Here is a 121896-nt window from a genome sequence, read left to right on the forward strand (position 1 = left end):
CCTGTTTACAGATGGGTCTACAGGATATTCTAGGACAAACCAGGAATGCTGGCCACTGCTTACAGACCTGACCTGGGGTGAGCCTAAAGGGTAGCTCTGATGAGAAATCCTCTGTGGTTAGAATGTTTGGAAATTCAGGGCTTGGAAAGAGCAGAACCAGAAGATTGGTGACAAAGAGGTCTGGAATTTTCTACTGTGATAGTGCCTCGGTTAGCACTGTCTTTAGGGGCTGTATGGAAATCTTTAACTATTGCCATGGTATTCCACATAACAGTGGCTCTAGGTTGTCATAACAACAACAAAAGCATATCCTTGTGTCTGAAGACTGCAGGATTCTCTGGTGTTTCTATATATCTTCTCATCCAGAGGAGCTGGATGGATATATTAGTTTTCTGTTGCTGTCTAACAAATGCACTCAGTGGGCATGGCTTTAGCTAGGTGCCTCTAACTTAGAATCTTTGGCAAATGCCTTGGGCAAAGCATTGGCAAGAACCATAGGCATCTCAAGACTTGACTTAGGGGAGGAACTACTCCCACTTACATGGCTGTTGGCAGGCCCCAGGTCTCTGCTGGCTATTGGCTGGAGATGTCAGTTTCTCGTCATGTGGATCTCCCCAGAGAACAACTCGCAACAGAGCAGCTGGATTCCATCAAAGCAAGGAAAGCAGACAGTGAGAGAGAGCAGACAAGATAGATGCTAGAGACCTTTTGTAATCTAAAGTGGCATCCTATCATTTTGCTCTATTCTTTTCGTTATAAACAAGCCACCTGGTTCAGCTCACATTCAAAAGGAAGGGAAAACACGTGACCGAGAATATCCAGAAGCAGGCATCTCTGGGAGCCATTTTAGAGGCTATCTATCATCCTGGAAATAACGATAAGAAAGCCTGCTGAAGTCTCAGTTACGCCTCTACCTGGAATCTATGGTTAATAGCCAAAGAATGGTACCATCTCCACCATCTGGAGAGTGCACAGACCAGAAAAACAGGTGGTGATAGAAATGTTCCTTTAGCTAGGTGGCTGTAACTTAGAGTCAACGATTGCAAGAAATAATGTACTCTGAAAATTGTCACCTCTCTTCCTTATGTCTTTGAACTCAATGGGTTTGGAGGTCCTAATGCCTCATAGAATGCTTCCTCTGGGGACCACAGCAATGGTCCTAATAAATCATAAGGTGACCCAGCTGCTGGCCATTGTAGGCACCTCATATACCCTGAGCCAAGTAACAGAGACAAGAATTACTATATTACTAAGGGAGGATGGGGTTGCTGTCACTCAAGGGCAGCAAGAAAGACTATGCTTGAAACTTGGGGGATTTCAAACATGCAAGACCAGGGGCATCTCCCTGTATTCTTTGCCTTGTAGTCCTGATCACTGGGAAACCATGGCATTCAAATGAAGAGGACTCAGATGCTGTTGCTCTGAAGATTTGTGTCACAACAGGAAAAGAACCCCATCCGACCATGGTGCTGGCAGAGGGTACAGGAAGCACAGAATTGGGTGGTTAAAGAAGGAAACTGTAGTTATCACCTTCAGCCTAATGATTAGGTAGGGAAGTGGGGTCTGTAGAAACTGTAATTTATGTTAATTGTTTCTTTGCCTCCTTGTCTCCCACTACCTTCTCAGAAGAGTACAGGTGGTGACCGAATTTGTATCTCAAGTGGCAGTATAAGTGAATTTATCGCCCTGACATGACCCAGTGGTTGAGGGACTTCACAGAGGCTGAGAGATGAAGGGAGGCAGCTAGAATGAGTGGTTGCAATTTGCTTCTCCCCGTCTACTCTGCCCTCTCCGTCTTCATGCCCTGGGAAACTGATCTTTCCAGAAGGGGTGGGCAGGACATCAAATGGGGAAGGAGATAGGTAGGGTTATTTATTCTTCCTGCTCCTTCCACACCAAGCTGCAGATCGGCAGCAATTGTTTCTCTGCCTAAGTTTGGCTTCCTAAGTTTTGCTTTCCTTGAAAGTGCTATCTAAAAAAAGAACTTGAGTCTTAGTAAGGTGACTTGGGAATTGACTCCTGGAAGCAGAAGGAAGGGAGGAAAATCGATAGAAATTATGAACGATCTGGACATTGTCATGGGCAATGGGAGGGTCATCACTTTGGGGACTCTCTGAGTAACTGTTACTGTGTGCTCGGAATAATTTCCCTGTAGGCCGAAGAGTCTGGGGCATCTGTCCCTTAAACACTGAAGTTGTCCCTGTAGACCTCAATTCTATTAATTTCTGCATTTTACCTGTTCTGGCTAAGTAGTCTTTTTCCATTTTGGAGAAAACCCAAGCAGAAAAGATGAGCAGTGCCTCAAATGTGCTTGACGTCGCTGCAAATTCCTCAAAGCAGCAGCAATGCCCCATGCCCGGCGGTGGGGGCAGAAGCCATGGAAATGCTCAGGGGCGGAGTGGAGGGATCTGGTCAGGACCAGTCTGGGCATGATTTTGGAAGTCATCCTTGGCTCTGCAGATTCTAATCCTGGTTCATCAGCCCTAGCAGAGTTTCATAAGCTAATCAATCAACGTCTTTTAACAAATCCCCCTTTCCTACCTTTTCTAATATCACTGCCAGAATCAGTATCTGTATTTTACAAATTAGTAGTATGTACTAAGCAGGATCTATGCGTTGATAGTACTTTACAGTTACATGGAATTCTATAAAAATACTTAGTGGGATTAGAAGTGTGATTAATAAGAGTAACAATAAAGTAACAGTATCAATGCTGAGTACAAAGTTGTCAGTTCTACTAAATCTTAAAGACTTTACTGCCAAATCAATCATTTGTATCACAGGTTTGTATGTATATATGTGTGTATGCGTGTGGAGGTGTGGGGGTACATTTATCATAAATATAAAATCACGGTCTACCATGGCCTGTGTGAAAGAAGATTATAGGCCATGGGAAGTATTTCACTGAGAGCTCTGATTGAGGCTGCTGTAAGAGATCAGAGTCAAAGGTGATGATGATTGGATGAGTAGACTTCCTTATATGCATCCACTGTGCCCCCTTGAGATCCGAAATGCAGCTCTACCACGGCTGTAAATCCTGTGTGTGTGTGTGTGTGTGTGTGTGAAAGAGAGAGAGAGAGAGAGAGAGAGAGAGAGAGAGAGAGAGAGAGGTCATTTCTCCTGCTATGCTCCTCCCTCCATTCCATTGAGTTCCACTGCTCACAGTCACAGGTGTATAGAATTCTCACCCTCTTCTGGAATTCTCCCATAATTAAAGGTAAAAATAGGGAAAGATCACATGGTGCTCTGTCTACACAAGGTGCTTAATAAATATTTACTCCCACATGCCAGCTCAAACCCAAGTGTTAAATCCATCCCTGTCTATTGTCCCCTCTTCCTGTTTCTCTAGAGTGTCTTAACTAGATTGCACAACTAAGCAAACTCAACTCGAATCTATTGACAAACAAAGGAGGGGGGTGGAAAATAAAGGAGGGGTCAATTATAAAGGCCTGTGTATTTTTATTTTTAGCTCAACTATATACTCAATTATTGAGTGAATAGTGGGGTTTTTTTCGTTGGTTTTTTTTTCAAGTATTACACCAGCTACTGTTGTCACTGAGAAAAATTTCAATATTTGAATCCCTGCTTGATAAATTATGGCCCCTGAACCAACAACATGAGCCTCATCTGCAAACTTATTAGAAATTCAAATTACCAAGCTGCACTCAAGGTACACAGAATCAGAAACTCTAGCAATAAGGTCCAAAAATCTGTGTTTTGGCAAGCCCTACAAGTATTCTGATGTACAATATGTACAGTCAAGTTTGAGAATCCTTGCTCTGAAACTGTTTTTTGTTTTTTTTTAAACTTTGGTTGCCATTAAAACTCAATTGGGGAATTTGAAAATATAACAAAGATTAGATTCCACCATTAATCAATTGAATCTCTGGGGGTTTGGCCCAAGCATTGGAATTTTTTTTTTTAAGCTCCTATTGTATAAGGTAGACTACTACCACCAGTCTAAACTCTCACATTGAATACAGTCATGAATGAGTAGCTCTAATACACAGCAAGTTGTGAAAGCATTTTAGAGCACAGACACTGAAACAGGGCTATGAGTAAGTAAAAAATAATCTGCTAATAATTCTAATTGCTATAGCAAGCTTCCAAACACTGGAAAATTAAAACTATAAAATTCATTCTTGCTCTTGTAACTGGTGCAGTCCACAGATCTCTGCTTCTTGCAGTCACTCAAGAGACCCAAACCCCTTCCATGTTGTGGCTACATCCTTCTCTATATTCTTGATGTCTCCCTTATTCAGCGGATAGATGAAAAGAGATTATCTCATCTAACACCAGAAGAGGTTGAACCCTGAAAGAAGAAACTGAGAGGCATCAGCAGGCACCCCTCCTGTGTCATCTGATTTTCTTCAAATGACTATCAACAAGCATCTTGAATAAAGGAACTCAAAGTTCATTGAAAATATATGGCCTTCGCATTCTCATTGATAACTTTTGACTCCTCCCACCCCTGTGTTTTTCCAAAGGATCAAATAGGAAGGAGTTACATCCAAGCTGGGTGCATAAAAAATGTGAATGACTTAGGGAAATATTAAAAACAGCAATTTTTGAGGAGGTCCCTGGGAAGGAAGAGGGGATTGTTAGACCCTTTCAGAAGTCATGGAAGAAGTGATTTTACAAGTCTTAAAATCACTGAGATGTTTAGGATGGGGAAATGACCTGACAAAATGTCCGTGAATGTTTCCACTTAGACATTTACGTATTAGCAATCGGGCTCTCCACCTGTGTGGGAGGTGCTGTTCCTCAGCACACTTGGCACCAGAATCTGCCAGGGGTTTATGTGCATTTCCCTCCAGGTCATGTAGTGGCAAGTTTGGGGCAGCCATGATGGGCTGTGGGAGGTTCTGTGAGAGGCCGGGAGAATTATTTACAAAGTTCATGTACCATGGCTTTGGGCATTTTAGGTGAATCTTCTAAAATTTGACTTTTTCATGTATCAATAGAGATTTCAAAATTGGCCAGGTGATGGTTCTTGGGTCTAAGGGCATTAGCTAAACCTCCTAAGATCAGGACTCAAAGTCTTCTTTCATTCAGTGGTTCAAGAAAAGCACATCAAGCAGTTAATATTTGCCAGAGACTATGGTGCTCAACACCATAGTTGCAACGCCAATCAACACAGAATGTACAGTTGCCCATGAACTGCACTTGCAATCTGGTGGAGGGGACACATGAGTAGCTAACTGCCTTTTACAATGCAGAGTGATAAGTCCTTTGGTGGGGTCATAGAGGAGCCAAGGTGGAACTGACCTAGTCTTTGGAGGAAAGAGTACATTAGTTATAATTGTGCCTGTCTGCAAATAACAGATTCCATCACCCATCCTAACCCACCCCCCAATATAAACAATGGCTTTACAATTGGGAATTTTATATTTCAGGAGGTAGGTGGTCCATGGTTATGAGGCAGCTTAAATAGGCTGTCAGAGCCTGTGCTCGTTTATAGCATATCATTCCTGTCCTAATGGTTACAAAATGGTTCCTAAAGTTCCAGGACCTGGATCCTATCTTCTAGGCAGGAACAAGATGAAGAACAAATGGAAAAATGCTAGACAAACCTGTCAGGCATTTTCCAGACTCTCAGCCCAAAGTCATCTTATTTGTTTTGGCCACAACTCTGTCCCATGGCTATTCTGGATGCAAGGGTGGTGAGAAATGTAGCTTTGGTCCCTAAACATTGCCAAATAGACTGAACCAGATTTCTAATATTCAGGAAGAAGAAAAATGACTCCTGGGAGACAATTGTAACTGTCCCTAGGAATAAGAATAGACAGAGGAAGTGAGCACCCGATTCCTCAGTACCCTTCTGTGGCCCAGGTGTTCCTTGTACAGCTCTGAACCAAACCTCCCTCTGGCATTGTGGACGCTGGACTAGGGAAGAGGGACACACCGAAGGCTGAGAATCATTTCCTTCTACTCCCACTATGGCAGGTAGAACTACCTCCAACCATGCTGGAGGTGTGTGTTGGAGGTCCATGTGGAACAACAAACCAGAACAAAGATTCCCCACTTCCAGAGAAATCACACTTAATGAGGAAGTCAGATGACACCACCATGCCCAGTGAGAACATCGCAGTGTTTGTGCATCCTATTTAATTCTCCAAAGCAACTGTTTAGGAAAGCAAGTGTGTGGTACCATCATACAGATGAGGAAACGAAAGTCCAGCGAGAGCTCAATCTTGTGCAATTCACACTGCTGGCCAAAGAAAAAGACTGGAGGAGGACCCCACGGGCTTCTGCTTCTGAATCTAACGCATCCTCCTCTTCAGAGCCACATGTGGATACTGAGACTTGTTACATGTAGCCTTGGCCCAGGGAGAGGCAGCAGTGGAGAAAGAGGAAGCGCTTTGGTCTCAGACATTACAGCAGCCCGCTGTGGTCTCAGCCAGGAGGTCTGAGACCATTCTGGTCTTGTCCGTTTCTTACAGGAGGAAAAGGTGGTGGCTTTCTAGCACAGTCAGGGGCTTGAGGAAAAAGTTCCATTCTTGGCCGGCTGGGACAGTGCTCATGGAATAGCGCTCTTTTTTTTTCTCCCAGTCTTGGCTTGTTCCCTTCCCTCCATGTGAGGACTGGGAAGGTGGCTTAATTCCTGCAGGGCTTTCAGGGTTGCCAGGGGGCACTGTGGCTTGGTCCAGGTTGGAGTCTTCACACAGTCTCTGGACTCCTTGGGGAGGAAGAGGCCCTGGCCTTTCTCTCCTGCACTTTGACTTTTCCTTCCCAGCTGTGACCGTAGCAGAATCCCCTTCCTTCTGCCCTGTCGTGGGCAGCCACGGCCTTAACATTACAGGCTAAAAGGAACTCACGCTTCCCACATGTTGCTGCTCTGTGACTCCACACCACTGTGCCTGCTGCCTGGGAAGGTGTTCCTGCTCTGGCCGGCCTGAGGGGCCTGTGGATGACTCTGAACTCACCACAGGGTTATTTCCACTGGCTGGTCTTTCTGCCCCCTGGTCCCTCTGCCACAGCCTCCCAGAGCTGGAGGATCCTCCCAGGCCCCCAGGCCTCAGGCACTCTGCTCCTGGCTCGTCTTAGGCATCTGTTAATATGCCTTTCTCCTCCCTCCCCTTCACAGGGAGACCTCGCCTTCCCATGGTGCCCGGCACTAAGTAGGCCCTCAGTACCTAGTGGGTAAATCAAGGACACATTCTGATATAGAACTCGATGGAAACGTGTGGGAAAGCTTGTGTCACATCCTTGAGGGGCCTTAAGCTGGGAGGCTTACTCAAAGGGAAATAAATGATCGCTTGTTTTTTGAACACTTAATATATGCACGGATTGTCTCCTTGAATCCTCACAATAATCCATGAGGTAGAAGCTCTCTCCATTTTGCTCTTGATAAAACAGGTACGGGAAGGTCAGCTAGCTTGCTCCAGGCCCCACAGCTAGGACATGAGAGAGGAATTTCACACCCAGAGCTCAAGCCATTCATCAAATGTCGTGCATGGTGTGCTTTACTGCCACCTCCCCGCCCTCCCAGCCACACAGGAGCCTGCAGCATGGGCAAGACGTCCTGGTGTGGATCAATTAGACAAAAAGGCAAGACGGAGCCTGCCCCAACCCTCAACAGTCAATTAGCATCTGAATGTGAACGTGGGTGTGAGAGGCAGGGAAGGAGTGGAGGACTGAAGTGGAGAGTGGGTTAGGAAGGACTTCCACAGAAAACATGTATCTACCCCAGCCTGAGAGGACACAGGAGCAGCACCCTCAGCTGATGGGAGGGTGGGAACAGAGGGGAGCAGTTACAATTTTTTTGTATCTAGAATTTTACCCCAAAGGCTCATGTATTGGGTGGTTGGAAACTTGAGAAGGTAAGTCCTAGTTGGAGGAGGTAGATAACTGGAGGTGTCCTTTGGAGGCTATGTATGTTCCTAGACTTCCCCACCCCTCTGTTTTCTGGCTGCAATGAGATGAGCAGCTTTCCCTCACCATTCCCTTCTGCCATGATATTCTGCCTCATCGGAAGCAACGGAACCAATTGAACATGAACTGAAACCTCTAAAATCATTAGCCAAAATAAATCTTTCCTCCTTAAGTTGATTTGTTCAGGTATTTTGTCACAGTCTCAGAAAATTGACTAACACAGGAGGGAGGGACAATGTGGACAATCCATTTCAGGGTTCTTCTAAGAAGATATTTGGATGGACTGAGATGGACTTAGCCATCATTTCAGGACTTCTCGGAAATGAAACCACCAAAAGCACTGGCTCCAATTGAACTCGGGGGTCACATGAGTGCTCAGAGGAACATGGGCTCTTCACCCGACATCTTATCAAGATGGGGCAGGGTACAGTGGCTGGGAGGAGGGCAGACACCAAGATAGCACCAGCTTCCTGACCACATGGGAGAAAGGAGATTCCTGTTCAACAATGAAGGGTTGACTGAGAACAGATCTGAAGGAGGTGCTGTTTTGGAAATAGAACAGGACTATTTCTCTTCTCCTATGACAGCAAGGAAGTAGAAACCATCTAAGAAGGATAGGCTGTCACTTCACAAATGTGTCCTCTCCATTCTGAAATGCTGTCATTAGCAAGAGATTCGAAAACGTACCACTTCTCTTTCTTTCAACTTGTGTTTGCACAGCTATACAAGTTGACAGGCCGGTAATAAGTGTTCATGTCTCTGGAAAATAGCATAGAAGTTCCCCCCAAAATTAAAAATGAACTATCAGGATCCAGCAATATATCCACTATATATCCAAAGGATAGGAAGTTGGCATGTTGAAAACACATCTTCACTCCCATGTTCACTGAGGCAATATTCACAACAGCCAAGGTATGGATTCAAGTGTCGTGTCCATCATTGGATGGGTGGATAAAGAAAACGCCATGTACACACACTATGGAATATTGCTCTACCTTGGAAAAAGGGAAATCTTATCATTTGCAACAACATGGATGATTGTAAAGGACAATATATTCATTGAAATAAACCACCAAAGCACAGAAAGACAAATACCCCATGATCTCACAAGTGGAATTTTAAAAAATCTGATCTCACCTGATGAAGAGAAGGCATGCTTTTGGTTGCCAAAGCATCATGATCAGGAGTCAGCTGAACATATGCCTTCTCTCCATCAGATGAGATCAAATTTTTTTAGATTCATCTGAACTGAGTCCAGCTAGTTAATTTTAAGATTACGTTTCCCCTCTATCACAACAACAAAAGAAGTTGAACTCATGGAAACAGAAAGTAAAATGGTGGCTACCAAAGAGAGAACTGGAGAAATGTTGATCAGAGGCCACAGGTTTCACGTTAGGAGGAATAAGTTCAAGAGATCTATTTTGAAACATGGTTACCATAGTTAATAACAATATACTGTGCTCTTGAATATTGCTGAGAGAGGAATTGTAAGTGTTCTCACCACAAAAACAGTAGGGGAGGCAATGCATATATTTAATAGTTTAATTAAACCATTCTAAATGTATACATGTATCAAAATATTGTGTTGTACACCATAACTGTATGCTATTTTTATTTGTCAATTAAAAAATGAAGTATTTGGAATCCTTATTGGAATCTCTTTGAGGTATGCAGGGCCCTATAATGCGGTTGTTTAAATATCCAAGTGATGGAGTCAGGCTGGGTTTGAATCCCACCTCTGACTAGCTATGAAACTGGGCAACCCACCCACCTTCCCTGTGCTCCAGCTTTCTCTGCCTATCAACAGGGTGACAATGGTACTCAAAGAACTGCTAGATTGGATAAGTTACTGATGTAAGTAACAATATCCAACAAATTAGGATGTAAACATCTGCTATTGCCATGATCACCTTTTATAGGTGAGGGAGACTGAGGCTTGGTAAGGTGAAATGATTTTCCCAGGTCATGCAACCAGTTGGTGGCAGAAAGAAGATCTAATGTCTGTAACTAAACCCTCCAACTTCCTACCTGATGACCAGGGTGAGAAGGAACCCCTTCTCCTTCAGCTTTCCAAACAGTGACACTCTGTCAAGACCTTAAAAAAAAAATAAGACGAGACAAAAAGGTACCTGGTGGAGGGTACTTAAGAAGGGGATGAGGACCCCAGGAGAAGGGAAAGCAATGTTTGCTAACATCCTACCATGCGACCATCCATTCAGAACACGGGTTAGCAAGGCCTTTCCCTATAAGGACAAGACAGTGATTATCTCAGCCTTTGTGGGACCATCTGGTCTCCATGGCAACCACTCAGCTCTGCTGTTCCAGCACTGAGACAGCCACAGGTGAAGTGTAAACAAACAAGCAGGGTCGTATTCCCATGAAACTTGACTGTGGAAGCCGAAATTCAAATCAGGTAAAATCATATTACATTTTATAAACTGTGAAATACTCCTCACTTCCTGATTCCTACCAACCATTTAAAACATGTAAAACCCAGTAAAAACGAGAGGGTGTGATTCGATGATAAAGCACTTGCCCAGCCAGCACAAGTCCCTGGGTTCCATCCCTAGCACCACACACACACACACACACACACACACACACACACACATAAAAATTTCAGACCCTGAAGGGCTACAGTGTGCTGATCCCTGCCGTACAGGTTTAAATTCATTTGATCCTGCCAGTACTGCCAGACTCATTTTACACAGAGGAAAACTGAGGGTTAGGGGGTTTCCTGGTCAGCCCAAGAGCACAGAGTAGAGAGAAGCAGAGTTGGGATTCACTTCCTCTTCCGATGGGCTCCAGTGCCCTTGGATCTGGTTGCTCAAGTTCCACCCAAGTCCGTCACCACCATGTGCAGAGTGTGTAGGACCCGCCCTTAGGAGAAGCTGCCCTAATGGAGGTTACCCCCTCTGATGTGTGATGACAGCATTTCCTACAAACAGGCCTTTGGAGAAGGAGCATGAATTGGCCAACATTGAGGATACAATGCTGGAGGAAACGATAGATCTCATCTGGGGACCAGAGTCATGGCTTGCTATGTGGGATGGGGCAATGATTCCGTCAAAACAAACTTTCCCTGAGCTCTGTGGCAACGGTGACAAGTCCCGTCATCTACCATTAGGTTAGTTAACTTTCCGTTACTGTATCAAATGCTTGGAATAATCAGTTTAGGAGAAAGGTTTACTTTTGCTCAGAGTTTTGGAGGTGTCCGAACATGATCAGGTGGGCCTATTGCTTTTAGGCTTCTGGGGTGTAGGGGCGTGTAGCATATCATGGCGGGAATGTTAGTGGAGCAAACCCTTCCCACCAGGACATGGACACGAAAGAGGAAGGAGAGGAGGAGACTGAAATCCCACTATCTCCTTTAAGGACATCCCCAATAACCCAAAGACTTCCCACTAGCACCCACTTCTTAGAGTTTCACTTCCTCCCAATAGCACCAAAGTGGGAGCCCACCCTTAGACACATAGGCCTTGGGGGGCATTTTAGACCCAAACTACAGTGCCCGATCTGCAGTCAGCAGGAAGGCTGGGAGACTCCCACCTGGCAGGTAACCCTCTTGGGAGAGCCTAGAGAGGTGGGCCCGTCTTGAGGATCTTGGCATCATATTGGGCAAGTGGCAGCCAGAGGTGGGTGAGATGTACCTGTTTGAAACATCAAACTGGGCTCTGAAGTTTCCTGGAGGGTGTGGCCTGGGGCTGGGAGAGTTCTCAGGGAGGGCCCTCTGAGCTGATCTCCTTCCTCCCCACATCCCACATCTCAGAAATCAGGCTTGGCCTCTGCCTGCAACGGCCAGGCCCGCTCTCAGCTGAGCCGGTGGTGAGGCGGGGGTCTGGCACCCAGCCCTTCCCCTGGAGACCCAGGAGTGCCCTGAGCGGGAGCTGCTGCTCCCAGATGGCAGCAAGACTGCTGTCGTAGCCGCCTGCCCGCAGGTCTGAGCTTGTCTAGCTCCACAGGAAGGGAAACCACCCCCGCCTCCCTCCCGCAGTGGGTGCAGTCTACCCAGGAGCTGCAGCAAACCGGGCCTGTCTGGGCCAGGGTGACAGCAGACCCTGGCACTTCACCGATTTATTTTGTATTCTTTGAAAATCAATGTTTCAGGATTAAATGTCTCCAGATAGAGAATTTAGAAGGTAGGTTGAAGGCAAAAGAAGAAGGAAATGAGAGCCCTCCAGGATCCTGACTCTTCCCGGAAGTCCCTGCGTTTCTTCTCAGCCTTCATCTATGCCTGTGTAGGCTCCTTATCCAAATGGAGGCCACAGGATCCATTCTGCTTTGAAATCTCTTTCTTTTTCATTTAGCGCTGTAGGGTAAATATCTTTCCATGTGAGAGTTCTGATAGGCCCTCCCTCAAAGGTGGGTAGGACTTGAAGGGGGCTGGCTATGTACTGGGGCCATAGATCCCAAGTGGTTTATGGGGTTTAGCCTTTCTCAGTAACAGTCCTGGGGCAGGCTCTGTGGTTCTGCACAATGGAGAAGCCCCGGGCTCACTGTTGGCAGCCAGGTGTTCCTGCCCCAGCCCTACCTGACTCACGGTACCATCTTAGACTAGTCACTCCTTCCCTCTGGGCCTCAGTTTCCTTATCTATAAAACGGGATGCTCAGGAGGGTTTTGCCAGCCCTCATGTTCCATGACTAAGCACTTACGGGCTCACAGAAGATTCTGGCAGCATTAGCTACCCAGGGGACGTTGCTTCTCCCCGGTGGGTAGGCCGGCTTCCAGCTCAAGGCAGACGGAGGGGCTGGGGGGTGTTGGTGGGGAAACTAAAACCCCTTTGGGGTTATCAGTGCCCTGTGTCAGCGATGGCCCCCAGGGCTCTGCGGGGTCACTGGCTCTCTCCAGCTTCCGGTTCCCCACCCCTGCGGAGAGGGAAGTTGTAGTCCCAGTGCCAGACTGAGCTCACAGCTCCTCTGCCTCTGGGTCATGGTATTAGCAGCCCGAGCCAGAGGCCAACAGCTGCTGGTTACAATCTGAGATGCAAACCATGTGACTGGGCAGAGAGAGAGAGCACAGCCTCGGGCAGGGCCAAGGCAAAGGCCTGGGGAGCTAGAGGGCTGAGGGTCCTGGGGATCTGAGAAGGGCCTGGGCCTTGCTTCCTTGGGTGGGCAGGCCTTCTTTAATCATCTCCCCTTCAGAAGCAAAAGCTGGGATTTTGTCAGTATACTTTGAAGAGTCTTGCCATGAAACTTGGAGGCCAAGGCAGCTGTTGATGGAGGCTTCAAGGGGTAGGACTGTCATGAAATATGAGCAGCACGATCCTTCTCCTAGAGCTTGGGCAGCTTACCCTCCAAATTTCGAGTAGAAACAACAGCAATAAGACCAATACAGCTTCCGTATTACAGCTACTGGGCATATGCTGGGCAATGGGCTGGGTGTTTTACTAGCTTTCTCTATTCATTAGACAGCTTTCTTATTCATAAGCAACTTTGTCTAATTCACTGTGCATAGTGAAGTCCAACAGTATTATCTCCATTTCACAGGCAAGGACATGAAAACTCCCAAGGATTCCCAGTAATGAGTTCTAGTGCCACAACACAGACTCAGGACCTGTCTGTCCCTGAGCTCGGTCTCTTACGGACCCTATCCTTCCACCTACTTGAAGCTGCATGCTTCATGATTCCATTGGGAATCTACCACTGTGACTTTGGCTTTTCCTTAAATGCAGAAATTCCTGGAGGCTTCAGAACTTATCATTTCCAAGCATCTATGTGCTGGATCTCATACTCTGCAATGGTGTATGTAAAAATGTGTAAGCCTTGGTCTGCAAACGCTAGGAGTTTAGTATTTCATTGATGAGACAAAAGATACAGATCCCATGGTTCTAGAATGCATTTGTCTTTTCAGGGCATTCTGGAAATAATAATTTTAAAAATGTTTCCATCGGTGCATTGTGCTCCCACATAACAGTGTGGGGTTCCTTTTGACATGTTCATAAATGCATATAACATAATTTGTTCCATTTCAATCCCCAGTTCTTCCCTTTTCCTTCCCCTCCCTATCCCAAGCTCCTTCCTCTACCCTGCAGACTTTCCTTCTAATTACTATTGTTTAAATAGATACACTGTAGCTAGGCATAAAAGTGGAATGAAATTGATCGAATGGTGCTATGTGCATGTATGTCTATATCGCAATAAATCCACTTTTAAGACTGAGTGTTTTGGGGCCATGCTTTCTGTGACCTGCCAGCTGTGTGCCTCTGGATTAAATGTCTTATCCTCTCTGTTTCTCAGATTCCTTATCTCTCAAACAAAGAGAATACTATCCATTTTACAGAATTGATTCTTCAGGATTAAAGAAGAGGTATATAGAGTACCATCACATAATAAATGTTAGCTATTATTTTAAAGTCTAAAACCATGGGGCCCTAAGTCAGACAGCTTGGATTTTATTCCACCTTATCTGCTTAATCAGTTGTGTGACTTTGATTGCTTACTCTGTGCTCCAATTAAGAACAGGATTGTTGAAGGAGTAAATGAACACACATGTATATATGCATACACTGATACATATGTATTATGTGTCTAGCACAGTATGTATGTGTGTGTGTTTACTATGTGCCTGACACAGATTCACATATGAACTGTTTCATACATGCCAATGGGTGTGAGGTTGTATCTCACTGTGATTTTGATTTGCATTTTCTTAAATGACTTCTTATGTTGAGCATCTGTTCATAAGTTTGTTGGCCTGCTGTGCTTCAATTTTTTTTTTTTTTTTTTTGCATTTTTCCATCATATGTAGAGGTCAAGGAGAAACTCTTATCCCAGTGAGAGGTGCTTCCAGTTCCCACTGATCAACTCTGCAAACAACTGCTCAGGTCCGGAACAAGCTACACCATGGCAGGGTAGGGAGTGCTCACAGGCAGGGCATTGTACTCTTCAGATGCAAGGTTTACACAGCAGTTTGTAGTTTATAGATATTATCTCACTTGCTCATCAGTGCAGCCTTGCAAGGTGCAGAAGGCAGATGAGGAAATTGAGGTTCAGAGATGAGAAGACAGAAATGGAAGGAGATTGGCCCTTCAAAATCATAGGCACGGACACAAGTGACAGGTGATACATGACAGACAGGGCTGCCTCCCAGCCCCACATCCGTTCTCCATTTGGCCTCTCATCAGAGCCTTGGGTTTGTTCTTTACCCTCCCTGCTCATAGCTCCAAGAATATGCCTAAGACAATAATGGCAGCTGCATCACTTGCCTGGAGATTGGTGTTGCAGTGGCTAATATAATGTGGTTCCTACGTGGGATGCCCAGAATCGCAGCATCTATCTTAGGGGATCAGTCTAAGGAGGAAGCCCAGGAACAGAAAGAAGAACCTGGCTCCAATACCATTGTGTTCTCTATAATAACACCCTGGGTTTCTCCTTACTTCTCCTGGTATGAACTAATAAATTTCCTGCTTGCTGAACTCAATTTGGATTGTGATGGTTTTAGAGATGATTGTTATTTGCAATAAAATTGATCCCGTTAAATGGTGGATGAATCCTAAACTGATGGGAAAGCAGTGTGAAAACTTGATTCAAAAGCACAAATGTTGAGGCTGGGGATGTGGCTCAAGCGGTAACGTGCTCGCCTGGGTTCGATCCTCAGCACCACATACAAATAAAGATGTTATGTCCGCCGAAAACTAAAAAATAAATATTAAAAAAGAAATTCTCTCTCTCTCTCTCTCCCCCACCTAAAAAAAAAAACACAAATGTCACAGCCTTGCTTCCCCATCTTGGGGGTGCTGGTTAATAGGTCAACCTGGAGCCCGCTCAGGGACTGGACCAGGGAAGAGCCAGGCGAGAAGAAAGGACAGGGTGGGTTCGAACATGGCTGTGAGCAGCACCAAAGGTCCAAATAGTGAGAATGAACTTGTCACCATGCCCAAAGCATTAATCCAGGAGGAGATATTGGGTCTGAGAAGAAACTGATCCTATTTGGGCCTGATATTTTCATGTTGAGGAACTGGCCTCTCTGGCCATTCTTTACCCACTCCTTCCCTTGAGAGGCAGAGAGAACACTCTTGACTGACAGTGAGTTTGGAAAATAGCTGCCACTTTTCACTGGGCACCTCCTACCCCTTCTCTTCCAAATAAGGCCCCTGCAGTGAGGGTCCATTCTAGGCTGCAGCCCACTCTGGCAAGTGGAGAATCCAGAAGTGGGTTAGGGTTTTTTTGTTTGGTTGGTTGGGTTTTGGCCAGGGAAGAGGCTACCAAGTGAAGCTACATTCCTTTCTTCAGTTTTTCCTAACAATAAAGTGGATACTGATCTGCATCTCGGAACCTCCTGAGTGTATTTGGTTCTAAACTCAGGAGAGTAGGTAGAAGGCATGATTCACTGGATCCCTAAATCCTAACCCAAACCTACAAAATCAAAATTGGTATCAAGAAAATGAAAATAAAAATACGAATAATCTCATGATGTTGGAACATTATATCACCGCTACTAGCCTACTGCTCTTACATAATTTTATTATATAAAATAATTGTAATTTTATTTCCTATAGGGTATATGTGGGGCAGGGGGAGATCTGGAGGTGATTTCCAAAATTCAGAGACCTGGCCTTTAAAGAGCCTTAAAAGAGATGGGCTAGGATGTGAGTTTTAAATGAAGTCTTTGACCTATGGTGGATGAGAGATGTGAGTGGGAGGAAGAAGATTAAAATAATTTGACCTGCTGGATGACTGCAAACCAGGCTGCAGAGCGGCCTCTAGAAACATTTTGAATTTCAGGCGCGTGGTGTTGCGTCAGCCTCCTCTAAAGGAAAGAAAATGAGCGTCAGAGGAATTATAGCAGCAGTCATGTCACTATTAACTAAAATAGTATGATATACACTATTATATTCAGCCTCACTATGACTCCATATATATAGTCCTATTTGACATTTAATGCAATGCAAGTTTAGAGAGATTATGAGGTTTGTCCAAGAAGGGCCTGTAGTGACACATACCTATGATCCCAGTCACTTGGGAGGCTGAGGCAGGAGGATTACAAGTTCAAGGCCAGCCTGGGCAACTTATTAAGAACCTGTCTCAAAATAAAAAATAAAAAATTCAAAAGGCTAGGGGTGTAGCTTGGTATAGTAGAGTACCCCTGGGTTCTATTCCCAGTAACAAATACTCACATCATACACACACACACACACACACACACATGTTGTTCAAGGTACAAGCTAGAAAGTGCTCAAATATGGGTTTTTAAACAAGTCATTGGAGGCTGGGGTTGTGGCTCAGTGGTAGAGCGCTTGCCTAGCACGTGTGAGGCCCTGGGTTCAATCCTCAGCACCACATAAAAATAAATAAATAAAGTGAAGATATTGTGTCCAACTACAACTAAAAAAAAATTTAAAAAATAAAAAATAAATTTAAAAAAGTCACTGGAACACTCTTAATACTAACTTCTTATTGCAATCAAACTGCTCATAACTGTTTCTGTTCCTGATTGAGCCTCTGAGAAAGTAATTCAATGAGACAAAGACTACATGCACAAAAATTTCCATCGGAGTGTTTTATATCACCAAAGGAAGCAACTTAGATGGACATCAGGGAAATTTTGAATAAATTATGCCATATCCCATGAATGGAATGCTAGATGAGAAACTTCAACTAAAACATGCCTGGATTTTCTGGCCATTCTTTACCCTCTTTGTCCCAAGTGGAGAACTCTCTTGACTGACTGTGGGTTTGGAGAAAAGCTGAACATTATTCACCAGGCACCTCCGTCCCCTTCTCTTCCAGATACGCCCCCCCACAGTGAGGGTCCACTCTGGGCTACAACCCACTCTGTGGCAAGTGAAGAAACAGGAAGCAGATTTGCAAGGGGTGGGGTTGGGAGAAGTGAGTCTAATATAAACATTATTTTAAAAAATAATAACTCTCAAACTTACATTGAAAAACGAGCAATAAAGAATCAAAGTAGAAAATGAGGTGTGCACCATGAAGGCAGAATGTTAAAAAAAAAAAAATCTGTGCACACATGATCATGAGTGAACACTGAACAGAAATATGCCAAACAAAACTACAACTTAATAATAAGTGGGATTATAGGTGAACTTCCCCCACCCTGCATTCTATCAAAGATGCTTTCAACATTGTAGAGGCATTAAATTGTGAAGAAGAGCAGAACAGATCTGCTAGGGGCGATATGGCAGCAGAATCACCTGTGTGTACCAGCTAGTTCACTGGTGGGAGAAAGGCCACTGGGTACATATATGTCTGGGAGCATGGTCCTGGCTCAGACGTGGCTCAACTTCACCTGACCTGCAAATATCAGCCTGACCTTCCAGAAGGCTGAAGCCAGTTGGGATTCCCCCCTGCTGATCCCGGCTTTCTTTTCAATCTGAAGTAGAAAGTGGAGTCCTGAGCATAGGTCCCTACAAGCACCCTACAGAGAAGGAAACTTTGGCTCTAACTCCAGACAGTCTGAATCCTGAAGCTCCATGGGGTGGGGAGGATTTTCTGGAGCTTGATCAAGATGCTGGTGACATCATCAAGGTGTGGGCAGAGATGCAAAGACACACACACACCATAAAATTTTCTAGAGGAAGTGAGATGCAAATGAGTAGGAAGAGAGAAACACATGCTAAGGTGTTGGATGGTAAGAGAGAGACTTTCTCAGATGGTTAGCCCAAAGAAGGGCAGTATAGCAGGCTGGCACCCTCCTCTTCTCCATTCCCAGAAGCCTTTGTTACTGTGGAATGAACAGGGCTTTGGCATGAAACCAGCTGCCATCTCTGCCTTTATTGGTTCCTAGCTGTGTCTGTGCAGACAAGCACTTAACCTCTCTGATTCTCAAGTTCTTTAAGTGAAAGTAGCCAGTCCCCAGCACAGAATTAAGTGAGATGTCCTGAGACAGCCCTTCTCCCAGTGTCTGTCCAAATTTTTCTTATCATTGAAATGGGGATCTCTAAAATCATCTCCAGTGTAGGCTTAGCTCCAGACTTAACCCCAGGCAGCCAAGCATTACCTGGACCCCTAGGCCCACACTATGAGATAACTGTCAATCATTCTCCCTTCTTCTCCAGCAAGGGCCAGAGAAGCCAGCCATGGCTTTCCTTAAAGAGATGGGAAGGGGAGATGCCCTGAGGGCTGCACTCCAGAGCTACCCCTAGCTCTGGGGGTGAGTTTCCAGATGGTGAGTGTTGAACCTGGAAACATAACCTTGAAAGGCCTGAAGGAGGCCACCCAGAGCCCGCATTCTGTGGGTGGGGGAAGAGAAAGGGACAAACCCAGACTGAGGAGGTGGCAAGCAGCAGGAAGACCCAGGGTAGAGAAGAGAGAGTGAATTTAAACAAGTGAAATACACTTACGACGTTCCTAAGTGTACCCAGTGTGTGACCGGGGGAGGCTGATGGGCTGAGAATTCAATTGGCAAATGTTTACTGAGTATAGCCTGTTGGATGGCAGGAAGGGGTTTCTGCATGATGAATTGGGCCCTCGAAGAGAAATGAAGAAGTGAGGAAAAGAGGGGGAAACGAGAAAGGGAGACAAGGCAGGAGAAAGACAGAAGTTTAAAAAAGGAAGAAGGGGTGGTGAGAAGGACCAGCACCACCTGAGAGTCCCCACCATTCCTCAGCACCATGGAGCCCAATGAAACACCCCCCACCCCCACCCCCGTGCATTATGAACACGGCCTGGTGGGGCAGCTCTGTTTTCCCGGATGTACGACTATTTCTCCATCAGATGAGGCAATGGCAATGCCATTGGTGCCAGGATAAAGACAGTTTTCCATCCGTGCAAAACAGCAAGCAATGGTGGGAACAGTGCCAATTACCCTTGGCAGAGCCTCATGTGGACTGGGAGAGGGGACAGGGATTTCTTCTGGGAAGGCCAGACTTGGTTGCAGTTGGGACTAAAGCCAAATTTGTCTTTCTGGGTCTTCCCTCTAGTGCTCAGATTTCTCATGCCCTTGACCCTGGACCAAACTTGGCTGATGAAGACAGATCTTCTAAATTCACTGACCCCAAAGCAAAAGGGATTTGAAAGTTCAGATGGTGAACCTGGAGGCATCAACCAGCAAAAGAGGGGCCGGTAGGGTCTTCTCAGAAGGACATCAGATGGTGGCCCGCATCCTTCTTCGGAGGCTGGGTCATCTCCCCAGCATCATTTTTGCAGAGGACATTTGATTGGCTGCTCACAATGATTGTGCTGTGAGCTGCATGTAAATCTGGGCCAGGGAGCCCTCACACCGTGTGTCTCACAGGACTCAGGTGAGGATGGGCGGGGCTTCCTTCTCGGTTTTCCCGCAGGCAGAACCAAGACCCGGCGCAGCTGGCAAGGGGTCGAGAGTGCCCTCCGGAGCAGGGCGTTTCCCGAGAGATGACGTCAGAGCTACTCAGAGTACGTGCATGTGCGCGTGCCCAAGCACGTGAACACGCCAATTACCTGTACTGCGTCTTAATGTGCTTCAATAATAAGATTGTTAGATAAAGTCGTAAGTATATTTTAATCACACATACGTGAAACCTCTAATGGAAGAAATTTTAAATTATCAATAAGGTTATGGTATTTGGGCTATGTTATTCTAAAGAGTCTTTATCTTTTAGAGATACATACTGAAATATTTACAGGTGAAAGGATACGATGGCATTTATTTCAAAATAACCCAGCAATGGGGAAAGAAGTAGGAAGCAGAGATAGATAAAATGGCCCATGTGTGGAAGCTGGGGGCTGGTCACGTGGCAATTCATTATAATTTTCTCTCTACCTTTTCAATAGTCAAAGTGTTTTTTAAAAGAGAATTTTGTCTTCCTTTTGTATCAGAGGTCTCCTTCCCTTAACCACCCCATCTTCTTTCAGTCCTTTTTCTATAGATAAATGTGAAAAGAGACTGAGAAATTACATTCTTCATTGTTTGTTTGATGTATTGAAAATAAGGTCATATTTCTTTGGTCAATATTAATGTGTTTCACATTCTATTTCAGGAATTTCAATTCATGTTTGGTTCTAAATTCTTGAGATAGTCCTCAAAAAAAGAGCATGTCTATGATCAAATGATCTTGGAAAAAGCTGCTTACTATGTACAGCGCTCCTGTCCTGGCGAGCAGGGACCAGGTGGGCTTGCTCCCCACTGACCCAGTGTCTAATTTAGGGCCTGGCAGCAGCCAGCACTCAATAAGTGATTGAGAGGTGAAAAAATTAAGGACTAGCTCCATAGCAAAGAAACCTGTTAGCCTGTTTACCTGGTGTTACCGCCCCCTGCCAAAAAAAAAAAAACCACCTAAGAAAGCCTCTTATCAATAGCCTCTTATATTAATAGCCCTTGATAATTAACATTTGAGGAAATGGTTCAAAGCATTTTGTAAATAACGTTAAAATTAATCTCACAATGTCCCAGTGAGTTCTCAGAGAAAGACACAAGTTTACAGTCCAAGACTACTTGGACCGTTTTATCACCTGTAAACTGTGTCCAGTTTCCCAGATGGCTGAACTGGCAATCAAACCCACGTTGGTACCCTGCTCACCTTCTTTCTGCCCAAAACCCTTTCCCAATGTCTTGGGTTGCACAAACCTATTGTTCTGGTGGAGGATGAAGAGAAGAGTGAATTGGAACTTTTGGAAGGTGTATTGAATGAGGATCAGTCAAGTGTCCCCTTTCCACCATTAATTGTGGCATAGCGGGCAGCATCAGTCTAGGAAATAAGTGAAGGACCAGCACATATTAAGAAGAAGAGATGGGGGAAAGGGCCCAAGGAGGAGCCAGGGATGGAGTGAGATGTGTATCAAAAGATAGCAGTTTACTAAACTCTGTTCTCCCCTTTCCCCTGGACTCACAGGTAGACTACATTTCCCAGCTTTCCTTGCACATAGGGTTCCAATTGATAGTGTGGAAGTGGAAATGACGGTCCCCTAAACGGGCCTGGCCTCCCAAAGTGTACTCTTCCATGCTTCTTTCCTTTCCACCAACTGAATGGAAATGACCCCACAACACTTGGAAGTCATGTGTTGAAAATTACAGAACTTTCATCAGCCGGAATTCTCCATCCTGCCCCACCATTCATCTGTGCAGAAACTCATGACCCATTTTATCTATCTCTGCTTCCTACTTCTTTCCAAATGGCTGGGTTATTTTCCACAAAACTAGATGACTCCCTCCCACCCCCTGCCAATTTTCTACATATTTATCATTGCACATTATTGAATCAATTGTTTTTTATTATTTTTGGTAAACTTCCCCCCACCAAGCCAGTGAACTACTGCATAGGAAAGGATTGTCTTGGAGAGTGACCTGGACCCACAGCTGACTTAACATAGCAAGAAATCATCTGAGTAGTTGTGCTAAACTGTTGATTGTACTGCAGCATAATCCAGACCATCCTGTCCCATACAAATTAATCCTCCATTATGATCAGAGATATCAAATATTAATTATTATTATTATTATTTCTTTTTTCTTTTTGGTGGTGCTGGGAATCAAACTCAGGGCTTATTGTGTGCTAGCTACATCCCTACTCCTTCTCATCATTTCTTCATCCTGAAAACACTATATAGATTATTAATTCATCAAGGGCTTTTACCCAATAAGCTGTAAATTGTTGGAGTCTTATCACAGTAAACCTAAATTTTCACTAGTAATTATTAAGTGAAACCCACTAAAATCATTCCATTGCCTCAGCATAAAATTCAAACTTCTTACCAAGGCCTATAAGACTGCTCAAGAGCTGATCTTACCCCCCTCTTCAATCTCATTTCCTGCTCTTTGTTTTTCTGTTCACTCTGTGTCAGACATATTAACCATTTCTGTTCCTCAAAACCACCAAGAATTCTTGAGACTTTACTTTTGCTGTCTTTTTAAAAAATCTCAGATTTGTTCTAGATTGGCTTAAATGTCACTTCTTCTCTTTATGCAGACTTTCCCTGACCACCCTGCACCTTCTTCCCACTTCCTCAGTGATAACGAACTATGAATCTGTCTTTCTGCGCTGTTGTATCCTTAGTATCCCAGGTAGTGCCTGGGACACAGAGGTGCTTCCTTAATCCTGCCTGAACTAATGGGCAGTGGATCTGCCAACCCTGAACTAGACCGTAATCTCTTTGAGGAGTGAGGGCATGTCCTGTTCATTATTGGCTTTTCCTCTGTGCTTAGGCCATGCCGTGTATACAAAAGGTATCTATCAAGTTCCTTGATGATTAGAAACTTTTATTTTCCTTCGTATCCTGGTGGATTCATGCCTGGGTTTTGTCTTTTAACCTCCCTACACTCTATCAAGATGCCTCTTTCTTCTTTCTCCTTTTCCCTCCCTCCCCACATCCTCCTCTAATTAAGTTCAGTTCAACAAGTCTCTTTCTCACCCACACAGTGCTGTCTGGAATAGCAGTCTTCTGTGGTTGAGGAACAGTATCCATCAATGAACTTGATTTTGACCTGGCTTCACCTCTGGGTTCCATACGTACATCTTTTCTGCAAGTGTTGATGCTGAGCCCAGTCAAGACTTGGCTGGAGCCTTTTGCCTGAACACTGGAGCCCAGAAGTCTTACCCCATGGGTGTTTAGAAAATGTTGCCATCTGCCAACTCAAAGATTTTTGCCTTTCAGGTGGGCTGTGAGGCACGTTCAGGCAGAAAGGAGCTCCCCACAAAGGCCTGAGATGGCACGACTCAGAAGACCTGCCACTCATCTGGATTTCTATGCCACCATGGGCAAATCATCTGGGATGCCTAGTTTCTGCCACAGAAAAGGAGAGATTGATGCATTCTTTGGATAGAATGAGATGATGTTGGGGAGGGGTCCTAAGTGAGGGTAACTGGTAAAAAAAGAGCATAGAACTTGGAAGACTTGAGATTTCTAGTTAAATCCTGAATTCAAGACCTAGTAGTAGGCATATATACTGTCCACATGAGCCTCTGTTTTACCTGTCTGTAGAACAGGGGAATGAACTCCTGCATCTTCAAGTCCTTTGGGTTGCAAAGAAACCACCTTAGGCTAACTAAGAATGAAAGGAATGCATTATAAGGACACAAGGATATCCCACAGCAACCAAGGAAACTGCAAAGTGCCCAGACTTTAGAAATATTTTATACTTCTGTTTTTCTCCGAACTTCTGCCTTCTTCTTATTTTGCCTACTCTCCTACTTCATATGGAGGGAGGTATATAGCTACCCCACAGCTTCTAAATTTGTGTCACATATTTTCGACCATAGTTCAATCCCAAATTTCAGGAACAACTCTGATTGGCCAGGCTTGTGTCAACCACTGGATCCAGTCAGTCATGGGACAGAGGTTGGGGTTACACAGTGAACTTATGGCTGCCGGGAGCTACTTATCAAGATCAGAGAAGGAACTCTAACTTGTGGGCTGCCCTCAAATCCAAAGGGTCTCATGAGAAGGACAGTCTCTGAGTGAACTCTCAGGTTCTATACACAAAATGGTGTTCATTTCTAAACAGAGCACACAGACATCTCATGATGAATCTCTAGGGAATAAAGGTCTAGCACTTTGCAAATCCCAGATTTTCCAATCAATTTTCAATGCCTGAGTCTATGCACTCAAAGTAGTTGTATTGTAGGATTCTAATTTTTAGGGAGCTGTGGGAATCTGCATACTCTGTCTTCTACCTTAGCAACCCCATTCCACCTCCCCAGCTCCAACAAAAGATTCCAAAGGAGACTTTTTCCTTCTTAAAAGGAACTGACTAGAATCAAGCTTGGTGAAGTCTAACTTGAACTCCATTGATTGAGCACTCTTTCCAGATCAAGAATCAGGAAGGAAGAAAACTTTTCTATCCTTATGACTCTGAATGACAGGAAAGATTTGCTAAGTAAAATGAAGATGTGGAATAGTCACCTAACTTATCTCCGTTTTTTCCTGATTTGTAGAGAAGGAATACCTTTTCACAGGATTTTTGTGATACTTAAAGGACACTAGCCCTGACAGGTAGTAAATTCTGGTTATTATTGTTGAAGACAATGGTGGTTGTGGTGATGGTAGTGCTAATGCTAGAGGTGATAATGGATGATGCTGGTGGTGATGGTGGAAATGGTGGGTCATGATGGTGGTAATGTCAGTGGAGGAGCTGTGGTCATTAATTACGAAAAAAACCAAGAATGCATACAGTTTGCCCAATAGGTAATGGTCACATACTAAATAAATGAAGAAGACAAATGTTTCCAAGTGTACCAGTCACCACCTATGTATCAATCATAGATCTGACCAACATAAGCCATGCAGTAGATGTTTACCAAATTGTTCTGCATGAAATGAGAAAAGAGAATTTTAGTTACTATATGCACTTAAAAGGAATAAAGTTTTTTTTACGTTTATTTGAAATAATAGTGCACAATTATCAAAAATACAAGCAATAATACATGTTGGTGAGGATGTAAAGAAAAAGTTACACTCCTACATTGCTGCTGGGACTCTAAATTGGTGCAACCACTGTGGAAAGCAGTATGGAGATTCCTCAGAAAACTGGGAATGGAACCACCATTTAACCCCAGCTATCCCATTCCTCAATAATTACCCAAAGGACTTAAAATCAGCATATTACAGTGACCCAGCCGCGTCAATGTTCATAGCTGCTCAATTCACAATAGCCAAGCTATGAAACCAATCTAGGTGCCCTTCAACAGATGAATGGATAAAGAAAATATGATATATATACACAATGGAATATTACTCAGCTTCAAAGAAGAATGAAATTATGGCCCTTGCTAGTAAATGGATGGAGCTAGAGAATATCATGCTAAGCAAAATAAGCCAATCCCCCCCAAACAAAAGGCCCAATGTTTTCTTTGCTATAGGGATGCTAAAACACAACGGTGGGATGCTAGGGAAAAACAGGGGTACTTTGGATTGGGCAGAGGGGAGGAGAAGAGGAGGGGATATGGGGTAGAAAGAATGGTAGAATGAATTGGACATTTTTACCCTATGTGCGTATATGACTACATGACCAGTGTGATTCTATGCCACGTACAATAGAAAAATGAAAAGTTATACTCCTTTTATGTATGATGTATCAACATACATTCTACTGCCATGTACAATGAATTAGAACAAATTTTTAAAAAGAAAAAAATAATAGTGAATAAAACAGACTTTTTCGTTGTCTTCCTTACAAAGACCTTATTATGCTCACCATTAATTCCAATTATATCTTCAAATATCACGTTTCTAAATTTGCTACTGTGTGACTGTGGAAATTGTTCTATTCATATACCATTTTTGACCTCCCAAGTTTTGTGTAAACCCATTTTGTGACTGACATGAGCACATCTAGAATCGAGGGGCACCTGTTCCCTGGGCATTTCCAGCCACACCCACTACTTTATTGACCACAGTTTGAAAGCCCTGCTAATCCTAAAGGCTTAGCTCCATGATCACACTTGGTTAGCTTGAGACCAATCATTCAAAGTCACTTATTTATCAGGAAGGTTGCTTCCTAGTTACCTATTTATTTGGACTATTTTAGTAATATTTATTTTATGAACTTTTTAAAAATTTCTCACCAGTACTCATTTGCATGTGTACCATTCACCCCCGTGAGTGTGAACCAAGAATGGATTTCTTGGGGAGTTCAAGTTTAACTGGAATAGCACTCTTTCTTTACTTTGATGGATTGCTCCTTTTCTGGGAAACAGCTCTGTGAAAGAATGGAACATTGTCCCTTTAAAAGAATCCATGACCTGTTGCATTTACAGTCCTTGAATTCAGCCCCAAGTCCCCAGCCTTGCTCCTCATACTCCTATTCACATTTGGTTGAGATTTGACTTTGCTTAAGAAGAGCAAGATTTATATATTACTACTCAGAAGCCATTAGGTCCCAGTATTTCAGCAAAAACCCCTAGTCTGCCAGAGTGAGCAATGATGCGGCCCCACCTCACTCTCACTAAACCAGTATCCCCAGATATGGAACTGCTGCTTGCATCTATTCAGAAATTTTCAAGTTGTCTAAGTGCTTCCACCTATTAGCCCATGTGATTCCTGAAACACCTCCGGCTGCAGTGATGGGAAGGAAAAGAAGAACAGTAATTCATGCATTTGTGTAATGCTTATTTATGGAGCCAGAGAGATATGGAGAGATATGCCAGAGGCTGGGATGTATCAGACACTGAGACCGAGTCTGTACTGGTGCCCAACACGGGCTTGTCCCAGTTCTCAAGTAGCTTTGAAGGTGGTAGATCACTGACCCCTCCATAAGGCAAGAAAAGAGTCCTCATGGCTTATTTCGCTTACTGCTCATAAACTATGAGAGAAAGCGTATCACCCTAATTTTGTACCCGAAACTCCCAGAGGTTAAGTCACTCAACTGATAAGAGGAGAGACGATGCTCAGACTCTAGCCTTTGAATGCCAAGACCGCTGATTGCATTCTGGATTCTTTCCAAATAGTGTGATCTCATGTCAACCCAGATCAATTCAAGCTCTCCTTCCCAGTTTCCCACGTGCCCTGGTTCAGCCTAGGTAGGTGGCTGGTGCATCACACAACAGATACTGAACGTTTCAAATGAATTGCTCTAAGGATTTCAACCTTGATAGAGGCTCAGAGGAGATGCTAGCCTGGACTTTGTGTGACTAGTGGTGTGGGTAGGTTGTGTTTGGGGTGGAAAGTGGATAGCAGGGTTGCTGGGAAAGGTGATCCAGGAATTCCCAAGGGATGGCCCTGACTCAGTAAGTCACCAGGCCAGTTATTTGAAATGAGTCATTTGGGGGCACGATGGCAAGCAGCCTCAGTCCTTCTCTAAACTATCGGGAAGCCAGCAGCCAAAATATTCCCCTCTGAGAGAATAATCCTAATAATAATTGCTAGAATTTGCATGCCCCTCTACAGTTTGCAAAGCACTTTCAGACCCAGTTTTTTCATTAACTGGTGTTGTTTACTGGACTAGTTGCAAAAGGGAACAGGGCTCACACTTACCTAGTTTGGTGGGTTTTTCTATATTTTTAAAAGTAAAATCCTTCATCAAAATGAAATCTCTCTCAGGGCTCTAGTATTTAAACTGATGCAAATGGAATTTCTATGGTGGGAGGGGACAGGGAAGGGGCACAGTCCACTCTTAAACCTTTGCTCTGACCACTATGTCTCCAAGGAACCCCCAGGGAAAAAAAAAAAACCTGCACAAAACCAACATTCTTCCTAGTGACAACTCCTTTCACTCCCCACCTCCTTCTAGAAGGGAATGCTGAAAGCCCTTGGAGGTGACATCAGGTTTAAAAGCCATTCTCGTCCAGGAACCCACCAGGGCTGTCCTCTCACAGGGTTATAGCCAGAAGCTCTACCTGGGAGCCAGCCTGCCCCAGGCTTTTCAGGCAAGCAATGTCTTGGTCACAGACAGTAGCAGGGACAGCCCTTTCCTGCTATGGCAGCCTCTTCAGGCGAGGGCTCAGAGGTACCATCTTCATTTCAGATGTGGAATGCCCCACCACTGTGATTTTTTCAGCCCCAAATGTTCTCTCTGAAAATGCAAGAAAATGTAAGGCTCTCCCCAACTGGAAAGCTTCAGTTAGACTAGATGGTGGTGAGGGCTGGGAAATATGGTGAATGCACTGAATGCCACTGAATTACACACTTGAAGGTAAGATGGCAAGCTTTATATTGTACATATTTTAACATAATAATAATAATCTTAAAAACATACACTGCTCTTTAGTTCCTACAGGATCAAGTTCAAACTCACTGGCCTAATTTAAAATCTGGACTCTTTCTACCTCTCTAGCTTCAGGTCTTGCTGCCCCCCACTCCATCTCTTCATTTGATCTAATATTCAAGTTATTCCACATACATGGTGCTTGATATATATATATATATATATATATATATATACATACATACACACACACACATAACACACACACACACACACACACTTACATTTATCTGGTACTTAACAGATGCAGGAATTTTGAATCATTTAATCCTCATCAATTCTATGAAGTAGATATTATTATAAAGCTCACTTTATATTTAAGGAAACTGAGCTACATACAGGCTCATTGTCTTATTCAAGGTCAAGCAGCCCAGATGGGATTTGAACTTGGATGATTTGTTCCTGAACCAGTAGAATTCCTCACTACAAGACTACTACCTGTGAATGACCTGTCCTTACAATTTTATGAGAAGAATTTCTCTTCCTCCTTCTAGACCTGGCTCAAATATCACCTCCCCTGGGAAGTTAGGAAAGTGGGTGACTTCTTTCTCTAGGACTGTAAGACTGACAGCACTCTGAACACACATACAGTCATCCCTTGGTATTCATAGGGGATTATTTTCATGATACTCCCCTCGCATGGATAGCAAACTCCTTAGACGCTGAAGTCCCTCATATAGAATGGTGTCATGTCTGTATATATCATACAATCTTCCCATATGCTGTAAATCATCTCTAGATATCTTACAAAAACTAATGTAAATGCTATGCAAATGGTACTGGATGTATTGTTTAAGGAACAATGAGAATATCTTCAATCCACAGATACAGATAGTCAACTGTATTTGGCAGGATACTTCATATTGTGGGTGGCAGGCTGCTGAGTTTGGCTCCCTACTAGAGTGTGAGGCCTCTGAACACAAGGCCAGGTCTTATTTATCTTGAAGTCCTTGGGTGCTCACTGCATGTATGATGAATGAGTGGACAAGTGGATAATTAGGTGCATTTCTCTCCATTTTTCATTTTCCTTTAATAAATTATAAAATCTTACCTTCCCTCAGAAGTTCTGGCATGGTTCCTTTAGGTTCTTACACAGCCACTGATAATCACTTGCGTTTTTCTGTGTATCTCATCAGGCAAAAATTCCTGCTTTTGCTTTCCCAATATTAATCCATAGTATATTATGGGTAGGTATGGATTAAAAATATGATTTTTCATGTTTTCCAACTTGAAATGCCTCCTGGGAAGAATATGATAATCTCTGTCCCTCTTTGAGATTTATTGGCCAGGATAAGGGGGGAAAGTGGATTAAGATTTGCAGAAGCAGGATATGTAGAAGCAAGAAAGAATGGGTGAATGGGTGGATGAATGAGAGGATGGATAAAATGATGGGTGGTTATGTTGATGGATGGCACATGAGTGGAGGAATTCATACATGGGTGGATGATGGAGAAGAGGATGGTGGAGGGATGCAGGTTCATGAAGAAATGTGGAAAAAGATGTATGGAGTGATGGATAAGTTGTATGGTGGATGAGTGGAAGAACTAGTGGTTGGATGTGTGGTTGGTCTAGTGGGTGTTGGGAAGACGGATGAACATGGGTGGATACTGGATGGACAGAAGGATAGATGGGAGGATGTAAAGAAAGATTGGTAGATTGATGGATGGGTGGATGAAAAACTACTTGGGAGGATGAATGAGTGTGTAGGTGAGTGGAAGGACTGAGGTATCATCCTGGGACCTGAGGATGAACAACACATGGATTTGGGGAGGCAAATTCCAGCCCCGTGGCTGGCCATCACTAGCTGCCCCTGACCCATCTGAGCAACACGGACTTCACTACTCTCTTAGGGGAAGAAGGATGAGCGCTCCCTCCCCTCACTCCTCACTATGGCCCTGGAAGCGCCATCTGGGCAGGATCTCGCCACTGCCCCAGCTCCTCTCCCAGGATCTCCAGCCGCCCGCCCGCCGGGGAAAACCAGAGAATCCTTCCCAGCCTGACTCAGAGAAATTTAGCGGGAAAGGAGAGGCCAGAGGCAGAACTCAGCGGGGAGGTTTTAGGACTCAGTCATCCTCCAGCGGGGGGCGAGCTGGTGGGAGAACCCGGCGGCGCGTCCGGCGGGTGGGCGCCTCCAGGCGCTGCCACGGTCCCTTCCCGGCAGCTCCGATTTACAACTTCCATTAAGAACCGGGCGGGGGCGGAGGGCCAGGGCCGAGGAGGGCTGGTACGTCTTTAAACCGCTGCTGGCTGCTTAGTCACAGCCCCTCGCTTGGGTGTGTCCTTCACTCGCTCCCTCCCTCTTAGGTCACTCTCTCAACCCTGGAATAAAAACTGCAGCCAACTTCCGAGGCGGCCTCATTGCCCAGCGGCCCCCAGCCTCTGACAGGTCCGGTCCGCCCTCGTCGCCGCGTCCTCGGCCAGCACCCCGCCCCTCGCCCCGGGACCCCCCAGCTCCACTTGCTTGCTCTCGCGGTTCGCGCACACACACCATGGACAAGCTCTGGTGGCGCGCAGCCTGGGGACTCTGCCTCGTGCAGCTGAGCCTGGCGCAGTTGCAGATCGGTGAGTGACCGCGGCCGTCGGGGCCAGCGGAGTGGGAACCCAGGACGGCGCCGCGGGAGCTCCGCGGGCAGAGTGGCCCTGGGGGACTGTAGTCCAGCGGAAGGCGAGCGACTTGGATTGGGTTCTGGAAAGCAGGGCTGGGATTGGCGCTGAACTGCCGTAGACTTTGCTGGTGGGAAGCACCTTGTGTTGAGAAGAACGGGAAAGAGAGAGGAGGCTTCGCTGGGCAGGCTGCCCGCGCGCAGTTTTGGGTGAGGTCCTTAGGGCTGGAGCACATGGCCGCAAGTTAACTGTACTCCTGGATGCTTAGCTGGTGTCTGGACTAGCAGGCTCCTGCGCCCAAGGGCTCTCTGAGCCCCGCAGGCTGTGGTTGACCGGGCAGAGCTAGGCAGGGCAGGGGCAGGAGCTGAGGCAGGTGCTGGCACTGGGACAGGAAGGGGTAGGTGCCTGGGTGAGGTGGCCACGCACTTAGAAGCCCTTGGCAATGAGCTTTCCAGAAAGACAACTGAGAAAGTGAGGGTGGCTCCCCACTGAATCTGGTTTCCCAAGCCCTTATCACCCCTCCAGTCACTGACCACCATAACTCTTGTGGAAACTTGAACCAGCTCTGAGGCCAGGTCTGGATATCTGTGAGGGTCCAGCCCCGGCAGCTGGGCAGCGGCATGGAGACTGCATAGGAGAGGCAATGACTGGGCCAGCTGCAACCTCCTGGTTCTGCCAATCAGTCAGGGAAAATCCAGACACGGATAGGGCTCCTGTTCCCTGCCTGGTAGCCTCGGAGCTGGAGGAAGCTTGGATATCAGGGTAACATCAGGGACCCAGAGGCTAAGGTTCCAGTATCCCATCCAGAGGAGGTTGGGGGCTTTTGGTGGCTGTAGAGGGGAGGGGCTTTGAGGTATTCTAGCATGGCTCAACTCCAAGTGTTCCCTCTCTTTGTCTATATATGAACAGATAATTTTTACATGACCGATTTGCTTATCACCAGCAAAATTAATTTTTCTTTCAAGTAGTGCCAGCTGGGTCACAGAGACAGCTCAGCCTACAGTTAATTCTACTCAGCAAATACTTATTAAACCCAGTTCTTAGGAATACCAAGAAAGCAAAAGACACAACCCAACCTGTGGGATCTAGAATTTTGATTAGGTGGGATCTAGAATTTTGATTAGGTGGATCTAGAATTTTGATTAGGTGGGATCTAGAATTTTGATTCCTGGAACAGAAGCAATGCAAATAATGATAACAACAATAATAGCACTGTGGTAGCACTAGTCACTGTTGTACACTTTGACTGTGTTAAATCCTTTACATGTGTTATCTCATTTTACCCTTGCAATAGCCTGGTGAGAAGTACCCTGTTATTAGGCCCATAGGAGGAAAACAGAGGCTCAGAGAGGTTAGGTGACTTGCTAGAGGTTACACAGCCACAGGTGGTAGTGAATATGAACTCAGGTTCATTGAGTTCTGAAGCTTAGGCTTAGAATATGTTAGAATGTACTCCAGGATGGGAGAAGTTGGGTAGGATTTGGGGCAGGAATAGACCAGAGGCCACAGGGAACTGGAGCTCCAAGGGACCTTTGAAAGGCAGAAATGTTCAGTATGGGAGGGGAGAGGGCAGGAGCCCTGGGCCCAGCCTTGGAGAACAGAGGCCGGGGAGCTTCCCTGAGGCTTCCAGGGAAGGTTGCTGGCATGTTACCCACCGGTGGTGTCTTCTGTTTTGTCTCTGAGTATCTTGATTCTTCTCAGCCTGACTCCTTCTAAAGGGCCCCATCCTCAAACACTCCTGACCCTTGGGGGTTCTCCCAGAGACCAGCAGGCTCACTCCTACCTCACGTTTCCCTGGTTTCTTGGCGTGCATCATCCACAGAAGGCACGAGAAGTGCCAGCTGCAATGAGCACCTGGGTCCTGACTTCCGTGTGCTTGTGAAGTTGTTTAAAAGGAACTGAGACTTGAAAAGGAGACAGGACTTAACGGCAGACCCAGGGCTGGGTAGGCAGAGGGGGAAGAAGAAGGAAGGGAGAGGAATGGAAAGGCACCGCCATGGCCCATTCTTGGGTGTGGAAGACTCTGGAAGACCATGAAAATGGAAAGGGGCAAGGCTTTGAACAGAGGAAAGAAAGGTCCAAACTCTGTATCAGAAATCAAAAAGCATAGCAATGGTCAAAGCTCCTTTAAGCACCTTTGAATCTAGAAACTCAGAGTTGGAGAACAGGTGCCTTGAATGAGGTGTGGGGAGAAGAAAGTGGCCTTAGAGGCGGAGGAGTCCTCTGTACACCCATCGCCTTTCCTCTGTGGTGAAAGGTCAGTGCTAGGGAACTGTACCCCTGGTTTTGAGAAAGAGGGGCGCCTCTGAGAACCCTGCTGCCTGGGGATGGCCGGTACCCTTCTGCTCCCACTGGGGCTTAGAGACGCCTCCCCTTGCTGGGAGCCAGGGCTTTGGCTGTGTTCCCATGAGAGGAAACCAGGAAGCAGAGCTGCATCCCCTCGGGGGTTAGCACCAATTAATTCAGTGATTCCCCTGGCACACACGGGGCATCCTGAACGCGTTTGGTGTGAGTACGTGTGTTGGAGGCTGCAGCCTGCAGAAGAAGGGTCTATTTTCTTCCAAATCTTCCCACGTGGGAGGGGATGCTGGACCACATGAAATTCCTAGTTTATGACACAACCCCTTCCATTCATTCAAGAAATATTCCCTGATTCATTGTCATAAACTCAGAGAGGGGGACTCTAAGCATCATTTAGGGAAACACACACACACACTCACACCAAAAAATCCCTTCTTTTTCCCAAGGAGGAAGTAGACCATGAAAGAGAGGGACTAGTCACTTGCCCTCTGAGACTGATTAGGGCAGGGGGCCTTTCATACATTCGGTCTCTAAAATACCTCTATCTTAGAAGTCTGTAGGAGGCCGCCCCAACCCTGCCGAGCGCTTGTTTAACACCTTAAATACTGTCTTGCCACTCATTCCAAGTCTGTAGTTTGCCTCCGCAGTAGTTCTGTTTGAGCTTCATAAAGAGTGATAATAAGAAGGGAGGCAGGGGAGGAGGAGGGAAACACTGGGGGAGAATAGTGACCAAATTTTATGGCCACAACATGTACATGTACAAATATGTAACAAAGAATTGAATCCATTATTATGTATGATCATGTTCATATATGTTCCTATTCCATAATATATGTATATAATATATTCCCTTATATATATATATATATACACACACGCACACACACACACACATATATGTATATTATGGTAAAGCAAGTTCATGCTCAAGAACAATTCTGCCTTGTCCTGGGGCCTCTGTTGCCTCCTGAGACATCTGTGGATGCCGGTTTTAAAACCTGGCACTTTGCTATTGTACCAGATGGTTCTATGCAAAACAGGGTCCTAAGTTTCTAGGAAAATAGCACTCACTAAGCACCAATTCTATGCTAAACATTGAGCCGGGGTTTGCCATGAGTCTCTTACGTAAGCCTCACAGCAGCCCTATGCATGAGTGCGTTCTTCACTCCATTTTCTTGATAAAGAATTTGAGGCTCCAACTTTGCCCATCCTGGAGTACATTCTAACATATCCTAATTTGACTTGCCCAAGGATACAGTGGTAGAGTCATGATTCCCCCATGGTCTCAAATCCCCCCCAGGTTGAACCTCAGGGCCTCTGCTCCGTCCATTCATTACTTGCCTTTGGAGAACTTTGGAAACTGTGTGTGATCCTCCCATCCTCCTGTCTTCCGAGGCCAGCACAGCCTGGCATGAATGGCTTTGCCCTCCACCCTCGGGCTGGTTGTGGATTCTCGAATACCCTGCCCTGCCCTGCCCTGTCCTGACTCGGCACTCTGCAGGCCTGGCCGCAGCTGTCAGAGATGTCAGCCTTCTTAGTTGTTGCTAAAATAAGTCAGTTGATTCCCTTATCAGAGTCCAGCTGCCCTTCTAGACATGCTCTCATTTGCAAGCTTGGAAAAAATGGAGAGGTTGCTCCCTAAGAGACAAGTCAGGGCAAAGGCCTCTCCTGAAATTGAGAAAGAGGCCCTGCAGATGCTCTCACACTGACCTTACAGGCGCTTCTTATGCAGCAACCCGCAGGGGCCCTTGTCACATGCTCATTAGCAGGTTATACCTGCCCCTGGTAAGGGGAAGTCTTGGTTCCCTCTTGGGCTGACATGGTTCTCTGCAAAAGTCAAGGATTTTGAGCCAAAACCAGTGTGGAATGCTAGGTGACATGGGGCCACCCAAGAGATGGTGAATCAGCCTGGAGTCTGCTGATGGTCAGGAGGTAGCGGGAGGCGAGCGGGGCCTCCCCAGCAGCCCAGCCAGGGGCTGAGGAAGAGATTAGCTGTGGTTGTTTCCCCAGCACCTCTGTTTTAGTCAGCTCCACCCAGACCCTGAAAGGGAAGTGATTCTTGTGAAAGATGGAGTTGAAGCAGGTGGCGGAGGCTGCCTCCCACAGCGTCCTTTTCAAAGGGGATCTTTTGGGCCCCAGAGAGAAATCCTGGGGGTTTGCACAGTGAGATGCCAGTGACTCAATTTCCGTTGTGTCTCCGCTTGAAAGAGGACACGAGTGTTCTTTAGGGAGAACTGGTTCCTCCCATTTGAAATTTAAACCCTACTCTCCACTCATGGAGCAGATGAAATTTTTCTTAAAACACTCCCCCAAACTGGGTCTGAGAAGCCAGCCCCATCCGCCAAGAGGAATAGAAGGGGTATTTCTCTTATCTGTCTTCTACAGCTCTGATATCAGGGATCATATCTCCTTCGATTTTTGGAGTTCCAGACCCTAGAGCTGGTACACGTTTGTGACCAGAAACTGTTTGTTGAACTGAATGGAAGTTCTAGAATATAGACCTACTTCTCCATAGGAATGCTAGCTGGCTGGTTGGCTGGTCTGCTTAAGAGGCTGGTGCATTCATGTGTACGTGCCATCAGGGGGGCTGGCTGGCTTGGCTCTGGGCAGGGCTGAGGGGCACCTGCCTGCCACAGGGCTCATGTTTGGTCAGCCCGAGCAGAGAGCTCACTCATCTGCTTGTGGCTTTAGTGGCTGCTTGCTGTGGCTGGGGAGGGCAGGGTTGTATAGATGGTTAGGCCAAGAAGGGAAAGGGAGAGGATGACACCAACCCCAAACTGAAGCCTCAAAATATAACACTCCCCAGCAGTGCCCGGCGTGGAGGTCTGGCCATTTGGGAGCCTCCATGCCGAGGATGGAATCCACAGGTGAGAGGCCAACCTAACCCCCACGCCTGCTTCTGAAAGGTGGTGGTGGCTGAGAGAGAAGCAGGAGGGCTTCACAGAGGATTCTGGCTGTCTCCTGTGGGGCTCTCTGGAAGAGAGAGAATTATCAAGCTGCCTTCCAACATGATGGTGCTGCAGGAAAGAGGCCCGTGTGCAGGGAAACCTGACCCCTGGCAGAGAGCCACACTGACCTCCTCTTCCCAGTTTGCCAAGTGGGAAGTTGTCCACAACTGGGCCAAGTCCTGCCTTCCCGTGGGTCCCCTGCTCCATGAGACTCAGACGGGAACTCAGGCACAAAATGAGTGCATGGGTATTACAGGGGACAGAAACTCATGGAACCAGATTTCCCCGAGTTTGGGGTGCACTGGCAGCCTGGGTGTGTCCTCCTGAAGCAAGTGTCCTTTGTAAGGGCAAGTGTGGGCAGATGGGTCTCAGGTGGGTGTGGAGGGGCTGAGTCACCAACCGCTTTGCAAAACTCAGATCCTTAAAACCTTCCTTGGGTCTTCACCTTTTTAAAATTTTTCTTTCTATTTTTTTTTTTTTTTACTAAAAATATTTTCTATTGGTTCTTTTTAGTTCTGCATGACAGTAGAGTCCATTTTGACATAATTATACAAACATGGAATATATGTTGTTCTAATTCAGACCTCAGTAGGGTCTCGACCTTTTGAGAGTAAAAGTTAATTGCAAGACTTGGTATGTGTGTGTGGGTGTGCTCATCACCAGTCATTTTGAGTATTTACTATGGTGTCACTGCAAGTCTTTTCTGGTAGTGGCTGAAATTTCATGTTGTTGTTTTAGAGTTCTTGTATCTTCTGCACTTGCTTTTTTTGTGGCTGGTTCTATGTTTCTGAGATACCATCATCACCGTTGGTAATAATAGCAAACACGGGGTGCTGACGATGTGCTAGCACATACCAGTTGCTTCCTGTACGCTAACTCACCACACACCAGCCTCATGAAGGTGATGCTGTTGTTATTCTTCTTATACATATGAGGAAACTGAGGCACGGGGAATTTAAGTAACTGGGCCAAAGGCCACACAATTGGAATTTGATGGAGCTGGGATTCAGACCCAGCTGGTCTGGCTACAGAGTTCATGCTCTCGGTAAAATGGTGGTGATTTTCTTGGTATATTATGATTTCAGGGCATCCCCCAAACCTGGATGATTTTACCTGGGAGTATTCTGGTTGTTTCCAAAAACTATTTGGGAATCTGGTTGTGCGTGGAATCGTAATGCCCACAGAGCTGGTTTTGCTTTTCCTTTTCAAACACAATGTCAGAGGAGATAATTGGAATTGCAAAAATGAAGGGGGAAGAAGTCATCATGAAAACTCTTCCCATTCATACTATGAGTGGCTCGTTCATTCCAATCCTTGAATGGAAGTTCTACACTCCTCTACTGATGGGATGTTGGGGAGGGTATAGGACTGGAGAAGATGGTGAGTTGAGTTCACTGTTATATCAGTATTTCTCACCAGGATGAAAAGTGAAGGCTCTTGATTGGTATTTCTCCATCAGCTAGGACCATGATTCTTGCAAGATTGGGCAAAATGGAAATGAACCAACCAAATAGCAGCAAAATGTCGGCCTGTTTAAAGGCCCTAGGTTCGAGGGTCTTCTTTCTACCACTTTGAATTGGTAGGGAGGAGGCTCTCAGGAGTCAGGCTCCCTGCATCCAGGGCACAAAGAATTCAGCCCAAGCCAAGTTTGACCCAGTAGGTGAACATCACATCATGGAGCAAGTGAATTTTCTCCGTATAGCCCTGGATGAAAAACAAGCCACCCAGGAATACAGGAGGCAAAGCCCCTTGGGGACATCTGATTTACTTTGCAAGACAGAGTTCAGGCATTTAGCCTGGGAACGGGGATGCGTCCAAGGTTCCCCATCGGTTTTGGTTTTGGTGCACTCAAGCGGGTCTTTGTGTCTTCTGGAAGGACCCATGCACCAGTCAGAGAATTAAGCAGCACTTTGTTGTACTTCATCTCTTGAAGACATGGGTGATGACCGTAATGCCTCTTCACAGGTGTTCATACTATGAAAATTAAGGTGCCAGGGACTAATGAACAGTTCCATGCAGCCTCTGACCTAGAGTGTTGTTTTCACCCATACCTCTCGCCCCACACTTTGTAAACTACGAAAGTATTAAATGAGTGTCTCCTATATGTCAGCCACAAATGTTGCCAATGCTGAATGTTCCCAGTTCAAAACCCAGAGTCCAGCAGACCTGAGCACCATCTTGCAGCCTTCAGAAGACCAGCCCTGTAGCCACTAGGGAGTTGCAGGCTCCACACCTTGGAGGGAGGACAGGAGCCCGGAACATACAGATGCAGACAAGAGTCTGAAGAAGAAATCTCTTGCCCAGGAGACTGCCTTTGCACTGGATCCTCTGTGCTGGGACTAGCTGTTTTCATATGTCAGCCTTAGAGGTCAGGTTCATCCCTTTAGGCACCTTAAGTAACTTTCACTTTCCTTTATGATCTTCCAGTTGTTCCCCCTGATAATTTATAAAGACTCTGTGGTATGCCTTCAGTTAAAAAGAGGTTCGAAGGATGCCTCTTAGCTGTGTAATGACTCTAAAGTCCCTTAGGGGAAAGCCCATGCCTTGGGTACATTTTTGTACAACTAGAGCTCCCAGCTGTTGGCATATCCCCCCAATTATAGTAAGTGCTAAATAAATACTTAGATGGTTGAATGAATAACATTTCTAGATTTGACTAGCAAAGCAATCCCCATCATTTACCATTTGTGATTTTTATAGGTTCGGTCTAATTCTTTTTCATCTTTTTTCCCCCTCTTTGTTCTACAGGGGAAAAATATTTTTTCTAATGCCTCTAGTAATGAATCTCAAACCTTGAAATATCTTTTCTCAGCACTCTCTCAGGTTTTAGTGGATCCTTCTTGAGGCTTGATATATCAGGCAATATAGGGGAAGTTTAGAGCTCATTCGTTTCCTTTAAGTCTGGCTCCTTCTATGCCTCAGTTTTTATTTTTAAATCTGGTCTAATGTATCATGAACTCTGACTCTCATAATCATACTCTCAGTATACTCAGAGAAAATATGTTGTCTTTTTTGTTTCCTTTTTTACATTAAAAGGAAAAAATAAAAAGTGTTGGTTCTTTCAATTGATGATTTAAAAATCTTCCAAACCAAGGATCACCTCCATATAACTGCATAGCCCAAAGGAGGAGGCCAGGCCTTGTGGGAGGGTGCATGGAAGTGTTAGGGTTACAAAATAAGACTTCAGTTTATTCCCCTCTCTCCCACGTGGAAGCAGTATGAGCTCAGGCAGTCGCACTGTTAAGCTTCAAGAATGATATTTTGTTCATCATTCTAAAGCTATGTGTCTAGCACATAGAAAGTACCCCAAGGGTCTGTGGTTTGGGCTCAGTGGTAGAGCGCTTGCCTTGCACATGTGAGGCCCTGGGTTTGATCCTCAGCACCACATAAAAAAATAAATAAACAAAATAAAGGTATTGTGTTCATTTACAACTAAAAATAAAAGAAAGTACCCCAAGAATAGAAATGATTGTGCTATTTTAGTTCTGAGTACTGATTCATTATGTGAAGCTCAGAAAATCTTTTTTAACCCAACTTTACCACCATTTTTCCATGTTTAAAACGAGAGGGCTGGATTCTAATTGATCTCTCAAGTTCTTTTCCAGGCCTCGTGTTCTATAAATTTACCATTCTGTGGGCCCACTAATACCTCAGCTTCATAAAACTTAATGGAAAGAATAACACTATTATAATGCAGTACCAAAAAATGTGATGTCTGGTTTATATTAAGTGTCAGAAGTGAATTATTGGTCCATGCCAGAAACGAGCATATGGACCCAGTTACCGTATAAATGCCAATAAGCCAGAATGACTCCGAGGGAGAAGGCACATTGCCCAGAATCCTCTACTCTAATCGCCTGGGGAGTGGTCAGATGAAGAAGCTCAGGTCAGAGAAGTTGACATGTCCCGCCCACACAGCTGACACTCCAGGAATCCAGGCGTTGAGTTACCTGCAGGTTCTAAATGCAAGGTCCTTTAAACTGTCCTTCCAAAAACATTGCTCCAAGTCAGAACAGCCAGCTCATAAAGGAAAGAAAAGATGGTGTCTTCACTCTTAAAGCTCCAGGAACACCTTTGAATTCTCAGCTTCCCTAAAGGAACCTTGCAACGTGAACCACAACACTCAGCCAAAGCTCAACTTAGAGGATGAGCTTTAGTATCTTATGGAAAAACAATATGAGAATCTTAAAGAAAAAAACGGAAAAGAAAAAAGTACAAACCCATGTATGCACATATATACTACCTACATATAAAATTTAGTCAAGGCTCTGAGTTAGACAGGTCTGTGTGTTGGTGAGCTGCTGCTTCTACTGAGAGTCTCCCAGACTCCCTCTAAGTTTGTTTGTTTTCCCAGGAAGCCAGAGAAACTCTTGATCTAAGTGGGCAGAGGAAAAAAAAAAGGAATCTAAAGACTTCATTACTGAGGAGTTTGTCTAAATGGGTCAGAGGCTAAATCCTCTGTCTGGTTCCAGTCTTCTATCAGTCTCTGAAAATCCTGGTCAGATTACAGCCTATTCTGATTGTTCCCAATTCACACCCATCATGAATCCTTTGACCATGGGTTTGGGTTGAAATTAAATTCCAGATGGGTTCAGGTCTCATGTCACATACAATGCCCTCAATTAGGGTTGAATGTGGTTGAGCCATCTGGATCTCCAGCTCATCATTCAGACACAAGTATTATTTTAGGAGAATTGAGAACCCACACATACCCAGCCAAGGTCTAGCATTTCTCCCTTAGACATAGGATGACAAGGGCAAGGTCCTTCCCTTATTGGTTGTTTCTCTTTCCCCAGTTGTAAAATGGTGACAAACGGACCCCTTTAGTTTATTAGAGTGTATGGTGTGATTGGTACTGTGGAAAGAAGTGGGGGAGGTAGAAGAGCTAGTTTCCTCAGAATTTTACAGTTTAGTAGAAGAGAAGTTTAGTAGGTGAAAGAGTTGTACCTAAGAGCAAATAACCAAGTGTTGGTAGATTAGAAACAAACAAACAAACAAACAAAAACAGACATCTTCCTGAGCTGGGACTATATGGGAAGGCTTCAAGAATTTGAGGATGACTTGAATGTGGAAAGAAGATGGATACAGAAGGGGAGAGAAACCCCAGGACAGGATAAAGCATGAACCAAAAGTTTAAAGCAGGAGAAATTAATATGACCGAATCAGGGACAGAAGAGGGGTCAGCCTGCCTGGATAAGAAAGTCCATGTTGGGGCTGGGGCTGGGGCTCAGTGGTAGAGCACTCCCTTAGCATGTGTGAGGCACTGGGTTCTATCCTCAGCACTGCATAAAGATAAGTACAATAAAGATATTGTGTCCATCCACAAATAAAAATATTCAAAAAAAAAACGAAGAAGAAGAAAGTCCACGTTGAAGAGCAGTGAGGGATAGCGTTAGACTGATTCTAGGTAATTGGTTAATAGTGGCACTGCATTACTAACTTCCCTAACGCAGAAGTCTCATGACTCATCTGTCAGCGCTAACAGAGTTTCAAAGCAAGACAGCTTCAGTATCGGTCGAGAGAGAACCCTGACAACGTGAGCTGGGTTAGAAAGTGGCAGTTTAAGTGAATCCCAAACAGTCCTCAGCAGCCATAGCAAGTAGAAGTCAGCTCTTGTGACATTTCCCACTGACTCCCAGAGGCTTTCTGAAGTGCTGTACTAAGAAGTCAAACCTTGACTCAGCTACAGAGAGTGCTGTGATCCATTAGTGATGTCTGCCATGGGCAAAAAAAAAAAAGGAAGATTTGACCCCCAGGTGATATCACTGGGCTATCACCATAGTAGAGCAACAGCTTTCTCCAGCTTATGCTTCTGATCGTTAGTATAGAATGCTCTGGAAGTTCAGCCATTCCTGAAGCTAGCCAACTAGCCACGCTGTCAGCCCCACCTCCTTTCAGAGCAGTCTAAAAACAGTCTTACTGAGAGTTGCTTGGGCCTTCTCTTATGATTCACCCCCATTCTGTTTTCCCATCACCCCAAGTGCAGTTAGTTGCTGGGAGTCAGGAATCTCCTCTGAACAAGGGCCAGGCTTCCTGGCAAAGGGCGCCTTCTCCTCATCGCCTTCTCCATCTGCAAACCGAGAAGACAAAAAATGACGCCTCGCCCATGGGGGTGATAGGAGGAATAACAAGCTAATGGGGAAAAAGCCTTTGAAGATGAAAGGGTTGTACTGTACGTTGCATGTTAATTACAACTTTTATCAGCCCTGGAGCTTCTGCATTCTCAGCTGCCACAGGAGCTCTGCTTGTGCCTCCCAAATGCAAAAAAATAGCAGCTTCCCGTGGACGGGCCCCACTGGGTCCTACTTGTAGCATCCAAAGTCAAGAAATCTGGATTCTGAACTCAGGCTGGCCAGCCAACTTTGGGCCACTCAAGTTTCCTACTACTCATCCCCAAGGGGAAAAAAAAATAGTCTCCCTACCTGGGCAGGTAAGATAAGATAGAACCAAGGTATAAACAAAAGGCTCCATCAAGAGTCTACTAGAAATAGCCCCTGGGTAAGATTAGGACACTCTGCTCTAGTTCCCACCCTGTGAAAGCCTAATTGTGTGACCTTGGGCTATTGGCCCGAGTCTAATGCTTCAATATACTGTGTGAACCACCAGGGGATAATAATCCCTCTGCCTCCCCCAGACCTCTCCACCTTGGCCTCCTGGTGTGAAAGTGTTTTGTGCTGGTAGGCAGGAGCACGTGATGTAAAACTACAAGGTGCTATTATTACCTGAGGTGAATTTTGCCTTTATCTATGGCTCCTGTCGCTGGATGACCCCAATCATTGAAACTGTATTCTTCGGAATGCTCACCCACCTTCTGGGAGCTGCCTGCCATCCCCTGCTTATCTAGGAGGGCCCAGTCCTGGCTCAGACATCTTGGTTGTGGCCATTTCCTGAGGCATGAAAATTCATTCAGGCTGGCAGGGGACCAGGTACTCTGCCAAGATGGGTCTCAATGCCTTTTGGGGGGTAACTCCATAGAAGCACTCGGTGGGATGCTTCTCAGATGCTTTGCTAGGGTTGATGGGTCAGCTTGGAGGCTCAGGTTGAATGGAGCCTACACAGTAGCACTCAGAAGTAGAGAAAGAGAGGAAGGGCCCTCTGTGCGAAGTTAGCCTGGCCTGGTGACCAAAAGTCAAAGATGGTGGCATGTCAGAGTGGAAAGGGTGGTAGAAATTGTTTTACTGGACTAGACAAGGAAACAGAGCCTCAAGGATTTCAAGGGACTGGCTTGAGGTCACACAACTATTCAGTAGCAAAACTATCTGACTCCCGGACCTTTCCATTTTGTCCTCTGAAATGACAGAGGAGAGGGCATTGAGCAAGAGGACAATGGGCTGAAACTTCCCCCAAGGAGACCTGAAGTTCACAAACAGAGGAAGACTCAATGAACTGTGTTGGTGACACAATGGGAAACGGTGAGGTGATTCCCCTCCGCTGGAGCCCTCCCAGCGCTGGACCTGGTTTCCTGTGACTATCTTGCATGTCCTTATTTGGTATTTGTTTTGATCCTTTTTGCCTTAATGAACCTTTGGATCCAAAGGGCCCAAGAGCAACCTGGACTGGGTTCTGCTCAGCCTCTCTGAGCAGTTCTATGAGTTGGATCAACAACCAGGGGTTTTCAAATGATTCTGTTTTTCACTCAACGTGCGTGGATGGAACACCAGTGTCTGTTCTGCTCTGCTAGGCATTGGGGTACAACTTGAAACCAGAGAGGCACGGCCACTTCCGTGATAAGCTTACAGTCCATGGCCGAGACAGACCGTAAACAGCTAATAAGCCCTATTTAATTATACTGTGTAAGTGTTGTGAAGGAGAAACACAAGATCTTGTGAAAGCATGTAACAGGGAGATCCCATCCAATCCGGGCCTCTTGGAACCTCGGGGTGAAGAGCATCAACTGTGTTTGCCGGGTCCCCATAGTTCCTGGAGGACCCCACTTGTTGGATTTCCCAGAACCCTTTCAACTCTCAGTTTGAGGATGGGATCAAAGCTTCCCACGGCAGCTCTAACTAGACTGTCCCCTCTCCTGACTGCCTCACAATTGGGTCCTCTGAGTAAGAAAGCAAGAAAAACAAAGTTTCACTCCTCAAAAATTCTGCTACTGGTTTGCCCTATCTGCTCTGCAACAGACAACGATGAGTTGAGAACCATGGGACCCTCCAAGCCGACTCCGGATTTTAGAAGCAGATGGTGGAAGAGCATAGGAACCCAAATTCTAGAGAAAGAGAGAAAAGGGGGGCCATGTGGTTTGGAAGTCATTTTAGGCAGGGAAAGGGGAGCGTGTCCTAACTGACTTAGGATCTTGAGTGTTAAATTTTGGCTTAGGGTTAAATCTCATCCATTTGCTTGACACTTTCTTGGTCTTGTAGCTGAAGCTTGGAACCAGGGTTTACTTAGCATATGTGTGCAGGGGGAGGGTGTTGCAGAATGACTTCTGGTGGCTCTGCAGGTGCATCTCGTGTGTCCAGGCAGGAGGAAAGGCAGGAACTCTGGGATATGGATGTTCAGCATCTGGCTAAAAGGGCCTCCGAGTTTTATCTCCTTTGCTGCTGGTGACTTCTTGGGAGATGACAAGAGCAGATTCTTTCAAAACAGTGATACGGATGTGGCATTATTTAAGATCCTGTCAAATGTATGCACAGTTAATGATAAAGATATGTAACAGTTGGTAGAGTGTAGGCAACAACTAATCCAAATGATCAATGGTCAACAACTGTGTCTGGTAAGTGAGAACAGATTCAAGGTTATCCCCCACTAACGGCACAAATATCTGTCTCACCACATTGAGTCAGATATACTTTCTTGGATAGGAGAGTGAGGGTTATAACTCCCATGACTAAAGAGAAGCTGCGATCCATCTATGCATCAAACTATGAGATTGCTATCCTTTGGGTCTTGGTTTGCAGCTATCAGTGCAGTGTAAGTAACAGAGCAATCAGCTCTCCTAAAGTATTATCTTCCACAACAAGAAGTCTGGGATAAGACCATTCCGGGAGTTCAGTGATATTGATATTGATATTGGAGGAATGGTTTTTCCAGAAGTGCTTGATTGACTTCTATTTACTTCTTATTGGACAAGTGGGATCACATTCTCTAACTAGTCCCTGATGAGGAGAAACTGGACCTTAATGCTTGACCAAGGTCAATCATAAACTGTCCACTGGAGCTAGGAGTCTGGGCTTCTCCCCCGCCCCCCGCCCCCAAAGCACAAGTTGAGGGTTTCCAGACAAAAGTTGGGTTAGTCAGAAGAAAACCATGTTGCAGTGATAACAATGTGCATTAGAGTCAGTAAGAGCCACTTGGTGGAGTTGTGGTTTGAAACTCTATCTGGGCCAAAGAAAAAAGGTACAACTAAGTTCTTGCTTTCCTGAGCCACATCCTCCACTTCTTTTTTTCTGAGAAGACACACTTAATGGATAGAATCCACATGGAGACACAATATAATTTGAGGCTTACATGGTCTTTGGCTTATTCTCAGTCATAGTAGTCACAACTTTATCCTTTCTTTTCTCCCATAAAAGGAAATAACTTCAGGAAATAACCTTAAGTTTGTTATAATTCCAAACAATAGTCTATCTTTTGCATACTTGAGCACTTTATTATTAGAAACTCAGTATTTAATAGGCCATTTCAGCACTGTTGGAATAGCACCACACCCCAGGACTACTATTATGATCCATTAACAACCAATCACCATGGCCTTGGATGAGCATCTCATCCTGTAAATTATGAAATGAGGACCCCCAAGAGATATGGCTGCCTTCCCTTTTCTATTACACTTTTCTACTGGAGTGTTTTAATGGGTGTGAAGTGTTTTCTGCTCCATTATCTAATCTGGTCTTTACATTAATTTTGTGGTTGGCATTATCATTCTTTTGTATGGGAGGGAAACTTAATGACTTTCCCAAGGTCATTACAAGTCAAGGTCATAGCTAATTAGGACAGATTGGAGATTTGAACCCCAGAGCTGATGTTCATGTCACCACACAACATTGGCTCCCCGTGGATCTTATTTGGTTTTTAGGAGTCTGGAATTGGCTATTGAATTTTGGATTAATTGGTCTTTCAAAGGCAGAATCCTTCCTAATAGTTTCTTTGAGTTCAAAACTCAAAGAGTCCAACATCTCGGCCTTTTAACACACCCAAAAATTAACAGGAGGGTTTTCTGGGCCAGTCCCCAGCTTCTATACACTTAGCACATGAATGTAACATCCTGGGGGAGGCCTTCAGGAATTTTTTTTTGTGATTTTCACTTTTTTTTAACACTTAAACAAAGTTAAAGGATTTATGATGACTCTATTCACATGTGTTTAAAGATGGTTCTCACAGATGTGGTTGTTTCTTGCACAGGAAGGAAGCCAGTTCTTCTTAGTATCTAACCATGAAGAGCTAGAAGAAATGGATTCTATTAAGCCAAAATGACTTATGCTTTATTTTGAGGCTGAATTTCCAGACTGGGAGCCTTGTTGAGCATTAGCCTGGCCAGCTAGTTCTAAATCCACCCTTCAGTCCTAAGCTGTAGTGCATTTCCTAAGGGAGGCTTCCCACGGGGACAGCAAGGGCCCTGGAGAGGAAAGGCTTCCGATTATAAGAAGCTTTCTACTGCAGCAGGCATTTCTGCTAGAATACTTGTCGTGCTGTGGGGTTGACTTGTTTAACATCTGTCTTCCCCACTGAACTGTAACTTTATGTTACCGTGACCTTGTCTGCCTTATCTGAAGCCCTGGTCCTACTAGCACATGTCCAGCACATGGAGGCACTGGACAGAACCTTGCTGAATGAACAAGGTTGGAATTGGGGTTCTCTTTTGGAAGGCCTGTATCCACTTCAGTGTTGGGGAGGTTTGGGTGAGATTGTGTTTTACCATGATGGATTCAGGTTAGGGGTTCCAAATTCAACTTTTAATAATAACTTGATCGGCCAGGTGCAGTGGCCCTTGCCTGTAATCCCAGCAGCTCAGGAGGCTGAGGCAGGAGGATCAAAATTTCAAAGCCAGCCTCAGCAACAGCAAGGCACTAAGCAATTCAGTGAGACCCTGTCTCTAAATAATACAAAATAGGGCTGGGGATGTGGCTCAGTGGTTGAGTGCCCTGAGTTCAGTCCCTGGTAACCCCCCCCCAATAAATAACTTTATATCTATTAATCTCTATCATCTATTATCTATCTCTATCATCTCTATTACCCATTTCTCCATCATCTCTCTTCTATTTATTCCTATTGCAATAAGAGACAAGTGTGTAAAGAGCGAGGGAGGGCCAGCCAGCAGGCCACCTCTCTCTCCTCCTTCTTCCTCCGGGCTGTGTGCCTCCCCACTTCTCTCGCCAGCTTTGTTAAGTGGCACTGTCTAAGAATAGCGTCTCCCATGGCTTCCCGCAAGGGCCCCACAAGGGAAGCCGAATACATGCAACATCTCATCACGTAGGATGGATGTAAAGGACAAGGGGGAAACTCTGTTTCGAAAGGAGAAAGTTGAGACAAGGTTCAGGGAAGCAAACCAGGCTCCTTCTTTACTGGGGGCCGAGAGAGGAGCTCCCTGCAGGTCCCTCCTGGGACATGTGGCAGCTCCTTCTCCCTTCCAACAAGCACCATCAGGTAGCTCACAGGCTCCTCCATCCTTTTGAAGCCTGTTGGAGCTTTCTGTTTTTTTATTGTTTGGATGGTTAAAGTCAACAGCCACTTTTGTGTTCCGCATTGCTTGCATTGTTGAAAACTTTGAAAAACCCACCTGGTTTCTTCCCCCAAAGAGCTTTCCAGACCTCCTGGGATATGGTCAGGAAACAGGCCCCTCTTTAAACAGGCACAGGAAACAGTGTTTCAAAACCAGGTCTCTATCTTCTTCTAAAGGCTAGAACTGAGCACAATTACTCCAGCCTACATAGTTGAGTCTCTGGGCTATTGGCGATCCTCTGATGTCCTGGGTGCTCAGAAAGCACTGTGGACCCTGTAGTGACAGCCACATTCGAGTGCTGTCACTCAACAATTATGTCTCTTTAAGCAATTCATTTACCTGCTCAGTGCCCTGATTTTCTCATCTTTAAAACAGAATTATAGTACCTATAGCTTAGGATCGTATTAGGACTGATGTGAGGGGGTCCATGAAGCCCTTGATAGAATTTCTGGCAGGGAATAAGCACTCAACAGTAATAATTATGATGGTTGTTATGATCATAACAATCATAGGCCTCTCCCTTCACCATTCACCCCTGACTGTGCTCCCGCCACACTTGAGAAGGCTTCCAGCTGCCTTTGACAGATTTCCGTTCTGTTTCTGGGCATAACGTTTGCTAATAAAATCTCCTTTAATTTGTTGGGGCGGGCACCCCAGAGTGCTGACACACACATGTGCTTACTGGAACCACTGCTGCAGAGCAGATAAGGTAGGCCGGGATGTTCCAGGAAGCTTTGCTGGAGCTGGTGAAGGCAGATGAAGGCGCACACTCCAGGTCCTGTCTTTACTTGCACAATTACAGTCAACCTCCCAGGCTGCTTGTCTCAGCAGGATCAAGCCTTTCCTGCCTTCTGTCTTGGCAGTTGGTGGTGGGGCTGGAGGAGGAGATAGCAGTTTCCTCCCTCTGGGGAGGAGGTGTTTCTTGACAGTGCTCTCCCCGGCCTCAGAAGACAGAAGAGCCCTTAGAGGTGGTTTAACTTGGTAGCTTCCTTCTCATACTGGGAATTCTGGACTTTTCCGGAACCTACTTCCTCCCCTAGAGCCCCAGCTTGGAATCTGTGGGTTGCCCATGGGGAGGGGGCCACTTCTGAGTACCTAAAAGTCCTGTCAATCATTAGGTAGTTCAGTTCTCTTATCTCCAAGAACACTTCATTTTTCTTTAACTGCTTAGTTCTGCTCCCCTCTAGAGGAAGGAGGGTCCGACCACTCTAGGCCACACCTCTGAAGTGAGTAAGACTTTTGCACTTTTTAATGGGAGTGTTTGCATCTAAGGCAGGTTCTCATCTTGCTTTTAATTTCATGAGTGTGGCTTTAGGCTGTTGCTTGGCACGAAATAGCAGATAGTCAAAGTGTAAGTGATTTTTGATGGCATAAATATATTATAAATTTAGAACCTAAGGGTCCTCTCAGTATTTGGGAGCGCTAAGGCTGGTTGCTCAAAGTTTTATCTTCTGGTGGGAGAAGGAAAAGATTGACATCTATGGAGTACCTGCTATGATGCCTACTGCATACTGATTCTTAACATATATTATCTAACTCCTTTTCACTTCTTTTTGAGCAAATATATCTGGAATGGATGAGTGACTGAATTTCATACAAGCCACTTTTACAGGCTGAGCTACTTAGGCTCATAGAGGGGAAGTGCTTGCCTCAGATGGCTCAGCTCTTGTGTACAGGCCTGGAATTGAATTCAGGGTGACCTTCTCCCTGTTAACATTACACTACAAGTTCCTACTCAGCTTTATGGGGCTAAAACTCATCTTTCAATCCCAGAACTTGGAGGCCTTGAAAACTTAAGGATCTCTTTTTCTAAGAATTTTGATTTTCTTTTTCTTGGCTCCTAGAGAATTAAGAGACTTGACATAATGTAAACTGGTCAGCGTCTTTGGGATAGGAGGTGATGGGAACTTCCCTCTCCAGACTCTTCCCAGGGCTGTGGGGCCTCCAAGACCACCAAAGATCAGGGAGCCATTGGAGGGGCCATCTGCTCAGCAGCGCCTGAGGACTGTCTCAGGAAGGAAGAATGCTTTGAATTGGCCCAAAATGCTGAAATGCACCACAAGGAGCACTGGTGATGTTTGCAGTAATTGAGAAAGAGCCTCTCTAAGGAAATCAGTCACTGTGTGCCCGCCTCTTAATAGAAACCATTCGTTCCCTCCAGCATCCAGGAGGCCAGCAGTAGGCCTCTGTGCTCAGAAGCTTTGTTTGGTGTCATCTGAGAGCAAGGCGCGCTCTCTCTCTCTCGTTTCGTCTATTCTTTCTTTTTACTGGCCAGAATACCCTGCCTGGCTATCCTCTGTGCCATAGCCACCTCGATACAGTGAAATGCCACTGTCCCACGGGTAAGAGGGAGCCATTTGGGTTCCTGTAGTATTTCGAGGGTAAGTTAGGAGGAAACACAGGCTTCTCTCAGAGGCAGGGAGGTAGGTTGAGACCTAGAGGCCATCAAATCCAACCGCTGGCTTGTCTGATGAAGAAACTGAGACCCAGGGAGGCGAAATGACTTCTCCAAGTGCTTGCAGCTTCTCAGTAAGCAGCTTGGTACCAAACCCCATGCCACTGGAATTTCAAATTAATATTTTTCCCACTTAAAAAAAAAAGACATTTATTGGGTATCATACTGTGTGTGGGACTCTGGGATGTGAAGGTGAATAAGTCTTGGTCCCAAGGGGACCTGCTTTAGTTCCATGGGTTAAATCCACTTGTGGCAGGTCTTTCCTTGAGTTTTATAGGTAGACGTTTTATGCATCTCCCTCTAATTTGTCGTATTGTCTCTATCAATCTGTCTCTTTCACATATTATATAGACTCATCTGGAAAGTTAGGCTCCTGAATCCTAGTTAGCTGGAGTGCTAGAGGTCTCCAAGGGCTGTTACCAAGGATACAGTAAGCAACCAACCAGTTAATCAAGAATTAAGTTAGCCTGAGAGGCACTCCCCATCCAGGCTGCCTTGAGTACCCTTTAATCTTTGAGATGGTTGGCTAATAGCTATCAAGTACCAAGTGCTTTTCTAAGATTCAGATACTTTGCCAAGGGCTTTAGATGCATTTCTTCATTTAATCCTTAAAGCAACCCAGGAGAGAAAGGCATTACTTTCCCTTTCCCGATGAAGAAACTGAAACTTAAAGGCTAAGAAATCACGGCATGCTTAACATCCCAGAGCTGAGTCTAGGACCCATCTTTCCAAAGACGACCTCAGACGTTATGATCTCACAATAAATACCATGCAGGTAACACTGCAGTCGCCAGTTACTGTGAAAAACTGAATGGCACAGATGCCCAGGGCCCAAGAGGTCCTTGGAAGGCTTTAGAGGGCTTGGGAGTGACACATCACAGTTTCACCCTGTTGGGCTCTTTGGGAACTCTCTGCCTGAATGGAATAGCCTTGACTTTCAGGCTAAGACCAGAATGGGCAGACACAGCCCTCCTTTCACTCACTGTACTCAGCATATGATTCAAATGAAACTCTTGTCCCCAAGGTCAGTCCATTTAGTTGTCATAGTCTTTTATTTCCAATTCTTGCTTGTCTACCCTGCTGAGCTCAAACTCCAAGGACATCTCTTTATGTGCAAGGCAAAGGTGACTTCCAAATCTCATTTAATCTGTGTATGGGGGCGGGGCTCCTTTTACCAGATACCTGATCCACCCAAAACCCCATAATAAATAAATAAAATATGCCCTTAATTTCCCAGAAGAGTGAGCATCAGACCACACTGACCACCTATCCATGCAGTCCGTGTCATTCTCTGTCACATCAGTACCAGAAATGACCTCATTCACAGATTGGCCACTTGTCTGTTTACTGTCTATGTCCTCGCCCTTTGAGGGCAGGGATGGTATCTGTGTCCCCAGCATCTAGGGTCATAGCTGGCTCATAGCACACATATGGAAGATGGTGTGACTTGACACCTTACACCACGCCTAGTGGGCTCCTGATGCTTCTGGAGGCACAGATTTCACAGGAAGAAGCCCATTTGTCCTCACCCAGAGATTTCTAGAACTCAGTTCCAGTGTGGTGAAAGAATGAGCCATTACTGGGTGTGGTCCCTTGTCATGTTCATGGCCATTTATTTGAAGGCAAATCAACACCTTATTTTCTTCAAGAGCTTCATAGAAGGATCATTTGAAGTCATGTTCCTTAAAATCAGGAAGTTATGTTTGACCCACTCGAGCTGAGCATGCAATAAACGGTAAAGACTTTGGTCCAAACCCAATAACTAGAGCTGTATTTAAAAGCTTGTCAGCAACAAGTTCTCTGAAGCTTGGCATTTGAGACTGGCATCTGCTGTTACAGATAGGATGTCACAGATTGAAAGCTCAGGAAGAGGTATGAATTACATGCTCTTCGTGCACAGGGCAATTGGAACTGTACTAATCCTGGAAATCTTTTGGCCCAGATTTTTGAACTATTCCCACAATCCAGGCTCTCCTGCTTTGAAATGTTTGTGTATCTCTCGAAAACAGCTGAGCAACGAGCAACAGCAGAGTCATTGCACTGGGAACAGAGCTCTTGCTTCTCATGTGTGTGCACACATGTATATATGTGCTGCATGCGCGCGCGCACACACACACACACACACACATATACCTGTTCACTGAAGCACTTGACAGAAAATGAGAAGTGAAAGATTGGGTTATTAAAATATCACCTGGCACTTTCTGAGCTTCCAAGTTCAGAATCAATGAAAATCTAGAACTCCACTTAGCCACTTGAAATGCTCTGTTGTTGCAAGTCAAGTAAATATTTTTGTAGCCACATCACTTCCCCATTGACATAATTGAAGAGGAAAAGGGATAACCCAAAAACATGAATTTTGTTCTTTTTTAACCCATCTGTAACTCAGAATTGGTTATCAGTAAACTATAGATAAAGTCCTATTGGCAACCCAGTGTCAAGGTTTATGAATGACTTAGTTTTCTTATAACCTGAAACGAAATCGTGGTTATTTCTATAAAAAGTTATTTCACTTGCGTTAGGATGAGCCTTTTTGAGTGATAGGCAAAGAGGCCACTTGGATGATAGGCATCTAGTACCCAATGGAGAATGACTGATATTGTCCTACCTATAAGTTGAAGTGATGGAAGTGGGGGGTAGAGGCTTAAAAAGCATCAGTCTGAGGAATATCTGAACTAGATCCCGTCTGTCATGAGAAGAGCAGAGACGTTGACTGGTCCACTACCCCAGCCAGACAGAAATCCAATCCATTCATCAAGCTCTTATCTAGGTCCCTAGAGAGTCAACCCTATTTGGGCACAGGCCTCAAGTCCCAATGCAGGGCTGACATTTTCTAGGAAAGTCTCCCTATCTCTTTTGGTCCCTTAGCTACCCGCTGGAAGGAGAAGGTAGTAATCAGTTGTATTGTCTGTTATTGGAATATTAACTCAACACTGTTCAAATTGCAGCAGTTAATAGAGGTGTTGACATGTAGTGGCTAAAAAGGAAGGGGGGAGTCTCCTGACCCCCTACAGTGCAACTTTGGACAGTTTTCTTAGCCTCTCTCAGCCTCAGTTTTGTCACTTGTAAAAAGAATTAGTGATAGAATCGTGTTTACCTCATACAACTATTATGGGGTTTGAATTAGATAATATGAGGTGTCCCTTGCCGAGAGCCTGATGCATAGTTGATGCTCCATTAGTATTAATGTGACTAAGAAACCGAGCCAGGGCTCACTGTAGGAGCTGTCAGGACCCCAGTGTCCCAATCATACCTTTTGCCCTGTAGGTCTCTTAGATTTCAAGTCCCCAGTGTGAGCTTCTGTGCTTGCCAAGCAGACAGCTGTGGCTTTGATAAACCAAGTCTTGACTGACTCCTGTCAGAGATCGTGTGTCGTTCTGGAGTCTGACTCCTGCCTTTGGCCACTTTCCTAGTGGGATCCTGGGCCAGTTGTGCTGTGAACCTCACTCAGTTCGTCTGTGAAGTGGGAATGATAATTGGGTCTCTCAAGGCTGCTCTGAGAATTATGTGGAATAACATCTGGTTAGATGCCTGGACCACATTGCCACACAGGAGCAGCTCCATACATTCCAGAATCCTCTCTTTCTCACTGGAAAAGAGACTAAAAGAAAGGCAAGAGGAAAGACAATTGAGATTGGAGATGCTGTGGACTGTGTGATAAAGCTGGGCTCTGTGGGAACTAGGGGTGGCCTTTCTCCCCTCCAATGGCGTAGCTCTGTCTTAAAGGACAAATGGCTCACTTGAGTTTCTGATTCTATAAATCTTGTCAAGCCCACTGTTCACCCAGGTCTAGTTCCCATAGAGTAGATTGGAAATTCAGACTTGGCTCTCTCCTCTCTGCCCAGTGAACAAAGGATAATCTTTATCTTTATAACTGTAAGTTGCAAAGTATTTTTATGCTGATATGGTGAGGAAAAATATAAAAATAATAATGCTAAGCCTACATCACCCCCACAGCATGTTTGCAGGATGCATTTCCTGTGAGCTGCTACCTTTGACCATAGGACCCTGTACAAATTAAATTGCTTGACCATCTCTTTTCATAGCCATGACATGGGTGACTGACCCTCCTGGTGCATTGCAGGACTTCCTGATAATCATCATCATGGCTATGATTGGTCCCTACTGCACTGATTTCTAGATTGGTCCATGTTGCATCCTAGGGAATAGCCAGACCTCGGTGGGTAATGTGGGCACTGGGGGAGAATGAGTAGCTGGTGGATCAGCCTGATACATCATGTAGTTCTGCCGGATACATCATGGTGGGGAGGGGAAGAAAGTCTGAAAACTGTCACTGTCCTCTCTGAGTGCAGTTACTGCTCCCTTTAGCCTGTGGACAAACCAAGGCAAAAGGGCAGCAGCCCCAGGAGGTAATGGGGAAACCCAGGGGACCTGGGGAATCTGCATTGACACCTGGGTTCTTCAAACTCTGTAAGACATTAAGTCTCCTAATCCTATTTTTCCATTTGTAAAATGAGTCCGTTGCTTCTACTCTCTGGATTTTATAAGGCTTCTTTTGGGTATGAAAGTGCTTCATAATTGGCAAAGGAAACTCCGACATGGCAAGACTATCTGCCACACTTTGATCCGTTCCATTCAGCAGAGGGTGAGACTTAAATGGGTCTCAATTCATATGTGATTTTTGAGAAGCTTTCTGAGATTTCATACTGTCCCAAGCATGCATAGTTACCCTCCCCATTTTTTCCTACAAGCTCCAAGGATTTCCTAACTTCTTATTTCATCCTGGGAGGCAGGAAGATTAGGTGTGCCCAGAGGAGCTACTGTGAGTTACTCGAGGTCATGTAGATTATAATTAACAGGATTTAGGCTAGAATCAGTGCATCCTACTCCCAGATAGAGCCCCTGGCTCATCAGCACGTCGGTGACCTATTAATCACCCCTGAAATGCAGTTATTACCTGTGAGTAATAGTTTCTCCTTTTTCTCGACTCTCACAAGGTACTTCTCTCCATCTAAAGTTAACTATTTCTTTAAAGTTCTGGCTGCAGACCTGAAAAGAAACTGGATACAAATTAGATGATGTGGCAGTTGCTGTAACTACCCAGAAAAAAATATATATAATTATAAAAAAGGGGAACGATCCTTTTTCTATGTAGAACAGGAAAACCCCTATGTGGTCCCTGAGATGCCTTCTGAGATTATTGACCACATCCTGGGTTTGTGCTAGTCAATTTGCTAAATCAATAAGATCCAAAAAAGAAGAAAACAAAGGTTTTGACGACAGTGGATTTCCTGATTGCCATGGCAACACACAAGGTACACACTGTGGTTTCTTTCTGTCATCTGTCTTCCTGGAGATTTGCTCTGTAAGGACCACTTAGCCTTACAGAATTCTTGTGCACGGAGGCAACCATTCAGGGCACCTAATGTCCTTTGCCGGGAAGACTGTGGACTCAGGCTCAGGAGTGGGGACCTCAGCAGGCTTTCAGTATCCAAGTCCCATAATTGCACTTGAGGCGAGGAAAGCAACCCAATATTTTTCTAGATTATGTGTTAGTTTGGTTCTGTGGAGGCCTTGGCTGAAGAGCTAGGGGAACACTAGGGAAACAGTTGAGAGAACCCTTTGGAAAGTTCTCTGATAGAGTGGAGATATGGTGGGCCCTACCCGTACAGATTTGGCTGCCACAACAGTTTCCGTGCTCCACAGACAAGAGGCCAAGAGACCTGGGGCTTTAGCCAAGAAGTTGGGGCGACTTTCTTCTCTAAGTACCAGGAGATGAATGGCTCAGTTGAAAGCAACCCAGAACACATTCTGGAGGAAATTCCCCTGGTATGATTGTGTATGACTGTTTTCTCTGCTCATTAAAACCCTCATCCACCTCCAGGGCAATTCCGGGAGAGACTGAGTCACTCGAGACTCATGGTCTGCACTGGACAGCCAAAGGCGACTCGGCCACCAAGTGTGATTTTGGCCTCATTTGGAAGCAGATGCTGAACAATATCTCCTTTCACTAAGTGCCCATCACATGGGCGTCAGGAGATGGGAGCAAGTGACATGGAGGCAGCAGAAAGGCTGCCAGCCTCCTGGACTGGCAGGCCTGGGTGGCAGCAGGGGCTGTAATAGCTTGAAAGAGTCAAAAGATTCCCAGAGGGAGACCTCTGGACTTTGAAGACATCAAACAGATGAAGAACAGAAAGACTTCTTCATGTCCTGTTAAGACAGCAGGGCTGTGGCTTTATTGGGATCAACTTGCTCGAACCTCTTATAACAGAGATTTTGGTGGCAAGAGCCCTGGCAAGGAGTCAGGAGTCTGCAGTTATGGTCCCCTGAGGTTCTGCTTTTCTCATAACTATGTGGGAAACCATGCTCAGTCATTCTTGATTTAATTTTCTCTTGTCTCTCTATTGTTCTTCCTGGCTCTAAACATGGAAGATCTAAGTAGCAATAATGCTTTAAAACATATTTGGCCCTTTCCCTCCCCACGTCTAATCAGAATCAGCTCACTTAGGTTTCTGAGTTGCATCATCTTCCATTTTGGACACAAGTTCAACAAATCAGAAGACAGAAACAGAATCCTGGCTTTTTAATGATCACTCCTATAAAAGTGAAAAATGTGGCGAGCTCACCAGTGCCTGGGGCTGCCACTGCCCAAGAGGTTGGTGTGGCTTGACTCCCAGGAGTCCCATCAAGTTGGATGCAGTCAGCCTAAAGTTGGGTGCCAGGTTCCAGCTCGATCAGCCTGGAGCGTAAACTTGATCTGTCTAGACCTTTGGGTTGGGCAGTAGACATCTCAAAATGTCACAAGGGTAACATGGTGTGGCAACCCAGCGCTGGGCTCACTCTGAATCCCAGGGTCCTCTCCCCATAGCTCTGCCTGACTGTGACTAGAGCACTTAGGCTGTAAATGGCAAGTGGCTTGAGGGCTGTAGCTAGGATTGGACTCTCAATTCCCAAAGACACCATGGGAAGGGCAAAGGGCAGGAACAGAGCAAGGTAGCTGACTTACTGTCGGGAAAGCCAGTGAACATAGGACTGTAGAACTTCTCCCCCTGGGAGAGGGTGGACGTTCCGTTAGTGAAGTTGTTTTCCACTGATGCCTCACCAGGCCCTGGGGCGAAGGCCCTGCCCTTGAAGCCTTATGATCCAGAATCAAGGGAAGTCTGTTTTTAAATGATATTCAATAAGCTCAAGTTGTTCTCTCTTGAGCTCTCTTTTAATGATCACCTCCCAACACTTTAAAAACCACGTGGAGAATAGGTGGGGTTCTTCTAGTTTTAGAATCTGTCCCATGCATGAGCTGCCATTGAACACTTATGAAGGGATCAGCCAGACCAGCCTGGTCTGAAACCCGACTCTACCAGGGACCTAACTTGTGACTTCTCCATGAATAGGTTAACTCAAAAGAAAAATGGAGATAATAAAAGTGCCCACTATGTCTTCACGGGAATAAAATGAGTTATTTAGTGTAAAATGTTGAAAACTTTCAAACCAGAGTAGATAATGTCTACACCTACTGATGTTATCACTCCTGGTCTGTGATAAGTGAGCATGGGAATTAGACAAGTCATTGAGTCGCCAGAACGGGTCTGACTCTCACCTTCAAAATAAAGCAACACCTCATCTCCACACACAGAGCTGATTCCACAACCAAATTAGGAGGAAGATACCTAATTCTACCTCATCCCTCCTGTGGAGATGACAGACAGGGACCAGGCACATTTGGTTGACTCCTTAGAGAAAAAAATCCTTCATTTAGGACTACTAAGAGAAGTGAGGTTTGGAGAAGTCACCTTCTCTCTTTGGGCACAGTATGGTGGCATGTCTTCTTCCTGAGGTCTTCATAGGGCTTGCACTAGATATATGTAGGGAAGGGACCAGAGAGGCATCCTTCTTTGCCTCCTAAGTCTGCTTGTCCTGTGTGTTTGTGGCGGGGGCAGGGGTGGGGCATTCATTCATATTCATTCATTCACTCACTCATCTATTCATTCATTTGTTCTCATTTGCTTGCCCCAGACAGCTATATGGAGTACTGGGTAGATAACGGTAGGAAGAGAGAGATAGTCCTAGCTGTTGTGAAGCCCGCAGGGATTTGCAAAATTCCAGAATCCTTGAATTCCTGATGACCAAAGATAACAATTTGTTATACTCTTTTACTGGGTTCCGTCACAGACTTCTTTGAGAAACTCCTGAGACCCAGGGACAGTACGCCATCAAATCACCTGTGCCCATGAGTTCACACACACCCAGTCTTACACACAGTCTCACGGGTTCACAGAGCCCTTGAAGACCAGCCTCTGGATTCCAGGTGGAACACCTCTTGTCACCCAGCTCTGTCACTCTCTAGCTGTGTGAATACTTCCACTTGCTTCTTAAGCAAGTTTGGAAAGATGTAGATAATAGCAACCTGAGTGAAAATTACACAATAATTATTTCCTCCTCGAAGATGTTGCTTGTGATTTTCTACCACTTGGGAAATGACTAGACGGGACCAAGAAGCCTATTTCTCACAGGCTCCACAATGTAGGCAAAGTTTTGAAATGTGTGTGGGTGATTTTATTAGTGAGATTTATTTTTCTTGTTCTGAAGCTTAGGGGAAGCTATGTATAAGATTAGTGGTGTTACTGGTCATCTGTGGCTTATCAAGTGATGATAAATTTAAACAGGAGCCAGGATAGAGTTCCAGCTCTCCCACTTGGATGACTTTGGGACGATTTACTTTACCACTTTGGGGCTCAATTTCCTCCTTTCCTAAAAATGGATTTGAGAGTAGTGCCTACCTCATAGAATTTTTATGATATTTGAGTTAGCTAAAGTACTTAAGGCAGATAATAAGTTGCAATATCCATTGGCTCTGTTTATTAAGTGCCAAGCCCCATATCAAGTGTTTGACATATGTCACGAAATAGTCCCTCAAACACTGAGAGGTTGGTATTGTCATTCCATCAAAGAGGAGGCTGAGCATCTGAGGCGTTACGTAACAAACTAGCTGTGAAGGAAAGATCTGAGCCCAAAGCAGCTTTGGCCAGGTCCCAAGTAAACTGAACCATCAACCCTCAGTGGGTTCAGTGCTGGAATTGGGCTCTATAGGCTGTGGAGTCTGGAAGAGCTCCTTCCCTTGGTCTTCCTGACAGGTCACAAGCCCACCTGGGTGGATGAGACTCCTTGTAATGAGCATTCTGCAGGTTGGGTGTCATTGTGGAGCCTTCCCTCTGAATCTGAAAGTGGCCTCAAAGAGTCAATGTTTTCCATTGGGCCTATTCCATCTCTCAGAGTGTGTGTGGAGGAAGGGGGGCTTGGGACAGTTTATTCCTTACATGATACAAAAGATTTATTGGAGACTAGAGGGTTCAATGGAAAACCTAACTTTATTTCCAGTTGCAGAGGCTTGTTGGAGAGATGCAATCAGCCACTTAACATTCATTTCTTGAGTCAGAGTGGATCCTGAATCCACTCTTTGTTTCTCAGAAGACACATGAAAATATCTCAGGAGTCCTTCTTGCCGTGTTGGCAGCATGGCTCGCACCATTGCCGTGGACACTGCCACCCTATCCAGAGGTGTTCTGTGATCCATGAGGCTCAAATGTTACCCTTACTTTAATGCTACTTAAGTCTTGGGACTATTGTCAGCTATGCCTTGGTGAGGTCAGGGTTTTTTAAAAAAATGGCCTAGCTCAAGGTTAGAGGAGTGGGCAGTGGCAAAGTTTGTGGGCACCTGGAGCTCAGGCTGGTTAGATTTGGTCTTGGCGCCACTCTTATTAACCTCTGTGAACTTAGGTGTGTTTTTTTTGTTTGTTTGTTTTGTTTTTTAATAGCTTCCCTGCTCTGTGCCTTAGTTTCTGTATCTGAAAAGTGATGATGTAAATATCGACCACCTCATAGGGTTGTTTAAGGATAAGATGAATTAGTACTTGTAAAATGCTTACAAAAGTGCCTGGTATGTATGTAATAAGTGAATAATAAGTATTAGCTATGATTATTGCTGTTGGTATTGTGAACATCCTTTAGGGTGATAATTTGGGTTTTCATAAGTGTTAAAGAAGCCTGTTGGAACATCTTCCTAAATTGTCAGGGCTTGTGTGATACACAGCCCCGAAGGCTTGGTCCCTTTTTAAGGCAAGAGGGACTTACAGGAAAGGGACTGTGAATGTTCATGATAGTTGACTTCATTTTTACAATTCCTAAAGGTTTGAATGCCATCAGAGTTAGGAGTGGAAACTTCTGGTGAGTTAACATAAATGCAAGCTGTGGGATTTTTCACTTTGCCAAGAATTTCTTCCTGCATTCAGTAGCTCTGTATGGATACCTACAATGTATCAGGCCCTGTTTAAGCCTCAGAGTCTTGCAGAATTGAAGGTTGAGGTTCTCTGTTTCATCCTGTCTCGGCTGGCCACAAGCCTACATACTCGCTTACACGCATATCAGCATGCTCGCCCAATGCATGCCGGTACTGTCTATAAAGTTACATCGGGTGCTACATATGGAACTCAAGGGATTTTACTCAAAAATCTCAGCCTGCATTGATTTCTCTTACATTCACATATTCTGTCTGCCAGGTGGCAAGCTAGAATTGATTTTGATAAGCAAGAAATTGCCATTCAGCTCCAAACCACTGTCTAGCCTCAGACTTTATTTTTAACCTGGGAATGACAGCAGCCACCTGGGCCAGGAGCAGGTAGTTTGTCTCTCCTGGCATCTGACGGAGGCCTCCCCTGGCAGCCTCCCCTCCAAGAAGCTGATTGGGATGTTTTGTTTTTCTTTTGCATGCTGGACAAGGAAAGGCCCCGGAAAGGTTACAGAGTGACAGGTTCCCTTTGTGAGATTGGCCAACTGAGACTCAAGGTGAAAATGTCAGTAAAAACAAATAGTATTTCAAAAGGGCCTGTGCATTTCCTTCCTCCTCATTCTCATTGCCTCATTAGCCAAGTGTTGCAGGAGTGGTCTAGGAGGACCCATCAAACCTGATAAGGAACACTCTGCACAAGAGCATATTTTGTATTTTGCTGATTCTGATTTTTTAAAAATATTTATTTTTTAGTTGTAGTTGGACACAATATCTTTATTTTATTTATTCATTTTTTTTTTATGTGGTGCTAAGGATCGAATTCAGAGTCTCGTATCTGCTAGGTGAGTGCTCTACCACTGAGCCACAACCCCAGCCCTGATGTTTTTTCCTTTAAGCACCCACTTCCTAATGACACAAACAAAAGAAAACACAGTTGACGTTGGCTTATGTCTTTTCAAGTGCCACTTCTTATTTCTTTTACTATTTTCAGAATAAGAAAAGATAATGTAGAATTTTAATAGTTCTCCTGTTTTTAATTTGCTGAACACTGATTTCTAGAGTTTGGAACCTCTTTTCGGCTCTAGCAGGGAGAGCAGTTAGTTGTCACCTATGCAACTCCATAAGAATGACCTTATCCTTCTCATCATGAAGCAACCATTCACATGTGCCTCTCCCTTTCCTATAGCTGGTCTAGTGACATAAAAGGACCTCCACAAAGCAGTTCAAAGCATGCATTTGGTGCTAAACACACCTGGGATTGTTTTCTAGCTCTAACATTTAGTAGCTGGGTGATTTGGGGAAGCTGTTCAATTTTTCTGAGCTTTGGTTTCTTCACCTATAAATAATACATAAATAATACATAAAACTCACCTCTCAGAGTTCTGCTGAAGTTGAGGCAACACAGCCCCAAAGGAGCTGGGGACCTAAGGATACTGCTGTGAAAGATCTCTTCCACAGCTGTCAGCTCAGAAAGGCAGGATAAAGCAACTGGGATTCAGGAGAAGCCTATGATTCTAGATGGAAATATTCATTTTATTAGGCAACTCATTTATCTGAACCTCAATTTTCTTATTGATAAATAAGTAGAATTTTCCCAACTTTCTTTGGACTTGCCCAAGGGGAAAGCCTGGAGTCTGGCTTGAAGCCAACCTTGTTATTCTATGTCTTAACTAACAGAATGCTGCCCTACGTGGCACCTGGGCGTTTGTCCATTGTCTCCTAGAGAAGGACAGGCCCTGAGTCTCAAGGAAGTGCTCAGAAGGAATGGAACCTCACCAGGCCAATTCCAATGACTTCATTTTTCTGGGTGGAGTTTACTCACATGCAGACTGGGGATAATAGACTTCCAAAAGAGTAATGAGTTTTCAATTAAGGCCTTTGAAGTCTTTTGAGATTGTTACAGAATCATGCAGAACCAGGATGATTTCCAGCTCCTGACTGAGATTTCAGAGCAATGTCTACAAAAACTCACAGAATTCTTCATGTTAAACAGTCATTTACCCACTGGAGAGCAGTTGAGCTTCATTTTCTTTTTTTTTTTCTTTTTTTTTTTAATATTTATTTATTTATTTTTCGGTGGACACAACATCTTTGTTTGTATGTGGTGCTGAGGATCGAACCCGGGCCGCACGCATGCCAGGCGAGCGCGCTACCACTTGAGCCACATCCCCAGCCCCTTGAGCTTCATTTTCAATGCCATTAATTCTTGGGAACAAATAGCAGGCCATGGATCTGTCGCTATATTAAAGATGTGTTTTTGAAGAAATTTCAAGGAGTCGTTCATTCATTTGACAGATAGCTGAGGAGCCTCCGCTCTCTGTTGGGCACTGTTATAGATGCTAGAGATACAGCTGCAAACAAGTGAAAGGCCTTTGCTTTTTAGACTGTCACTTCAGGCAGACAAAGGGCCAAATGTCCAAATGGATGAGCATGTTGTTATGCAGACCCCAAAAGCCAGTGGAAGGAGAGGGAGAAGCTGGGGGCTGGTAAGAGTGATCAGGGAAGGACTCCAAAGGAAGGGGTCATAAAGTTGAAATCCTGAATGATAAACATGAACCACCCATGTGAATCACTGAGGATGGAACTTTCCCGGCAGAGGGAAAGCAGGTGTGTGTTCTAAGGAGCCAAAGTACCTGAGGGAATTGATGGAAAGCTTTATGCTTAGAGCAGAGCAAGCCATGTTGAGGCTGGAGAAGGAGACAGGAGCCAGAGTGCTTTGGTCTTGCCATGATGAGGACCTTTGTTCTGGGTACAGCCAGAAGGCATTGGAGGTTATGGGTGAGGAGACAATCACACTCCAGTGTGCAATAATGCTCTGAAGGTTAAGGTGAAACAAGATTCCCAAATATAGGACTGTGTATCTAGTACTATTTCCACTGTGCAGCCATATGTGTGTACATATACATACGCATAGGTGTTCCATGTGGGGTGTGTGTTCATACAGCAAAAGGCTCTGGCTTTCTCAGTGGTACTCTTGTTTTTCTTCATTATTTTCCTCAATTTTGTAAGGTTTCCATGAGTTTGTGTTACTTTAAATCAGATGCTTTTTAAAAAAAAAAAAACTCTTTTGGGTAGTAACCAATGGGGACCGTAAGCATGATGTGCTTTATTTACCATGTCTCATCTCAAATTTGAACTTATGGAATGTTCCTTTGATGTGCCTGAGTGAATCTTGAAGGCTCTGGTCAGTAGAGATGTTTATTTGAATATTTCCTGAGTCTTCCCTAAAATGAAGCTTCCTATTGTTCATCTATTTTGATGCAAAGTATAGTCTGCAAAAGAACTGACGTTTCTGTTTCATCCTACAGATCTGAATATAACCTGCCGCTACGCAGGTGTATTCCATGTGGAGAAAAACGGTCGCTACAGCATCTCTCGGACGGAGGCACCTGACCTCTGCAAGGCTTTCAACAGTACCCTGCCCACCATGGCCCAGATGCAACAGGCTCTAGCCAAGGGATTTGAGACCTGCAGGTAAGGGACCAGCACCCACCACTGGGAAAGCCAGTGGTCTGGGTCCAGGGGACGGGGCTTAGAACCGAAGGCCCCTCCCCGGCAGCTGAATGGATTATTACCTAACCAGTCAGCCCCACCTATTAATTTGGCCAAGTCCATGTGAAACCAGCCTGACAACTGGAATTTCAAGTCAGCTAAAGACACTTTTGTGAGTCATAGAGAGGGAGGCCTGAGGAAGACGTGAAGGGTCATATCGGTTGGAATCCTCTTGGGTAATGTGCTTCCACAGCGCTCTCCTGGCTTTGAAGAAGCATGCAATATCATTGTCGGAACCACAAGAAAACTTAAACCAAATAACAGTGTTTAAAATAAATATGTGGCTGGTTGAGTCTTGGCCCTGCAAACTTGGCCCAAAGCATGTTTTGCAAACGTGTATGTATGTGTGTGTGTGTGTGTGTGTGTGTGTTTATGTTGCTTTGGTTTGAAAAAGTCAATAAATAGCCATGAAATAGTTTAGCATATGTTCCATTAAGATACATCATTATATGCCTCAGGGATCCCAGTGCTCTGTAGAGCTTTCCTCAAATCAGTTTGTTCGTTTGTTCTAAGGTAATCACAACAGGCAGGGGCCTTATTTTTAAAATTATTATGGCAAAGTTGCACACAAAGAGCAAGCCATGGTGACAACCACAGCGGAGTGCCTGGTTTGGTTTAATTTCACTACAGGAGGTCAGGGTAATGTTAGTAAACCCTCTGAAGTTTCCACTCTAGCTTGTGGTTCTGGAAAAGTGGGTCCCCTTTCTCTTCAATGCACACACATACACACAGGCTGCTTTTGCAAAGTCAAGCTACAGCACTTTTTATGAAAACTACTAAGTGTAAGTTAAATGCTGCTGTCCCCTGCCCTTGGGTACAGTCATGCATTCACCTCATGAGAGGTAGCTGAGATTCTTTTCCTAAAATGGAAGGGGAAAATCTTTAGTCTATGAAGGTTCTCATATGGTAGCCATTAACCACATGTGCTGATTTCTACTTATATTAATTAAAATTAAAAAATATGAAAACTTGAGTGACTCTGGCTACATTTCAAATGCTCAACTAGCCACAAATGGCAAGTGGTTGTTGTATTGAAGGACACAAATTATATGCAGAACATTTGCATCAGGGAAGAAAGTACTCTCAAGCAGTAACACTCTGAAACAAAGAGCAGATGTATTTGACATCTCTGTGTCTATACAGAGCTAAGTCTGGAGAATGTAAAAGGAGCAGAGGGAGGAAGATTTCTCCTGTACCTACGGAAACTGAGATGAAAGAAGACCAATTAGAAAATCCATTTATTGGATACCCAAGGTTAATTGTTTGAATTTGGCTTTGACTAGGCCACTAGGCTAAGAAAGTGGATTTAGTAAGTTGCACTTTGACTGTGAAATATAGACAAGTCTTTTGAGAGACGGAGAGGTGGTCTCATATGCTGAAACCAAGAGGAGATCTTGTTGTCAGGGCCATCAGGGAGTGCCAAGGTGCTGGGAGCCCTGCTACATCTTCCACTTAGTCTTTAAACCATGCTGTGGATTGATTTTACTACCCATCTTTATGAATAAAGAACTGAGGCTTAGGTAAATTCCTCAGCTTTTCCTAAATCACACAGCTTGCACAGGAGTCAGGATTTGGTCTCCTTAGTCTGAGCCCAGGACAAGATTTTAGTGATCAAGCTTTCCTGAGGGGAAGAGGGGAGTTAAGTATGCTGTACTGATTTGCTGAACATTTCTTTCCTCCTTGTGCATCTCTCTCTCTCTCTCTCTCTTTCACACACACACACACACACACACACACCAATTTTAATATCCTCAGCTTGTATATAGTGCACCACATAAAAATCACAGATAGCCAGGCATGGTGGTGCATGCCTGTAATCCCAGCAGCTCAGGAGGCTGAGGCAGGAGGATTGCAAGTTCAAAGTCAGCATCAGCAACTTAATCAATTTAGTGAGACCCTGTCTCTAAATAAAATACAAAAAGGGCTGGGGATGTGACTCGGTGGTTAAGCACCGCTGAGTTCAATCCCCAGTACCAAAAAAAAAAAAATCACAGACAACATGATATGAGAAAATATCAGTAATAATTTACAAAGCAAGTGTGTGTTCTAGAACATTAGTGTTGTACTTCCTTGTCAATGTGACATGATGCGGTAGGGTGAGTGGGGAGGTAGGTTCACCAAGGAGTATTATTTAGCAAAAATAAAAAAGTAAAACCAAGCCAAAGAAATAGATCATTTCACCTGTCACTAGTATTAAGTGTTGCAAAACTCCTTTCCATAATTTCACTCAGATAGCTCTGAATCAGACACCTGCCACAGGACAGATAGCAGAGTCTCACGGGTAAGAATAAAACCTCAGCAGCTACTCTTCTTTCACTTGCCCCGCCCTGATCAGTAGCAACACTCAGATACATGAAAACCTATTAACATTTAATTGTGACACTCCCCCCCCCCCAGCTAAGAAAACTTTGGGAAAATCAGTCTGTTGGTTCAGAGGAGGAATTAGTCATCTGAGCTATCGTTACAACATAGACGTAATGAGCTCTGTGTGCTTAGAAACTTCCAACTCACACACATTTCCATGGATCTTGCAGGGCCACGCACTCTGTGCTGTTGCCCCTGGCAGGAAAGATTAAAGGATCTGCACAGAACCTTTTAGTCAGCGCTGCATTTTCAGAAACCTGCTGGATTTAGCTTCTCCCTCTCTGCCCTCCCGCTGCCATCATCCCCTCCCTTGAAAATGGCATGTTCTCATTTTTTGAGTCATTTGCTATTTGGGGGGGGGGGGAACTTGTGTCATGAGTATGTAGCCACTAGCATGTTGCTAGAAGAGGCTGGGCACTGCATGCTGTAATGAAAGGGCCTCCAGCAGCACATAACATGCTTCCAGAGACACCTTGGAAGGGGGAGAAGGGTTAAACATCCCCTCCCACCACCACCCCTTTGCTGTGTTGAAATGTTCTCTAACTAAATGAGCCATTGCTACCTACTTCCTTAATTGCTCTTTCTCTCATTTTAATGGTGGTCAATTTATTTCCACTGGCAATGGAATTGTGCACAGGATCCTCAGGAGACCATATGCTATGCACCTGGCATATGAACAAGGGTTTATGTTTAGAATAATGGAGTGTGAAGTGAGGGACTCCCAGAATAAGGTAAGCTGGGAAAGAAGAATGGTGGAGAGGAAGTAAGGCAGATATGAAATCTGTGCCCTGAAAGGAAGAGCCAACCCTTCCTGTATCATAGGAGTGGTATTCTTAGGTCTTGTCTGAAAAATATAATGGTCATCGAGTGCCAGAGTGAATCTCTCATCACTTTTCTGTGACTCAGTTTCCTTCTGCTTGTTCCAACCAACTTGACCACAAGTTTTGTTTGGAACTACTGCTTATTTTTTTTCTTTCATGAATTTTATTTATTTGGAAAGAAAAATAGCTGGGGATGGTGCACATGCCTGTAATCTCAGCAGCTCAGGAGGCTGAGGCAGGAGGATTGTGAGTTCAAAGCCAGTGTCAGCAACTTAGCAAGGCCCTAAGCAACTCAGTGAGACCCTGTCTTTAAATAAAATTTATAAAAGGGCTGGGGATGTGGTTCAGTGGTAAAACATCCCTGGGTTCAATCCCTGGTCCAAAAAAAAAGAAAACAGAAAAAGAAAAAGTAAAGGCTGTTCATGGATCTGTAAATAAGATAACTTTGTTTCTGTTAGTCTGGTTGATCTCTTTTACTCTACTGTGATGTTATTATGGGATTTCACATAACTCAGTTGTTGAAACCTCTAACATCCCTAGGGTTGAATTGAAAGAAATGCTACACTGCATTAAATGTCATTTGATGGGATATTATGAAATTCCCACAGCAGCCATGCAGGCCAGTAACCTCTTGCTTTTCCGTGGAAGGTACGGGTTCATACAAGGCCATGTGGTGATTCCCCGGATCCATCCCAATGCCATCTGTGCAGCAAACAACACAGGAGTGTACATCCTCACCTCCAACACCTCTCACTATGACACGTATTGCTTCAACGCTTCAGGTTGGTTCTACGTGCACCGTCTCTGTGTGGCCTGTGGCAGCATGGTTGGATGACAGCAGTTCAGTGTCACCATATGTGGGGATTTATGTAGCTTCTATCATCTAGCAGGCGCTCACTGACTATCTCTACAGCAGAGAGAAGGTGCTAAGTTGGGGAGGCAAATAATGAACACATAAATATTAAATACTTACTATGAACGCAGAATGCTGTAAGTGCTCAAAAAGAAAGCAAAGTAAAATAAAAGGTTAAAAAGTGATAGGAATGCTTTTATTTATTTTTTTTTAACCGAGTAGGTGCATTTAGGAGCCCTGATCAAAGTGATGCATGAAGCCATTGTCAGAAGGGGCAGCCAGTGCAAAGCCAGGTATGCAGGAGCAGCCTGTCCTGTTCCAAGGACATCGAGGAGGCCAAGGTGGCTAAAGTCCAGTGATCGGAAGGGTGAATGCCAGGGAATACAGTCGGAGGGGTCGGCAGGGGCCAGCTCACGAAGGGTGATTCATTCAGTGTAAAGGGAAAGTCATTGATCTAATAGTGGGGTGCAAGCCAAATGGTTTAGCTGATAATATTTATTATATATGGGACTGAGAGGAAGCTAAGAGAGTGCATGATTGACCATCCACCTTCTTGAATGTCACTTACCCAACAGTTGACACAACTACACAACTAGAGAATAAGAAAGTTAAATGAAGGTGTAGATGCTGGTCGGCTCCCCATCTATGCAACTCTTCCAACCCCTAGCCCAGAAATTCGTGCTCACACATCTAATTCAAGCCCCAGAAAAATCGAACAATTCTATGTATTATGAGTCCTCAGGGTCTTTTGAGAAGGATCATTTCCATAAATGTCAAATATTTCAATGCCAACAATCAGAAGTCTGACTTCTCAAACTGAGCCTTCTGTTCCACCTGAAGGTTTGAAGCTACATTAAAGGAAAAGGTGAAGCTTCAAGGTAAACATGACACATCTTCATGAAGTGTCAGTTTTCTATAAAGGTGAGAAGGGGATGCTAAATTAGCTCTAAAGTGACTTAAAACATAAACTATATGAAAAAATATAGATATCATCTACGGTAGTAGAATATAAAATCTGCATGAAATTTTAAGGGCCATTGCAGTCATTGTGGGGTTGCATCAGGGGCTGGCATCAGGCTGTGCCACCCACCTATTATTGCAGGACCTTGAAGGATCCGCATGAGGATTCAGAGAGGAAATCTAGAATTTAGGGGAAAGGAAAAAATACACAGTGGGTAGTAAAAACAGAGTATGTGAAGTTGGTGAATTCTGCCTATATAGGTTACTACAACTACAATGTAGGTTACTACAACTATGGAGAGACACTCAAAACGATGAGAAGAAAGCTGTAGAACATTGGCTCCTCTCTGTTGCATGGATAGAGGACCCAAAAAGAGTTTGATCAAAAGGGGAAAAGTCCAATGGAGGCTAGACAGTATGTGGCCCATGCCTGGAATGTCTAAGGCTATCCTAATGAACACGACCACATGGGGATAAATAGGAGCTCCATGCCCAGCCAACGTGGGGACTGCTTGATCCATCTTGGCATGAGAAGTGAGATAAAGGGACTGGTCAAGTGTAAGGGCTGGCATGGGCCTGCAGACTCCAAGCCTCTGGGCACTGCTTGCTGCTTCTCCTTGCTGTGACCAGGAAATGTATTTAGTGAAGTATGTAGTTGTGTTTCATTTTCTCTTGCCTGTTTTACAAGTCCATGTCGCCTTGGTTAAGGTTTTGAGACTCTTCATTCAAAAAGGCAAAAGCTCATGCTGTTTTCTGGGTCTGGAATCAAAGCCCTGTAGGCAGAGATGGATGAGGCTTTTCTCCTTGCCTTTAATTTTGCCCACGATGTTGGGTTCATTCCCAAAGCCAGGGTCAATAGCATTGATTAGCTTTTCTCTCCTTAGAGAGAGGGATGTTAATTCACTTGAAAAAGCCCACCAGGAAGCCCACCTTAGTGTCTAACAAATCCCTGGGTTCAGGGACACCTCAGCGGCTAACTCTCCCAGCCGAGCAGAGCTCATTAAGCAGAATGAAAAGCTGTCTAATGAGGTCCCATGATCTGACATGGGAGCATGAATATATTAATTGGACATTTAGGTCACCATCCATCACAGTATACTTGCTAGAGTTGATGTTCTTTATCAAAGTTTAGGTGAAATGGAGCATGAAGGGGGTCTGTGTGAGCACACGCTGTCACCATTCACAGAATGGTTAGTGGTCTTGACGTGCCCCATCCCATTTCAATGTATCTCTAGGAGATTCTCAGTGTGCCCCTCTCATCTGCCATTGTGTCTGAATTGAGGGGAGGATGCTGCATCCCTGGCATAAAACATCCATAATCCAAAACCCATTTCTGGGCATCTGCAGCATACAAATACCAAAATCATCCCAAAGATGGGACCATTCTCTGGCAGCATCTCCAAGATAAACAGGATGGAAGCCCCACAAATCGCCCAAGTTGGCTACATGATCGTGTTTTCAAATAAGAAAATTTTGGAGGATTTTTTTCATATTGTAAAGAGCTAAAGAAATAGTACTATCTTCTCCTATAACTTTGTGAATTGCTCAGGAAAAGGGACAGAAATGTGTTCGTTTGTTCTTTTATCTCCATATTTTTTTAAATGCCTTGGCATAGAAGTGTCAAGCAAATACTGACAAATAATTAATGAACACCTGTACCTGTAATTTCCTTTAACATTTCTTATGGCATACCATTCAGAGTATATCTACACACTTCTTGACCTGCTCATATTTGCAAACCATTTGGGGGAGTTACCATCTTTGGTATGCTTCCTGGGAGAATGGGCCTTTGGGAAATTATATTGGTGGTTTTTGCCTTTTTTTATTAATTGATCAAAAATTTATTAAGTGCTTTTCTGTTCCCATCACACATAACTATTTTGGCCAATAGATGAGATTAATCCTCAGGATGGGAGTGTGGCTCAGTGGTAAAGTACTTACCTAACATGTACGAGACCCTGGGTTCCATCTGCAGCGACGCCCCCCCCCCACCCCCACACTTACTAGTCATCTTTTGGAGCTTATAAATTCCTATGGGCAGTGGTAGCAGGAGATAGGGGCCATGGTAAGATCCACCATGGACTGCCATCAGGTAAAACGAGAGAGATAATTTTAGACAATGGTGAACAAGAAGAATAAATTAAAGCAAGATGATACACGTTGGGGTGTGTGGAAGTGACGAAAGGCTGGTTTAAATTAGTTGGTAAGGAATGACCCTACCAAGGAGGTGACCTTTCCCTTTGAAGAATCTGCTAGTTATTTTCACGATGAGACCAAAGATATGGTCAGGTAAAAGATATTCCCTTTACTTGTGGGAAAAGGATGTCAGAGATACTGGGAAGCAACCAACTCCTGTTTTGCCTAGCAATGCTGAGTATCCAACAACTTATGGCAAGATACTTAAAATGCTTGTGATAGCAGCTCTCCTTGTGACAGCAGTCTGTCTACCTCCATTCCCCCATGCACAAATGCATGCATGCATGCATGCATCCATCCATCCATCCATCCCTCCCTCTCTCCCTTTTCCTTCTTGTTTGTCAAGAAGCAACTCCAGAAGAAACCAACCATACAGATATACTGCCATATTACATTTAAGCAAATGCATGTGTGCTCAAACACACACACATGCATACAGACACACACACACATACTATGAAAGCTGTAATGCACAAATAAATCCAAGCTTCCTTTAACAGCAAAACCAGTTCAAAGCTCTCTGAATTTTTAGGGGCCAATACAAGGCATGACATGCATGAGTGGGATGGTGGGTTAGGCTCTCTGCAGCCTGCTTATAGGACTCCAGGGATGGCATGCAGGTAGAACTTCAATGCCTGTTTTCCAAAGGTTTCAGACAATGCTGTTCAGAGGGTTTCCCAGCAATATCTGTGGATGATCAGACAGCCCAGAAATCTTGAAGAAGGGTTGGGAAAGGAGAAGATAAATGGAGAACAAAAGAAAAACAATTCAGGGGTGCCCATGATGAGATATGCCAAGACAATATTCATAAGAGTTATTCTGGGTGCCTATGTCCAAGATGGCTGACCTCAGCTGAGACGCAGTCTATACGGATTAGGTACTTAGGAAGACCAGTTAAATTAATGAAGTAATAAAGTACTTAATTAATAAAGTAATTAGTATATTAATAATAATTAATACCAAGACTAGAAATTAATTGGTTTTAAAATATTTTGATCAGGCAATTTCCCTATTGACTCTTTTAATCTGCAGATCAACGTGGTGTTCATGCTAACCGTATGTCTGCCATGTTTTTCCATCATTTCTATTGGTGCCTGAGATTACAAATAATTTTCTCATGATAGTTTATATGTTTCTTTGTTTTTTAAAAACTTTTACAGGATCCCACATTACTTTTACAGTAGAAAAATTTTAAAATCTTCTTTAGTATATATATCACTAGAGAAGGACCCATGTCTGTCTTGTTCACAATTAAACCCTCAGCCTTCCATAGTGGCTGATACAGAAAACACAGATTTTTTTAATAAATAAAATTGTTGGAGAGAGGTAATAAGTTTTCAGGACCTTATGAAATTAAACAAAAATGGAAAGTGCACCACAAAGGGCAGAGAACTTTCTAGCAAAATACCAAGTTTCACAAAAAGAAAATCACTTAGGATAAATTTAATAAAATCCCATTCTTACTATATAGAAATGGAGTCAATTTTACTAGTGACTTTTTAGAATTTTCATGCTTTTTTTTTCCCCCCTACTTCCCAGCTCCACTCGACGAAGATTGTACATCAGTCACAGACCTGCCCAATTCCTTTGATGGCATAGTTACCATAAGTAAGTCTCTCTTCTCATCTTGAGTTTTCTCTTTCTTGGGAAGGGCATCCGGTGTGTTCTCTATGGTTTATATTTGAATAGAATATTAGTCATTTCCCTAGGGCTGGGGAAGGTTGGCTCTGATTCAGGGTTCCTTCCCCTTTTGGTTTATCCTGAAGCAGTGTTCCTCAATCTTCAGTCATTTGGAAACCACTTTCACATTCTGGACGCATATCTCTAAGTACTACACAGCACTCTCACTTTACCTGATATATATTTTTTTAATTTATTTGACCTATTCTCTTCTACTTAAAATATATTTGTATTTATTTATTTAAAAATAAATTTATTTATTTAAAAAGAATAAAAGCTAGTTAGCAAATGGAAAACTCACACCACTTGTCATAAATAGAAGATAACCTTAAAAATAAATTTAAACATAAGTAACATTAAATAATATTTTAAAGTTCCAGCTGCTGACACCCGAATCCTTCTCTTATAAAGAAGGATTAAGAAGTGTCAAGGACAGGGGCATTCGGGCTCCAAAATGTAAATTTTATGTTCACTATCACTCAAGTTTTGAAAGATAATTATAAAGGGTTAAAACTTCCTGATATGTGTTGTGGCATTATTTATACCATGCCCACTCCCAATCATCTTGATTATCTGCAGAAGTATGTATATGGGATTTTTAAAAGCAAAAAAAAATCTTAACCAGAACTTTTTAATATCTCAACCCATTAACCCTGATCATACTGTACCTGGGATTCATTTCTTTGGTAAGTAGCACAGTGTTGAGGAAATCTGCTTTCTGCTTGCTCAGAGCCACGGTGCTTGGGCTTGGTGGTAGTAGTGGTGGGTGATGGGCATCTTCCTGGACCATACAAATTCAGCCTCCCCTGTTATGTAAAGAATCTGTCTTTGGCCTGTGCCTTGCTGCAGGAAGGGTAGCCTCACACAGCAATAGTACAATGTGAGATGTGTTAGATCAATTGGGCCAGTTTGACATCTTACTTCCTTAACCACCTGGCTGACAATAGAGGAATGCCTTACTTTTTCTGAGCCTCAATTTTCTCTTATGTATAATCGAATGACATGCAAAGATGGTCATAAAACTTAAGAAATACATTTATTGTGTGCCTGGTCCATAGTAAATGCACAATAAATACCTTGATTCCCACAGATCCCTTTCAAAGCCCAGATTTGTACATGTTTGATCAGTGGTATATTTGAATATGTCCCCTCAAAAGTTCACATGTGGGAAACAACCCCCAAATTTATATGTTAATGGTATTTGGAGATGGAGTCTTTGAGAAATAATTAGGATTAGATGGAGGGGGTCAAGAGAATGGGCCCCCATGAAGGTGAGGCCTCGATAGTTTTATAAGAACAGGAAGAGAGACCTGAGCAAGCACACTGCTCTGAATCATTACTGGGTAATACCCTTTGCCATATTAGGATACAAGAAGAAGCCCCTCACAAGATGCTGTGAACCATGTTCATATTCATGAACATGGACTTCCTAGCCTTTAGAACTGTGAGCCAAATAATCTTCTATTCTTTATGAATTACCTGTTCTGAAGTATCTTGTTACAGTTACAGAAAATGGCCTTAGATGGTCTTCGTATTTCCTCAGATCATCTACAGAGATTATCAGGGAGACTGAGATTTGGGAATTTTTTTTTTTTTTTCATAGTTCCACTTGAGCAAGCTAGATAGTGGACAAAAGGAAACTTCAGTTGCACTGATGCAATTCAGCAGAAAATAATTTCTGCTAAATTCACATGCATGTAGTGAGTGGCCCAGACTTGAAGGCAGCACATATTTAAAGCAGGAACAATGAATAAATTCATCTGAACTTTTCCCCCCTCTAGTCCATTCTAGCCATTTACTTGTTTAAACCAAAGATTTAGATCTTTATGTACATCCGTGTTTGTTAACATCAAGGTCAAATTTCACAGAGGATGGCAGAGCCTCTGTCAATATTTAGACACACTGATTTCCTAGCTTAGAGTGGAGGTTTGCTTCAACTGACAAAATTTGCCCTTTAGAAAGAAAATCTGTTCCTTCATGGGTTTGCAACCATGCCTTCCTTGTGGAGGTTACTAGTCTGCTACTTCAAATCTTTTCTGGAAATGGATAGAGTTAATAACAACACACTATACACAACCTTCAGAAGGCAGAGTCAGGAACCAGGTAGGGAATTATCATTTATAGAGCATTCATTTATTTTGAATACTGTGCTGAATGCTTTACTCACAATGTCATAAGGCTCGTGATAATTCTATCCAGAAGGTGACATTGCACTTGCTTTAGAAATGAGGACTTAAGCTCACAATTGTGCCTCATCCAGAGCTACATGAAGCTGGGATTCAAATATGAGGGTTCCCCAGAACCTCTTCTTTCTCCTGCTCATTTCCAGGCTGTGTGGGATGGGGTGCAGGGAGAGCAGAGAAGAATGTACTTTCTGGGTGCAACCCCCCATGTCTCCTCACCAGATAGAAAGGTATCCATCCTACAGAAGAAGAGTTTCAAAGCCACTGTGCTATATGACAATTCAGTCTTTCTTCAAGACTCAAAAAATATCAGCTGTAAAGTTCTCAAAGTGCCCTTCTCTCTCCCAAGCCATTGTCAACCGCGATGGGACCCGCTACAGCAAGAAAGGCGAATACAGGACGCACGAGGAAGACATCAACCCCAGCCAACCTATGGACGAGGACATGAGCAGCGGCTCCTCCAGCGAAAGGAGCACTTCGGGGGGTTACACCATCTTCCACACCCACCTGCCCACTTCACAACCGTCCACAGACCAAGAGGACGCCGGGGTCTCCGAGAACAACCCCACCACCAGTAAGGAGGAGGAGCCCTTCTGCTTCCCAGTAGCAATTCCTTGGCAACACACCTGGGATCTCCTGAGCCATATTCCCTTGAGTTTTGATTTTCTTTTGTCTCAGATGTGGAGGCGGTGGTGACGTCATTGGGGTGGTGGGTGGCCGTGCTGGTCCATGCTCTATATGCCTCGACAACCACGGCCTGCAATTGTCTGTCTGTCTACAACTGTGTGTTTCTTACCTTGGAGTAAGAAGTGCCACGGGAAGTGTTTTAGAAGACCCCCCACCACCCTCCCTGATGCTCTGATCTCTGGGGATATAGTTAGGGTTCAAACCCGATACAGAAACAACTTTTGGTTTTGCTTCTTTCTTCTTACTCACTGTAGATACGATTGTTTCCATAAAGGTGGGCGTGCCGAGAACGAATACCATTCCATAGGCTCCTTTTTCTACCTAAATGTATATCATATTTACAGTCATTCATGGTGTGATATTAATTCGTAATCATCAATTGTGATTTGCTAAACAATTCCTTTGCTTTGGGTCTAAGGAGGAGTTTTATGATCAAATTATATCAGCTTCAGAGTTTAGATGCCAGCCTGCGGGGAAGGTCCTTAATGCTTACCTGGTGTGTGGGTCGTTCATTACTTAAGACCGTAAGAGAGGACAGATGCAAGTGCTGCATTTGGTGGCTCTGGTCTCATGCCATTGGCTGCAGTTCTATTGCACATCCTCTCTCTCGTTTTTCACTTTCCTCTGTCCCCCTCTGATTTGTTTTCAGCAGGTTTCCAGATGGGCTCTGCTCCTGTGGGAATTATTCATACTTAAATAGTGCAACTGGGTCTTGGGTGGATTTCCTAATATGGTGCCAATTGATTTCTCTTTTCCTGGCTTCAGCTCTTGAGGGGTGACACTCCCGCCTCCAGACAGTGTGGCAGAAATATACTTGTTTGTCAATACTCAAGATGAGGTCTTTTCTATCCCTTATCACCCAGAGGCCAGGGAAGTTTCCACATGGCTCTGATTTAATTTAAGGTTATTTGCTCAATGGCATTTTTAAATTTCTGTTAGAAACTTGATGAGAGAATGATGCAAGTAGGTCTGGGGTTCTGGTTATTCCCGGCAGATTCTTTGAAGCATCTCAAAAAGTGCATCTATTCAAATTTCCCATGTGTTCCTGGGCCTGGGCTCTCTGAAGATGGCACCCATCTTCTTAAGTATGTTTTTCCTGTGGTTTTGTTTGTGGTTCTATGGGCAACACTTCTCAAGACAAACATCTGGAAACCATAGTGCCACGGGCTGCCTGATGCTTCCTGGGTGCCTTGCCTTTATTTTAATATTTTTTTAGCACTGGGGATTGAACTCAGGGACACTACACCAACCAAGCTACACCCCCAGCTCTTTTAATTTTTTTTTTCTTTTGAGACAGGATCTTGCTAAGTTGCTGAGGCTGGCCTTGAACTTGCAATCCTCCTGTTCTAGCCTCTGGAGTAGGGGATCACAGGCACTCGCCCAGCACCAGGCTGGTTGCTGGCCTTTTTAACATCACTTTGTTGTTACGGTGCACAGTTCTGTTAGACACTGGCAAATACAATAATTAGGGGTGTCAGCAGGAAGTAGAATAGTTCTAAAGTCCTATTTCCCACCAAAGAAGAAAATCCTGACAAAATACATCTTGTGGGGATGAGATGAGCCCCCCACCCCCTTGGGCTTTAGAAAAGGCAATTATCACATTTTTATTAGCATCTTTTCTAAGTTACTCAGTCAGCAAATGTGTTTTGAGGACCTACTATGTGCAGTGTCTATTCTAATGCTTGGGATCCAATGGTAAAAACCCTAGAAAGTAATATTGAAAAGAATAAGTTTGAGTGAGATTTTCATTTATTCAACCAAGATTTGGAGTCTGCGCCAGACACTGCTTTGGTTACTGGGGCTCAATGTTAGTCCTTCCTTGATGGATGCAACATGCTAGTTCAGATATTAAGGAAAAGAAAAACATACTTAAGAGAATAATTATGTTTTCCTCCTTACAGAGCACTTAGCTGTTTCTTTTAATAGTTCAGGACAGAAGAGAGAAACCAATTTGTCCATGTGGGTGAGTCCAGAGCTAAGTGGAGAATTATTGAAGTGTTCTAGGATTCACTAAGGCCAACGGCAGCTCCAAGAGATTAATCCATGCAAAGAAGGATATCAAAACAAAGACAAGAAAACAGAACAAACAAAAGCCGGGTGGAAACTTGAATGCAGCTTGTGGCATACTGGGAAGAGTTAACAATGCTGAGCTCCTAAGTAGAATCAGATTTTCTGAGTCCAGGAAGGAGATTCCCTGGCCTTATCACCGTTGGACTGAGCTGGGCCATAGCCAGAGGCAGTGTCTGCAGATCCTCCCTAATGCATGCAGGGAGGCAGAGGTCAAGAGGAGGGCTGGCTGAAGCTGCTTGTCTTTGGCTTGACTGCTTCATTCCTTCTTAAGGGTCCTTAGTGGGTGGCAAAGGGAAAGCTAACAAGACCAACCATTTACACGGCTCTGGACTTCCCGTGGGCTGTTTATCATAATTGTTATTTTTGGAAGAGCCCTCCTGGAGATGTGTCAATCGGTGCCTTCCTATTGGTGATTGGAACTTTCTGGAATCAAGAAACCAAAACTAATCCAGGAAGCCAACTCCTGCTTTGGAAGTCTCAATTTCCTTGTCTTCTGGGTGTCAAACAAGTAATTTTTTTTTCTTTTAGTTTGGCATGGCGTACTTGGGTGGGGCAAATTGGAAAGTGCTGGCGAGGCTGTAGTTTTTTTCATCTTTCCCTCTCATACGACTCCTTTCAGGAAGATGAAAATAATGCCTATTTCTATCTTGCTCTTGTATATTCATTTCCTTTGTTGCTATTTTTTTCCTGGTGTACTGTAGGGTGAAAGTGGCAGGCACTAAGCTATTTTCATAAAGTTACTGAGGTGAGAACAGGGTGTCTATGGGCTTTCTAAGGGATGCTCAGGTTTACTGGGGACCTAATAAGGGAAATTGGCTCTTATCTCTCTGCTTTCTGTTCTGAACTAATGTGTCCTTTATAGCATGGACCATGTTGTGCCTGTTATAGGAATTTGGCATGTATAACGCCAAAGTTTATAATGAGAAGATATTCAGGAACCACTTGAAACAACGCACAAAATGTTGAGTGTTTATGTATAGGGTCACTTTTTTGAAGGAAGAGGCCTTAATTTGTATCACATTTTCAACTTTTGAAATATGTCTTAATAATCTCAGCTGGTTTATGTATTTGTCCTGATGATTTTTACCTTTCTGTTTTTATGGAGAAACATTTTGGACTCAAGTCCAAGTTGAGAGTCAAGTGAGAGATTTTTAAATTACAAAATGCTACTGTTATCCTTTTTCTAATTTGAGTAGAGTTCAAAATCTTTAACTTTGACATTTTTGCTTCTTGTCTGGAAACACGGACTGAATTGAATCCAAAGTGACAGAAAGTGATGAGTGGATACTTGAGAAAGTTTGATGTGATTTCAATACTTGGAACACACACCCTTCGTGATATTCTTGCTCAAGTATAAAGTGTGGTCTGAGTTTGATGTGTATGGGTAGAGCTTTGAAGTCCCAGTTGTTGTCACAAGCTGGGTGTGTTGCTAGATAGATCCAAATGATATATGCAAGCATCTCCAAAGATACTCCAAAGGTGAATGAATGAAAGCAACTTTATGTCATGCTGCATTGAAGACCTTCTAGCATATTGCATGGTCCAGTCACTCAGTCAAGAAAAAAACAAATCTCCTGCCATTGCAGTATTAAGCTGTGGCTTGATTTTTGCTCTAATCATTATTATAGGAGGTTCAATTGGGAGATTGAGAAGCACTGGATTGATACCCATACAAATTTGCATTTCTGATGTTGTTCTAAGATGTTGGGAGATGTTAGAAAGAAGGCCAGAAAGATAAAAAAAAAAACACCTCAATATCTCTTCTTTAATCTTCATTCTATAAGAGATACAGATGTTTGATATAGAATGGAGAGTAAACTCTGACAGAGAGAATCTCACTCAACAATGTTTTCATAATCGATCCAGTTACCTCCACTGTGCACTCAAACAGCCGTGCATCAGCTCAGAAGAGAAGTAATTGGATATGGTCCTGGTTTGGTAATTCATAGCCTAAGACTCAGGATCTCACAACAACAGCAGCCACAGGTAAATCGCTGTCTTTTGCTCATAGATAGTCTTGAATGCCAGGTCTTTTAATGATAAGAAAAAAAATATCCATTATCATGCCCAAGTGTCCCACTGAGGGTCCCTCAGCATCACTAGTGAGAGCAGGATCTGCTGCTGTTTCCCTTGTCACAGAAGCCAATAGCTCTGGGGATATGACAAGATCCCCTAAATACCTAATTTGTTCTTTTTATGGCATCATGTATGTGGAATCAAAATTATTTTTCCTTCAGATGCTTTGATTATGCAATTCATTGAGAAAAATATCTTCTAGGAAAAAAGTCTATTGGAAGATGCACACCTTTATTTCCTGCTGACCCAGTTATCACAGTTAGTAGTAAAAGAGGGAACCATGATTTACACCTGGAAAGGGCAGGCCCTGGACACTTGTTTGGATACTTCAAACCTTTACTGTAAGGTAGAAAATGATGTGGTTCTACATCAGAGTCTAGGTCGCCTACAGGTTCTTGGAGGTTTGCCTATGATTTCTAAATTCCTGCAAAGTATTTTAAAGTGGGAGCTTCAGGGAGAAAGGTTTTGTCTATAACAATGGTGGGGGTTTAGAAGCATATCTCCATTTATTAGTTTTTGCTGATGGAGAATATGATCATATTTCAAAATAAGCAGACATCCTCTCCGCAAAAGGGAAGAAATAAAAATAGAAAGATGATACTTCACATTTGCTTTTAAGACAGAATAAACTATATCTTTTACTTCTATAAATAATCACTTATGACAACCGTGCTATGTTATGTTATTATGTTATGGTTCCATGACACACTGATTAGGATATGTTGGGGTCAGGTGGGAAAGAGATTGCAGCACACTGAAAAGGCCATTTTTGAATGTTTACAGTGTTGACCTTTGCAGAAAAAAAAATAGTGTGAAGGAAAAGGTCTTCTTTGGCTGTGTTTCTTTTGGGATCATTTCTGGGCTTTCTTGAAATCTGAAAAAAGAAATCTCACTTGTCTTTTGTATTTGGGATTTTAATGATGGTTTCAGCCTCTCTGCTTGAACTTGTTCTCAATTTTTTGTCGCCTCTTATCCAATATTCTTCCGTTGCACGTCACGGTGGCAGAAATGTCAGTCTTTGGAAATTTTCAAGTCAAGATTCTTGCTTCTGGTTTTATCAGTGGGTCACTTTGTCTCTTTTCCTGTGTTGCTATACTATTTTCAATTCAAATGGGACTAAAACTGGACTGTTCTGCTTTGTGAAATAATAGTGTTGATATAAAATAAATGACTCTGGGCAAGGTTCCTAGGGGATTTGGAGTCTCCATGGAGAAAGTGGAAAGACATCTTCTTCAGTCTCCTACTTTACATGTTCTCTTTTCCTGTGTTTTGGATTCCTGGGATTATATCTGGCAGAAATATCATACCCTAAATTCTTGGAGAATGATATTAGTTAGCCAAGATAGAGTGTATGGAAGATTAAGGGGCTAGGACTCTAAAGACCTGGGGTGTAGAATCATAAACGCTCAGATTTGGAGAGGAGCTTAAATAGTCTGGTTCAATCAGCATTTCTAATCATTTAATTACTTACACAACTTTCCTGCCAAGTGATCTTCCTTATCATGGGGAACAAAGCTCCTCTTAAAGAAGTTCATTGTTGGATAGTTCATATTATTCCATTAAATCTAAAGGAAGCTGTAGCATGGGTGTTGGAAGAACACCCATCTCCCTGAAATATTTACCACTGGTCCTTGTTCGGCATCATGGCAGAGGAGACAAAATTTCCCTCCCCATTTCACATTGTAAACTTTTAGAATTCAGAGCTCTCATGCTCTGAGGTGTCTCTGTTGCTAATTAGCTTTCTGACTTCACACAAGTCAGCAAATTTTTCCAGCACTTTTATTTTTTCATCTTTAAGATGAAGAGCTTGAGCCAGATAATATTCAAGGTCCTTCCATCTCTGACATTCTATGAATTCTAGTCTAGACCTCTGAAAGAAATGGAACTTCTTGGCCTTTTCCCTTTCTTTCCACCTTTCCATCTATTGAGTATAGATGATTCATTCTCTTGAGTAGGGAAAAAAATTAGTGAAAGCATACACAATGCTATTTCTTAGGAACTCACAATTCACTTTTCAACAATCCGTTCGGTCATGGTTACCACAGCTTTGATGAGCACTAGTGCTACGGCTCCTGAAACAGCAACCAAGAAGCAAGAGGCCCAGGACTGGCTTTCATGGTTGTTTCAACCATCAGAGTCCAGGAATCATCTTCTTTCAACAACAATGTCTGGTAATAAGTTATGGTTATCTTATATATTTTCTTGACCATCTTTAATGATTTTCATTGCCATATGGGATAATGTTCAAGTCTAAAGTCCATTCTGTTCACACAAATATTTGTGATGATTTTGGAAGGACTATGAGTTCTGAGATCGGTATCTTTGATTACATGGAACTAATATGCAGTTTTCTTCTTTCTTCTCTGTGGGATTTCTAACTCCTAGGAGGAGGATAGTAGAGGAGCTATGAACAGGGGCAGGTTGTCTTGAGGATAGAACAAAATTATAACTTTGAAAGAATGCTTATGCCTACTCCAAAATTATTGAAGTCATAAAAGCTTGTAACTTTTTTTTATGAGAAAATGAAATAACCTAGCTGAGATAGGAAAATATAGAAAACCTCCTTCAATTGCGTTATTGGGATGGACACTAATGGTATGCAAAGCAAATGGTCATTTCATAAGACAGCCTGAGCCTCATTCAGAATACAGAAAACCTCTTTTTAGTAAAAAAAAAAAAAAAAAAAAAAAAAAAAAGAGGTCTTTTGCAGTAACCACTGAGAAGCTGAAAGTTTCCATCTCCTTTTCTATGATTGATTCCAAAAGAAAAGAAGGAAAAGTTCTAAGAATTTAGACTGGAGTCCACTTTCATCGTCTCTTCTGGTTGACTAATAAAATGCCAGACATTATTTCTCTGTTAATTGACTTTTTTTTCCCCCCCTCTCTGTCTGCCAAAGTACTGTTGGGAATTACAGCATTACTTCCATTTGAATTTAGAGAGATACATAATCTGATGCTAAAGATTTAAAAAAAATAAATTAGAAAATTATGAATGCCACTGTAACCTTTTAGAAATGATTGACATGATTTCAAAGTTTTCCTGAAGGTGTCTTGGTAAAGCAAATAGGCATATGTGAAACCTTTCCACCCTTTTCTTGGAACTCAAACTTTTAAAGAATGTGAATAATGAGTTATTAAGAACTGCATCTGAAAGCACAGGGGAGTTTTTGACTATCTTTTCATTGCTTTTAGTTTGCTGTGTTCTGTTTTTACTTCTTTGGTGGAGCGGTGTCCATATTTATTCTTTCTTAAAGTGAAGGTTCTGTTGTAAAGATCATAGCAATTGTTTTGAGATCTATAGATTAGATTCAGATGCAAGTCCGCAAGAACCCTCTCCCTTTCCTCTTGAAATCTTGGGAAATCCATTCCACCTGCTGTACCTGACTTTCTTCCTCTGTCGAATGGGTTACTTGGCATCCAGCTCCACCACTAATGCAAGTCACCATAACAGGTACGGATCCAAATGCCATTTCAACAGGCTGGGAGCCAAATGAAGAGAACGAAGATGAAAGAGACAAACACGTCAGTTTTTCTGGATCAGGCATTGATGATGATGAAGACTTTGTCTCCAGCACCAGTAAGAATGATCAATTCCAGTAGAACCAGTTATGCAAGTTTTACTAATTAACCTAAGTGACACCTGACAGTATTTCTCTTGGAAAACAGTCAATGTGAAAAATGGGTGGACTTATGATGATCCCTTAGTTATATCCTCATATGATTGTGGAGGAAGAAATAAGATACAATTTCTTTTTTTTTTTTTAATGACAACCTAAATATATTTGGAGAAGTGAACCAAATGCCTTAGGTTCTTCCTATTTTGTTTATCGGTGAGATTGGCTACTATAGATTCTCTTTGAGTTATCGAGGTTTGTCAGAGAATGACATGTGAAAACATCACAACAAATGCTCATTGTGTACCTACTCTGCTGGGTGCTGGGAATATGTGGATGAAAAAAGCCCTTGCTTTTGAAGAGTGGTTAAGAGAGTATTAATTCAAAATTGCCAATGACCCTGAATTGAAGGCTTTTAGAAGGGCCTAGAAAGGCTTAAAACAGGGGAGTGAGAACTCAAGAGTTGTCTTAATCAAAACCTGGTTGAAGTCAAAGGAACAAACCTAGAATTTTAACAAACATGGAATTAAAAGACATTGAAAAGAAGGGTGAATATTAGCTCACTTAAACAAGGCAGTGCTAGTTATTAAAAGCAAATAGTGAAACTGCTTAATAGTATACAAATTTGTGACCATTATAAAACTTTTTGAGAACTAAGACATGAAAATTGAGTTGAAAAGAATATTCTTTAAAAATTAAAATATACCAAGTTTGGTCAAATATTCTGCCAGATGACTGAGTTTCTCACATGAACCTGTGATGACCTATGGTTTTGCTGGACAGAATGAGAATCTTGAAAGTAACTCCATCACAGCTTTGCTTTTCCTTAGAGATAAGGCTCTTGGGGTGTTACATGAGCTCTCCCAGGTCACTGAATTTCTGTCTGTCCTGTTGAAACTTCAGAGTTTCATCCCCAAATGAATAGCACCCAGGGAGGAGGGGATCTAAAAGAATAGCCCAGATTTTGAAAGCATCTGAGCATATGGCAGCCATACAACAAATGAACTCCATTCTTTATTTTATAACTTTAAAATATATATTCCTTAGACTGGATATCTCTGCAGAGCTTAGTCTTTTTTAATTTTAATACTCTTTCTTTTTTAATTTTTTAAAAATGTTTTTTTGTAGTTGTAGATGGATACAATACCTTTATTTAATTTATTTATCTTTATGTGGTACTGAGGATGGAACCCAGGGCCTCACACATGCTAAGCAAGCGCTCTACCACTGAGCTACAACCCCAGCCCCTCTATGCTCTTTTTAATACCTTCAGAAAGAAAATCAAATAACCAAAATCACTGGAGCTTTATGAGTACACTGTCTCCTGGGTTCAGGATGTGGCCCAGTCTTGGGTAGGTCCATCTGTAAAAAATATGGTTTTGATACTTGAGAAACCAAAATCCCTTGGATGGTGACCCCAAAAGATCAACCTGCAAATAAACTGTATGATCAGACTGCAGGAGAAAACTTCCTTCACTATTTCTTCATCTCTATAGCATATTTTTCAATTTCCATTCACTTTTTTGCTGAGTGTCTATGCCTGTGATTCAACAGGATACCCTTTTCCTTTTGGAGGGGAGGGATAACTACCATTTTTCATGCCTATTGAGAATGTGTTTCATAATTCTAGACATTATTTTCTTAACTTGTGAAATAGTTTTGTGTTATTTGGGTATCAAAATAAGCTTTGAAAGAAGATGGATTTGCAAATAGCCTTTTCATAAAAAGACATTCTAATTTTGTCATGATCCTTCTGTTAGATGTTTATGCTAATATTTTTTATGACAATATCAGGGAACTGTTATATGGATATATACCTCTTTTTTTTTTTCAATGCACTTTTCTGATGGTGATGGGTTACTTCTGGACTTTTTCTATTGACTGTAATGCATCTTGTTTTTCTTTCATTGGCTATGAATGGCTTGCTCATTATATAGTTTGTATTTGATGAGAATTACCGTGGGTGTCTGAGAAACATTCAGAGTTATGTAGCTAAACCATATTGCTATTTTAGGTAGATGTTCTTTCTCAGAACCATCTACAGGAAAGCTCTGGCTGCTCAGGGTATTTGTTTCTCCAGAAAAATTACTAACAAAATAGTGATCATTGTGGTATAATTTTCAATCACCTGCCTCTTCCGTCTGAGGTAGCAAACATGCCAGCGATACCAATTCTTTGGCCTTTCAAGTGCAGAGGGCCACCTACAAATCTGCATGGATGGGCAAAGCTCTGTCATCTCTGGTGATCCTCGGTGGAGGGCTGGTGTATTCAAAGCTGTTCTTTCTGCTACCACAGTTTCTTTGGCTGCTTTCTCCAAGAAGATCTCATGTTCTGAACCCCAACGTATTCTATGACAGAATGCAAAGGACATTGAGATGCTTCACAATATGGTGGATCAAGCTGAAGGCTCTCTCTCCACTTTCTCTCCGTTTCCATGCAACCATCTATACAACCTGGTATAGATGACTCATTGTATAGACTACAGAAGGAGTAAATGTGCAGTACAATTTGTGAAGGCTCAAGAAATAACATTTTCCTAATTGCTTCAATCATCGTTATCACAGTTTCAACCACTCCACGGGTTTCTGACCACACAGAACAGAACCAGGACTGGAACCAATGGAGGCCAAGCCATTCAAATCCAGAAGCACCACTTGAGACAACCACAAGAATAACTGGTAATGGGTTATATGTAATTAACGAAAGATATTTTTCCTTCAAAGTCTATGATGCTGCAATTGTCAACCCTTAGGACACAGTGGAAAATTTAGTTAATGTCGCATCACAAATTCTCAGTGAACTTTCATAAAGATGCTCAATTCCATTTAGGAGTCAGATATCAGTCATACCATCTGGGCACAAGGTATTTTTTGTGGCCTTATTATAAAATGAATACCTTTGAATGGTTTATGGCACCATCTCTGACAAGGTGTTTATGGTGGAATACCAAGTAATCGTGAAGAAATTTCACGCCCATTCATTTTTTTTTCTTGGGACAAATTAGTGAAATCATTCAAATTTATGAGAGTGGATGCTCAGAAGTAGTGTTCAGATATAACACCTTTAGATAGCATGTACATAAATGGAAGAAGAAAACCAATAAAAGTTGATTGATAAAAAAAAAATCACAGCATGTATAACCTCACCATAACAGATGTAGACAAAAATGGCTCCAATGCTCATGGAGAAAACCGGACCCAGGAACCACAGCCTCCTCTCACTCACCATGAGCATCAGGATGAAGAGGAGGCCCCACATTCAACAAGCACAAGTAAGGATGGCGGTTGGCAGCTCTGGTTATGGGAGTTAATAAAGACATTCCGGGGGCTAGGGAAGACATTTTTTAGACATTGGCCATACTCTGTGTCTCTGAACAGTCATTATCTCTGCAGAGGATGAAAAGGGGCCAAATATACACACAATTTTTAGAAACTGGAAGAAAACTTGTCAGGTTGCATGAAAGGCCAAAATGTTTATCTGAGATAAATTCTATATCTGAGATAGAATTTTGTGTTAAAAATTCCCAGAGGTCCCATGTGGGTGATTTGTGTGTGTTTATGGAAATTTATGGTGAAGAGTGCGTTCTTTGAGTGCTTAGTGGAGGATCTGGAAGGAAAATTTGACAAACAGAAGGATCTTTGGAATACTTCTTCTCTGTGAGGATGTGTGATAAACCCACTTTCTGTTTCATGTTCTCTTCCTTCCACAAAATGGCATCCCTTGAACTCTTGGGGAAAAGTCAGTAATATACATGGTCTGCATTTGAATTCTACAACTGCTCTTTTTCTGTTTCCAAACCCAGGGGAACTTGAGGGATGCTTTGATACTCTCACTGTCATTTCTCTTTATGCACAAACACCTCAGGTTTTCTAAAAGAATCTCCAGTCTCACCGCTTGACTATCAAAATAGGATGAAAACAAAAAGAGAAAAAGTTAAAAAGTATGTTCTCTTCTTTCAGATTTGTAACTCTGAGAGATGCCTACCTTATTTGGAATAAAGTAAGCCTTTTTTTTTTTTATAGATAACAGTTTGTAGCATTTTTGAAACTGTGGTTCAACTACCACTCTCACAACCTTGAATACCCCTGTAGGGGACATGTACTAAACAGTGACTTAGAGGCTAAAGGAGCTTTTGGGAATCACTCAGCTGAGGGATCCCAGACAACCAAAGAAAAATTTAGGACACAGTTCAATAAGTCCTGCACATTGTACTGAACATGTCCAACAGGCTCACATGTGATTTCTCAGCCTAATATATTTGATATATACATAATGGTTGTGAGCTGGGTTAACAAAGAAGAGTTCTAATAGGAAAAGGAAGAGAGAGGAAGTCTATAGTCCCCTTTGTGCTCTAATAGTGTATCTTAGAAGTTATTCTAAACATTTTTTACTGAAGCAGAACACGTCCTAAGAGACCTGGATTAATGAGCCTAATGTCAGAAGGTAGTGGTTTGGGGACATTGCCATAGGGTTTGGGGACATTGCCATAGGGTTATAGGTCAGTGTTGTAACGCCCTAGACATTGTAACAGCTTTCACGATGGGTAAAGCCATTGCTGGTACATTTTTGTTGAGTGTGCTATAGGGAACGTGACTCATGTGAGTTGTCGGACTATACTCATAAGTTGTTATACTCTTTCTCCAAAGTCAGCAAAGAGTTTATTCTTTGAACAGTTCTCTTAGACAGGATATGTGAGGTCACCCACCACAGTAAGATAAGAATAGTCCTGGAAACTCACAGGCTAGGGCCTGGCCTTAACTTTGCACCAATCCAGCCACATGATTTTGAACCAATTAAAATTTCTTTGGATCCTAGTTTTCTCAGCTGAAGAATTAAAGGATGGGGCCATTTCATTTCTAATGTTCCTTTCTGAATATTAGTGGTGTATCTCCTCGTTGTCTTCCTTTTCTACTGTCTCTCCTCATGAGTCTGTGCCCTTAAAGTATAGGAGCTATTGATGAGGAAATGGGACCACAACGGCTCACAATTGACATTCTTCTCACAGCCTGGGAAACTTCTAGTAGTACAACAGAAGAAACAGCCACGCAGAGAGAACAGTGGTTTGGGAATGGATGGCATGGGGGATATCACCAAACACCAAGAGAAGAATCTCATTCAACAGCAGGGACAACTGGTAATGGATGGTTTAATAAGCAAACTTGAGTGGGAACTTCCTTTTGAGTTAAATACTGAGCACTGAGGACACCGGACACAAGAATAATGAAGGAAAGGTCCTGTTAGGTTTCTGAAAAAGTCATGTTGTGGTGAACACAGAGGCAAACCATTAAAGGCTCCTAAAAATCACCTGAACAGAATAGCTACACGCACACAAAGCAAACACAGGGAATATGTCCTCGAGAATGTCACTTTCAGATCTAGCTTTGGGCATCCCCTAGTAAGATTATAACAGAGACACCAAGCTTATAAAATGCTTCCTTTTGTAAAGAAATCTACTCTCTAATGTGGGCCCATCTTTATAATATGGTCGTGCGAAATACTAGGCTTCTGAGAAAGAATGTTGTTAGAACCCTAGAGTAGAAAGAAGCAGAACCCGATATTATGAGAAAAATGACACCTAGCTGACATCATTTGGGCTTTTGTGCATATCTGTTTGGTGATTTCTCCTTGAGTGTACAATTGTTTTCCTCATATTTATAACCAAGTCACCTCCTCTATTCTTGAATCGTGGGACTGTAGAAATTGGACTCAAGTCATATAGTTCTAAGTGATTCCAGATCACTTAGTTCTGCAAGCTCTTGTGCATGACTCTTTGGTCTGTGTGACTGAAGTATTGAAATACACCCTGCTTTGTAAAGAATGTGAATTTCACATTCTTATTGCTATCAGTGAAAAATAGCCCCATGTTTCCATTTGCAATATAGAATATAATGCAGAATATCTTTCCAGTGCATGGCAACTTTTGAATGAATTCCTAGTAGAGCAAGGGATTCAGTGACTGGCTATGTGGTTATGGTTGTTGCTGGGGAGATACTGTTGTGAGCTTTTTTAAATCTGTTATCTATCTGATTCCTTCTCTAGATCACTAACAATCTTTTGTGTATTTCACTGGAATGTGGTGTTCTCTGCATGACATCATGCACTTGGGTGCTTGTACTTTCCCCTTAAGGGGATTGACACGGCACGGATCAAGAGCTGTTTCTTCATCTTCCCTTGATGCCTATAACTCATTCTGCATCCACTGCAGAAATCGTTACTGCCTTGTGTCCTCTAGTTCACATGCCAGTTGCCAAGAAAATGAGCATGAATGAACCCAAACCTGCTAAAACATTCTGTACATGAAATCTCTTTGCCCTGTGTACTAGAAAGAGAGTTGTAATGTTTGGTCTAGAGAATCTTTTGAAAAATATCAGTGTGCCCCTGGACAAATTTCAATTAACATTTTGACAATTGCTTGAACTGCATGGTCATAGAAGCTTCAGCCCACGACGGCCATCCAGATCAAAGAATGACAACACAGAGTCAAGAGGACGATTTCTGGACTGATCACTTTGACCCAATCTCACATCCAATGGGACGAGGTCATCAGACAGAAAGAACCATGGGTAATAGTCTGAACATTTGAATTTTATATATATATATATGTAACAGCAGAATGCATTACAATTCTTATTACACATTTAGAGCACAATTTTTCATATCTCTGGTTGTATACATAGTATATTCACACCAATTCGTGTCTTCAAACCTGTACTTTGGATAATAATGATCGTCACATTCCACCATCATTAATGAATATATTATGTTTTTAAAATCTTGCAGTTATTTCTCTTAGCAATATGTCCTGGGTTTTAGGCCAATCTACTTTCCCTGGGAACTTGGAATTTCTTCAGAACTCAGTTTTCTTGGTAGGAGAAATAGACACATTCATCCAAATATGAAGTCCTGATATTAGAATAAATAATTTTGCAAGAGCATTAAAGGATTATTATTTATATATTGTGAAAGTGGAAGTCTTTTCTCATGTGGAGGGGTTAGTCCCAAGATTGCTCTTCCATTTACTTTTTTTTTTTTAAGTTTTAGTTGTAGTTGGATACAATACTTTTATTTATTTATTTATTTTAAATAGTGGTGCTGAGGATCAAACCCAGGGCCCCGCACGTCCTAGGCAGCGCTCTACCGCTGAGCCACAATCCCAGCCCTCTTCCATTTACTTCTAACCCAAGGTTTTCAAAAGAACAAGGTTATGGAGTCAGTGACTATTTCCATTGCAATCTAAGAAATAACTTGTCTTTGGCAGAAAAATCAGAGAGGTTAAAGAGTTGATGAGCAGTTATACCAAAAAAGTAACTAAAAGGCTCAGAAAACTTGATTATTCTTGTCACATTTAGAGATAATATGGTATTTAGTGATTTGGAATTTAGACTCTTCTTGGCTTTCAGTGAATGTTCATGAATTTAATGGGTGAACAACTTTTAAATGAGATGGAATTCCTGACTTCTTAAATACCCTTCTTTCTTATTTACCTATGAGCAATTCAAAAAGAGAGAGAAAAAGATAGTAGTTATCATTCTGCAAGATTAGAATATTGCGAATTGATCCTATCAACTTGTATGCTTAAAAGGAATTTTTCTTCATCATAACAAGTGACAGTTTGCTTGGGAGAAACTTCAAGAATTGATAGTATGTAGTGCTCCTCTTTTATCAGTAGTAAATAAGTTGAATAATCCATAGCCCATGCTCTTTAGCTGGCAAAAGAAAGCATTTAGCATCAAAATAGACCTAACAATGTGAAGCAGAAAGAGATGTGAAGTCACTATTGCCAACAGTAATTGCTCAATAAATTCAGAGCATCCCACACACTCCAGAGAGCATTAGAGGAAGATGGATTGGATCTGTTTTGGGGAAAATGGAAAAAAAAAAAACTTGGGTATTTAGAGAAAGGAAGTAAAAGATTTTCTTTTTAACAAAAGGAGATTCACATAAGGAAGGCCACAAAAGAAGAAAAGCCAAGAAATAACTATGTCAGACTGGTGGGCCCCTTGTCATAGGGAAGAAGAGTTGAATGGCTAGGTTGGGGCCATTGCGTTGAGTTCCTGTAGTGCCTCATGCAGCCTCTGCACACATTTTAGTGCAACATGGCTCCTGGGGGCTCTGATGACATCCAGTAGAAAAGAAAGGCAGTAAAAGATCCTCAGAATCAAACTAAAGGGTCTTCAAACTGAGGCAGAGAAATGGATCCCATTACATGGTGAGCATGTAAGGACAATGCACTTGGCTTCAACTGAAGAGGAGCATACTACCTCTTGAAGGAGTCTATGAATAAAAAGGAAAATGAACAAGAATATCTACTAGGAATTTTAATTTGAGTTAGTTGGCCTTTCCTCTTCTTTGAAATCTGAGATAGTAGAGTCGGCCATACATTTCTATCCTACAAAGATCTTGATGATCTTTTCTTTTAGATTGTGAAGACTTCCGTGCAGATGCGGGAGCCCAGTATTTCAGCACTTTCCTCTGGAGACATTTGGAACTGATTACATTTCCCCAGAGGCAATAGTGTGGGTGGATTGACTCAACCTTCGGCCTCTGTTTCACTCAGGATTTGTTTTTTCAGCAGAATAGACCTGTGATAACTATTAAAAATAGGATCTCAAACACTTTAGTGCTAAGTTTCTGCACCACTCATCACTATAGAGAGTAAACTTCAAAGATGCCTCGTATTTGTGCTTCTTGGGGAGGGACTCAGTGACATCCACTGCTTCTTGTTTCTTGTCCCTGCTACTTCCTGTGGCCTCTGCCTAGGTAGTATTGTGTAATGATTTTTTTTTTTCAGTTTTATTTACATGATCACTTTGTGAAACAAAAAAGGACTCAATGAGGGAAGAAGGGTGTTAAAGAGTTATTTTGCCTACTAGGTGGGAGGTGATTCTGCATGTCTAAGAAAGGCCATGGGCACAGAATGGGACTAACATGGGTTATGTTTCTGCCTCTGCAAGGCTCGGGAGTCCCATCCTGTGCTCATGTAGCATCTTTCTAGACTCAGCAAAAACAAACCAAAATCATGATTTTGAGACCACTCCGCCCTCCAGTGAAAGCTGGTTACTTCTTGTGACATTCTGAGAAACAACAATTATCCCCACTCTGGAGCTCTGAAATCAGTTACGTGCTTTCTTTCCTCTGACCGGTTTCAAATATAAAACGAACTTGGCTACAGAACATAAATGACCCTTAGGCGGTGGTTTAGGAAATAAAGCAATAACACTGATTTAATTCCTTCAGATGTGGACTCCAGTCATAGTACAACGCTTCAGCCTCCTGTCGATCCAAACACAGATTCGGTGGAAGACGTCAACGGGACAGGACCTATTTCAGTGACAACTCGTAAGGATGATGACACTCAGCCTTGTTTGTTGACCTCTCTTCCTGCTTCGGCTCTTTCCCATGTTGGTCAAGATGCCATGTTTGGTGGTGGAATCGTGCATTTTTTTTTTTTTGCTACGTGGCTCTGCTCAGCCCAGGGTGTTACGCTGTCTTCGTTGTCTATATTTCTTGTGGGTCGTTGAAACCTGACGTTACCTTTATTTTTGGTGCCTTCCAGATTCAATGACTTTCTGAAGGGGGGAAAAATAAAGGAAGGAAGGAAAAGAGGAAGAAAGAGGGAAAATAAGAAGGAAGGAGAGAAAGGGAGGAAGAAAAAACAAAGGAGAAAGGAATGATGAGGAAGGAAGGAAGAAGATAAAAATGGGTGTCCAAATGCATTCTAGGTACTCATATCAGGGACACCCAAGACCTCAGAGAGGACAGAGGTTTCTCTTTGTTTTAACTGACCACCTCCTTGGACTCCCAGCCTTGCTTCAGTAGAGGCAGACAGATTGCTTTCATGGTTGTGAAAAGACATTTTTGGGAGCCAGATTGTCAGAGGAGGGAAATCACTTTCACCCACAGAGGAGGGGCAAGGCACATTGTGGACAATTGACAAAGGTGGCAGGGTCCCCGAGGACCTGGACAAAAGAAAGGAACATTTGCCAATGCCCCCCCTTTTTTTTTAATCACTAAGCATTCAGTAGGAAGCAGCATTAAACTTCAAGTAGCCTTATTCTTCACCATATGTACAGGCAGATCCTAGAGATCAGGCTGAAGTCATTCATAATTTCTTGGCAGAATATGAAGGAAATCCAGAATTGAGAGGGTCTCATTTTACTGCTTGCTACTCATAATGGGGAGAGTCTTTTATATGAGCCCTTGAGGCCCAGCAAAAGATCAGCAAGCATGTGTTGATTGTCGGCCATATAAATAGCACAGTGTGAAGCATCAAAGGAGCTGGTAAATAAGCCTATGAACTGGCTTCTGCCAATGAAGAGCTTGTATTTCCATTTTATGTTTCTTCTGGCTTTTGTTCTGATGTTGGGTTTGGGATTTGGTGGATGTCTGTCTCTTGGTAATGTTTATTTGGCGGTGGTCATGGCTGATGGGTGTGTTTTATGGAGTGCTTGCACCTGCAACTCAAAGGTCAGTACCTTTCCTAGAAGAATGCAAATGAAATGAATTCAAAACACTCAAAGTGATTTCAGTTATGGGCAACGGTTCAACCTCAGAACACTGAGGGTCCTGTGTTTGCCCAGGGAACCATTTCCTTGGTGCAGTGATGAGAATCCCTGTCCACAGACGAGATCAAAAAACCAATAATAGAATGAAATGGTATCTTTCACTTAATGGTTTTTAGAAGGGAGTTATGTATTTCCTTGTATAAATTTGATTTGAGTTACTCAAGCAGGTCATCCTAAATGGGATCTTTTCTCTTCTGTGGTTACAGGTATCCTACATAGTGTTATTTTTTTCCTACAGTCATGTTTGTTGACCCGCAATTAGCTGCTTTTGTCTACTGATAGGAACACTAAAATTTAAATATTCCTTTTCCATGTCTCCATGTTCTCTGGTTTTCTTGAGGGTCTGGGTGCCGTGCTATAGTGGGAACTGGGCTGATCCATGGTGGGTGGGGAGTTCTGGTTCAGGCTTCACCTTGGCACTTGACCTTGATGGGTTATACCCAGAGACAAAGGGGAAGAAGGTAGAGACAAAATGGAATTCTTCTGCATACTTCTCCCTGTGGTGTGGCACATCTCGTTCTCCCCATGCACCTGTCCGTAGATCCTTCCTGTTAGCAGATCTCAGAGGACTTGTATTATGGTTCAAAATAACACTGGCTTCATCCCTCATTGAAACAGAGCACAGTCATTCCCAGAGCTTCTCTACGTCACATGGAGAACTGGAAGAAGATAAAGAGCAAACAACCATTTCTACTATCACATCTAGCAGTAAGGATAATAAAGCTCAGTTGGCTTCAGCTGTTGATAAACACCACTATTTTAAGGGTGCTTTTTCCATGTCTTTGGTGGAGGGACCTTAGCTGGCTGTTGCTACACTGCTTCTTTTGATCCAAAGGTGCATCTGGTGGTGGTCTCTGCATTTTCTGCTCTGTAGACCTCTTAGAAGCCATTGTACATTAAATGTGAACTGTGTTGCTTAATCTCTAAGGCTATACTTCTCAAGCTCTAGAGTTGGTGACTTAGTTTAAAAACAATGTATTGCTTCCTTACTATTTGCGATTGCTGTAAAAGTCTGATTCTATCACTTTACATTCTTTACATTAACAACGTTATTTTGCCATTTGACCTCTGGAACGCAACTCTGTGGTGCTGGTGACCAAGAAGCAGTGCCCTCCTGGAAAAGGAAGGAAGAGTTAAGTTAGTAGCCTTAGGTCTTTGAAAACTTGCGTTTTCTATTTCACTTGCAGGCAGCATAATTTTATCTTTCACTCTTTGCTTTTCAATGCGGTGTTCCTTCTAGATCTTTGAAGGTGGATTCCGCTGAGAAAGAGCGCAAAATTGTCTCGTATCTAAGCTGACTTCAAGGCCACAGCTGTCTCGGCCTAAGCCTTACCTTAACAGCTCAGGCAGATGTTTCAACAAATGCTTCTTCTGGGTATTACAATCACTTCTGTTGAGTGCCGTCCAAGTGGCATCTATTGAAAAATATCAGTTTTGTTCAATAGTGTGACCAACTTCCCTGTCTTTTGCTTTTGTTCTTGGATAACAAGAGGAAGGCTTTTGTAGCAATCGAATGCTCTGAAAAGAAGCACGTGGAGGGTAGTGATCTTACACATGTGGGATTTTCATTGATTCCACCTCCACACAGATAGGAATGATGGCAGAGGTGGAAGAAGAGGTGGAAATCCTCCTGAAGACTCCACTACCTCATTGGAAGGTAAAACCTCCCACTACCCAGACACAAGGGAAAACAGGACCCTCATCCCAGTGACCCCTGCTCAGCCTGGGGTCTTTGGAGTTACTGAAGTTCCTGTTGGAGATTTCACCTCTAATGTTGATGGCTCTTTACCAGGTAATTTGGCCACTTGTTATCTGGTTGCTTTCTTTACAGAGAGAAACCACATGCACTTTTTTCCTATTAAAGGGCTATTTTCTACGTACGCTGTGATTAGGCAACTTTGTGACTTTCATCCTGGACATCAACTCTACTGTCAGTAAACTCAGGTTTATTTAGGATAAAAATAATGCTTCCATTTACCAGTGCACTTTCTATTTGTGTGTGTGTGTGTGTGTGTGACTTGGTTGTTATGGTGAGATTTCTTTCTTTGTCTTCTCCCTCATCTGGTGATCTATCAAGTTGAACCATATGAAATTAATGGTTTTGTGGAAATAATTGAATATTGGCAATTTCATTTGATTCAACTAATATATGCTGCCTATTTGGTATAGTTTACCCAAACGTGTGAGTAATTTCCTCTATTATCTTTTATTGGTGATGGATTGATCAATTTTACCTTTGGTGATGGGCTGGTGGCTAATCTCTTCTAGTTATGACGCACTAAAAGCTTTATGATCCAATCTACTATTAATGAATAGAAACCACTTCTTTTATTGTAATGGCAAAGAAATGACTTATTCAATTAAGTTTGATATGCACTTGGAATGAGACTTTTCTTCTCAAATAAGCAGTTCTCTAATTATTCTTTTGTTTGTTTCTCACTGTGCATTAAGAAATTCACAGTAAAAAGGGGGAACTAGAAAACATTCACTCTAGCCAGGAAACTAAAAACAAATTCCCTCTTCCTAGTATCAGCTATTTGAGTACTTCCTATGGCTCATTAACGTATTAAAAATTAGTGAATTTAAATATACTTTTTTTTTTATAACAGAGACCCTCCCTCCACAACCCTTCCTCCCAAAAGAAGAAAAAAAATATGAAACCTAATACATAAAACAGGTGGCTATGTGATGCTATGCCTGATGTAGGAAAAGAAATTCTAGAAGGTCACTTGTTTGGCCTTTCTTTTGGGCTGCCCACGCCAGGATTTCAAAGAAAACAGTTTAAAAAATACTGACTTCAGCAATACTGGCAGGACAGATCCCCCTCACATTTCTTGTTTTTTTGTTTTTCCATTTAGCACGGTTCTATTCTTCCTTGCTAAAAAACTCCAAGAACCATTGTTGGATTTCTTCTGGACAAGTGAATGTTATAAGTACTGCCAGCTGGGAGCACCCCTGTAATCTCAGCAGCTCTGGAGGCCGAGACAGGAGGATCATGAATTCAAAGTCAGCCTTAGCAAAAGCGAGGCACTAAGCAACTCAGTGAGACCCTGTCTCTAAATAAAATATAAAATAGGGCTGGGGATGTGGCTCAGTGGTTGAGTGCCCCTGAGTATAATCCCTAGTACAAAAAAAAAAAAAAAAGTACTGCTTAGTTTCTCTTGGCAAAATAAGGCCTGTTGTGCAACCTAATGGATTTAAATTTTAAACAGCAATTTTAATAGTTACAGTATCCTATAAGGTTTACAAAACCTTGGTGATAAAAGGCCTTCTATACAATCTGTATTCCCAGTTACTGATCCCTTCTATGGAGTGTACAAGAGGTGGTAACCATGATTAGTGAATAGTCTGATTCCCATCCTTGGTTTTCATTCAAACACTCATCCAAGTGTATTTCTGCCCATACATTTTTCTCAGTCTCTATGTTTATGGCTAGGAACTAACACATTCAGAACCGTGGTGACAGTGCTGGTGATGGTTTTGGTGATATTGGTGGTGCTTTTGGTATCGGGGATTACAATGGGGCATTTCAGCAAGTGCTGCCATCTGTTATTCTAACCATCAACCAAGGAACAAAGCAATCTATCTAATATAATTATGAGGGTGATCACCTTTCCTCATCAGGGAAATGAAGATGATCAGGTTACTGTTTTCTTTCCAGGTACCTTCTCAATGGATGACTACAGCCACTTTATGATACCATTGTCGTGATTTTTTTAAAAACAAGATTCTAGTATGATTAGTATTTTTTTTTTTTTTGAAATATGGTGTTGTTGTGGGGTGGAGAAGACAGGAAATTTTCATAGGCTAAATCCGGGATTCAACCTGTAGATATAGATTTTAGCAATTCTTGAGTTGGTCTAAGATTAAGCTTCATAGTAATGGATTTTTGAGAAGATGGGATTATATCAACTATTGGTATTGAAAATATAGACTTGACTTTTGAAAACTCATTAGGAACTAATTCTAATACCTGGATACACATTGCTCACATGTTATCATCTCACAATTTCTTTTTTCACTTTTTTTTACCCCCTTTCCCCTAAATAGGTGGTTGACTTTTCTTTTTGAATCTTTAAATCATTCCATCACAAGATTTTTTTATTTTAATTCATTTCCTGCCTTCAATAAATCTCTTTAAGTGTTCCATGCCCTGAGCCAGAGTACACAGTGACCAGAAGTCTCATAATCCAATTTTTACTGTCTTTATTTAAAATACACAATGTCCAGTCCCAACCTCAGACCTGTGAGGGCATCATATTTTTGTGGGAGAGTTCTTTGCCACAGTTCTTGGATTTCTACCAAAAGCACATCTCCTAGGGGCATCCTTGAGGACCTATGCTACATCAGCTCCCTTAATTCTGATTAAAGTTCTAGTGCACTCATCATTGCACCAAGCAGTGAGCAGTCATTAATATCATGGACCCATTCCAGTCTCTTCCCATCATTCCTTGCTTACCTTTAAAAGATTAAACCCAGTGACGGGTTGTATGAAAATGCAAGTGCACCATACTGACCTTCCATCATTGCCCATGACAGGAGACCAAGACGCAGGTGGGAGGTCCCATACCACACATGGATCTGGATCGGCTGGTGAGTTTGAAACTGCTGTAGTCATTTACTGTTATAATCGTTGAACCTGAAGATTACTAATGAAGTATGAGTCAGTGTCTCCTGAGAAGTTGTTCACACATTTTTAGCATGCATTACAATCGAAGGGAGGGTGAATGAAGTCACATTGCTGGGGCCCCACCCTGAAAGTTTCTGATTCAGTAGGTCTGGGGTGCAGCCCAAGTATTTGTACTTCTAATAAATTCCCTGGTAATGCTGATGCTTCTGGGACAGGGACCACACTTTGAGAACTACTGCTCTGGAGGAAAGTCTTCCATCTGAAAGGATCAGCGAGAATTCAAGCAGGGCTGCTTGTTAACATTTGCCATCTGCCAGAATGACTAAGAGTGTGAGTCTGAAAGAGAAATATCCTGATCCCAGTTCCTCTACACACTAACCAAGAAAGATACACAAAGGGTTGGAGATTCAGTTTCCTAACTAATAAATTTGCGATAATTTGTTACAGGGCATTGATTTAAAGTCACATGATACGATGGCTAGCATTTAAGAGTTTACTGAGTGTTAGCAGCGTTGTTCAAAACACTTCAGAGGTTAGACCATATGCGACTGCTATTTCTTCTATTTCTATAGGGCAATAATTATCAATATCACCAAATTCAAAGTTCATCTAATATTAATTCATTTAATTAGACTACAAACCCTGTGTCATACATAAGGACCATTTTTTAGTCCCATGTTCCAGATGAGGAAACTAAGGCTCAAAGAAGGTTAAGTAAGTAACCTGGCCAAATTGGCATGACCATTGAGTGACAGAGTCAGGTGTTGAACCCAGAGATTCATTGCCTCTCATAAGCACAGTATAGAGAAAGCAATCCATTATAACCATAGTTACTGCCAGGCACACATTATTAAATAGATTCCTGTTTGCTCTCAGATCTCATCCCTGAAAACAGTACTTCTGGCAGCAAAAGTTTGACATGAGGCAGCTGATCTCTCATGCTGGGGCTAGCGAGAGGCTCTGCCATTGCTGCCTACTGTGGCTCCCCTTTAGCATTGCAAATCCAGGTGACCTCACACAAACCAGTTAATCCATGTAAATTATCATCCTCCCCTTCATGCCCAAGTTGGGGCAAGGATTGCCTACAGATTTAAAGCCAATCTGAAAATGGATAGTTACATGATGGCTTTGATAATAACCCTTTATGGAAGAGCATGGGAATGTAGGGCTCATTTGAAATACTTCTGAAGTAAAGACAGAAGTTGAAGGTTCCTTGGGTAGGGCCCTTGACCTTTCCCAGCCTCAGATCCTTATTAGTAAAGAGCGGAGCAGATCAACCAGCCTCGGTTACCCCCTAGAGTTTTTATGAGGAGCACAAGGTGTCAGGAATGTGCAAGTATTTTGGAAACAGTAGGGAGATATTATTAAAAGTCCTGCTCTTTGAAACCAAAAGACTCCAGCTACTCTGAAGTGTGGTCCTTGGACCCGCAGCAGAGACACCACTGAGGAGCTGGCTAGAAATGCAGAATCTCTGGCCAACGCAGACAGACTGGATTAGCATTTGCATTTTAACACCCCCCAGGTGGTTTGTGTAGAAGTCAAAGTTTGAGAAGCTCTCTCCTCCACTGCCTTTCTCACAGCTGAAGCCAAATGAAGGCTCTCTGCCCATGTCTCAGGTTGAGTCTCACCTCCCAACAAGGGTGCCCGGTGCCCCTCTTTACAGAACTTGCTCTCCCTGCCAGTCCTACCCTAGATGGATTTGTGGAACACTCTGGCTCAGGGGAGCCTGCTGTCTCTTGTCCATCCTCTTCAGCTTTTGCTTGAAGTGAGAATCTGGTGGGCGGGAGCTGGTCTCTTTGTTTGGCTCCTGTGCAGGTGTCTATTGTTCAAACAGGAGGTTTCATGTTGTTGTGTACACACCCAGATCTTTCCTTGCTGGGAGCACTTTTTGGAAAATCAAAATAAAGAGATTATGATCTATTAATGGTCTCCCTTTCAAATATCAAAGGCTGCTGTGAGTCAGGGAAAAAAAAAAAAAAAAGACCAGAGAGAGTGACTGTACCTTAGGTGGTTTCCAAGGCCAAAGATCTCCAACTTAGATGGCCACTATCCCACAACTTGTGCAGGTGAAGACCTGCCAATGGCCAAGGACCCTGGCAGGCACTTAGGGTAAATGCTTTGGATACTTTAGAGGTTTGTGGAGTAAAAGGCCATTGTCAAAATGGGCTGGAGTATGTTGAAACAGTAAGACATCTGGTAAGAATTTGCTCTATTATGAGTTTTAACAAAAACATTGAATTATATAAATAGGAGTCTTCCTACCCCAAATAATCATTGTAATCAAGATTTCAGGGTCTGTTCTGCAGATTCCAAAGTCTGACTCTCTAAGAAAAGCTATTAATTTAAGTCCCTGCTGACTGGCTAAACATCTGAGTTTTCTCTCCTCAGTGGCCTTCAGTAGATTATGGCAGGTTCCCATTTGCTACAGGAAAAAGCTCATTGTAGTAGGACATTTTCAAGTTTTGCTCTCAGGTAGTATAGGAAGTATCAAAAGGCAAAAACAAACACAAAATTCATGAAGCTTTAATTTAGGTAAGTCTCTTAGCAAGGTGTCTTAGAGGGGTTTTGTTGTTGTTGTTGTTTTAATTTTAATATAATGCTCTTCTCATTTTGATAAGCCACCTATTGTTTTGACTTGTGGATTGTATGTCTTGCAATGCTTCCCTCCCATTTGGGACTTTGGGATCATTTCCTTATTATTACAATATTTAGTGATAGAAAATGTTCATTTTTCCAACAAAGGTGTGTTCCACTAATACATGGGTAAGGAATCTACTAGGGTGATTTTTTCAGTGACAGAAAAGGTCATCGCTCCCAGATCCTTATTATTTGGTGTTTGTTTGGGCTTCTGTGATGATATTAGATGTGATCTTTAGATTCAGTTTGGACATTACATGTGCAAGCAGTGAGGGGGGTGGACACCTGACTTTTAAGAGTGTCAAGATTTGAGACATCTGAAGCCAATTCTTTATTTGGCTCAGGACCAGAACTGACCATTGCATCCCCTAGAGATCTTGTTAAAATGAAGACTCTGCTTCGGTAGGTTTGTAGGAAGGGCTGACATTCTGCATTCCTGGCGAGCTCCCAAGTGATGGCTATGCTGCCAGCCCAGGGGCCACACTTGGAGGAACAAGGTCCTAAATTAAACATAGAGATTAATAACTACACACAACTACCATGACTGCATAGTTCTTTAAGTCTCTGTGAAATGATGATTAAGTAGATTCTATTATTATCATCCCCATTTCATAAGTGAGAAAACCAAGACTTAAGGAGGGTAATTTGCCCAGCCCACATTGTTAGCAAGAGGCAGATGTAGGACTGGAATCCGAGGCTGCCCAGCTAGAGCCCAAAGTCTTAACCACTGCACCACACAGCTTCTAAGAATTTTCATGTTTCTCGACACAAAATAATGTTTCTGAGCCTTCCCCTTAATTGCATGGAACTCTTGAGGGGGGTGGATTGTCTTGCAATGTCTTTTACATAACACCATAAATGTCTGTGGCTTCAATCTATAAATAGTTTCTTAGTGATGCAGACCTTGGAACTTGGCCCCACGTGTTGCTCTGGAAAGAACTCCTGGTTATGCATTCCAAACTTGAGCTAAGAGATCTTGTTGCTTTTCCCCTTAGGACATTCAAGTGGGAGTCAAGAAGGTGGGGCAACCACGACTTCTGGGCCTATAAGGAAACCCCACATTCCAGGTGAGTTAAAAAAAAAAAAAGAAAGTTTCTCAGAATGTTCCAGGAAGAAGAAGAAACCCAATCAAATGCCCATTCTCCTAAATTAAGGTCCCCTGAACCTGATGGCTTCTCTTTTGAAAGTTTAAGAATGAATGAGAGTACCATGCTTCTTGGAAGAAAAGGATGGAACACTCTTGTTTCCTTGGTCCCCTGGGTCACCTAGGTGGGCTGAGCTCACATTCAGATCCCCTGGCCTGTCTCAGAGAAGTGCTATGTTATTTACTAAAGTTTTCTTCACAAATGAGTGATTACCCGAGCTCTCCTAGGACCTTCCTATTCCCACCAACTGTCCCCTTTATTTCTTGGGCTGGATTTTTTTTTTTTTTTTGCATTGCAAATAAGGAGGAGATATAAGGACCATCTGTGTTGGGTGGAGCAAAGCATTCTTCTTTTCCCTTCATTACTTTTTTCATGAGGGTCAATCCACTGATCCAGTCAAAAAAAAAAAAAACTTTTCAGAAAATATTATATGTGCAAGTAGTGATGGGGGTGGACACCTGACTTTTAAGAGTGTCAAGATTTGAGACATCTGAAGCCAGTTCTTTATTTGGCTCAGGATCAGAACTGACCATTGGTAAAGGGCGATTACAGAGAGGAAGAGCTCTCCCAGCATAGTAAATTACCCTTTTAATTCTCCCCTCTTTGGAGGGCTCCAAACTGAGCCACTCGTGGGAAAAGAGAAGAATGTGGTGTATGCCTGGCTCCTCTGCCTCAGCTTGTCTGAGCACACTTGAAGGCAGAGCCTCTGGAGAGAGGGGATGGGCTGCCAGGGAGGACAGGGAAGGAGAAGGGAAATGCAGGAAGCTGTGACTGGCAGTAGGTGTCTTCCCAGCTCAAGTGAGAGTGAATGTGGAACATCTCAGGACGAGAGACCAGGGCCAAGGTGCAGCGTAGGCTGGAGAAATAGTACACTCCCGTCAGCCTCCCCACCTATTTGAGATGAGCCAAAGGTGGTACCCAGCAGGAAATAGGAGGAAACCAAGACTTCTCAAGAAAGTGGACAATGAATGACTTTCCATTTTTCTTCTTTCTCAAGCCCTGGTTCATTGCAAGCATATAAAACTTGCACTTGCCAAGTCCTACCTTAATCCTATCAAAGCCTGACCTTAAAACAAGTGTATAGTATTTCAATAGGGCACAGTCATACATGGTATCAAAGAGATTTTCAAAAATATAACTAAACAAATGGACAAAAATATCTCACCATTCAGAAGCTCCATGGTTACTATTTTCATCTGTATTCTTCCTGTTGTCTTTCAATGTAATTTATGAACAAAAATAGAACTGTATGGTGCGTGTGGTCTGGTCAACCATTCCTGGTGGTTGACCACAGCTTTTTCACATAGTTTACTATTTTCTTTTTGGATATATACAATGGATATATCCTAATTTATTTAACCAATCCCCTACCATTAGATATTGGGTTGTTCCTAACTTTTAATATTAGAAACAGCACAGTAAAGTGCATCTTTACAGCTAATTTTGAGATTCTATAAGTTCCAGGAAGTATAACTATGGGATCAAAAGCATGAATATTTTGAAAACTCTTGCAAATGGAGCCAAATGACCCTCATTACGTGTGCACAGATTCGCCCGCTTTCTACCTCCCAAGCAGGGTCCTTTGCCACACTCACTAGAATGTGACCTTCATTTTTGTTTAGAATGTTTCTTTCAAAAGAAGCATAAATTTCTTTTAACCTATTTAATAATACTGCACCAAAGGCATCTACAAGTCTCAACAAGTCACCCTAGATGTTTTTGGAAAGAGATTTCTCGTGGTAGGACTTGAAAATGCTGACTGATGATAAAAGATTCATTCAGGAGGCCTGTTGGACAAGCAGCTACAGAAAAATTCTTATTTTACAATGACCTGCCTGGTGGCTGAACCTTTTGGTTGGAGGGCTCTCGGTGCTGACTGTGGTTCTTATTTGAAACAGGTTGATTTTTAAACTGCATTTTTGGTTTTACAAAGTACATTTCCAAAGCTCATGCGTGTCCTTTGGTTCCTTCACACCAGAGTGGCTCATCATCTTGGCCTCCCTCTTGGCCCTGGCTTTGATTCTTGCAGTCTGCATTGCTGTCAACAGTCGGAGAAGGTAAGAGGCTGCCCCTTGGGGCCTGCGACTTGGGGGAGGCATCAATAAACTGAGGCTTTATGTCCTTGCTGCTCAGAGTGTAGTTCCTGTGACCAGCAGCCTTGGCTTCCTGGAAGCTTGTTAGAAACGCAGAATCTTAGTCCCAACCCCAGACCTCCTATTTTAGAGTTTGGGCTTTAACAAGATCCCAGGGCTTGGTGGGCATGGCACAGTTTAAGAAACCCTCCTGTCCCATTCTTTAGAGAAAGGAGACATTGGTGATTAGTTGGACCCCCACTTTTAAATGGTTATTGAATCTCATGGTTCTTAATTTTTGCAGAGTTAAACCCAATGAAGACTCTCTCTCATAAAAGTTATGAAATAGCTCACAGGGAATGCACAACAAAGTAAAGATTCATTCATTGATTTGTTAAATAAACATTTATTAAGTGCTTTGAGGATCCACAAAATATGGAAAGATTCAGGGATCTTTAGCCTGACGTCCATGGAACCTTCCAGAACCCTTGCCTGAAGCATGAATTAGCTTTGTGTGTCTTTTTTTTTTTTTTTTTTTTGTAATAATGTTTTCTATTTTCTGGAAGCTGCAGTTACAAGAATTCAGGTTATAGCCTAGGAAAACTTGCTAACATTGAGATCTATGGAACAATAAAGAACTTTCCTTAGGAGAGTGGGTAAAGACAGAGTACTCAGGTGGATAAAGACAGAGAAGACCTAGAGAGAATGGGCAAGTGTTCTCTTTGCCTGTCCTTAGAGGCCCCTCTCTCTTCCTACCTCAACCGGGGCTTAGCAGTTTGAAGATTATTTGCATGGCACATACACATAGTTAAGCCACAAGCAGGCACCAGAAATAATGCTACCCAGGGTGAACAGGAGGACAATAATAATTCTTGCAACAGAGGAAATGAGCATTAACCAGGCAGACTTTAAAATAAAGGTGTACTTTTATATAAGTGGAAATTTTCTGCCCAAGACTCTTTAAAGACTCATTATGAAACCTTTGTAATATTAAACCGTTCGTAGATGTCCCCTGGGATTGCTTCTAAAGTAAGAGAATCTTATTTTCAGGTAGGGCTGCCTGCATTGTGCCTCTGAATCATCTCACAGGCCAGAAAATGCCCCTTAGTTTGGGAGAAGACCTAGAGAGGAATTATAGACTCTTGGTTGTTCACTTTTAGAAAACACTAAACAACTAATACCATGTTGTGCATAACCTTTGTAGTCTCCAATTATCTGAGGAAATCAATAGTACCAAATTTATACTGGTACAAGTTAATAAAAGTAGTATATTTTGGTGCCCCTGGGTTCAGTCCACACTACCAAAAAAAAAGTACTATATTAAAGTCAATAGCTGTGTTTCTCTATATACTTTTGAGAGCATTAAAAAAAAAAAATCAGTCACACAAGGAACAAGAACCAGGGGTCTAAAAAACCTATGTGCTCCTATTAATGAAAAGGGATTTTTTAAAAAATATGAATCTAAATAATGTGACAAAGAATCTTTATACTTCCCCCGGCTTCCTTGTCTTCCCTTGGATTACTGTTGCTCAATTAAATATGAATTTCCCATTGTTTGAAATCAGTCCTTTTGTCGCAGGCCCTAGAATGTACCCCTAATGTTCACATATACAGTCCATAAGTTTTGCACATGTCACCATGGAGACCTTGGCCTGCATGCTGTCGACGTGGGGAGCCCTCTGAGAAGCAGCTCAGCTGTCCCCAAGAGCAGCTGGGGTCTGTACATCGTGGAGGGTTAGCTCCCTGTCTTGTCAGCAGCAACAGAGAGGACAGGGCCTCATGATCCCGGGTCCTCTCCTCCCAAGACCAGCAGTCACCATAGCAACAGGCAAACAGGGACACACAGGACCCAACAGAGCAAGTATCTCACTGGGAAAGTAGCTGTGTGAACGCCATAAATTACTGTGTCCCAATTTGATAATTGAAAACAGATTTGCCACTCAGCTAAAGGATGGTTAACGGCTGCACAGACCCTGAATGTTTACTGCATTCCTAAAGCCAACAGCCCATTTCTAATCCTGTTAGAAGGCTGGGGCCTTTCTGCTTTGGGTGTTAACACTGAAGAGTGATGCAGAATCCTATTTTCATCAAAGAACGTTTGGTTGAAAATAGGACCTCAAAGCAGACTTATTCATTCAGCAAACATCTTTTTTAATTTTATTTTGGTACCGGGCATTAAACCCAGGAGCACTTTATCACTGAGCCACATACCCAGCCCTTTTTTATATTTTATATAGAGATAAAGTTTCGCTGAGTTGCTTAGGGCCTTGCTAAGTTGCTGAGGCTGGCTTTGAGGTCTGATCCTCATGCCTCAGCCTCCTGTGCTGCTGAGATTATAGGTATGTGCCACCATGACCAGCTCAGCGAATATCTTTTGGGTGGCTCCCGTGACCATCAGCACTGGTGAGAAGGAAGAGAAAAAATGAAGCGTGCTGTTCCTTCCATAGAAGAATCCTGAGTTTTAGTGGTTGTATAAGCCTGTCAGATTTGAGTCACTTATTATTTGTGGAGAACACCCTCAGTGCCAGCCATTGTATAGGGATTATGGTTGAAAGAGGAAAGATGTTAGTGGCTGATGTTGACGCACAGGATTGACCATGACAAAGTGCTCTGTGAGACACTGACGTAGGGTGTTCCATGACTTCTTCAACTTTCCCCACCCCCCGCCATATTCCAAAATTGCTTTCGTTGATGTTCTTTTTGAAACCAGCCTTATTGAATGACAGCTCCCCAAGGGGAAATGGACTTGATTTACCCCCACTAAGAGCACATCATTTCAGGAGTCAATTGGGGTGGTAGATATTGGATGAAGCCCAAGAGAAGCAGCCTGCAGGCATCTTTCCCTTAAAGAATTTTTCCAATGTGTCTGAAGAGGAAAAAAGACCTGAGGACATTGTCAGAGAAGACTTTCCAAGACAGGAGGGATTTAAGGACATTTCTAGACTGATTGTGCAGAAAAGACCTCCGCAGGTCTCTGCTCTTATGGGAATAATCATATTTTCTGTGAACCCAGAAGGCAGTTACCCATCCTCTTCTTGGTAGGTCCCCTCCATAAATCTCCATAATTTAGAAATGTCTTCCCGGTCTATTTCCACTGTCTAGCTTGCTGGGATCCTGCTGGTTACAACAGTGCTATTCAATCACACTTTCTGAGTGATGGACACATGCTGCATCTGTACTGTTTGTCCATAGCCACTAGCCACCTGTGGCTCATGAGCACTTAAAACACGGCTAGTTCCACCAAAGTAGTGAATTTTAATCCCAGTGGCTCAGGAGACTGAGGTAGGAGGATCTCGAGTTCAAAGCCAGCCTCAGCAAAAGCCAGGTGCTAAGCAACTCAGTGAGACCCTGTCGAGTGTCCCTAGTTCAATCCTCAGTAGCCCCCAAAATAAAATAATAATTTTAAATTTTACTCATTTTGTTTAAATTTAGTTGACACTTACACCTGTGGCTGGTGGTTACTTGTGTTAGATGGCACAGTTCTAAAACAACGCAAAATAAATTCCTAAATATCTTTTAAAGATTTTTCAGGTAGAAGAGACGTGAATCAGTTGTTAAGTTAGTTGCCAACGAAGCCTTTTGAGATAAATTCCACCATGTCCTAAAAGTTCGTTACCTGGATATTAAAGCCCATCCAGCCTGCCCTGCCCCCTCCTGGTGAGCCCTCCATCTGGTGGTCACTGTGCTTGGTCACAGCAGGACCTTTCCATGAGAGAAGACAAAGGCAAAACACAAGTCAGCAAGGATCCCCGGCCTTGGGAGTCATAAGGTCTAAGCTGTGACTCTGGCAATGTGACTCTGGACAATACCCGTGACCTCTGGACTCAGTGTTCAGTTTACATAAAAAGGAGTTGAGCTGGATGATCCCTAAGGTCTCTTCAGCTGCTGTTCCTCCTTCATTCCTAGAACTAAGGAAAATGGAAAATTTAGCCCTTATCTTTTGAAACTATTTATTAAGCACCTAGATCACTCAATATTGGACTGAGTTATTTACGAGAATCGTCTTACCCTCCTCCAAGAGCTCAGACAGATAATGGAGATACATAAATCCAAAGAGGAGAGGAGCCAGCCAGAGGTCAAGTGTAGTATTCCTGTGTTCTAAGGTCAAGTGCTATTTACTTCCAAAATTAGCTTCATTTAGATTAATAACGTGTTCGTCCCCGCCCCTGCATGCAGAGACAGATTTTTGGTTTTTATGCTTACAAATCACTTTGCCACAGTACTTCATTCCCCTGCTCACCCATCCAATGGGCAGGCAAATAGAAATTACTTTAATGAGGCAACTTTCCTCCAAAGAACACAGAATACCACCTGAGAATTTAGAATCATGCAAGTGGCAGTCTAGTTGTAGCCCTTTAAACCCTTTTAATAGTACATAAAACATGATGGGAGGAGGAGGCAGCCAGAGGAAATCAGCCTAGTCCATTTCACATGCCTCTCGTTATGCCAGCAATTACAGCCAGCCTCTTCTTGATCGCTTCCTGAATTCCGGATACCCGTCTAAGTGCTTAGTGTCCTCAACCCACATTGTTCAAAAAAGCAATAAATAATAACAATAATAGACTCTTTCATTGAGTACCAGGATCTGTGTTGAGGTCTCTCCATTCTCTTGTGAGGCTGATAACTCTCCATTGCCTCATTTCACAAGTACCCAAAACTGAAGCTCAGAGAGGTTGAATAGCTCCAGGTCACACAGCTGCAAGGTCTCCCAGCCCAGCCTCCCAAACCCTGCTCTTGACCATGCACCCTACTCTGTGGGCTTTATCCACGCCCCCTGTCCTCGTAACTTTGCTCCGTAGTTCAAGCATCTTTCCCTCTACCCTTCACCAAGCCTCATGCCAGAGGATATAAGATCCACCTCCTGTGGAGGAGGTATAATTTCTATTTCCCCAAACAAGAGATTAAAGTTTATAGCCTTGGCAGTCCTACAGGGAATGGCCTGTGATCATGAATAATAGAGGCTTTGTCTCTATAACTCAAATATCCAGCGGCAAAGTGAACAATTCCGACTTCATACTGTTTCCAGATATCCAGATGGTTGGCAGCACTGATAAGAGCCAAGCAGGGCTGGGCTTTTGGTCATAAAAGTCTAGATTTGAATATTGACTCTGTCAGTCTTATCCCTTAGGTGACCTCAAGAAAGTTATTAAACTTCTCTGGGCCCCAGTTTCCACTGCTGTATAATGGGGACGATTGCTGCTTTGTGGGACTATTATAAGGATCATAGAAAATTATTTGCGAAGAGTCTGGAGTTCAGAAAGTATTTAACGAATGCTAGTCCTTCTCTCCTCTTCCCTGCCCTCCTGGTAGTTGTGAAACTGTGCAACTTTGCTTCCGTTAAGCACCATTTTCTAACTGCTCTGTGTGTAGCTGTGATCATGTTACAGGAAAGAGGAAGCCCTGCACCAGGCCGGGAGGGTGAGGCAACGCTATGACAATAGCAGGACAGTCTCATGCTCATTTGTAGAAAACCTTCTTCTGCATTTGAGTCTTAAGTAATGTGATGAAGAAACCTTAAAGTAACAGAGAATAATTTATCTTCTACCCAGGGTTATACATGAGTGAACCAATGTTAGGGAAAATCAAAAATATGGCCTCTATTTCTAGAACAATGTTGTTTTATTCTTCTCTGTGCAAGCAGTAATAACACTGACAAGGCCAACAAATGTTGACGGGGAGAGCAAGTAGTGCGACTTTCTTGAACACACAAATCAGAATGATTTACAATCGTCATGTTGACGGTTCACCTGAGTCTGCAGGAACTGCTGCAGTGTTCACAAAAGTCAACATTTCCATTGCATGGTGTGGTAGGAGAAGAATTAGAGCTTGGGAGTCAGACCGACCAGGGTTTGAATCCTGACTCTTTTACTGCTTGTTAAATATTTTGGGAAAAATACTAAATGTTCAGATCTCCAATTCTTCCTGTGACAGGATGATAATAATAGCGCTGGGTTCCCAGAGTGTTGATCACGGATTCTCCAACCCGACCATGCATCAGAAGCCCTCACAGGCTTGTTATACCTCATGTCCTGGGCCCCAACCCTAGAGTTTTCTGATTCACTGAGAATTCCCATTTCTAACAAGTTCCAAAATGATGCTTTTGCTGTTGGTCCAGGGACCTCACTTTGAGAAATGCTGGTTGTTAAGAGTTGATAAGATAAAGTAGAGAAGGTATCAAGCTCAGTGCTTTCAGGTCATTATAAACTGTGGTGATGGTCATGGTCATGACTGAACAGTGATGATGGTCATGAAGACGGTGATTGAGTCATTTGACCCTGTCTCCACTTTATCTTAGTCAAAAGGCCAGCAACCCATGCTCATTTTACCCTTTCTCTCGATGTTTTACAAATGATTAGGTGTGGGCAGAAGAAAAAGCTGGTGATCAACAATGGCAATGGGACCGTGGATGACAGAAAGCCAAGTGGACTCAATGGTGAAGCCAGCAAGTCTCAGGAAATGGTGCATTTGGTGAACAAGGAGTCATCGGAGACCCCAGACCAATTTATGACAGCCGACGAGACACGGAACCTGCAGAATGTGGACATGAAGATCGGGGTGTAACATCTACACCATTAACTTGAAAAGAAACCACAGTTTGAAATATAACCATTACAGGGAGCTGGGACACTTCACAGATGCAATGTGCTACTGATTGTTTTATTGGGGACTTTTTTTTAGCATAAAATTTTCTACTCTTTTTTGTTTTTTTGTGGTTTTTTTGTTTTGTTTTGTTTTTAAAAGTCAGGTCCAATTTATAAAAACAGCATTGCTTTCTGACATTAGGACTCAGTTAATAATCCACAAGAATCTGACAGTTCCAGTTCCCCACTAGAGGCCTTCACCCCTTCAGGGTGTGCTAAAGATGGCTTCTAACAAAGACCACAAATACATGTGTCTGATTCCCAACCTTCTCCATACCCTACCTCCCAGCTAACAGTCACCAGCTAAGGACATTCCCGGAGGCTAAAAGAGATTGGTCCCTGGGAGAAAATCTGAATGGGCCCATATTGTCCCTCCAGCAGCCCATCCCTGGGCATTGCTCTCCAGTGAGGGTAGGGGTTTGGGGTGTACTGGTTATACATCCCTTTTAACAAACAGACCCCCCTGGAAATTTTTCAGATGCTTCTGGGAGACACCCAAAGGGTGAAGCTATTTATCTGTAGTAAGCTATTTATCTGTGTTTTTGAAATATTAAACCCTGGTGGTCCTTTGATCAGTATGATTTTTTTTTAGGTTACTTTGTCAGAGGCATAAAAGGGTTTCAGCTGATACATAATAAATATCTGTACTTCTTCCATTTTAACCCTTTGTGCTGTGATCCTTCTGTCTCTAAAACCAGCAACGCCTGGGTCTCTAGAGCTCATTGGGATAATCTGAGAATGGTCCTCCTTAAACTCATCTCAGAGTCCCTGGACTCCCACTCAGGATCCCTCAGCCAAACCTCACAGATCAAGGAAGGCAGCACTGTTTGATTTCTGAGGCTGTTCAAAAGCTTTCTCTTGGATTCTGGAGTCAGAATTGTGAGCAGAAGAGCTTCAGCCGCTTTGGGGTTTTAATGGCCACCTTTCTGTCCCCTTGAAGGGTTTTGAGAAATCATATTCCATTTTTATCACCTGCCATTTGTGGGGTCCCATTTCATAGATGCTGACCCTAGTGGTGATTTCCAAAAAAACATATCATTATGCCTTTTGACCTCTCATGATTATAAATGAAAAAGTATGGTCAGTGGCCAACTGATTGGCATAGGTTGGTGGGTGGGGGGGGTATGTGGTATAGATCTTATTCCACTGTTTTATGGCATATTTGTTTGTCTGCCCCCCCCCCATGCAGTTTCTGACTGGGATGAGTTAAGTTCCTGGGGAATCCCTCAAAAGGTTACAGGGTTTCTCACCACTGGAATCTTATCACCAGAAAAGCAGGTTTATGGCTAAACAAGAGAATAATGGCTTTATCCTCTGTCCTGTGTTTTTCCAACTTGGCAAGTCCTTTGGGGCACCTCTTCATCATTCAGGATGTGCCATTGGTCCTGGAACTTCCAGGGGCTACTCATGACCGATAAGGTTGACGCTCTCAAGTAAGGGTTCTCCCTTTTTAGGCTTCCAGAAAAGTCGTTCATTGCCTGAACTGCTGTGCTTCACAGGCAATGTTTTTCAAGTCAAAAATAGGAGAAGAAGGGGGGAAAAAATCCCTACTTAAAAATGAGGACTGGTTTGTACAAAGAGTTGACAGGAAGGGTATATTTAAGGGAGAGATGCAAACTTTCCACTCCTTCCCAACCGCTGCTCTTCCTACCCGCTCTGACCTTCTCCCTCCGCTCTGGCCACAATCTTAAAAAGGAAAACTCCTTTCTCTCCTTCTATGAATGTTTTTGGCTACTTGCATGTTCAGATACCTGGTTTTCTTTTTTATTTTCCTTTTCAAGTTGAAAGAAAATGGACATCAGTTTTCTCTGGGTTGTCACTCCCACCAGTATTTAAAAATTCCCCTTTTTTCTAAGGGATTTCTTGGCTCTGCCACACACCCAGACAGGCTCCCTCAGGCTCTTTAACCTGAATGCCACAAGCCACTCTGGGATCGGCTTTAAGAGGGCCCTGCCAGGCTCCACCTGTCCCCCAGATTCTTTTGGGGGCACATTGGAGAGTCAAGTCTCACAGCTAGAGATGATTTCCCGCCCGTTCTAGACATTTTCCAACAAACAGGCGGGGTAGGAAATGATTTGACATAATGGCCATGACTCTGAAAGCATAATTTGACCACATGTCATTCCCACCAATGACATGCCAGGTGGCCTGGACTAAGTCATTAAACTGGGCCCTTGTTACAAAAGTAAGGGGCCACCATTTAACTATATCACAAAGCAACCCGAGAGCTTAAGGCATAATTTTCCCCGCAATTGTCAATCTTTTATGTCTCCTGAGGGCCTTCCTTAAATTAGCTCTGGGTGAAAAAATCAAATGAGGCAAAAGATACCTCCAACTCCCCATTTTGCAGGTTCTAGCCTGTCAACATGTATTCTTCCAGCAGAACCTCTCAAAAGGTTTTGCACTGAAGCCCATAACATCAAGAATCAGTTTTGTGTCAACATTCACTCAATGATGTCACAGCAGAGCAGTAGAAGAGAGGAAATATCCAACTTCTCTGGAAGAATGAAATGTCCTTAAGAACAAGAAGAACAGGTTCATTGGCTTTTGTCCTAGGTGTGTCTTGTTGTAAGTCCTCGGTGTGGAGTTAGCAAAGACTGGCCCATTGTTCATGTTTGTACAATGATCATTGCTATTGCTACTTGGATTTTTCAGAGCATACCCTTCCTCTGGTTTTTGTATATTTATTGATGGACCAATAATAATGAGGAAAGCATGACATGTATTCTGCCCGGTTGAAAGCACTTATTGGAAAATATTAAAAGGCTAACATTAAAAGGCAAAAGGAAATGGACTCAGAAGTCTCTAATTCAAGGGAAATGGGAGGCTGGGAGGGACGAGCTGTGGTTGTCTCTCTGGGTAAAATGGAAGCACAAAGTCAAAGGTTTCTGAGGTGGTTGAAGCCTCATACTCATCTTGTTTTTTTTTTTTTTTTTTTTTTCTAAAAGGAAAAACGACATGGTTTCCAACACTCAAGAGTCTTTTATTGAAGAAAGTTTGATTTTCTTTTCATAGGAGGTGTGTAGCCTACATTTTTCAAACTAAGTGAGATTCTGTGACATGTTCATTCTTTAAAAGCAAATAGCTATTCTTGGACTCCCCATTGAAGAGAAGAAGGTGAACCTATCCTCTGTGCCACTGAGTATTCCTTTCACCTCCATGCCCTTAAGTAGGCCTCTAAATAAAGACAATGAAGAGATACTGACTAAAGGATAAAGCAAATCAGAGATTGGAAGAAGAGATGATAGCAATAAAAATTTGAAACTAGATCAGAGAAAACATTCAGCCTTTGGTTTTGAGGATTGGCTTATTTCATTAGCATGGTATTCTCCAGCTCCATCCATTTACCTGCAAATGCCATAATTTCATTCTTATTTAAGGCTGAGTAACATTCCATTGTGTATATATTTTCTTTATCCATTCATCTGTTGAAGGGCACTTAAGTTGGTCCCATAGTTTAGCTATTGTGAGTTGAGCTGCTATAAACATTGATGTGTCTGCATCACTGTAGTATACTGATTTTAAGTCCTTTGAGCATAAACCGAGGAGTGGGATAGCTGGGTCAAACGATAGTTCCATTCCATGTTTTCTGAGGAATCTCCATACTGCTTTCCATAGTGGTTGCACCAATTTGCAGTTCCACCAGCAATGTATAAGTGCTGTCCTGTATGACATGACAGCATGTCATTTCCACATGTCATTTCCACTGTCATGTATAACTAATTAGAACAAACAAACAAAAAATTGAAGCTAGAAAATAATAGTCAATTGGTCACTGACTGAACAAACCTGGAAGAGCTAACCCCTAAGTCGCAGTGGGGAAAGTTAAGAAACAAATTCATGCAGCAGAATCCCCAAAAGTTCAGGAATTGGCAGCATTAACTACTCTGAAAGTGGTGGGGACGGTGGAGATTAGGTGGAGAGGCTTAAAGTCTATTTAGGAAGCAGTCAGAACTCCAGACCCCCTTCCCCACTCCGTGCAGCTAAGAACTGTTCTATCTCAATCCCAGCAGAAGACCAGAAGTTTATTCTGGTCTAAAAATAGTCCCTGGTTGAGTCAAGGTTTTATGATTTGGACCTGAAATGCCTCCCCAAAGCACGTGTGTTGTATACTTGGTCTCCAATGCAGCAGTGATCAGAGGTAGGGCCTTCAAGAGGGGACTGGATCATGAGGGTTCTGACCTCATCAATCAATTAATCCATTGAGGGATTCACAGTTTAATAGGCTATGGGAAGATGGTGGAAATTTTAGGAGGTAGACACTAGTTGGAGGAAGAAGGTCACTGAGTCCGTGTCTTTGGAGGACATATTTTGTCCTGGGACCTTTCTTTCCTCTATCTTTATCTCTGTCTGCTTTCTAGCCACCACAAAGTGAGAGGCAATGTTCTACCCCCTGCACCAAGGTGTACTCCACACCATCATGTTCTGTTTTCAATGGTCACAAACTGGGACCTAAACCTCTGAAACAATGAGCAAAACTAAATCTTTCTTCCCTTTATTTTCCCAGGAATATTATCCCAATAATCGAAAGCTGACTAAAATTAAATTGATACTAAGAATGGGGTTATCACCTGGCCTGGTGCACATGCCTGTAATCCTAGAGGCCTGGGCGGGGCTGAGGCAGGAGGATCTCAAGTTCAAAGCCGGCCTCAGCAACAGTGACGAGTTAAGCAACTCAGTGAGACCCTGTCTCTAAATAAAATACAAAATAGGGCTGGGGATGTAACTCAGTGGCTGAGTGTCCCCGAGTTCAATCCCTGGTAACCCCCCCCCTCCTAAAATGGAGTTAACTATATCTGACAATGAATTGAGACCCAGGCTACAAGATCAACATGTAATTATAGGAGATGTAGAAAGAGAAAACACAAAATGGAGAGGAAGAAATCATCCAAGAAATAAATCAAGAAAATTTCCCAGAACTTAAGAACATGAATATCTTGACTAAGGGCAAGGGAGTACTTAATGGAGGAAAACAGACCCATGCTAAGCCATATTATCTTAAAAATTCATAGAGGCAACAAAATAGAGGATTGAGAATCAAAATAGAATCATACTTCTCAGCTGCCACATTGGAAGGTGAAAGGCCATGAAACAGTACCTTCAAAATTCTGAGGGAACTTTCTCCAAGCTAGAATTCTATCTTATCAAAATCTCAAATTAAGAATAAGGCTAGAACAAAGATATTTCAGATATGCCTAGTCTCTAAGCCTATGCACCCATTCACATGTGACTGCCAAAGGATGTACTCCACCAAAACAAGGGAGTTACCAAGAAAGGGGAAGACATGAGTTTCAGAAAACAAACTAAAGGGAATTCCTAAAATGATAAAGGGGGATACCAAGAAGATAGTTGCCCAACAGGTCTAGGGAACAATGAGTCCAAATTGGGGTACTGACTAATAATTGAAACAATGCAAGTTTTGCCTTTATTGCCTTCTAGTTAAAAATAAAATTATGTTTTTGTTGTTATCAGTTAACTATTGATGCACTAAAAGCCACTTCAAAATTAGTAGCTTAAAACAACAAACATCTATTTATTTCTCATGAGTCGACTAGTTGGTTGGCTGCCTCTGCTGATCTGGGCAGAACTCAGCTGACTCACACGTGTGTGTAGTTAACCCACTGGTCAGCTGGAAGCTGTCTGATCTAGGATGGCTTGATCTTGGTGGCCTGAAGCCTCTCTGTCCATGTGTCTATCACATGCTCCCCTCTGGCCAGTCCAGACCTGGTAGGAATCCCAGGGAGAACTGATGCCCTGACCGCTTCTGGAGGCCTAGGGTACTAGCGCTCTGCCATTCCACAGTATTCTATTGGTCAAAGAAAATCACAAGAAACAGTCCAGATTTAAAGGAAGGGACATAAGTTCTACCTCCCAGTGGGAGGAGTTACAAAGTCACATTGCAAAAAGTGAAGCCACAAAAAGGTCAATTATGAGGGCCACAAGTGCAATCTATGTATGTCAGGTATGTGAAAGAATCTTGTGCCTCAAGGGTACCTTCATGTTTACATGCAAAATATACTCACAATTTGGTCTATGTAGACAATAACATTAATTTTTAAAAAAAACATAAATAACTGCATAAATGCAGTGCTTATTGGAAAAAGAAGGAGCAGTTATGTGTAAACATATGTTTTCGAGATTGCAGAAGGATCATGAGCTTTGGAATCAGACATGTCACGGGGGTTTTAAAAATGATCTTGCCATTGCTTAATCGTGAAAAATACTGCTTGCACAACTTAGATAATTTGAGTCTTAGTAAAAGAGGAACAGTTAAACCCTTATAGGATTGATAGGAGAATTCCATGAGATAGTTTGTGTAATTCTGACTGAATTATATTATTTGATCAAAAATATTAATTTCTACTGGCCAAATTCCACATGTGCACAGTAGGTACTTGATTTATTTCCTCTAGTCCCCTGGATTCTAAATCAGTGTTTAATTGTGTGTTGCTATTAAGTTAGAGCCAGATTATTTCAGGATCCATGGCACCTCTTTGTCATTTAATTATTATGGAAAGGCTTTTGCTATTAAGCCAAGAGCAAGGAGGCCAGGCAGCTAACAGGCAGCCACCACCCCTTGGTAAGCTCTTGGTCCTCTGAGTTGTAACTGCACATTAACCAAAATTGGGCATCCATCCATAGCTTTGATTATCACCTCTAGGAAGTCATCTCACTCCATCTCTGCCCAGATGAGCTCATTTCTCTCTTCTTGCCATCATCTCTTGACCTTGTCTATCACTGATGTAGTTCTTACCTGGCAATTTCACTAATTTCTGACAAAGGCCTGCTCCATTCACTTCTGAAAGCAAGATCTGGCTTTGTATCTCCAAAGCACAACAGCAGTCCCAGCTCAATCATGGCCTCCAAAGTGACCATCCGCTATCGATCACTTACAGATATTGAGGTTTACAAAAATTCACATCTTTTAATTTTCACTACTACCCATAAGGAAGAAATTCCTATTCCACTTTTAGCTGCAGGTACAGAGAAATTCATTGTGGTCCCCAAACCACATCGGTAGAAAGCGGTAGAACCTGCATGGAGCCCCACTCTGTCCAAACTCTCTGACTACACATGTCTTACTGCCTATTTTCAGAAGCTTGGTGGATTGAATTTGTTGACATTGAGGGATCATCTCCAGATGTTGCAAAGAACCCAGAGCTCTCTGTGCCTGGTGCAGCCAAAGGAAATCTCTAGAAGCCACTGGGGAGGTTTGGAGATGAGTAAGCTAAATAGATGCACCGTGGGCCATGTTGGCAAAGGAACGAATTCAGGAATCCATAAACAACCTCATAGATGCTGTGTTTATTGGAAGGGAAAGGATCAGGTCATGTGGAACTATGATTTTTTGCCATGATGCCCCAGGCGAAGGGTCAGTGGGGGAAAAAGTCTGGCTGAACAGCGTAGCCACAAGCCCCATTCCTGGCCTGTGCTGACATCCGGTCTTCAACACCAGTAGTTTGCTTGTCAGGGCTCCCCATAACCCACCTCCTCAATCCCGCCCACTCAGGCTTTCAGACCGCTGACCTCATCGTGCGGTGACTACTATTTTCCACAAGTCTCATCCAAACCACTTTCTCCTTCCTCGATCCCTAAAGAGGAATGGCAAGAACACCAGACCAGGGAGCCAAAGTCTAGTTTTCAAATGATGGTCTTTACCACTAGACTCTTTGTTCATACCCAACCCTTGTTATTTACTTATGTGTAAATTTACATAAGTTATTTCACAGCCCTGTGCCTGGGTTTCCTCATCTATAACATGGGAATAATAATTTCTACCAGAAAGGTTGAGAATATAAAGTAGGGACCTGGATAGAATCTGAACCACGATTCAGGATGTTCTGAGAACTTCTGAGCCTTTCCCAAACTCTCCCGAGAATGTGGGTTCTGAAAACTTATGCCCTCCCCACTGAGATTTCAAATAACCACTAGGAGGAAGAGAAGGGGGTTCCTGTTTTTTTGTGGGGTGTGGGGGGGGGACGGAATGGTGAAATATGCAGGTTTGTTATTGTCAATATCTTATTACACAAAGCCCTCGCCAGAGTCAAGCTTCAGGGTGGCTCCTAGACAGGGAGAGAGAGGAAAGGGGGTGAAATTCCAGGGCTTGGCTCTGTGATGATCCTAGGCCTTGGAAACTTGTCCATGCAGAAGTGGAGAGACAGGTTTTCAGCAACCAAGGCTTAAGGGCAATTCAAACTTCAGGTTGGGTTACTGGAGTTCGGTAAGAGCTTTATTGTTTTTTTTTTTTCCTCCTCCTAGGATTCTTTAAGTCTCATTATGAACTGAAGAAAAAACAAGTCAGGAAAAGCTGTCAGAAGGGTAAAATTAGTTAGAAGAAAGGAAAGAAGAACAAGACTTCGAACAAGTGTTTGGAAAGAACTGAATTTAGTAGCTACTTATTAAGTCTCAGCTACGCATAGAGCTGATAGATAAATCATAATAGGCATAAAGAAATCTCCCCAATGTCTCTCTCCTCTCCTTCTCAGCTGGGCTTGTCAGTTACATTTCCAGGGCAGGATGGACTGGCCACACTTTGGCCCCTCTTCCACCCACTGGAGCCACTGGTGCTGGGTTTGGGCGGGTGGGGAGCACAGCTCAGAAATACAATCCGACCTGAGCTACAAAGTCAATGGCAATGCCAGGCTCTGTCTCTGGGCTGTACCATATTGGGATTCCATTTAATTGGCAAGGAATCTCTGACCCCTTATTTTGTATCACTTCCCCTTGGAAAAAAGGTAGAGCTTTGTGTGTAAAGCTGGGAAAAGTCCTATGTGTTCATAGGACAAGCCAAGGTAGAACACAATGGGAGTCATCCCATCCTGATTCACATTCTTTCCAGAACTAATGTTTTCTCTACTGTTCCCAATCACCTTGTTGGCTTTCTATGGCCTGCTGATAATGCGCCCCCTAGTGGCTGCTTCAGCTCTTCCCCTTGGTCTACCTGGAAGTTGAGTCCTGCTGGACTTCGGTCCTTGGATCCTCAAGGAAAAAACAGAAAGAATCTCCACACTGTTTTCCAGAGTGGTTGCACCCATTTTCAGTCCCACCAGAAATGTATGAGTGTGACATTTCCCCCACATCCTTGCCAACATTTATTGTTTACTTGTATTATTGATAATTGCCATTCTGACTGAAGTGAGATGGAATCTCAGTGTAGTTTTAATTTGCATTTCTCTAACTGCTACAGATGTTGAACATTTTTTCATGTATTTATTGACTCTTCATATTTCTTCTGTGAAGTTTCTGTTGGGTTCCTTTGGCCATTTATTGATTGAGTTATTTGGGTTTTTGCTGTTTAAGTTTTTTGAGTTCTTTATATACCCTGGAGATTAATGCTTAATCTGAGGTACAGGTGGCAAAGATTTCTCTCCCATTCTGTAGGCCCTCTCTTCATGTTCTTGATTGTTTCCTTTGCTTGGAGAAGCTTTTTAGTTTGATACCATCCCACTTATTGATTCTCAATTTTGCTTCTTCTGCTTTAGGAGTCTGTTTGAGAAAGTCAGTTCCTAAGCTGATATGGTGGAGTGTTGGTTCTATATTTTCTTCTAGTAGATGTAGGGTTTCTGGTCTATGGAATCACCGTTTGACCCAGTTATCCCACTCCTTGACATATACCCAAAGGACTTTAAAACAGCATACTACAGAGACGACACATCAAAATTTTATAGCACCTAAATTCACAATAGCTAAACTATGGAACCAAGCTAGGTGCCCTACAACAAGTGAATGGATAAAGAAATTGTGGTATATATACACAATTGAATATTACTCAGCCATAAAAAAGAATGACTTTATGACATTTGCCGGTAAATGGATTGATCTTCAGATTATTATGGGAAGTGAAATAAGATAATCCCCACAAAACGAAGGTCAAATGTTCTCCCTGATATGTGGATGCTAACACACAATAGGGGTTGGGGAGGGAAGAATAGAAATTCAGTAGATTAGACAAAGGAGAATGCAGGGCATGGATGGGGGGACAGGAATAGGAAAGAATGGAATGAATCTGACTTAACTTTCCTATGTACATATATGAACACACCACAGTTCCACATCATATAAGACTGGGATCCAAATTAGAATAAGATGTATTCCATGCTTATATAAATAGATCAAATGTATACTCTACTATCATGTATAACTAAAAAGAACAAATGAAAAATAAATAATTTTAAAAATCATAAAGTAAAGTTGGGGTTCTTTGCACTAAAAGCTTGGTGTGGAGGAGTCGAACCAGGTTGCCTGGGTGGGAAAAGGGGTCAGGTTACAACCGATGACCCAATATTTTCTTTTTAATCAACATTTTGTGTTTTGAAAAGGACCCATGGGTCATGAAGGAAAGGAAACATTAATGAGTTGCAATTTAACTCTTGTTTACTGAGTATCTACTGTACTTTGGCCACTCTGCTATATGCTGCACTACACAGCCTTGTCTGAGGTCCCCAATCACCGCAGTCAAGCACCTGCCATGACAGAGGGATGCACACG

The 121896-nt window shown here is 43.1% G+C and overlaps 1 protein-coding gene across 19 annotated transcripts; it reads left to right on the forward strand.

The window, feature by feature from the left end:
- Positions 1-30781: 30781 nt before the first annotated feature.
- Cd44 (CD44 molecule (Indian blood group)) lies at positions 30782-114202 on the forward strand. Of its 19 annotated transcripts, XM_058583272.1 has the most exons (18): positions 30782-31009; positions 63972-64137; positions 68049-68182; positions 72949-73017; positions 75622-75846; positions 82151-82276; positions 83556-83681; positions 86283-86396; positions 86873-86989; positions 88724-88852; positions 90150-90281; positions 92956-93057; positions 94902-94991; positions 95872-96075; positions 98823-98876; positions 102546-102617; positions 104674-104752; positions 111124-114202. In XM_058583272.1, exons 1-18 carry the CDS (start codon positions 30937-30939, stop codon positions 111326-111328), a joined length of 2217 nt encoding a protein of 738 aa, XP_058439255.1. In that variant the 5' UTR covers positions 30782-30936; the 3' UTR covers positions 111329-114202. The 19 variants fall into 19 exon arrangements, with proteins under 19 accessions (XP_058439255.1, XP_046311943.1, XP_046311930.1 ...); XM_046455974.2 differs by lacking the exon at positions 82151-82276 and having other exon boundaries at positions 30785-31009; XM_046456003.2 differs by lacking the exon at positions 82151-82276 and having other exon boundaries at positions 30785-31009; positions 95872-95940.
- The last annotated feature ends 7694 nt before the right edge of the window (positions 114203-121896 follow it).

Source organism: Marmota monax, unplaced genomic scaffold (genome assembly GCF_021218885.2).
Source record: "Marmota monax isolate L192 unplaced genomic scaffold, Marmota_monax_Labrador192_F-V1.1 WCK01_AAM20220418_F8-fsc00047, whole genome shotgun sequence".
Taxonomy (NCBI): domain Eukaryota; kingdom Metazoa; phylum Chordata; class Mammalia; order Rodentia; family Sciuridae; genus Marmota; species Marmota monax.

What these genes read in the sequence shown, in the direction of transcription:
- Cd44 (XM_058583272.1), top strand. Translation starts at nt 30,937, where the DNA reads ATGGACAAGCTCTGGTGGCGCGCAGCCTGGGGACTCTGCCTCGTGCAG. An exon ending in TCAGACAGAAAGAACCATGG is followed by an intron (nt 90,282 to 92,955) that starts GTAATAGTCTGA and finishes TAATTCCTTCAG; the next exon opens with ATGTGGACTCCAGTCATAGT. An exon ending in GCTGTCAACAGTCGGAGAAG is followed by an intron (nt 104,753 to 111,123) that starts GTAAGAGGCTGC and finishes ACAAATGATTAG; the next exon opens with GTGTGGGCAGAAGAAAAAGC.